Source organism: Mesocricetus auratus, unplaced genomic scaffold (genome assembly GCF_017639785.1).
Source record: "Mesocricetus auratus isolate SY011 unplaced genomic scaffold, BCM_Maur_2.0 Super-Scaffold_100014, whole genome shotgun sequence".
NCBI classification, from domain to species: domain Eukaryota; kingdom Metazoa; phylum Chordata; class Mammalia; order Rodentia; family Cricetidae; genus Mesocricetus; species Mesocricetus auratus.
This window is the reverse complement of record NW_024429197.1, coordinates 22,505,561-22,645,134: the sequence shown is the minus strand read 5'-3', so window position 1 is coordinate 22,645,134 and position 139,574 is coordinate 22,505,561. Positions and strand designations below refer to the sequence as shown.

Below are 139,574 nucleotides of genomic sequence, written 5' to 3'. Positions count from 1 at the left end.
TTTCGTGTTTTGGAGATGGGGTCTAACTATGTGGACTTGACCTGGAGCTCACTATCTAAAACAGTCTAGCTTTGAACTCACAGAAATCAGCCTGCTGCCTCTCCAGTGCTGGGATTAAAGACATGTGCCACTGTGCCCAGGTCATTCTCTCTGGTTTTAAATTTAAATTAGCCAGGCATGATGGCCTTTAAATCTAATGCTCAGGTGGCAGAGGCAGGAGGATCTCTGTGAGTTCGAGGCCAGCTGGTCTACATAATGAGTTCCAGGACAGCCAAGGCTACACAGAGAAACTCTGTCTCAAAAATAAATTTAAACTAGTTTAAAGTCATATGTGTGTGAGCATTTTGCCTGCGTGTAAGTCCATGCAATATGTGTGTGCCTGGTGCCTGTGGAGGCCAGAAGAGGGCACTGAATCCTCTGTTACAGACAGTTATGAGCTTGTCATGTGTGTGCTCATAACCTGACCGTAGAAGAGCAGCCAGAGCTCTTAACCACTGAATCATCTCTTTAGTGTGACCCCGTGGTCACACTTCTCCTTTTTTAGCCTACTCCATTAGTGCTACCTGTGTGTTCACGGATAGGGGCCATGTACTAGAACATGGGTTAGCCCTTTCAGGAGCTGCATACCTCCCTGAAGAAAACCACCTCTCCCTCCCACCGCAGCCATCAGTTGCCAATAGCTCTGCAGAGAGAGGGGGAGCTTTGTGAGCTCCTCACTGTACTGGGATCCAGGACCTTGTACATACAGTTCCTGTGCATCCAGTCACTGCTGCTGTGAGCTCCTCACTGTACTGGGATCCAGGACCTTGTACATACAGTTCCTGTGCATCCAGTCACTGCTGCTGTGAGCTCCTCACTGTACTGGGATCCAGGACCTTGTACATACAGTTCCTGTGCATCCAGTCACTGCTGCTGTGAGCTCCTGGGCAACAGTCCCGTCACACCAGCCAACAACGTTTGACTGAAGATGCCCACAACCTCTGGTTCTTACGATTTATCCACTTCCTCTTTGTCAGTGATTCCTTGAGCCTTGGGGAAAGGAGTGTGATACAGATTTCTCATTTAGGACTGAGTACTCGAGTCTCTTTGTGTACGTTAGTCAGTTGTGGGCCTCTGTTAATCTCCATCTACTGCAAAAAGAGGCTTTTCTGATGAGGGTTGAGAGATGCACTAATCTCTGAACATAAAGATAAGGACTTAGGGAACAGTTTGTTAATATGTACAATTAGCAGAATAATAGCAGCAGGCTGTCCGCTAGGGCCTATGATTTTGCCAGACATGGGTTTTGGCTCAGTTAACAGCATCAAGTGCCTTTTAGAGTGGGCTTTAGATCAAATCAGAAAGCTGCTGGTTATTCCCATAATATCCATGCCGCTATTGCACCAGAGGGGAGATAATGCCAGGCCTGTTGTGATTGTAGCTCATAGGGTTCATAGTTGGATAAGAAGACTGTATACTTGGGTTATGTAAATTTATATTTCCAGGAATTTCCTCCTCCTCTTCTATCTTTTCTTCTTTCTTGAGAAACATCTTATGTAATCCAAGCTGATATCAAAGTAAATTGTGTAGCCAAGGATGACCTTGAACTTGTGATCCTGCTGTCTCTGTCTCCCAAGAATACGGATCACAGACCTGCATCAGCACATTGTGCTGGGAATTTAGAATGTGCTGGGAATGGAACCCAGGGCTCTGTGCTTTCAAGGAAAGCATTCTACCAACTGAGCTACGTGCTACATTCCCATCCCATTTCTCTATTCCTACGGTCATCTCTGGCTCTGATGGCATACTATTAAAAACCCCTCTATAGGGTACCACATGCAAGCAGTTTCCTGTCATGGAACTTGGAATTCTAGTTTCACTCCATTAATTTTCCAGGTGCCTCCCATGCCTGGATAGAGCAGGAAGAAGAAAAGAAAACTGGTAGGCATGGGGCTATAACAGGTTGATTGAAATAAACAAAGTTACTAAAGCCCCTGACAGCCCCAAAATCTGCTGCGTCAACAGCCAACTTTTTGTTGTTGTTGTTTTGAGACAGTGGCTGGCCTGGGACTCACAGTGACCTGCATCTGTCACCCGAGGGCTGGGATTAATGTCAGATGATGAGCTTCTCTTTTAGCTCTGGTATGAATATATTCTTGCTGGACAGGTTAACTGAGTACTAACCACCACCTCTCAAATCTCCAGTGTCCTCAGTAGAGCCTGTCCTTCTGTTGTCTTCCCTGATCTTCGTGGGATCTAAGCTGGTGATGACCATGGGTCCCTAGTGGCTCGGAAGAGTCAGTCCATCAGCTTTCTCTCCTATCGCCTCACGCCCTGTAACCAATGTCTCAAAGAGGGATGGGTAGTTAGATTACTCATTCTCTCCCCTTCCACAGCACCCTGCTCCCGTCTGCTCTCATGTCCCACAGCCTCCCAGGCCAGGACGTGGGAGGATTTTTCATTTCTCGATTAAAAGTCTTTCTGATTCAAAGCAGTTCCCATACTACGCATCCCCTGGTCATCATAGTCTCCTGTACTGCTCCTCGATGAGCCCTGTCTGCATGATGACTCCTGGGTTCACTCCCTCAGCATTAGAGGTTTCACTGGAGGGGAGCCACTCACTCCTCAGTCTTCCCTTTCTCCTGCTCCAGGATTCCGAGTTACTCAGCTGTCAGTCCCCACTCATCAAGGAAGTGTGCCACTCCACACCACAGAAGGAAGAGGCCCCCCCGAGATGCCCTCAGAGGCCTCATCTTCAGACAGAGACACGTCGCGTCATCTGTCTTGTCACTCATAATGGGGATAGTGCAGTTGTGTCTCCCAGACTCATCTTTGGGTCTGTCATGTCTTCTTTGGGGTCCCAAGTGTGATACTAACTTTCCCTGAGAGATGTGAACGGCCATCTGTCTCTTCAGCCTCTAAAGGTGCTTATGACAGACCACAGTTCCATCAAGTCTCGCTCGGTGAGCCAATGAGTTAAATTGGAGCTACTCACAGGAGTGTGGGCGATAGGTTATGGGCTACAGGGGCATGGATAAGGCCTGCTACAGAAGACTAGGTGAGGGTTACTAACAAACAGAAGACTAGGTGAGGGCTGCTACAGGAGGTGAGGGTTACTACAGGAGGTGAGGGTTACTAACAGAAGACTAGGTGAGGGCTGCTACAGGAGGTGAGGGTTACTACAGGAGGTGAGGGTTACTAACAGAAGAATAGTTGAGGGCTACTATAGGAGGTGAGGGCTACTACAGGAGGTGAGGGTTACTAACAGAAGAATAGTTGAGGGCTACTACAGGAGGTGAGGGCTACTACAGGAGGTGAGGGTTACTACAGGAGGTGAGGGTTACTACAGGAGGTGAGGGCTATTACAGGAGGTGAGGGTTAATACAGGAGGTGAGGGTTACTACAGGAGGTGAGGGTTACTACAGGAGGTGAAGGTTACTACAGGAGGTGAGGGTTAATACAGGAGGTGAGGGCTACTACAGGAGGTGAGGGTTACTACAGGAGGTGAGGGCTACTACAGGAGGTGAGGGCTACTACAGGAGTTGAGGGCTACTACAGGAGGTGAGGGTTACTACAGGAAGTGAGGGCTCCTACAGGAGGTGAGGGTTACTACCGGAGGTGAAGGTTACTACCGGAGGTGAAGGTTACTATAGGAGGTGAGTGTTACTACAGGAGGTGAGGGCTATTACAGGAGGTGAAGGTTACTACAGGAGGTGAGGGCTACTACAGGAGGTGAGTGTTACTACAGGAGGTGAGGGTTACTACAGGAGGTGAGTGCTACTACAGGAGGTGAGTGCTACTACAGGAGGTGAGGGCTACTTCAGGAAGTGAGGGCTACTACAGGAGGTGAAGGTTACTACAGGAGGTGAGGGTTAGTATAGGGGGTGAAGGTTACTACAGGAGGTGAGGGTTACTACAGGAGGTGAGGGTTACTACAGGAGGTGAGGGCTACTACAGGAGGTGAAGGTTACTACAGGAGGTGAGGGTTACTACAGGAGGTGAAGGTTACTACAGGAGGTGAGGGCTACTACAGGAGGTGAAGGTTACTACAGGAGGTGAGGGTTAGTATAGGAGGTGAAGGTTACTACAGGAGGTGAGGGCTACTACAGGAGGTGAGGGTTACTACAGGAGGTGAAGGTTACTACAGGAGGTGAGGGTTACTACAGGAGGTGAGGGCTACTACAGGAGGTGAGGGCTACTACAGGAGGTGAAGGTTACTACAGGAGGTGAGGGTTACTACAGGAGGTGAGGGCTACTACAGGAGGTGAGGGCTACTACAGGAGGTGAGGGCTACTACAGGAGGTGAGGGCTACTACAGGAGGTGAAGGTTACTACAGGAGGTGAGGGTTACTACAGGAGGTGAGGGCTACTACAGGAGGTGAGGGTTACTACAGGAGGTGAAGGTTACTACAGGAGGTGAGGGCTACTACAGGAGGTGAAGGTTACTACAGGAGGTGAGGGTTAGTATAGGAGGTGAAGGTTACTACAGGAGGTGAGGGCTACTACAGGAGGTGAGGGTTACTACAGGAGGTGAGGGCTACTACAGGAGGTGAGGGCTACTACAGGAGGTGAAGGTTACTACAGGAGGTGAGGGTTACTACAGGAGGTGAGGGCTACTACAGGAGGTGAAGGTTACTACAGGAGGTGAGGGTTACTACAGGAGGTGAGGGTTACTACAGGAGGTGAGGGTTACTACAGGAGGTGTGTGTTACTACAGGAGGTGAGGGTTACTACAGGAGGTGAAGGTTACTACAGGAGGTGAGGGCTACTACAGGAGGTGAGGGCTACTACAGGAGGTGAGGGTTACTACAGGAGGTGAGTGTTACTACAGGAGGTGAGGGTTACTACAGGAGGTGAGGGTTACTACAGGAGGTGAGGGCCACTACAGGAGGTGAGGGCCACTACAGGAGGTGAGGGTTACTACAGGAGGTGAGGGCTACTACAGGAGGTGAGGGTTACTACAGGAGGTGAGGGTTAGTACAGGAGGTGAAGGTTACTACAGGAGGTGAGGGTTACTACAGGAGGTGAGGGTTACTACAGGAGGTGAGGGCTACTACAGGAGGTGAAGGTTACTACAGGAGGTGAAGGTTACTACAGGAGGTGAGGGTTAGTACAGGAGGTGAAGGTTACTACAGGAGGTGAAGGTTACTAACGGGAGAGTGGGTGAGGTGTTACTTACAGGGAATTTATTGGTAGCCACACCACCAAAGAAGAGTCCCCTTCCACGGCAACTGTTAATCATTTACACATCATCAGGGAGGAGTGGGGATTCTCTTACTGCGTGCTCCTCTTCATGAGCCTTCCAGTAGCCATGCCAAGAGCCCTCCTGTACATCTACATGGACACGTCAGTGAACCCAGGCTGAGTGAATCCTGTGTGGGTATCAGTGGCTGTGATGTCAGGTGGTCACAGAGGACAGCTGTCTACCACAGAGGTGGTGGTAGCTTATCGGGTAGTGGCAGCATGTGGATGAGGTCACTGTGGGAGTGGGTTGTTGATGACATTGGCTGTGAGGTTTGAGAAAACGGGAGGAATAAAGGCTGGTCTAAATCGACAGGAGTGGCAGCTGTGGATGGAGGTGGTGAGGTCAAGCCTCTGCCTCCTGAGTGCTAAGACCAAAGATGTGTGCCACCATGTCCAGTTTAAATCCTTTAACCCCAGCACCTGGGAGGCAGAAACAGGGTGGATCTCCAAGTTCAAGGCCATCTTGATCTACTGAGTGAACTTCAGGATAGCCAGGGCTACACAGAGAAACCCTATCTAAAAAGAAAAAAATATCCAAAGCCAAAAAATTTTTTAATTTATTATTATGTACTTATGTATATGTGTCTGTATATTGCCCAAGGATGTCAGAGAGGTGTCTGCTCCCTGAAACTGAAGTTCCAGGCAGTTATGGCTGCCTGATGTGGGTGCTGGGACTTGACCTTGGGTCATCTGCAAGAACTCTCTTTACTGCTGTGGTGGTTTGAATGAGAACAGCACCCATGGGCTCACGTTTGCATACTCGGTTGGTGAGACTGTTTGGGAAGGATTAAGGAGGTGTGACTTTGTTGAGAAAGATGTGTCACTGGGTATGGGCTTGGAGGTTTCAAAAGATTGGCATCATTCCCACTTAGGGCTCTCTCTGCCTCCTGCTTGAGGTTCAAGAAGTGAGTTCTCAGCTGCTAGCTGCTTGCTTCCAGGCCTTCGATCTGCCATCTTAAACTCTAGTCCCCGGAACTGTAAGCCCAATTAAACTCTATCTTTTATAGGTTGCCTTGTTTGTGGAATGTTATTACAGCAACAGAAGGGAAACAATACTGAATAATGTTGCCCTTAGTGTCCCTCAATTACCACTTAGTCCATGAGGTTGGCACTAATGTTGCCTCTTACATTTGCAGTATTAATAATTTGTGTTCTCTATCTCTCTCTTCCTCTCTCTCAACAACTGATTAAGACAGTTTATTAAAATAGCTGACTTGGGCATCTGCAGTAGTGACATCAGCCTCCACTCCTGGCTCAGCAGTGCTACAGCGATCTGTGTCACTATCCCAGAGGGATTGTGCAGGTCAATGAGCCGCTTGTGGGTTCTCCTTTGGAAACGCCTGATGTCTTGAACCCTTGAAGGTTTTTCCTGTAGTGATTATTGGTGTTTGAGGGACTTTCAAACCGGTCCCTTCTCTCTTAGATTCTTTTCTTTTGAATCTCTAATCAAGTTAGCACACACCTCCTCCAGAGATCTCATGGTGGAGCTGGTGATGATGGTTTGAATTCACTGTATGGATACCTCCTTTTTGTTTCTTTTAAAGCTATGTTTGCAGTGTGGCCTCCTGACCAACCTGTTCCTGTAGCAAACACAAATGAGTCGAGACAAGAGGGAACGGAGTTCCCCAGTATCCACATCACTCTCTTCCTTAATTAGCATGGTACTAGAACACTAGTAAATCCAAAGCAATGTTGCTTTTGATACATCAAAGATGTGAATAATGTAAGGGTGGCAATTCCTGCTGCAACTGCATTCAGTGCTCTTATCTGGCCTGTGTAGAATACAAATGGATCATGGAGACTTAAGGTGGGTTGTGACACACTTAACCAAATGGTAACTCCAAAGGTATCTGTTGTTACAGATATGATTTCATTGTTTGAGAAATGTACACATCTCCTAGTACTTGGTATGTAGCCTTTACTATGGAAAATACCCTTTTCTCTATCCCCATACCAAAAGGCCACCAGTGCAGCTTCCATTTAACCAGAAAGGCCAGCAACACAGTTTCACCGTCCAGTCTCAGGAGTCTATGGGCCCTTGAGACCTATATCTTGTTTTAGTTTACTGGGGTCTTCCTCACCTTTCTCCTACACTGGTCCACAACACCCATAAAAATCAGTTACCTGCATTTCAGTTATGAAGAAGCATCAGTCACTTTAGACTTATGTAAGACACCAACAGCAAAGGCTCAGAAGTTACAGTTAAAATCTGGGAAAATTATCTGGTTGGTAGTGGTGCACATCTTTAATCCCAGCACTTCAGAGGCAGAGACAGGAGAATCTCAATGAGTTCAAGGCCAGCTTGGTCTACAAAGTGATTTCCAGGACAGCTAGGACTGTTGCACAGAGAAACCCTGTCTCAAAAAATGAAAACAAAACATTTGTTCAAGCAAATGAAGAAAATTTGGGAAATTTCTAGCGGTGCGGAGCTGTGGGGCATACTGAGATAACCCATCCTAAGATGAAGGGTAAGCTCCTAGATCTGGGCCCTCCTGCAACCAGGAAAGAGGAATGATGGGGAAGTCCTGTGTGTATGTCAATAAAGCACTGTTGGCCAATAGGGAAGCAAGATAGGTGGGACTAGGAGTCAAGGAAGACTCTGGGTAGGAGAAACACAGGGAGTGAAGATGTAGCCGCATAGGGGTAAGAAGTCCAGAACTTTTTTCTGGTAAGAGAAATACTTAGATTAACAATTATGGGGTAAATAATTAAGTCAGAGCTAGCCAGTAAGAAACAAGCAAGGCCAACAGCTTCATAATTAATACAGCGCCTTATGTGTTATTTGGGGACTACAATGCGGCAGAGCCCAGGCTGGTGGGGAAAAACCAAAGCAGCTGGCAAGGAAAAGGCTTCTCTCTACAACGGAACACCATCTAGCCAGCTTCTTTGGATATTGAAGGATACGTGTTTCTCACTGATCCCCTCCAGCCCATTTACCAGCCCAAAAAGAAGCTGCTAGTTTTGAGTGAAACCCAGAGCTAGAGAAGGTCTAAGACAGGTCCAGCCTTCAGGCATGTCGTTCTACAATGTGGGCCGCTTGAGCTGACAAACCAATGGTGTTCAATGTGTCAGTGGCAGAAACCCATAGTTAGTTGCAGCCTTTAGGATTTTGGAGCCAGGTCCTGCCACCATCCACAGATAGCTACACTCCTTTTGAAGACAGCTCTGGGCAGCTGTTGTCCCTCTGTAGAAACTGAAAGCTTGACAATGGGCCATGAAGTTACTCTGTGACACACACTGCTTATCATTGTGCAAGTGTTATGGTTATTTGTCCTATGAAGTTGTAAAGTTAGGTGTGCACACACTCTGTTATCAGATGGAAGTATGTGAGTAGGAAAAACAGACCTGCAAACACAGGCAAGTTACATGAAATGACCAATGACCAAGGACTCTCACTCCTGCTGCACTGCATTCACTTTCCCTGCACTTAGGGCCTCATGGGGATTTTCCTACAATCATTCCACAGAGGAAGAGAAGACAGTCTTGGTTTAAGGATGACTCTGTGCTATGCCGGCACTGCCTGAAAGCAGACAGCGGCAGCCCTATCTGCCTGTGATATTATCAAGGGCAGTTATTTGGAGAATCTTCGGGGAACTTAGGGTATGTACTTTGGAAGGAGAAGTAGCCATAAATGCAGCAATACAAGCAAACAGATTCTCCCTTTGAAGCCAACGGTTTGTCTGCATGGTCAGGAACTTGTAAGGAACATGACTGGGAATTTGGTGAAAAAGAATTTGAGGTAGGTGTGGTGGCATATACCTTTAATCCCAGCAAGAGGCAAAGCCAGGAGGGTCTCTACACTCTATAGGAATGAAGATTTGGGTCCCATACCACTTCCCACCCCTCGTTAAGAACCCTAGTCACTATGCCTTCTCTGAGTATACACTGGAGCTTCTGATAGATATACACACCATGAACCAAGACCATCATCTTCCCTTGGCCTCAGAGATTATTCCAGAATAGACCCACAGTCTAATCAGACTGATGAGAGGCAAGGATTGTTCTGTGGGAAAGTGACAGTCATACTTTCTTCTCAGCTATACTTGAGCCCAGAGGGACACCTCCAACATTTACAAAGGGGAAAGAAAGTCTTTCTGAATAGAGTCAACCCGGACAGATGGACAGACAGAGGGTGGCCTTGAGTCTTGAGTCACCAAGCCTGAAGCCAGCCTTTCACTGCAGAGTGAAAGTCTTTCCTAAGGCTGAAATTAATTGTTTAGCTACAGACTCAAAGCCTGATGCACATAAGCAGACCTTGGCAAGTTGTCCCTGACACCTGACAGTAGCTGCATCCTCAGTGGCTAGGGGACAGGTTTTTGAGCCAGCCAGGCATGCAGCTGGCTCATTCTTAAGCCTTCTAAGCTTTAGTTTCTTCTCTTCCTAGATGCAAACGAGGTGGCAGCTTTTCTTCCTTTCTTTCTTCCTTCCTTTCTTTCTTTTAATTTCTTTTAGATTTCTTTTATGTGTTTGAGTGTTTTGTCTGCATATATGTACATGTACCATGTGTGTATGTGGTGCCTGTGGAAGTCAAAAGAGGATGTTGGATCCCCTGGAAGTGGAGTTAACAAATGCCTGTACACTACCATGTATGTGTTGGGAACAGAACCTGTGTGTTCTGAAAGAGCAATCAGTGATCTTAACTGTTAGGTAACTCTTCAGTCCCGAAGCCGTTGTCTTAAGGGGGCCACATGGGGGTGCGCACACAGTTCCTACAGTCCCAGCATTCGGGAAGAGAGGCAGGAGGATCCTTAGTTGGAGGCCAGTCAGGGATACATAGTGAGTTCCAGGTCAAAGGGATTTGTTGTTTCATGGGTGAAGGCAGATTTTGTGAGCACAAGACTATTTACAGCACCTTAAGTTAAAATTAATATTAAATTTATTCATCAAAACTCAGTACAGGGGCTGGAGAGATGGCTCAGAGGTTAAGAGCACTGACTGTTCTTCCAGGAGTCCTGAGTTCAATTCCCAGCAACCACATGGTGGCTCACAACCATCTGTAATGAGATCTGGTGCCCTCTTCTGGCATGTAGGCATGAATGCAGACAGAACACTGTATACATAATAAATAAATCTTAAAAAAAAAGTCAGAACGGTGGTTTTCCTTAGACCTCCAAGGGTCATTTAATAAACATATATTTAACCACAGTCTCTCTCCTCTGTTGCTTCTAGACTTTCCATACATACATAAATCACCTATGTATGTTGCATAGGACACTAAAGTAAGAGCAGGGCTGTCTAGGAGAATAGATGGCAATACTGTGAGGGAAGCATGGGGAAGGAGGCCAGTGTACATTATACAAATGTTTCTGTAAAACCCATTGTGAGAGCTGGGGAGATGGCTCAGTGGTTAAGAGCAGTGGCTGCTCTTTCAGAGGACCCAGGTTCAGTTCTCAGCACCCACATGAAGACTCTCTACCAGCTGAGACTCCAGTTTCAGAGGATCTGATACTTCCTATGACCCCTATGGGTGTCACATGTACATGCTACACAGACACACATGCAGGCAAAACACTCATACACATCAAATAGATAAATAAATAATTTTTAAAAACTACCCATTGTGTTCAATGAATGTACACCAGTGAAAAAAGAAGTATACTAGTATCTCCCCCAAGTGTATACAGTTATATTATAAACATAAAATAATTCCTCGGCTTAAGGAGAATTTTCATTATTGTTCAAGTAACTTGCAGGAAGCTAAACTTTGCTAAGTAGCCTCACTTATAAACCACACATTTGATTCTATTACATATTTTGAACTGAATTTATAAGCTTCATGCTTTTGTATTCCTAGCCAATCCAGTTTCTACCCTTAGTAAACAAGTACTTTACAAAAAATTATAAATGTAAGACAAAATCAATAGATCTAGCTGTCCAATATTACATATTGTTTATGAGCTTAATAAAATTTTCTTATTGCTCATGAATCTTAATCAAGTTATGTTGGCCTATCAGATTCTGTAGTGTGTCATATTATTTTTAAAATCTCACTTGAAATATGAAGCAAATATACATAATATTATTTTAAACACAAAATTATTAACATAAGATGCTTAATTTCTTTATCATCTCTATATTTAATTCTCCCATTCAGGTACTAGCCAGGCTTGCTCACTTTTCAAGATCTGGTGCATTCCTGTGGTAGAACCACACTGAATTTAATCCTAAACCTTGGGTTTGAAACAACCACTAGTCACCAAGGAAAAAGTTTTAGCATCTCCAGGAGTTCGGATTACTAGGTCAACAATTCACAACCATGATAGAGTTACATTATCAGGCAACCAAGCTGAGATGACCGGATCAACAATTCCTGGCTGTGATATTTCTTCCTATTCTGGAAGGCTGAGGTTGACATCTGATAATTTATTAACATGATGTCATTATCAGTCAGAAATTTGACACCTGGGACAGGACGTGAGCTTTGCAGACCTCCAGGATGTTTCTAGCTAGGTCACAGTAGATACAATGAGCCCCTTTTAAAGTCACTAAGACAACATGGGACTTCTACTCCATATCTTCCTCCTGGGTTCAAATTACACCCTTCTGCAATCAGCTATCAAGTGTGCAAACTCATCTAACTTGAAAAAAAACAACCTAGTACTACAGTTGTGGATACTTGCTTTGTATTTAATTTTGCATGTGTTTATTCAGTGTGTGGGCGTGTGCAGTGGGCACACCATAGCATGTGTAAGAGGACGACTTGGGAGGAGTCACTTCTCTTCTTTCACTGTGTGGGTCTCGGTGTTGGACTCAGGTTGTCAGCCTTGCCCACAGGTGCCCTTACCAATAAGCAATCTCAACTGCCTGCCTGTCTTGTTTATAGCAAGGTCTCACTCTATAGCCCAGGCTGCCCTGGAACTTGCTATGTAGCTCAGGCAACCTTCCTGCTTCAGTCTCCAAACTGCGGGATTACAAGCATGAGCCTACAGGTCTAGCTTTTGGGTGTCTTCCTTCCTTCCTTCCTCCCTCCCTTCCTTCCTTCCTCCCTCCCTTCCTTCCTTCCTTCCTTTCTCTCTTTCTTTCTTCCTTTTTCTTTCTTTCCTCCTTTCTTTATTTTCTTCTTTCTTTTTCGACATTTTAATGATTACTTGGGGCTTTTGCTTGTACTCTTGAACCTCTTTTTTCTTTCTTTTTTTGTTTTTTTTCTTTCTTTTTTTTTTGTTTTGTTTTGTTTTGTTTTTTGTTTTTACGAGACAGGGTTTCTCTGTATTGTCCAGTCTAGCCACGAACTCACAGAGATCCACCTGCCTCTGCCTCCCAAGTGCTGGGATTAAAGGCGTGTGTCACCACTGCCCAGCTTGAACCTCTTAAGATAGTTTAGGGTTCATAAATTAAAGTGCATGCTGCACCCTGACCACCTGAATTTGACCCACGGGACCCTCATTGTGAAAGGAGAGAACTAAACTCTACAACTTGTCCTCCGACTTCCATGTATACATAGTGGCCATACACCTCCAATAAATAAATAAATAAATACAATTAATGTAATAAAAACTTACTTTAAAAGAAGATAGTTTGTGCAGTTGTTCCTTTAAAAAAGAACTACTGAGGCCTTTTCGTTTCTGTCCCAAGGTTCTTATGCAAACTTATTCCAACTTCTAGCAAGTTGTATATTTAAGTATGTAGTGTTCATTGTATGTCAGTTATACCTCAATAAAACTGTCAAGACCCATTATGGATTTCCTCCTTGTTTGTGTTCCATGTTCATCATGAGTTGGCTAGGAGTGTTATGCTCACCCTCATTTTGGGAGCTGGGCAGAGGGAGAAGGCCCTGGTTAGAGCAGGCCTGACTGCCAGCCTACGAAGGAAGAGCATGTGGCAAAGACACAGATTCCCAGAACTGCTGCAGAAGTCACTGGGCTATGCCCAGCTTTTGAAGGTTTCCTGGGGAGCCTCGAGAGATGGCTCAGCAGTTGAGAGCACTGGCTGCTCTTCCAGAGGACTCACATTCAATTCCCAGCACCCACATGGGGAATCACAACCACCTGTAAGTCCATCGCCAGAAGATCCAATGCCCTTTCTGGCCTCCTCTGACACCCACACACACACGTGACCCATACACATATAGACACACACATGTACATAAATGAAAATAAAATATATTTTAAAGGCTTTATTAAATGCAATCATTTTAGAATTATATATTTCTGATGGCCTGCAATTAATTATTAGTCATTTTAAAAATGTTTATCTTTATTATTTTATGTGTACATGTGTGTTCCTGGACCTGTATGTGCAGGTGCCTATAGAGGCCAGAAGAAGGTGTCAGATGCCCTGGAGTAGGAGTTACTGTGAGCTGTCCATATGGATGCTGAGAACCCACCTTGAACCCCAAGGTCTCTTAGCCACATAGTCATCTCTACAGCCTGTAGACAGAAGTTTCTCTCTATGTGCAGCTTGGATCTTTTTTCTCCCCATACAGGGTGTCTCTGTGTATCCCTGAAGATCCTGGAATTCTCTTTGTAGACCAGGCTGGCCTCAGACTCAGAGATCTACCTGCTTCTGTCTCCCAGAGTGCTGGGATTAAAGACTTTTGCAGTTTCGATCTTGACAGTTCCCCTAAGTCTACACGTTCAAGCTTGGTCCCCAAGGTGGCGCTGTTGGGACAAGGTGGAGTTAGACCTAGTAAGAAGAGGATCCTTACTCCATCCCTAGGCCTCTTTCTTTTCATATTGCAAGGAATGTGTGGGTCCCTGCAATCTGCCCTTCACAAACCCAAGCCAGGGGCCCAACTGATCATGGATTAGAGCCTCCAGACAGCCTATGAAAATCTTTTCTCTTTATAAGCTAATTATCCTGATGTGTTTTAACAGTGGCAGCTGTCCTTACATTTTAAGTTTTCCTCTTGTAAACAAACTGTATCTGGGCACATACTTCCTTTGCTGATCTGAAAAATCATTGTCTTCTGATAAGTTTATTGTGTTTATTTTTGTTTGGAAAGCCATTTTTGTTTGCCCTGCTTTTCCTTGGAACGATCAGCCTTTAAGTCAAATCGTCCTATTTGGGTAACCGGAATTTGGGCCGGACGGGATGGAGTGGGGATGTGCGTGCTCTGGTCTGTGTGTGAAGGTCAGAGGACAACCTTGGTTGTCAGCCTTCGGCTCCCACCTTGTCTCTTTGTTGTTAGGCTATGCACATGTCAGACAGGCTGACCCTAGAGGCCCCGCCCCACCCCCACCCGTGTCATCAAAGGACGCACACTGTCACTCCCTGCTTCACCTTATGCAGGAGCTCTATGCCCATGGAGCCATCTCCCCAGGCCTGGATGGATTTTTATCACTTTTGTGGCTACTCTTTAACATTTAACCTGAAAAGTAAAATTACTTCCTTCACATGAATAAACTTAAAATGCTTCACTGCAAACGTTCTCTTGCAAAGATTTTCCATATCTACTTCTTTACTGTGTATGTTTGAGAGATTATGGGAGCATGTGAGGACGTCAGGGAACAGCTTTCACAAGTCAGCCCTCTCCTTCCACCTTGTGGGTTCCAGGGATTAAACTCATGTCATCAGGTTTGCATAGTAAGCACTTTTACCCACGGAGTAGGCTTGTTGACCCCAAACATTTCACACTTTGATACAGAACCCCAGATCCACAGTATTAAATACGAGTCCATGGAAGCAGGAAACCGTTAAAGTTCACTTTCTTAGTAAGGATGCAACTTATTGAGGTAAGGTTGTAACTGAAGTATCAGTTGCAAATCCCCACCCAACACAAACCCAGCTCCTCAGCTTCTTCTTGTGTTACTGTATTATTATTAAATCATGTCCCTCGCCGAGCATTGGTGGCGCATGCCTTTAATCCCAGCACTTGGGAGGCAGAGGTAGGTGGATCTCTGTGAGTTCGAGGTCAGCCTGGTCTACAGAGCAAGTTCCAGGACAGGCTCCATAAAACAATACAGGGAAACCCTGTCTTGAAAAAACAAACAACAACAAAAATAACCATGTCTCTTGCAGGAGGAGATCAGGAGTTCAAGGCCAGGTCTCTTGGCTGCATGAGACCCTGTGTCAAAAAGACAAACCAAAACCATGTCTCCAGGTCACTAGATCCATAAATGCACTTGGGATACCCCAAGTTGTTGGTGAGGCATTTGTCCGTGCCTTCCTTCCTTTTCTGGGGTTGACCTCTAGAGATTTCTGGAATTTAATTCATCAGGTTTTAAACTGAGATGGAGAGATGTCTCAGTGGTTAAACACGTTTGTTGCTCTTCCAGAGGACTGATGTTCAGTTCCCATCACTTAGGTTGATTGTCTAAAATGTGCAATATCTATATATTTAATTCTTTCTTTTATCACTTTTTATAACTTTTTCTTATGTAGATCTTGTACCACACACTGTTATATTTTTCACCTGTTCCCAGTTTTAGGGATGCTAATGTAAGTGGTATTATCTTGGTCACTGTTCTATTGCTGTGAGAAGACACTAAAACCAAGCCAACTCTTATAAAAGAAAGCATTTAATTTGGGGCTTGCTTACAGTTTCAGAGGCTTAGTACTATGTGGGGAACATAATGGCACAAAGGCAAACATGGAGCTGAAGAAATAGCTGAGAGTTCGACATCCTGATCCGTAGGCAGAGAGAGAAACTCTGAACCTGGCATGGTCTTCTGAAACCTCAAAACCTATTCCCAATGACACACTTCCTCCAATAAGGCCACACCTCCTGATCCTTTTAATCTTTTCAAATAGTGCCACTCCCTGGTGACTAAGCATTCAAATATACAAGCCTATGGGGCCATTCTTATTCAAATCACCATAGCTATTATATTTTCATATTTGTTTAGTGTGTGTGTGTGTGTGTGTGTGTGAGAGAGAGAGAGAGAGAGAGAGAGAGAGAGAGAGAGAGAGAGAGAGAGAGAACATGCCACAGCATAGGGACATCAGAGGACAACTTGTAGAATCAGTTCTCTCTTCTTCTACCATATGGGTCCCAGGGATGGAATCAGGTCACCAGGGGTGGCGGCAAATCCTTTTACCCACTGAGTCATCTTGCTGGTCCAAATGGTACTATATATTTAATCTCAATATGCTACTCATTCAATGCAAGTATTTAGAGAAGTGACCAACTTTTACGTTAATTTTGTATCCTACAATTTCGCTATAATTTCTTAGTTGCTAGAAGCAGCCTGGCTTCCTTTTCTCTCCCATTTTAAGATTTTAAAAATTCTGATTTTTAGCTGGGCGGCACGCCTTTAATCCCAGCACTCGGGAGGCAGAGGCAGTCGGATTTCTGTGAGTTCGAGGCCCGGCTGGACCGACAGCCTCCAAAACAATTCAGAGAAACCCTGTCTCGTAAAACCAAAAACAATTCTAATTTTTAATTGTAGGTGTGTGAGTGGGTTTGCCTGAATGTATGTCTCTGCGCCCATGTTTGTGTATGTGCCCAGCAGGTGGCTCTGCTGGGCACCACCTCCCAGTTCTCCAGAAGAACAGCTAGTGTCCTTAACACCCAGCCAGCTCTGCAGCCACATCTTTCTATAAACAGAGTATTGTCATCTGTAAATACGGGGTTTTATTTCTTCCCTCCTAATAAGCAAATATTTAATATGTAGACCAGGCTGGTCTGAACTCACAGTGATCTGCCTGCCTCTGCCTCCGGAGTGCTGGGATCGCCTGGGAAGTTCTGGTGTTTGGTAAAAAGGGTCTCCTTTCCCTCCTCCTATCTAAAGGACACTATTCCCCAATATTTATTGTAACAACCTGGTCAAGTCCCCAGAGGTTAAACTCAAGCTGTGTCGAGTCTTCCAACGCTTGAACTCTCCCAACAGCTTCTCACTGTCAGACTGTCCACACTTGCTGGTTCCCACAGTATGTGCTCCTGTGTAACTCTCTAACCAGCCATCCCAGTGTGTGCTCCTGTATAATTCTCTGTCCAGCCATCTGTCTCCTTCTAGAGGCAATGATTTGGCCTGTGATGCTGGTTCTCTGATGGGTTTAAGGAGAATTGTCGGTTGCTCCATTTGTTCAGGCTTTACTCGTCAGGACAGAGTGGAGACTTCTTAGATCTTTCCACGAAGTTTTCCTTTGAGTTCGGGATTTGCTATTTTGCAGAGGCTCGTCTTAAACTCATGAGTGATCTCTCTGCCTGCCCGCTGAGTGCTAGAATTACAGAGAGAGCTATACATATATTGATGTATAGACAGATATAGACATAGACATATTTACACAGAACTTGGGTTGGTAGTGTGTTTACCTGACATGCACAAGCCCTGGGTTTGATCTCCAGCACCACATAAGCCAAGTAGAGTGGCATATGCCAGTAATCTCACCACTCAGGAGGTGGAAGCAAAAGGGTCAGAAATTTAAGGTCATCTTCAGCTACTAGTGAGTTTGAGGCCAGCCTGGGCTACATAAAATGCTGTCTCAAAAAGAAAAAATTTAAATAAACTAATTCTATACCACAATTAATAATTCACAGGGCCAATGAAATGCTCTTCTGGCATGTAAGAGGCTCTGAATTCAATCCCTAGTACTGAAAAGAAAAGAGTCATTCATATAGCACTATATTACAGTGTATTTGTCTGTATGTGTGTATGTATCTGTATTTGTCTATAATTTTGAACTCACTAGTGATATTTATATTTTCTATGTTTTTTTTTTTCTCTCCAGTGCTGGCTACTGGACTTAGGGCTTTTGGGCATCACAAAACTAAATCCCCAACCCCTTTCCTATGCTTTTTGTTGCTAGTCTGAACTTGAGTAACCCTACTTGAACTCAAGAACTCCATTTAGCTTTCTTTTTCATGCTTTTGTGTTGTTTTATTTTTGAGACAGTTTCCTTATGTAGCCCTTGCTGGCCTTGACCTCACAGAGACCCACCTGCTTGTGCCTCCAGGTGCCAGATTTAAATGTGTGTGCCACCATGCCCTGCTGTTTTTAAGACAGGGTCTCACTCTGTAGCCCAGGCTGGCCTTTCCTGATACCTACTGAGTTGCTGGGATTGCAAGCAAGCATCATCAAGGCAGGAAGCACTTCTTGTACATCAGGTCTAATAATGAACTCCCTCAGCTTTTATCTTAGAAAGTCTTCATTCCTCCTCCATTTTTTTGAAGGATATGTTTGACAGATGCAGTATTTTGTTTGGCTATGTTTTTTTTTCTTTTTCCTGTCAGCATTTTAAGTATGCCAATGCACTGTCTTCTTGCCAGTCAGATTTCTGCTGAGAAATTCCTTCATAATATTTGTAACAGTTTGCTTTTCCTTATGATGTATGGACTATAATATCTCTTAGCATGGGTGTCTTCGGCTCACTCAGTCAGAATTCTCTGAACCTCTTGGGCATGGTTATTCATTCCTATCCTCAGATAGAAATGGGAAGTTTTCAGTGATTATTTCTTAAAATATGCTCTCTGTCCCTCCCACCTCCATTTTTCTCTTCATGAAACTCCCAGAATGCATCAGTCTACTTGATCGTGTCCTGTAAGTCCCTTGGAATTCTATTACTTTTTTCATTTTTATGTTTCTTGAGACCAGGTTTCACTAGGTAGCCAAGACTGGCCTGAAACTCAATATATAACACAGGCTGGTCTGTAAATCTGGTAACCCCTTGCTTCTAGCCTTCCTAGTGCTGAGATTACAGGTACACACCACACGCCCTGCTCTTCATGATCTGGCAATTTTCAAATTACCCACTTGACTCTGAGTTTGCATATTCTTTTTCTTTTAACATCATTTGGGCTGGCAAGATGCTTAGTGGGTAAAGGCAGTTGTTTCGAAAGCCTGGCAACCTGAATCCAACCGCACTCGCTAAGGTCCATGTAAATGGTGAGATCTGATTCTGCAGTTTTCTTCTGACTTCCACGTGTGCACTGTGGCACATGCATCCCACCCCCACATGCACATCACACACACACACACACAAATAAAAAACAAATTCTTCCAAAAAGAGAACATTTTAAAATCTCATTTTCAAAAACAGAGGATGTGGCATACCTCTGTAAAGGGACAGCTTTCTTTCTTTCTGGTTGTTGTTTTGTTTTGTTTTTAAGACAGGATCTCACTATGTAGCTCTAGCTGTCCTAGAACTGGATATGTACATCAGGCTGGCCTTGAACTCAGAGATAGATTGCCTCTGCTTCCCAAGTGCTGGGATTAAAAGCATGTGCCATTTTTTATAATTTTTTTCAAGACAGAGTCTCACTATGTAGCCCTGGCTGTCTTGGAACTTACTATATAGACCAGGCTGGCCTTCAACTCACAGAGATCCACCTGTCTCTGCCTTCTCAGAGCTGTGATTAAAGGCAAGGACCACTATGCCCAGACTTAATACTAATTTTTAAAGAAATGTCTATGTGAGTTTGTATGCTCCATGTGTGTGCAGGTGCCTATAGAGGCCAGAGTCTTCTGGAATTCCCTGGAGCTGGTGGTTGTGAGCCACTTGTGTGAGAGCTGGGAACCCAACCCAGATCCTTTGCTAGGGCAGTAAGCTCTCTTAACCACCGAGCCACTCCCCAGCTGCAGAGGATGTCTTTTAAGACTCGATTCCCTCCTTTTACTGAGGAGCTGGGGATCTCAGGTGTATGCAGCAAAATACTTTACTCATTGAGCCATCCCTCTGACCCATGCAGATTCTTTTGCTCGCTCAAGTCTGTTATTGAAATCTTCTAGTGCAGTGATTTTCAACCTTCCTAATGCTGCAACCCTTTGATACAGTTCCTCATGTTGTGGTGACCTCCGACCATAAAATTATTTCATTGCTGCTTCATAACTGTAAATTTGCATATATATATGTATATGATATGCAGGATATCTGACATGCAAGCCCTGTGAAAGGGTTGTTTGACTCCCAAAGGGTTTATGACCCACAGGTTGAGAACCTCTGCTCTAGTGTATTTTTCAATTATTTTAATTTTCCACTTCAGAATATTTGGCTTCTTAAAGCTCCTCTCTGCCGATGCCCTCAAATTCTTCCTGCATTATTTTTTTCCTGACTCTAGTGAATCGCATTCATACTGGGAAACACTTTCAATAATCACCCCAGCTACATTCTGGGGTGTCAGAGGGTTTTCCAATGCTTTGGAGATGTCACTTTTTTTTTTTTTTTGAGACAGGGTCTCTCTACATAGCCCTGGCTATCCTGGAACTCACTATGTAGACCAGCCTGGCCTCAAACTCGAAGATGTCCCTACCTTTGCCCCCTAAGTCCTGGAATTAAAAGTGCATGCCACCACATCTGGCTGGAGGTGTCTTTTCTCATTAGCTTTAGGAGTTAATAATCTCTTACGCCCCCTGGTGTCGACTTCAGTCCTGCAGGCACTCTGGCACTACAGCAGCATGCTTCCATGTGTTCAGTGGCCAACAGGCATTCAGATTATGTCGAATTACATGTGTAAGGTTTTTTGTTTATTTTGTCCTGGAACTCAATATGTAGATCAGGCTGATCTTGAACCCATAGAGATCTACCTACCCCTACTTCTCACATCCTGGGATTAAAGGCACGTACATATGCTGGGTTACATGTCTTAAATTAGGGTAAGCCTGGTCACACAGTTCAAGAAGAGATGTGGGAGGGAGAAGAGAAAGGAAAAAGGAGGAGGTGGGGGAGAAAGGTGTATGAAACACAAGTGCTTTGAGAAGTCTACATTTTAAATTTATTAAATTACATTTACTTATTGTGTGTGTGTGTGTGTGTACACGGTGTGCCATGGTACAAGTGAGGTTAGAAAGTAACTTACAGGAGTCAGCTTTCTCCTTCCAACTTGTGGGTCTTGGGGCTCAAGCTCAGGTCATCAAGCTTGGGAGCAAGCGCCTTCTCCCTGAGCCGTCTTGCCAGCCCAGTCTTCTATAGTTTTAATCAAATTTATAAGCACTGGGTAGTAGTTTATCTCGTGCTCATTATCTTGGACAAGCCACTGTCTCTGGCAGCCTGTGTCCATTTTGTGAAACGTGGATATATTTCTTAACTCCCAGGGTGCTTTCATCTGAGTGTAAAGTTCCTGGTATATCCCAGCGAGGCTGAGTGGCAGGGTCGCCACCTGCTAGATTAAGTCACAGGCCATACCAGTACCAACCAGAATCACATTCTGGTTAAGTGGGCACAAACAAAGAACACTCCTAATCCCGAAGGCAGGATCCCAGATTAACAAAAGAGAATGGGTATCTATATTTGATAAAGGAAAGCTGGGTGAACACTAAACTTCCATGTGAGAAACTGCCATGTAAGAGAGACCAGGCCTAAATCAGAGCACAGGAAACCAGGCAATCTTACTGTCTAAGCACTAGGATCAAATCTATGACATTAATGGTGCACTATCATCTTGGGTTCTAAGAATTTCCATATTACCCCATTCCCAATCCCCTGCTCCCTGTCACTGTCATTTTTCCTAGCCACAAAGGTGCTCAATCAATAATCTGAAGTTTGAAAGGTCCTCATCTTGATACAGACTTCCAAGATTCAAGAGGTCAAGGCTGTATCAAGAGGCCACATTAACCTCCAGCTCTAGGCCAGCCTCCCTCAGATGCCAACAATGCACATGTGCAAAGCACATGGATTAACTAGAGGTCAGAGTCTACCCTGGCCCACCACACACCCACCGAGCGACCTTACTTTCAACTGTTTCATCTTCTGCCCTTGAGGGTTTCTGTGGCAACCAAATGAGATAAAGAACGGCATGTACAACCAACAGCCTATAATGGATGTTCAAATGACTCATTTCCTCTCCCCTCCTCTTTAAAGTTCCAGAGGCTCAGGCTGCTGTCCTTCTCATTTCAGAGCCGAATTCAACTCCTTTGCAGACAGGCTGCCCTGAACAATCTCCCCAGCTCCCCACATCTCCAAAAAAGCACACAGGTTCTTCTCATGGAAGTGTTTTACTGGTGACCACTGAGGAGACAGATGCAAGTTGGGGTGAGGAAGACAGGTAACAAACATGGGGAGTATGAGGGCCCCTGGATTATGGATCCCTGAGGCTTCCTATCCATTCTTACTGAAGGAACACAAGCCTCTTCTCAGACAGAGGAGGCCTCTTCAATAGGAGGGCCATGCGCCCCCAGCCTAGGGTTCTAGAAGTTGATATTGGATGAGGCACAGCAGTTGGGAACTCACAGGCCACTGTAGTGTATCTGAAGTTAGATGGCTTTGGAGGACCTGCAAACAGTGACTTCCCACAAAGTCAGGGGACTGATGCCCCAATAACAAGAGCATGTCCTGAGCCTATCCCACTTTCTCCACCCCTGAGAAAGTGAAGTGAAGACTGGGCACTCTGATTTTCCAAGGCAAGAAACTGCCTGGGAGGAGGCAGGATTTCCTCATTTCAAAGGCAACAAGGGACCACTCTACAAAGTGAAGGGTTTGCAGTCAAGGTGGCCGCAGCAGGTGCTAAATGCCTCCTTCTCCTGTCAAGGTGGGTTATATGCTCTCCCTCACTCTCTAAGCAGGGTTCTCATCCTGCTCACCCAAGTGTGTTTTCTGATGTCGGATGAGGTTCGAGCTTCGGGAGAAGTGTTTCCCACACAGAGTGCACCGGTATGGCTTCTCCCCTCTGTGTGTTCTCTGGTGTGCACCAAAGTTGGAGATATCACTGAAAGTCCGCCCACACTCAGTGCACTCATAAGGCCTCTCACCCGTGTGGGTACGGTGGTGCACCCCAAAGCTGGAGCTGTTGCTGAAGCTCTTCCCACACTCACAGCAGATGTAAGGTGCTGGCTCCAGGTGGGTTCGGTGATGGACAGCCAGTGTGGCACTCTGGCTGAAGCTCTTGCCACAAATGTCACAGCGGTATGGCCGCTGGCCCAGGTGATCTTGCTGGTGTGTAGTGAGGTCTGAGCGTCGCCGGAAACTCTCCTGACACTTGGCACATTGGTAGTGCTTCTCTTCCAGGTGGATTCTCTCGTGCCGGATTCGGTTGGAGCTTCGAGAGAAGCTCTTGCCACACTCTGAACACTTGTATGGCTTCTCACCAGTGTGGATCCGCTGGTGTGTTCTGAGGTTGGAGGTGTTGTTGAAGGTTTTGCCACACTGCACACATATAAAAGGCTTCTCATCTGCCTCTGGGCTTGAAAAGGCAATGGGGTTCCCAGGGCCCCTGGCTCGGGCAGTGACTTTCTGCCATGGCATTTTGGGATGTTCTCCTTGAAGCTCCTTCGAAAGGCTCACCTGCCCATGTTCCTCCCCAGATGCAACCTGAGAACTCTCTGAGCCATCCTCTCTCCAAGGCTTCCCTGCCGCTTCCCCTTCCTCAGGCAGGAGTGCTTCTGGACTCTGCTCCTTCTCACTGCCCATCTCTGAACCCTGAGAACACAAATGTTCAACACTTTTAGTCCTTGGGTCAAGCCATCAAACCACAGGGAATCTTGCATTCTGGTTGAAGCAATGTATACCTCCCCCAGGAATAACCTCAACTAACTGGAATGCTTATAGAATGCCTTTATTTATTTAACTTTCAAGTGACAAACTTTCACAGATATTTAAGGCCACCCACCACTAACAGATGTAATCTGTGCAATCTGAATGTCACTCTTCTTAATACCATTAAACAATAGCACTCTAGACTATAATTTATGTGTAAGTAAGGTGCTTCCATTTAGAGATGAATTCAATTTCTTCCTGTCAAGTAGCCACCTATTCACTGATTCTGAAATGAACATAAGTAACTAGAAGTAGTTACTTACAAGACCCAAGTCGGAATAGTCTTACTGCTCTGCTAGCCCATTCCTCTCTATACCTTACCACAGTCTACCAACTGGTTAACACAACCTACTGCAGGACTTGAGCTCCGTCTGTCATGACATCAATGCCAACTTCTGCATCACACAGACTCATACACAAATAGCTACTTTCTTATATGACATACAACCATACTCACACCATACACAGATATCAGCTATACATACTACATACACATACAACCAACATACTGACATCAGTCAAAGATCACATACACATCCTTATCAGATACAGCCAATCAGAAGTATATCCAGAAAGCTTGCCATGCTTTCTTCTCATGTCTACTCCCACCCACAATTCCTTAGAAGGCTCCAGATTTGTGCTCACTTTCTCCTTTGTAACAGAATGTTATATTTATTATCGTAGTAACTTGCTATAACACAAGGCTGGGTGCTCAATTGTTTTTTTGAATGAGAAAGTAAATGGATGAGAACTTTATTTTTTTTAAAGATTTATTTATTTATTACATATACAGTGTTCTGCCTACATGCCAGAAGAGGGCACCAGATTCAATTATAGATGGTTGTGAGCCACCATGTGGTTGCTGGGAATCGAACTCAGGACCTCTGGAAGAGCAGTCAGTGCTCTTAACCTCTGAGCCATCTCTCCAGCCTGAGAACTTTATTTTTTGTTTTTTGTTTGTTTGTTTTTTCACAGGGTTTCTCTGAATTGTTCTGGAGGCTGTCCTAGAACTCGCTCAGTAGACCAGGCTGGCCTTGAACTCACAGAGATCCGCCTACCTCTGCCTCCAGAGTGCTGGGATTAAAAGCGTACGCCACCAACGTCGAATGAGAACTTTAATCTCTGCCCCTGTTGACTCTACTTAGAACTTTAGAATCTATACACAAGGAGCTATGTGGCCTCCATTAATTTCTTTAACTTTTTAAAAAGCAGGTTTCTCTATGTAGCTATGGCTGTCTTGAAACTCTCTGTATTGACCAGGCTAGCCTTGGATTCACAAAGATCCACCTTCCTCTGCCTCCTGAGTGCTAGATTTAAAAGAACGTGCCATGCCAGGCATTGGTGGCACACACCTTTAATCCCAGCGGTTGGGAGGCAGAGGCAGGCAGATCTCTGTGAATTCGAGGCCAGCCTGGTCTACAGAGCAAGTTCCAAGACAGCCTCCAAAACAATACAGAGAAACCCTGTCTGGAAAAAACAAAACAAAAAACAAAAACAAAAAAACCATGTGCTACTATGCCCAAGTGTACACTCTTTTTTAAAACTGTTGAGATCATATTTTACCATGTCTCTACTCAAGGCTGAATGCTGGGTAAATATAAGAGTAAGAAGACTGCCCAGGCATAGTGGCACATGCCTTTAATCACACCACTTGAGAAACAGAGGCAAGCAGATCTCTGTGTACTCAAGGACTGCCTGGCCTACATAGTAAGGAACAGTCAGAGTCACATAGTGAGACTCTGTCTCAATAAACACATAAATAAATAAAAGGACTGAGTTAGGGATTGGAGAGTTGGTTAAGAGCACTTGCTGCTCTTGCAGAAGACCCAGATTCAGTTCCTAGTACCCATATCAGGTAGCTCCGCTGTCTATAGTTTGCGCTCCAGAGGATCTAATGCCCTCTTCTGGTCTCCACAGGCTCCTGCACACACATGTGGTGCACATACATATTCTCAGGTGCACACACATACATATACATTTTTAAAACTGAGGTAGAAAAATGACTCAGTAAATAAAGACACTAGTGACCAAGCCTGAATTGACTTTGATCCCCAGGACCCACATGGAAGGGGACAGGAACCAACTCCTCCAAGAGGTCCTCTGAACCCCAATGCACACTGTAGCAAGTACAAGTGCACACGTACACACGTACACACACACACACACACAGAGAGAGAGAGAGAGAGAGAGAGAGAGAGAGAGAGAGAGAGAGAGAGAGAGAGAGAGAGAGAGAACAAATGTTTTTTTCTTTGTAAATAGTAAAATGATTTAAGGCTGGATTATGGGACCAATAAGACTGCTTAGCTACAGTTAAAACACTTGGCACAGAAGCCTGACAAACTGAGTTCAATGCTGGAACCACAGTAAAGAGAGCTGACCCTGAACATTGTCCTCTGACCTCCACATACGAACTGTGATGCTTGTGTGTCCCTCCCACTGCCACGTCCAATAAATAATAAATAAAATTTAAAAAGATTTAAGATCGTGATTACCACCCTCATACAGCTGTGACACAACAGAATGAAACCAGTCATGAACACAGTATAGAACGTTAAGTTCCAGTGCCGAGACAGTGCCTCAGCCACATATGTACCCATTCTTCAGGGCACACGGCACAGGTACAGGAGTATTAATTAATGTTTTCTAAAGGTTCTACAAAACATTAGACCTACAGATGAGCACTCCATATGCATCACCTCAATTCATTTTTACAACTTTTCTTTTCCTTTTTTTTTGAGACAGGGTCTCACTATGTAGCTCTGGTTGTCCTGGACCTCACTGTGTAGACTAAGCCAGCCTCTGTCTCATGAGTGTTGGGATTAAAGGCATGTGCCACTATGTCTGGCTTAACTATTCATTTTTCATACTTATTTTTTAGAAATGATGAAACTGAAACTCAGAGAAATTAAGTCACTCATCCAAGAACACAGTAATTGAAAGTCTATACTCCGGCAAAACTGAAGCCTAAACTCACCACTCCCAAGCTGAAGTTTTCACACCAGTACTGGAGGGAGAAAAGGGAGAAGAGAAACGATGCTTCGGCAGTTAGGATCACACGGAAATATTCCTCTGAAGGGGGCAGGGAAGCAACTTCAGAGAAGAGGTGGTATTTGAACCATGGCTTGCAAGATGGATGATGGATGAGCAGGAGGACCGGCAGGTACAAGGAGGGACTCCATCACGAACTGAAAAGACAATGCAGCTACAAACTAGGTCGTAGTCACATTGCACTTCAAAGATCTGAGGGAAAAGAGACCTAGTGCATATTGGGTTTTTTCTTGGAGCTCAGCAGCACAAGTCTGGAGCAAGCGCACAGAGAAGGGACCAGTTCTAGGAACAAGCCAGAAGACTTGCGGGCTTGGGGATCACAAATGATGAAGGATGAGAACCTGGATTAGAGGGAAGAGGTCAACCTGTGGCCTGAGAGATTAAAGTTCCAGATACGGGTACAAGTCAAGGGCACCGCGGGTAGCTTGGAAGGACCAGAGGCAGGGTGTGGAGAATAAGGAGCTACGTAGCGGGTCCATCAAAGGAGCCTGAGTCTGAAGTGGTCCGGGAGAGGGGACAAAGGCTGCACAAGTGTCCAGAGAGGCTGTCTGAATGGGAAGGACGGGAAAGTTGGAGGAGTCTGGCTACAGCGTCCTGGAGGGCTGGCGCTGGTTCAGACACGTCGATGGGCTTGGGGCTGGAGGCGGGAGAGCACGAGGGGCGACCCTAAAGGCACGGTGTTCGGGAGGGGCGACCCTAAAGGCACGGTGTTCGGGAGGGGCACGGAGTAGTCCAAGGCCAACAGTAACGGCCGGCGGGAGGCAAGGCTGGGCCGTCCGAAGACGCGGACGGGATCACGGAGGAGGGACGCACAGCCCCGGTGGCCTTTGGAACCCGCGGAGCGAAACAGCAGCTTCCAAGCCCTTGGCGAGAGCGAAGGGGCCACGCTCCGAGCGCCCCGCGTGTCGCGTCCGCCTCCCCCCACGTCACCTCAGCACAACCGCGACCCACCTCACGCGCGCAGCTCGGTCAGGGACAGCGCCGCCTCGGTGGGCGGGGGAGGGAGCCGGAGCCGGAACCCAGAGAGGACCCGCCTCCTCCACGCCAGGATTGGGTTCTGGGAACATCCTTCCTCTCTACGGCCAATAAACATTGGTCTAGGGCGCAGCATGCTGGGAGTTGTAGTCCTGAGGAGGTTTGCGTCGCTAAAAACATTTGCCCACTTCAGAGCACAACTGTGAAGCTGTCTTTGCTTCTAAGGTCATGAGGTTGCTTTTCTGTTTTACTTTTGAAATGGTGGCCCTCGATAGAAGCCTCTCAATTTAAGGTTATAGTTTAAAATTAAAAGAGCATGTACCTGGAAAGAAGTTTAAAGATAAGTATTCTGATATTTTTGTCCAAGAACCTAAGTGTCCCGGTCCAAGGACTAACCTTCAGCCAGGTTGGCTAGTGGCCCATACAGCGATTTTCTGTGTCCTACATGATCCTCTGTTAACCCAACAATCTAATCAGTCTGGATACAGTAGACCAGTAAAGTATTCAGAACTGGATTTGGTTTTGTTTTGCTTTTTGAGTCTTTTTTTTTTTCTTCCTTTTTTTTTATTTAAGATTTTTTGAGTCTTATTATGAAAAACAAAAATTAGGAGCCTGCAAGATAAGGAGTGTAGAGATTAATTGAATGTGTAAAATAACTGCAAGCTTTTCGTGTTTGCGTGATCTTTCAATGCTTGTCCTTGGAACTGGAAAAGTTTTAGGGCTAGAGATGGCTCAGAGGTTAAGAGCACTTACTGGGGGGCTGGAGAGATGGCTCAGAGGTTAAGAGCACTCACTGGCTGTTCTTCTAGATGGTCCTGAGTTCAACTCCCAGCAATGAGATCTGGTGCCTTCTTCTGGTGTGCAGGCATACATGCAGGCAAAACACTGCATACATAATAGTTAAATAAATCTTTTTTTTTAATTTTTTAAAAAGAGCACTTACTGCTCTTTAGGTGCACTTAGTTCAATTCCTAGCATCCACATCAGGCAGCTTATAACCTACCTGTAACTCCAGATCCAGGGATCCAATGCCCTCTTCTTACCTCCTTGGGCACCTGCACGTGAGTATACACACAGACACAGACATGCATGCACCCCCCCATCCAAAAAGAAAAAAAGAGAATGACAAGTTTTATTTATTTATTTGTTTGTTGGTTGGTTGGTTGGTTTTTCGAGACAGGGTGGCTTTGGAGGCTGTCCTGGAACTAGCTCTTGTAGATCAGGCTGGTCTTGAACTCTCAGAGATCCGCCTGCCTCTGCCTCCCAAGTGCTGGGATTAAGGGTGTGTGCCACCACCTGGCAAGAATGACGTGTTTTATAATCCCAGCTCTCTCTTGTATAAAATCCCTGACACAACTATTGTAAGGATTAGGTGAGTGGCTAGCTGGATAATTTCCTGCCTCCACAAATAGCTCTCCTTTCTGTTGGTAACTTTTCTCACTAGGTAAGACCAGTGGGCATTAGTTTTAAGATTGGCATCTTCAGCCAATTATTCTTGGAGCTGAAGATGTATGTGAAATACAAGTATCTATTATACACTATTAGTTTATAAACTGATAAAAATAAAACATCAGAAGGCAGACTCGGGAGTAAAACTGGGTTTATTATGAACTGTGTCTAAAGTTTGCTTGAACAGAAGCTGAGCTCTTCAGAAACCAACTCCATCATGTGTTTTCTCCACAACTTCCTTCACAATGAAGACAATATGCCAAACAATAAATACTAAAAGTTGTATTTAATAACTGTACAAAGACAAACAAAATATTCCCTCTGGGTCCTATATTGGCAAATTTTATGTATCACATTGACCAGGTCACAAAGTTCCCAGGTACTTCATCAGACATTATATTTGCTGTCCCTGTGAGGGTAGTTTGGACAACATTGACACTTAATCAGTAGACTGAGTAAAGCAGTTACCCTCCTGAAATCCAGTTGTAGCCACCCAACCAGTGGAAGTTCTCAGAACAGTTCTGTGGCTTTGGGCAGGACATCAGTTCTTTCCCTGCCTTGTACTGAAATTAAAACATTGGCTTTCTAAGTCTCCAACCTGCCGACTTCAGTCTCATACTTATTCATTTTCTGCCCCCACCCCTCACTACACACACACACACACACACACACACACACACACACACACACACTGTTGGTTCTGTTTCTCTAGAGAACCCTGGCTAATACTGGCACTATTGGAAAGAACTTGGAACAGATCTAGTTTCAGAGGAGTCCGGCTGCCTTTCCACCTGCAAACTAATGGAAAGATCCACAAATAGGCTGAATCACATACCTGGTGTTACTTGAAAGTGCCTTGCCTTTTGTTTCTAATCCACATTTTAAAGTGTGTGTGTGTGTGTGTGTGTGTGTGTGTGTGTGTGTGTGTTGATGTATACTTATGTGCAGTGTGTCGAAGGTGCCCTTGAAGGCTAAAAGAGGAAACTTCGTCCTCTAGAGCTGGAGTTCCAGGTGGTTGTCAACTGCCCAATCTGGGTGCCAGAAACCAAACTCAGGTCCTCTTCAAGAGCAATACCATGCTCTTAAGTGAGCAGTCATTTTTCCAGCCCTGAATTCATTACTTTATTGTCTCACCTTATAATCTTCCAAATAAGATGTCTTATTTGGTTTTGGATTTTTTTTAGTGGGTGGAGGGAATTAAGATAGGGTCTCTCCATACACCTCTAGCTTTCCTGGAACTCATTATGCAGACCAGGCTCATCTCAAACTTACAGAGGTCTGCCTGCTGGGATGAAAGATGTGCACCACCATACCCACCAATGTCTTGTTTTCATAAGGCCAGCTTTCTTGAAATCCGTAATCTCCGACCCAGAGGCTATTGTCAAATCTTGAAGAGTAATGGTCTTGTGGGTGTGTTGAGGTGAATGGCTCAAACTGTCATTTTTTTCTCACTGGGCCTCTCTGAACTTCATGAGGTATTCAGAAGGGCCAGAGCCATAGACTACGGAGTGACATCTGCCCAAGGCCATACAGCTAGACTGCTGTGTTTACAGTTGTGCCTATCAGCCCCATGCCTATGTTGAGGTTTGGGGGGACATTATGGCTCCTGGTCATCATGTAGGTTAATTGATTTTTGAAAACATGTACAGTCTGGATGTCTCCATTTCAAACTAGCTGTTGAAAACATACACTGTGGATATCTCCAGCCAATGCTATAAACAAGCATGAAGGAAACAGAAAACTATGGGGTGTTGACATCTCTGTTTCAGTCCTGCACAAAGAAGGGAGGATGCGTGATTTACAAGACATCTGCTTGTGAAGAGCTGGCTTTAGGAGTTAGTGGCCTGAACTGGGCGGAAAACAGAAGAACAGTCTTTGATGGAAGAAGAAGTTGGGGTCTGGGGCTGTAGCTTCACAACTGAAAACCCACTTAGAAGGTTGACACTGAGAAGTTCCTGTCAGGGTTTCCTCAGGTCCATAGCCGTGTCCCCTGAGCCTGCACTGAACGCTGCTGCAATACAACCAGTGTGTCCTACTAACCCTCTACTGATTCAGCTCTGTTCATTTCAAGAAGGCATCCACCAGGGCAATGGAAATGTCTAGTCTCTAGAAAATCAAAAGGCAACGTTCAGAATTGAGCCCTGGAAGAAAGGTGGTGCAAACGGAAACCACAGAAGGGTCTGGGTTTGAGTCAAAGACATGAAGTACTGAAGAAACAGGTGCTGGCCAGGAGACAGAGGCCAGGGTGCCCACGTGAGTGGATCACAGGACACAGTCCTACAAGGAAGGCGCCTTGAACCCCTGCAGGGCGGGGCCAAGGTTAGAGGGCCAGGTATCGTTGACTGGGAAAAGCTCAGGACCCTGAGGAGACAGTAAGGATGGATTCACCGTCAGGGACACGTCTCCGTTAGCTTTGCTTTTTCCTTCTTGTTTGGTGAAAATCGATTCATCTGATTTCTGTAGTTCAGTACAAATGATTAGAGGTGCTGTGTTTCTCCCCTCGTCATGAAGACAAGGTTCAAAGAAAGGGCGAAGGGGGCTAGAGAAACTGTGGGTGAAGGTGAAGATGTGGGACTTGTCAGTGACATTGTAGAAGGAGATGACTCCTGCTTCATAGTCCAAGAAAACCCCCACGCACTTTGGGGACTCCTTCAGACGGAAGGACGTCTGCGGGGACGTGAGAGCTTCATACTCGTTCCTGCGGCTCTGTCGCACAAGCCAGTGGCCGTTGGCAGGTGAGGCTGTGACCTTCCCTTTCCTGCTCACAGAGTCGCTACACACTCCAAGGATCCATTTGGTCTTCTCACCCACGTACACTTCCCAGTAGTGACAGCCAGTCGTGAAGCACTCAGAGCCGAGGACACTGACAACAAAATCAAACCTCTGAGGGTTGTCAGGAACAGGCCGCTTCTTGTCGCCCAGCCTCACACATCTCCGATCCTCAGATAGGATGAGTTTGGGATGTGCTGTGTCAGGGTCCAAGGTCACCACCACTGCAGAGAAGTGAGAAGAGAAATTTATGTTTTAAGGAATCTTCATGTAGATTTGGAGGGGAGATTACTCCGGAGGTCTGCGATCTATCGTTGATCTGGTTTTGCTTATGACTTTCCCTGACCACCCCCACAGATGTACTGGAACCAGACTTCTAGCTTGCAGGCAGAAAGCTTGCCTAGTGTGCCTGAAGCCCTTGGTTCTGTCTCCAGCACTATGTAAAACAGGTGGGGTGACACATGACATACTGGGGAGAGGAGGCTGGAGCATCAGTTGCTCAAGATCATCCTTGGCCCCAGAGAGAATTCGAAACCAGCCAGCACTGCATTAGACTGCCTCAAAAAGACAAAACACACACACACAAAATCTACACTTGGGTGTTAGACCCTGTTCTGGCTAGTTTTTGTCAACCTAATAACAAGCTAGACTCTAGTCGTTCTGGACCTGTGGGTCAAGACCCCTTTGGGTATTGTATATCAGATAACCTGTATATTAGATATTTACATTCCAATTCATAATGGTAGCAAAGTTACAGTTATGAAGTAGCAATGAAATAATTTCATGGTTGGGGCTCAGCACATGAGGAACTATATTATAGGTTGCAGAATTAGGAAGGTTGAGGACCACTAGGCTACAGTAATCTGGGAAGAGGGAAACTCATTTAAGAAAATGCCTCCCAGACTGGAGAGATGGCTCAGGGGTTAAGAGTACTGCCAATTCCAAAGGTCCTAAGTTCAATTCTCAGCAACCACATGGTAATGAGATCTGACACCCTTCTGGCCTACAGGCCTACAGGCATACCCGCAGGCAGAACATTGTATACATAATTAATAAATAAATCTTTTTTTTAAAAAAAGATAAAGAAAATGCCTCTCATCCGGGCAGTGGTGGTGCATGCCTTTAATCCCAGCACTCAGGAGATAGAGGCAGGCAGATATCTGTGAGTTTGAGGTTGGCGTGGTCTACAGAGTGAGTTCCAGGGCCAGCCTGGTCTACAGAGCAAGTTCCAGGACAACCAGAGCCATACAGAGAAACCCTGTCTCGAAAGAAACAAAACAAAACAAAATAAAATGCCTCCATCAGATTAAATTGTAGGAAAATCTTTTGGGTTCATTTTCTTGATTAATAGTAGATGTGGCAAAACTTGATTAATGGTTGATGTGGCCAGCTGTGGATGGTGTCACCCCTGGGTGGTCCTGAGTTGTATGAGAAAGCAGGCTGGACAAACCGTAGATAGCAAGCCAATAAGCAGCATCCCCATGGTCTGTACTTAGTCCCTGCGCCCAGATTCCTGCTTTGGCTTTGCCTGATGATTAACTGTAAACTGTAAGCCAGATATACCAGATCCTTGGTCGCAATACTTTGAGGGAAATCAAAGAGAATCACAGATTTTATCCAACTATGCACAGTGACAAAACTAATAATAATAATGTAACAAAATTTACAGTCTTCATCCAAATGGAACGGGGTAAAAGCTTAAGTGACAGAATTTGAGAAAGATGGACTCTGGAATGGAAACCGGTAAGGTTGATTTAACTTACCAAAATGCAGTCGGGCTCTTCTCCAACCTGAAAGGCAAAGGCGGGGTTTGTTAAAGCAGAGTAGAAATAAATGGAGGCAGCCCAGAGGGCGGAGCCTAACGGGGGCAAGAGCATCTCACCTGCATTGGCTGCTGCTCTTTTCAACTCTGGGGGAGAAGAAACAGGAGGTGAGCTGTCTGTCAGTGGATTACAGGGCAGGAGATAAGTTGGTTGGTATTGAAATTATAAAAATGTGGGAAACTTACTCAGTTCACTCCGGAGTTTCTCTGAAGAATAAAAACAGTGAACACATCAGAACAATGACAATTACTCACTCACAATGCTTTGGTCCCTCACACCTATAGCAGATTAGAAGCAGCCATGTCCTGGGACTTCCCCCATAATGATGTCTGCAATAGTGACGTGTCTCCCAGCTGTGGCCCAGACATATGACACGATGACCAAATTCCTATGTGAACCAAAGCTTACCTACATGTGATGATATTTTGTTTGTGCTCTAATAAATAAAGCTTGCCTGAAGATCAGAGGATGGGGCTAGTCACTAGTTAGCCATAGAGGCCAGGTAGTGGTGGGCTCACACCTTTGATCCCATCAACTTGGGATCTCATACCATTGATCCCAGTACTTGGGAGGCATGCACCTTTAATCCCAGCACTAGGGAAGTGTAGACAAAAATATAAGGCAGGTGGAGACAGCATCTCTGTCCTTTCAGTCTGAGGATTACGTAGAGGTTGAAACTTTCAGCTTTAACCCATAATATCTAACTCTGGGTTTTTATTATTAAGACCAATTAGATTCATGCTGCACCTACAGGTCCAATAAATACTACATGTCACACTTGTAGGTGACAATATAAGCAAAGCGTGTGAAGATGTTACCCAATAAAATATAAATTTGTGTAAAACTGTCACCAAATCCCTATTAAATCTTGTTAGCAAGTGTATTTTCTCTATGTAAAATATGTAGACATGTCACATGCCTTCAGTTTTTTTGTTTGTTTTCTTCTTTTTTGGTTTGTTGGTGGTGGGTTTTGTTTTGTTTTAGGATGCAAGGTCTCACTTCGCAGCTCTGGCTGGCCCGGGGTTTGATATACAGACCAGGCTATATATCACAGATCTGGCTGCCTCTGCCTCTTGAGTGATGGGATTAAAGTATGTGCCACCATGCCTGGCAGGTTTTTGTTATTATTAAATGTTAAAAATTGGTTCTCGTGGATGCAATGGCTGAGAATTCAGAAGGCTGTGTCACATTTAAGTGGGGATTCAACTACCACAGACCCTGCTTAAGGAAATACTGTGCCTGGATGTAAAGGATGTCCAGATGGCTTTGCCTAAGAGAGGCACACATGTTGGTAAAACAGTTCCCCTTAGAAGCTACATAAGTGCTCTGCAGGAAAGAGAAGCAGAGAGTGTTCACAGTGGGGTGTCAAGAGCCAGGAAACCCTAGGCCTTCCTAGAATTACCCTGTTCCCTTGCCCACATAGTGAAACTGAGTCACTCAGCCCGCAGCAGAGACGGCAGCAAAGAGAAGGTGGCACAACAGAACTTTCCAGGACTTACTGAGGGCTTTGTGGAGTCTTCCTGAAAACCAGAGAGAGAGAGAGAGAGAAATGAGTGAGTGACCAGAGCCTGACCCTTTATCCCTGGGGATCTGCCACCCCATGAAGAAAAGGTTGGAGCTGCTTCCATAAGCTCCTAATCTAATCCCTGGTTTTAAAGGTCAGACACAAGAGTCCAATGGATCTTGTGTCATTTTCCTGCCAGCAAGCTGAGCTTTGGGTCTCCTTTTCCTTTGTTTCTGTCTAGTCTCACTTCTGTCTATTTCCATGTTGGTAATACCAGAACACACACACGTGTGTGTGTGTGTGTGTGTGTGTGTGTGTGTGTGTGAGAGAGAGAGAGAGAGAGAGAGAGAGAGAGAGAGACAGAGAGAGAGACAGAGAGAGACAGAGAGAGACAGAGGCAGAGAGACAGAGAGAGAGAGAAAGCATGCACACACATGTGCACGTACCTTACTGCCTTTTTTGTAGCCTCCTGTTTACAGTATCTAAGGTGTAAAGTAGCTAAAAGCCCAGCACTGACTCACTCACTAGAATGACTTTATAATTCTCTATAGCAATTCTCCAAAGTCACTGTTTACACAATCCAGGGTTCCCGGAAGTTTGGAATATTTATATGCTTCTTATGCTTTGCAAGACTGCTTCTAGCTTCTCTAGAGGGCCCACCTGGCCCATTTGTTCCCCAGCCTAGCATGATCCTTGCCAGAGAATCAGAGCTACCCATCTGAGTCCACCCAGCCAAGGGCTGGACACAGGGTAGGCTCCTGGGCTTGGAACGGTGAAGCTGAATATGCCATAGCTTCTCAGGAGCTTAGGATGTACAACTGTCATTTCTACGACTAACCACTTACATTCACCATGTCCTGCTCTCACACAGAAAGAGACGTGGCAATGCATGGAATTATTATTTCTGCTTTGAAGAAAATGGGCTGAGGCTCAGAAGGACATGAAATTTTCTCAAGGTCATCTAACTAGTAAGTGACCAAGGAGGCGGGATTCAAACTCAAGTGTGTCTGACTTCTGAGTTCTTTTGTGCTCTTGAGCAGAACAGCCAACATGACCACAGTGTACACTCCAAACTCCAACTCCAGGTTGGAGAGAAGTGAGGTAGGGCACAGAATCTAACATCATTGAACTAGAAGCCATGAAGGCAGAGATATATTCTCTCCGCAAGACTTCAAAAGCATGCCTTTTGACTTTTGTCCTGGGTGGACGTCAGCACACATTAATCCAATAAATGATGACAAAATGGCATTGAGAGAAAGGAGTCCCAGACACTGTGACAGATCTTTGGAAATGTTTTCTCCTTTAACACTGGAACTTCCTATCTCTATATTACAGATGAGGAATCCAGAGGTCAAAGCAAGACTGAATTATTCAATATGGCAGACCAGCAAGCTGAGTCAAGCACTGCTGGCCCCAGAGCCTGCAGCCCTTCCACGGCACCACACCACCTCTCTCCATGTCAAGGTCATGGGGTTCCTGACTTCCCATGCATCCCATGTGACTTTGTTCATATTGTTTCAGTCACAAGCAAACCTCCTTTGCTAGAAAGACTGGTGAAGGAAGCACTTGATGACCCAGACACATGCACTTTGAGCATTGGCATCTCTTCACCCACTGCCACCAACTGCATTGCCCCTTGACACTGGAAACTAAATCCTAATACTACGGAGGAACTGCTGGCGTTTACTGTAAGTAGAAAGAATGCCATATTTTCTCCCTGCTTCTCATTCTGTACATACCTTTTTCTTTGGCATGGTCTTCCAGAAGATTTTCTAGAGAAAGAAAGGGGAAGGCAAATAAGACTCCTGGCCATTTCTGAGGAAGGTCCTGAGTTCCTGTTGGTTTTATCAGTTCTTGAACCGCCCCAACTCTGCCATCTTCATTTCCACCCCTCCTGATCCAGCCCGTCATCTCTCTTCTGAACCACAAAAATGGAAACCCAGTTTGTCTCGCATGTTCTGTCTTACTCCTCTGGTCTCCTCACAACACAATAGCCAAAGCGCTTTCTTCAAAACAAGGTTCTGATCAGGGTGTCTCCACCCAGTGCTTCACCACTGCTTGGGGGGAAAGGCTTTGAGTTCCTCCATCAACACAAACAGAAGGTGGCGGAACGTCAGCTCTGTGAGCCCTGGAGATGCAGAAATCAAAAAACCAAAAGTGTGCCCCCAGCCCTGCCCGGACACTTACCTACCTCCATCACCTGTTCGTAGAGAAGCTTCTCTAGAAAGGAGAAAGGGAGAGCGAGATCAGCTTAGGCAGAACTTTCCAACACATGGTGTTACCCAAACATGACCTAAGCCATCTTCGTAGGCCTGACCCCTTGCCAATAGAGGTGTATGACTGTTTGAAAAGAACAGTCTTCACACCATCAAATGAGGGAAGAGATGGCAGGTTATGTAACTTTCCAAATCCTTTGCAATCAAGAGCCCAAGAAATGTGACCATTTTAATGAGAGTTTTTCCCAAGTGAATATAATTGGATTTCCTGATTAAAAGGCTCTAATATCAGTTAATTAGAAAGCTGCCAGGGTTGGTTCCTATCTAATTTCTCAAAGGGTGAGAGTTCACAGCTCTGCTCAGAGGCTCTCTGCAGTCACTCCATTCCCTGTGCCATGTGAGTCCCTGCTTTGTGACTGTCCCAGGTTTCACGTCCCAGGGTCTCCCTGCTGTAGTAATGCCATGCCCACATCTACTTGTGTTGCTCTTTCCCCAGAGCAGTCACAGTGTCCCACACTCCTCACACCCTCACCTCTACACACCCCTGTCCCCACAGCTCCTTCACCGCCAAGTTACCTTTTGATCTTTTTTGTTTACAGATGAGCCAAATGCCAAGGAGGATGAGGAGCCCCAAGATAGGCAAGACCGCGGAGAGGGCCACGGCTGGAGAGGACAGACTTCCAGGAGCTGGGGCTGAAATGGAGAGCACAGTGACTACACTCAAGGAGACATCTGAGAGCAGCTCCCTGCCTCGGAGGGCAGGTGGCTCAGGCACATGCAACTGTCTCCATGGCCTCTAGGGAGCGCCCTGCCTAGAATGATAAGGCTCTTTGCTTCTCTTGTTAACTCAAACTCTAGGTGACAAAGAGAAAGGGGCTGTTCACATCTCATAAAGGCTTCTCAGCCACAAGCTTACCCTGTCCTCTAATTCCATGGACAAACGCTCTAGGGGCCCAAAGTTCTGAATGTGTGCTCGTAATAATTACCAGCAGTTCCTCAGGAGTTCTGCCTGCCTTCTCCCCAAACCCTTTCTGTTGTGCAACCACAGACTTGGCTACAACAGTGGGTTCCAGGCAGCTTCTTTGTGCCACCATCAGCAGTGGCAGGCAATACGAGGTCTTTGGGCCATGACAGCAGGCCCAAAGCCCAGACAGGAAGGAAAAGGGGTAGGGTAGGACTGCATGACTGCGATCCCAGGAGGCAAGACAGGAAAGTGGTGGAGCTGTGACAAGTGGCAGGGAGTCCGGGCTGGCTGTATGTCCTTGTTCAAGCATCAGGTGACTCTAGGAAAGAGACCCAGCCTCTCCCAACCTGGGCTAACTCATCTGTAAAATGGAGATGGTAAGAGTCCTAATTCCCTGGGACTGTAGTGGAGGGGAAGGACTTAAATAAGTAATCTTACACTCTTACCAGCTAGGGAGAGGCATTGGCAGAAGAGGGAGAGGGGTAAAAAGGGAGGAATGAAGAAAAGATTGGAGATGTCCAGGAGGCTTCTTTACCAACTTAATTTATCACATGATCCCATATTTCAAAGCTTCACACTTTTTACGTTCTATTTATATTTTTAGAATGTCTTCTGCATCAGCTGGCAAATATGTGTGAAGATGTCCACTGCATCATGAGTTATTACATGAGGAGGGAAATTGCAAAGCATCTGGAGTCCCAGAGACAGCCTTCAGTTAATGTGTTTTGGTCTATAGCCACGTGGTGAAATAACCCAAAATCAAATTATGAAAAAATACTTAAGGATATAGACAAAAATAGCTTATGAGTTGAGAAGTGAGAAAAGAAATGAGGTACACATATGTTAGCAGTAGTTCTCTGTAATTTATGAGTCTTTGCCATTGTTTTGATTTCTCCAAAATGCTCCACTTTTTCAGGGTTTTTTTTTTGCAATATGCATTCTTAGAGCTGTTATACGATATAATTCATAGAACAAAAAATTGAAAAAATTAGTTTAAAATTTTTATATGTATATGTGTGTGCCCCAATCACTGAGCCATATCCCCACCCCTGAAAATTCTTTATAAAGGTCCCACTGAGGTAGGAGTTTCCTCCAGGCCTCTCAGGAGCCTCAAGCTGATTTGCACCCCAGTATTACCTCCAATAACCATGATCGTGGTCTCCTCTTGACCAAGGACCTCATTACGGACAGTGCAGGACACGTTTCCCACAGAGTTGTCCCTGATTCTGCTGGACACTGCTGTTCGGAATAGTCCAGTTTCATCCAGGAAGTGGGCCTCCGATAGGGACTGAAGCACCCTGCCCTCAGTGTCTCTCCACTCGGTCCATGGCTTTGGGAACCATCCCACTGACTGGCACACCAGCTGGATCCACCCAGCATCATAACTCTTCACGTGGATGAAGGGATCAGAACCTAAAACTGAAGAGGACAGATTGCCTGACTGAGGCAACCCAGCTGACTGGCAGGGACCCAGCAAGGACACAGCCCTAGCCAATGTCCTGCCCTCCACCCCTTCCTCCGATGGACAGCCATGGCTGGTAGCAGAACTTAGTTTCTGCCTTCTTATCCTTACCCACAGCTGCTCTCTATCCACCACAATGAAATAAAACAGTCAATCCAAATGAAGTTCAAGATCCACACATGGCAAAACCAGCCCCACACTATTCTGATTACTTGGTTATCTCAGTCCCTGTTTGAAAATGATTTGCCCTCCCCCAAAGGACTCCATGACGGGAGTCTACCAACTCTTGTGTGTTTTAAATTAATCTGTCCCTCTTATGTAACTAAAGGACAATCAAAAGATGACTCAGGGGTTAAGATACTGGCTGCCCTTCCAGAAGACCCAGGTTTGATTCCCGGCAGCCACATGGCAGTTCACAACTGTCTGTAATTCCAGTCCCAAGGGGATCTGACAATTCTGGAGTCTGTGGGCCCCAGGTACCCAAGTGGTATACAGATATACATGCAGGCAAAACACCCAACCACATAAAATAAATAAATACATCTTTTAAAAGATGATCAGCTGGGCGGTGGTGGTGCACACCTTTAATCCCAGCACTCAGGAGGCAGAGGCAGGTGGATCTCTGTGAGTTCAAGGCTGGGCTGGACCGATAGCCTCCAAAACAATACAGAGAAACCCTGTCTTGTAAAAACCAAAAAAAAAAAAAAAAAAAAAAAAAAAAAAAAGATGATCAGTGGTAACCCCATGGAGCTGGCAGGAAGTGAACGCAGAGACTTGGGTTGGGTCTGAGTTAGACTGATTCTATTAAAACACTGACGCTAGTTTGAGAAACAGTATCTGACTTCTGGTCCTTTAAACACTCAAGAACCTGGGAAAGGACCATGAAGCAAATCCTTGCCACCGCTGGAAATTCTGACCCTTGAGGACTTCTCCTTGCTGCCCTGGTTCTGAGTTTCTTGGTAATGGAGCAGAGAAAGCTGCCCTTGTCTGAGCCTACAACCCTGTGTTTATCCAGGTCCTGCATCATACAGTGTTTTCCACAATCCAGCTTTCTTCCCGGGTCAGAAAGAAACACCAGTCAGGGCTTCGTTGAGATGAGCAGATCGGACTAGAGAAGACAGCCGACAAAGCAATTGCCGCAAATAACCCAAGCCCCTCCACGCCAACCTAACCTGCCACTTGCAGGGTCACGTTGCCTTCTTGACTCTGGTTTCCAACCCGGAACTGGCATTGGTACAGCCCTCGGTCCTCGAGCCTCACATTGCTGATGCTCAGAGAGTAACTTCCCTTGAGAGTATCTCTCACCAGCTTCGTCCTGCCCTTGTATTCCGGCATCAGATCGTCATCTCTGTCCTGCCCGTCCCGGAACACGTGGACAGCCTGGGTATGAGGCAGGTGTGCGGGTCGTTGCCACCTAACCTCGCTGAGCACCATGCCTGGCCAGAGCAAGAGAGGGCAGGGCAGCTCCGCTGTGCCCCCCAGTGGGGCCAGGTAGAACTTGTGAGCATCCCCTGCACGACAGAGACCAAAAGGGGAGAAGGCTACTGAAGAGATGGCTTGAGGAGGAGTGAGAAAGGGGAGCATTTTAGGGAAGGGCACAGCCTGGCAAGGACAATGGAAAACCAACCCCAAGAAGAACCAAATTCCAGCGCCATTCCAGCGCCATGCCTCAACCCTGTCAGACCTCCCAAGCAGAGAAAGATCCAAAACGCCTACCTGACACCGGAGCAGGCAGCTGGAGGAAGGCTAGAGTGAGGAGGCAGCCGAGAAACCAGGAGCCAGAGGTACTTGGTGGTCTCTCCATACAAACTAGGACAGACACCAGAGGAGGACTGATGAACTTGAGCTGAGCAACCTAGGACCTGGAGCTGAGATCCAGGTCACGTGTCCCACCCGAGGAGCAAGGACATGTGCTTCTAAGCCCAGCTTCACTACCCACTGCCTTGTGAGACTCCCCTTATGCTCATGTGACAGTGTGACTAAAATTCTCAGAAACTCTCTCTTTTCTTCATCTTTAAATATTTTTATTTTTATGTAGATATGAGGGGAGGCATGTGTACCACGTGAGTGCAGGTGCCCTCAGAGGCTACCTCCTCTTAACTGGAGACACTGGTGGTGGTGAGAGGCCTGGTGTGGGTCCAGAGAATGGTCCCCTGCAAGAGTAGCAAGGGCTCTTAATGCTGAGTCATCTCTCCAGCCTCCCTGACACCCTTTTATGTTTATATTTAACCAAGGGGCTTCCAAGTCCACCATTTCGTCATGGAGACACCCATCCTTCAATCAGGCAGTGGGAGTTGAGTAGACCTGGGTTTAGATCTCACCTGTTTCCATTTGCTAGCTCTACATCTCTAGTAAAGTTGTGTACTATCGGTGATGTCAAATTCTCAATCCTGGGGGGAGGGGCTTCTTCACAGATAGGTGGGAGGATTCAAGAAAAGAATGTGCACCAAGCCCTGGCCATAGACGCCTTGGAGAACAAGTGCTTGATAAACGTACGGAACTAAAAGGGGATAGTCATAGCTCAGAGGTGCAGATCACCATGTGCTCTAGCAGGGGAGACCCCAAGGGTTCCCCAGTAAAGCTCTGCCCGCCCACTTGCTAATGCTGAAGTGCCTTTTAGCAGGTGACAAAGTCTTTCATGCCACACTGAGGGAGACGTCAAAAATGCCAACACTCTAGGAAGAGAGAAGACTCCCAAACTCTCTCCAAAATTTCACATCCTTTGTATCTCTTTGGTTATCAGAAAACAATCTGGGGGTGCTGGAGAGATGGCTGAGCTATTAAGTGCACTGCCTGTTCTTGCAGAGGACTTGGGTTCAATTCCTAGCACCCACATGGAAGCTCACAACCATCTGTAACTTCAACTCCAGGAGATTCAATGCCCTCCTCTGACTTCCACAGGCACCAGGCATGCACCTGATATAAATACATGCACGCAGACAAAAACACTCATACACATAAAATAAGAAATAATAAATCTTTGTAAAAGCATAAAACCATCGTGGCGATTTGGTACCTGATGTTTTCTGTGAATGTGGCATCACACACATTTTCCATACCATCACATATTCTTCTAAATAGCTTCAGGGTTCCAACACAGACCTGTGAGGATTTTAAAAAATAATTCCATATGACAGGCTTAAACATTACGACAAATGACAATAGGTTGGCGGCTGGAACTAGGAGGTTTAGTCCTAGGGGTAGTAGTGTAGTCTCCAACTAAATGATACTCTAAGTTAAAGGAAACTGCTTAAACTCTTAGGCCTTGAGTCTCCTAATTTTAAAATAGGGATGTTTTAAAATTTCGCCATCAGAGCTGGAGAGATGGCTCAGAGGTTAAGAACACCGGCTGCTCTTCCAGCCAAGACCCAGGTTCAATTCCCAGAGCACACATGGCAGCTCACAACTGTCTGTAACTCCAATCCCAGGGGATCCAGCATCCTCAAACAGACATATATGCAGGCAAAATTCCAATGTACATAAAATAAAATAAATACATTTTAGAAAAATTCACCTCCAAATTTCCCTAAGGAAAAGTTAAATCAAATCAATCAAAATAAATTTTCTTGTTTTCCTACAGCCTTGCCTTCAGTGGAATGTATCAAGTTTTTTTTTAATTCTTACCAATTTGATAACAAAATTGTATTTCTCAGAATGTGATAGCCCTTCATGTTAATCTGTATTTATTTGATTATTCATTCATTTGGTCCTTGTCAATGACTTCCTCTGTATTTTGCTGGTTTTTCTCTTTGACACATTTGTCTCTTAATGCCTGCAAAATTCTTCATATAGTAATGAATTTTCTTCCCATGACACAAGTTGAAAGTATTTTCCCCCAGAGTCAGTTACATTTTAAGTTTAAACTAGTTTGATTTTTGAAGCTTCTAAGTCAGAAAAAAAAGAAAAGAAAAAAGAGGAGGAAAGGATCCCAGCAGACATTCTTTTACTGATCTTGAGCAGTTTAAGAAGATCCCAGGCATCATTAACTCACAGTTACAGTTCAGGACCCAGCAGACTGTGAGGGCAAACTACATGGCTGCTCAAGTATTGATAGCACTGCGGTATTAAGTGAGAGTCTTTAGACGGAGCCCCCACCATCATTCTCGTCACTCGTTGTATCTGGGCTCCTAATTGACAGTTAACCATTGCCCCACCTTATCCTTTAAGCTGTTCTTTGTAAAACGAAAGATTATTCCTCTATGTCCATGAGCTTGAGGGTCCTGAGAAATTCAAAGCTCTAGACAGTCTAAGACAAGAAGGAAGAAGGGAGATAACTCACCACATTTGGGATGCGGGATCTTTGTTCTTTAGTGACAGAGCTGGCACCTCCTAGCTGGGAATATCTTCTTCCCATGGGTGGGGTGACCTGACATCAGGCAGGAGTTCCGGGAAGATCCCAAGAGATAGGCCTGGGGAAAGTTCATATTCTAGACTGACGACCAGAGAGCCCCAATGCCAAGGGCTCCCTCTACCCCATCGATGGCCTTCTGGAGGTCCCTACAAACAAACAAGCAACGCCCTGTCTGCCCACCCCTGATAAAGCAGGAGTGTGGAAAGGAGGCTCCCAGAGCGAGGGAACAGTCTACTGCTATGGCAAAGAAAGGGCTTCCTCCCCCCCCCCCCAGCTCTCTTTTCCTCCAGCGCTTGGTGCAACAGTGACTCCTGCAATTTGATCCCATCGCTCCTTTTCTTAAGAGCTTGTTCTCCTTTACACCTCAACCAGCATAGATTAGGAGATTCGTGAATGGAACTGGAGCCCATATACAGGGAAATAAAGCAAACTCGGGAAACCATACTGCTCATTTCTTCCTATATGTGGGACTAACATTTAGAGGTGTGTGTGTGTGTGTGTGTGTGTGTGTGTGTGTGTGTGTGTGTGTGTGTGTAAGCTATGAAAGTAGAAAGGAGACCATGGGAGAGGAGAAAGAAACTATAAAAGCAGGGAAAGAGCAAACTAATGCAGGCAATATGAAAGCAGAAGGGAGGACTATTGGGGAGGAGAGGGAACAGCAACAAGGGGCTGGGAATGTATGAGAAGGTACTGGGAGAGGGGATGAATAAGGATAAAGTGTAATGGCATACACATATGAAAATGCCATGAGGAAACACATCACCCTGTATGCTAACTTAAACTCACTTAAAAAATTAGAAGGTTGGCTTCAAGACACCCGCCAGTCAGCTATACTCTTTAACCCACAGCTTTATCTCCAGCTACACCTTGATGTATGCTTTCAGACAAGCAAACTGCTTCCTGCCCCTCCTGTGTCACACCCTTCCCAACTGCTTACCTCCGTACTGCCCATGACTGTATTCATAGCAATACAAAATATGCACTTGGACTTTTATAAGATTCCCTGTGGTTTCTTTTGCTCAGTGAACACTGGGTGTTGAGTTTAGCAGATTTTGTTGGAGGCCTGCACTGGAGCCCCTGATGTGGCTGACCTGTCACCTTCAGTGTCGCTGAGACTTGTCAGCAAGCTATAGGGCCCCGGCAGCTCTGCTTACTGTCTGAGATTCTACACAAAGGCTCAGAAGCCCACTTAGCCAGTGGACATCCCCAGCGATCACCATAGGTGGTGTTCTAAGGAATCTCAGGAGCAGTTCTGAGTCATCTTGACTACATACTCCTCCAAGATTTCCCACTGGGACCCAAATGCAAGAAACCCTTTTCTGGGCTGGAAAGATGACTCAGCAGTTAAGAGTACTGGATGTTCTTCCAGATGACATGGGTTCAAATCCCAGTAACCACATGGCAGCTCACAACTGTCAGTAACTCCACTTCCAGGGGATCTGACACACTCACACAGACATACTCGGTCAATGCACATAAAATAAAAATAAAATTATTTCTTAAAAACACTTTAAAAAGAAAGAAATCCTTTTCTTCTGGATATCCTCCTGAAAATGCTTGCATTGAAGGGCTTCTCTCACATGCTTCTTTGGGTATAGAGTGCTGGTGTAGTAATTAAGATGCTGGAATTCATCCATCTGTCAAGACTCTGGGTTTCCTCTCCAGCACACACACACACACACACACACACACACACACACACACACACACACACACAGAGTCCTTACACATTCATCACTCATTTGTGTTAGGAAACTTCCAACTCCTCTGTCTCCTAGTTATCTTGAATATATAATAGATCATTATAAATGTACTCACCCTAGAACACTACGACTTATCTCTCCCATATAACAATATATTGGCAGTCATAACCCAACCTTTGTCTATGTCCCTTCCCCCAAGTTTTAATTGTTTATTTTGTTTTCAGACAGCATTTCACTACATAGTCCAGATTGTCCTCACACTTGTTTTTTTTAATTATTTATTTATTATGTGTACAGTGTTCTGCCTGAATGTCTGCTTATGGGCCAGAGGAGGGCACCAGATCTCATTGTAGATGGTTGTGAGCCACCATGTGGTTGCTGGGAATTGAACTCAAGACCTCTGGAAGAGCAACCAGTGCCCTTAACCTCTGAGCCATTTCTCCAGCCCCTGTCCTCAAACTTGCAAATCCTCCTGCATCTGCATCTTGAGTAGTGGGATTAAAGCCATTCACAAAATCAGGTCCAACCATGCTTCTCTTTAAATGGTAAATGAATGGAGTTCTGGACTTCCAGCTAAACAAATATGGTTTTATTGAACACCTCCCCAGCCCCTAGTCACTAGACTTTTAAAAGGACATTTCTTGTCTTTTCTCCTTTATTTATTTTTGTTTGTTGGTTGGTTGGTTGGTTTTTTCAAGACTCACTTTGTAGACTAGGCTGGCCTTGAACTCACAGAGATCTGCCTGCCTCTTTCTCCTGAATACTGGGATTAAAGACATGAGTCACCATCGCCTTGGCTGGCTTTTAAATTTTTAATTTACTAAAGCACTGTGTGTGTGTGTGTGTGTGTGTGTGTGTGTGTGTGTGTGTGTGTAGACTGGAGGTCAATGTCAAGTGTCTTCCTCAATTGAACACTTTATATTTTGAGACTGTCTGTTACTGAACCTGGGCCCACCAAAGTGCTTAGGTTGCCTGGTCATCATGCTCTAGGAATCTGCCTGTCTAAAGAGCACTCTATTATGTCATAAAACTTTCTTCTATGCAATTTTAATTGTTGTGTTGGATTTTATTTACCCTTTTGTCCATTTTTTTGTTTGTTTGTTTTGAGACAGGGTTTCTCTATGTAGCCCTGGCTGTCCTAGAGCTCACTATGTAGACTGGCCTCAGATGAACAAAGGTCAGCCTACCTCTACCTCCTGAGTGATGAGATTAAAGTTGTGACTTCTATGTGCCTCTTTCATTCATCTTAACCCTAATGATAAGATGTTGATTCTTAGCAGGTCTTTAATTCCAGCACTTGGGAGGCAGAGCAGGCCAGCCTGGTCTATAGAGTGAGTTCCAGGACAGCCAGGGCTATACAGAAAAACCTTGTCTCCAGAAAAAAAAAAAAAAAACGTAAATGTTGACTGGTGTAGTGTTTTCCCCTTGTAAGTAGTGCTATTTATGATTATTTACTTAGGACAGCTTCTTTTGTTTTTTTTTTGTTTTGTTTTTTTTGTTTTTGTTTTTGTTTTCCGAGACAGGGTTTCTCTGTATTGCTTTAGAGGTTTGTCCTGGAACTTTCTCTGTAGACCACGCTGGCCTCAAACTCACAGAGATCTGCCTCCCCAGTGCTGGGATTAAAAGCATGCACCACCAATGCCCAGCAGGACAAATTCTTAAATGTAAATTTGCTTAAAATGTCTGGAGCCAATTCTTAAAGCTGGGGTAAAAGAAAAGCCCTCTGGTGTAGGGGATTGAATTTACAGTCTCTCACACTGTGGCACGTGTTCTACCACTAAACTACATCCCTAACCCACTTCTTTTGTGAGACAGAGTCTCGGTAAGTTGCCCCAGGCTGATCTTAGACTCACTCCATATGTAGCCCAGACTGGCATTCAACTTGTGATCCTCCTGCCTCAGCTTTTCCAGTAGCTAAGATTGGGGGCACAGTATTTCAGTTATTTAAAGTCTATATACAAAAGTATTAACATTGCTATTCATTAAATCTCTTGAATTTTGTCTTGCAAAATGAACTCTGTATCATAGAACAAGAACTCTCCTTTCCACTCCCACCCTCACTCCCTGGATGTCACTCTCCCAACACAAACCCCTGGCAGCCTTTCTCTCTGTCTCTCTGTCTCTCTGTCTCTCTGTCTCTCTCTGTCTCTCTCTCTGTCTCTCTCTCTCTCTCTCTCTCTCTCTCACACACACACACACACACACACACACCACACCCTGGAAATCACTCCCCGCCCCCAGCCCCTGCAGCCTCTTCATGTTTCTTAAGAGTTTGACTAATTTTGATACCTTGTATAAGCAAATGGAAGCATGCAGTAATGTGTGTGTGTGTGTGTCTGTGTCGTGTGTGTGCATGTGCATGCGTGCGCCAGTACTCATGTGATTATGCCCATTTTTAAAGTTTTGAAATCTAATGTAGAATTGGCCTCCCAAGAATATAACTCACTGTTGGACTGAAAGTACCTACATGTTCATGTAGGCTCCCCATTGGATGCTTAATATGTAGGCCTGCTAGGTAGATCAGGCTTAAATACAGAGATGCATTTGCCTCTGCCTTTGGAGTGCTGGGATAAGTGTGTGTACCGTCATGTACAGAAATTCTTACTACTTTCACAAAGAAACAAAGCAGGTCTGAATGTGTCTCCAGAGGTAGTTGTCCTCTGAATCCTGCCTAAAATACTGGCTTTAGCACTTCTAGATGGGGAAATCACTTTTCAATGCCTGTATAATGCATCCTTATTATGAAGAATAGGGACTTAAAATGCACTGTTCTAAGAATAGTGCCTGGAATATAAAAGACCCAAAGAGAAGCAGTTATTGCTATTACTCTGTCTCCTCCTTCACGTCCTTCTCTTTAGTCAATTCTTGCTAATATAACAAATGAAAATGATAGCTAGAAATTCTACTTTACACTCCTTTGATAATTCTGTCCCCCGTAACTCTATCTCTCTCCAATTTATAGAGAACCTCGAGCCTTTGCCTCTCCTGTGCTGGGATTAAAGGTGTACACCACCAGGCCTGGCCAAGGGGCCCCGTATTTAAAATGTTTTGGTTTTTTTTTTCCTCTCTCTCTCTCTCTCAAAGTTTTCAAAGCACTGTGGCAAACAGGATTCCATTTGATTCTCCTTATAGACCGGTAAATCAGGAAGGAAGCAATCATCAATCATGACTTTTTGGATTTAGAACCTGATGCTCAGAATTCCGGTACTAACCAATTCCAATTCCAGGAATCAGATTTCGCTTTTTAAAGCCTCGCTGTTGTCCCAGAAACTAGAAGCCGGGAAAAGCTTTGGTTACTTGTAAGAATGTCCCAGCCACAGGCCCCGCCCCTCCCGCTTCAGGTCCTGCCCTCTAGTCACAGACCCCGCCCTACACGCCTCCGACTCCGCCCCTCCCGGTCCGGCCACGCCCAGGCGAGCTCTCTGCGCGCGCGCAGTGGCTCCTGCGGGAGGGACACCTTTGGCCGCGGCCCCGCCTTCCCCGGCGCGGCCCGCCCAGTTCAAGGGCAGCGGGGCTGGGTGCTCCGGTCCCGCGGTAGGGGAAGACGAGGGTGAACCCCGCGTGGGGGCTGGTTTGCGACGTGGCGGAGGCCGGGAGACCGAGGCCGGGTAGGGAAGGGCGCGGACCCCCGAGCCGCCATCTTGCTGCGGAGGGGCCGGGAGGGCGGGGCTGGCTGAGGGCGCTGCCGTGGACCCGGTGGCTTTACCCCTCGGCCTCAGAGACTCAGCCGTGGCGCACGCCCCCGGGTTGGAGCTGCTTTCTCCGGCCTTCTCATCTGCTGCTCACCCGTGTTGGTAGGGAAAGGCCCAGGAAATGACTGCTGTCCCATTGTGCAGGAAACTGAGACTCATAAGTAAGGAGGAGACTGGACTAGGAACGCACAGCGAGGTGCTGGCAGTGGGACTCCAGGGTACCCTGCCTCACTGCCAAGCTAGGGAGTTGGGGGAGAGACTAGCAAGCGGTTCTCTTTTTGTACCAGCAGGTCAGAGCAGACCAAGAAGCATTCAGAAGCCAAGTCATGGATCCACCTGCCCGGAAAGAAAAATCCAAAGTTAAAGAACCTGCCTTCAGAGTGGAGAAGGCTAAGCAGAAATCTGCCCAGCAGGAGCTGAAGCAAAGACAAAGAGCAGAGGTGAGACTAAGGAGGGGGCTCTGTGTGCCCGAGTCAGCAGGAGAAGGTACTGGAAGAAAACACAGCAGACAAAACTTTACTAGGGGGGGTCTCTCCTTGTCTTCAGGCAGGACATTTCGGGGCAGAGAGGCCATCAGGGTCCAGAATGATGAAGTGGAAGCCAAGAGTCACAGGTCAAGTTAGTGGCAGAATCCCAACCTGTAGCAGGTCTCTAGATGACTCCTGGCACTGAGCTTTTGTGCTAAGGATCTGAGGAACACATGAAAAGAGAAGAAGCAGCCGTGGATGAGGGAGGGATCAGAGGGGGCGAGGAGAATATGAATAAATGAATGAATGAAGTGCCAGTGTGTCCGGTGACCAGTTACACATGTGCATTTGATACAAAAAGTAGCTAGTTGGTGGGTGGGTTGATAAAAGTGCCTGCTCCAGAAGTCTGACTGCCCTGCCCGAGTCTGTTCCTCAGAACCCATACATAGATGGAAGAAGAGAGAACCACACAGGGTTAGGCTTAGGTTAGGTTCTCCGACCTCCACACTTACCGTGCATCCACATACACACACCACCACCAGCAGTTTTTAAGTGTCTGCTTCTAACCATGTAAAGGCTCACACTTTGAGCCCACCAGTGTTTCTTTGTTCTCTCAACACTTAACCACTTTAACAATAAAAAGCTTTAAAACATTTACATTCGTAATGAACCACATCCAGACATGAGTATTTTAATATTTAGTATCAGGAATAAGTTTGCTGGTCTTTTCTGCCTCTTTGTGGCGTGTGTTTTTGAGAAATTTTAAAGTACAGAAAACACCTTTCTCGGATGGGTGGTCAGTAGTATTGAATTTTCCTACAATTTTCTTAAGATAAATAAAGTCACATAAATTTGATGTCCCCTTTGACTATTTGTCTTATACCTTTTCTCCCTCTCCATGGGTAAGTCTTTTTTTCTTTCTTTCTTTCTTTCTTTCTTTTTAAAGAGGTTCCTGTGTGTAGCCTTGGCTGTCCTGGAACTCACTTTGTAGACTAGGCTCACAGAGATCTGCCTGCCTCTGGCTCCTGAGTGCTGAGATTAAAGGCATGCACCACCACCACTCAGATCCTCTCCCCCCTTTTTAAAGATGCATTTTCATTCAAATAGATGAATACATTATCTGTGTATGTTTGTGATGGGTATGTGAGCATGAGGTTATGTACCCATGGAGGCCATAAGAGGGCATCAGATGCCCTAGAGCTGGAGTTATACGAGGCTATGAGCCATCTGACATAGGTGCTGAGAACAGAACCAGGGTCCTCTGGAAAGAGAAGCAAGGGCTCTTCACCACTGAGCCCTCTCTCCAGCCCTGAGCCACCTTATTTAATATATTTACCTACTCCTCCTGTAATGGATAGTGTAATTATTTACAGTTTTGCTTTTTACAAACATTTGTGCGGAAAAACTTTTAGGTATTTCCTTGGCACCTGTGCTAGAATTTTTCAGGTATTTGACTAGAAAAATTACCAAGTACCATTTCAGTTTTCCTAGACATTGCCAAATAGCTTTCAGAGGGATTCCTCAAGCTTGCACCCCTGTTGATAGTGTGAAACACTTACTGTTCCTTTTGCTCTGACAGTTGATTATTGTCAAACATTGTTTATTGGATCCATTTATTAAACAAATATCCAGCTGCTGCACTAGTGTATGGACTTGAGACAGCAGTTCCTGCCTTCATAGAGTGTGCATTCCAATAATCGTAATAAACTCAGGAGCATGTCTGAAGTTCCTTAGCACCCCAGAGTCTCCCCATCGACTAAGGCAGACTGTCTGAAAACCATGGTCCTCCATTTGATAAATGTGTCCCTTCTTTACCCAGATCCAAAATGATTTTTTTTTTTTTTGGTTTTTTGAGACAAGGTTTCTCCAGGATACTACTTTCTCTGTATTGTACTCACTTGGTAGACCAGGCTGGCCTCGAACTCACAGAGATCCGCCTGCCTCTGCCTCCCGAGTGCTGGGATTAAAGGCGTGCGCCACCAACGCCCAGCCTCCAAAATGATCTTAAGCTTTGTGCTTTAGCAGACAGTTCAAGGAATGCTGTAAGAAACAGCCCTTCAAACTCTGTAAACACTGAAAGATAGGTGTGGAGGGCACTGTTCACATCCTTACCACATCTACTTGTCTGACTTCCACTCATTCTTCCCATGTGATCTTAGAAAAAATACGTCTGAACATCACTTCCTCGATGTCTGGGAAAATGGGGGTGGTGGTGTCTACCGCACAGTATTTTAAGGAATAGAAATTACATATGGAAAGCCCTTAGCACAGTGCCTGGCACACAGAAGGTGTTTGATAACTGGCAGTGATCACGATCTGGAGTCACCATTGCTTCTAAGCAGCTGATGTGCTCTTACCATGTGGACTTAGCAGGATCAGCTGGTTGTGTCCATATTCACTTGCTGAGCTGTCAGGTTGGATGTACATGCCAGTAGCAGCTGGCACCTGTTAGCTCCTACTATGTCAGCTTGAGCGAGGCCTGCACATGTGTGAGCAAATGCTGAGGCAGGTGTTACTATTTCCCATTTAACCCTTTGTGAATCCTTCTGGAATAAGAAGTGGTGTGACCAGAGTCAGTAAGAGCAGGCCCGTGGTCAGAGCAGTGCTTCCTACTTGGTGTCTCTTGGTTTTGTTTCTGTCACGCTGGGGCTTGAGTCCAGGGTCTGTATGTGCCTTGTGCTGTATCACTAAGCTATACCCCCAGCCCCAGTCCACTGTTCGCTTCCCTAGCAGCTGTCTTGCTATTTTGCCTGTGTTCCCTGGAATGGAGTCATTCATAGGAATGTGCCAGCACCTCCTCAGGAGGAAGGGATAAAGATGCCGTATTCCAGAAAGGAGGCACGCAAGGGATGGGGGCTCATTTGGCAGGGGAAGCAGCACATCACACTGCTATGAAGTCTCGCTCTTGGCTCAGACACCTGGACATTTTAAATCTCTTTGTACCCTGCTTATTTCCCCCTTTCTCCTACCATTCTGCCTCTTTGACTGGGAGGTCTCCAGGATACTACTTAATATCCCTGTCAGTCCCAGAACAGAAAGTAATACACAGATCACAAAGGTTGGCAGGTGTCAAGTCTATGAAGCAGAGACTTTTCTGCTCTTTTTTGTTGTTTAGGTTTTTTGTTTTTCAAGACAGGGTTTCTCTTTCTCTGTGGCTTTGGAGGCTGTCCTGGAACTCACTCTGTAGACCAGGCTGGCCTCAAACTCACAGAGATCTGCCTGCCTCTGGCTCCTGAGTGCTGGGATTAAAGGTGTGCGCCACCAACGCCCGGCTGATGTTTCTGCTTTTTAAATATGTGTCTTCCACTCAGCCTAAGAAACTGAACTTGAAGCAAGCCCAGTGGCACATACCTGTAGTCACAGCATTTGGGGGATGGAAGTGGATCAACAAGAGTTCAAGACCAGCCTGAGTAACATAATGAGGGAGGCCTTGTCTCAAAGAAGAAAAGAAAAAGGAAAAAAGAAAAAGGAAAGGGGGAGAAGGGAAATAGATCAGTAACTTGGAAGGTCCAGTGTGCACATCTGGTCATGTGCCTGTTCACATAAGCTGTTTCGTTTTAAGTTTATGCTAATCATTGCTGTTCTATATGAACTCACTACCTCTGTAGTATGGACTCCTAAAATAATGTTTTCGTAACAATAAGTCTCTTCATTTTACATATTTCTGAATTTTTAGTCATGTGCCTCTATGGCTTTAAGTGTTTTAGTTTAAGATTGTATCTCTATAGAGGCTGAAACTCTTTATGTAAACCAAGCTGGCTCTTTATGTAAACCTTGAACTCAGAGATCTGCCTGCCTGTGCCTCCAGAGTGCTGTGATTGAAGACATGATTCACCACACCCAGCCTTCTTTTTTAAGATTTACTTTTTAACGTGTGTGTGTGTGTGTGTGTGTGTGTGTGTGTGTGTGTGTGTCCAACCCCGGAGCATGGGTGTTGGGAACTGAACCCCAGTCCTATGGTAAAAGCAGCAGTGCCCTTAGCTGTTGAGCCATCCCAAGTCCTTTCCCTCTTCGGCCTCTCAGATTTTGTTTTGTTGGGACATGATCTCTATTGTATAGCACTGGCTGTTCTGGAACTCACTATGTAGGCCAGACTGGCCTCAAACTCAGAAAGGTTCACCTTCCTCTGCCTCCCAAGTGCCTCTCAGATACCTTTATTTTTTATGAGTGTTTTGCCTGCAAGTATGTCTGTGACCTCTGTAAGTGAGCGGTACCCGTGGAGGTCCCATGAAGGCATAGGAACCCCTAGCACTGAAGTTAAAGACAGTTGTGAGCTGCCATGTGGGTTCTGGGAACCAAACGCAGATCCTCTGCCAGAGCAACAACTGCTCGTAACCATTGAGCCATCTCTTTGGCCCCAAGTTCTATTTCTTAGATTAGCGGTGGACACTATATTCTGTGACTTGCTCTCTCCCCTGAACATTTTTTCCTTGCTACATTTATGTGTGTGTCATGGAACATGTGTGGAGGTCAGAGGACAATTTCCACCATCAAGCTTGGCATGTTTTCAAAATATTCTCTAGTACATGGCCTGCACTAGGCCATGTTCCCACAGCTGCCTCCTCCCTGGACTTCTACAAATGCCTCCTAAGTAGTTGATAATCCCAGTTGGCCTCCACTCATCCTTTCCAGAGCCCAGATGGAGTCAGGTTATCCCTGCATACTCATTTCTGCTGCTCTCTGGAGCCTGCAGGTGAAGGCCCAGACTCCTTGACCTGGCATTTAAGATGCTGACACTCTAGTCTGTCCAGCTCCCCAGGTCCCCCATGTACACTCACCTCGGAGGCCCAAGCCAGCTGGCCACCGGCCACAGAGGCGTGGCCTTCCAATCCAGTCAGCTGCCACCAGATATGATGATAGTCAATGCAATAGGGAATACAATACATTTATTTACCTGAGAGAGAATCACACAAGCTGGGAGTCAGAAGCCTGGCTGGCTTCCAAAAGAGGAGCTCCTTTCTCCTTTTGCTTCCTTTTGTCTCTACCTGTGCTAATTTACTTGTCCCCGCCCTCATGGGCGGATAACTTTGTGGGGTTCACTCTACAGGGATCCTGTGCTGCTCTCTCAGACTTGTCAGGCACCATCTAAAGACCAAGCCAGCCCCTTGCCTCACTGCCCCTCCTGGTGAAATCCCAGCATTTCCAGCAGCCTCAACAGCAGCTTCCATTGTTAATGTGTGTTCTCCATGCAGATCTATGCGCTCAACAGGGTCATGACAGAACTGGAGCAGCAGCAGTTTGACGAGTTCTGTAAGCAAATGCAGCCCCCTGGGGAGTGATGCACAGGCCCTGGAACCTCACAGAACTAAACAAGCCTTGTGGAGAACTCTGCACTGAACTTCCTGTAGGTAACTTCACCACACTGGTTCCTCCTCTCAGAACTGGCCCAGCGCTTGCTGGGTAGACTTCTCATCTGGAACAGCAGATTTTTTTAAAAGGCCTTTTTTCTACTGTGTGAGAAAAATCATTGTTTCTAGTGAAACTGTGTCTTCACTAAAAATAATAAAATACAAAATGTTCATTTGTTCTTACTTTAGGGTGGGAATGCCTTCTCACAGGAAGTAGAATAAAGAATGGGGTAGGTGAGGGCTGGAGGGATGGCTCAGCAGTTATGACTGCTCTTGCAGAGGACCCAGGTTCAGTTCCCAGCACCCATCCATATTCGACACTTCACAACCACCTGTAACTCAAGATTCAGGGCATTCAACATCTTTTTCTGGACTCTATGGACACTTCACTCCCACAGAAAGACATACAAATATACACATAGTTAAAAATAAAATAGGTCTTTAAAAAAAAAGAGCTGGTGCCGGACGTTGGTGGTGCACGCCTTTAATCCCAGCACTCGGGAGGCAGAGGCAGGTGAATCTCTGTAAATTCGAGGCCATCCTGGTCTACAAAGCGAGTTCCAGGAAAGCCTCCAAAACAATACAGAGAAACACTGTCTCGAAAAAACAAAAAAAAAAGAGCTGGCGTGGTGGCACATACCTTTAGTCCCAGTACACAGGAGGCAGAGACAAGCAGACCTGTGAGTTTGAGGTTAACCTGTTCCACCGAGCAAGTCCCAGGTTAACGAATGCTACATAGTGAGACCCTGTCTCAAACTCACACTCATGTGTATGCGTGTGTGGATATGCATGCACATACACACACACACACAGAATGGGATCCAGTGTCCTTGGAGACAAAGGAGGTGCTTTGCCATGGGAATGAGGACAGCTCATTGTCTTTCTCAAGGGGAAAGAATGCAGGAGTCAATGGATTTGGTAAGGTAAGTGTGGAAGTTCTTTGGAGAGTGAGAAGCAGGGTGATGAGAGTGAGAAGGGAAGGTGACAGAGGTTTGCAGAGAGAGAGTATGAAACAGCAGTCTAGTTCCACAGACAGTGACACGTGGGATGACAGCTGGGCAGCCGTAAGGCTTCACTGGGGATGAGCAGACACACACACACACACCAAGCAGCACTGACCATGGAGTGTTCTCAGCCCAGCTGGAGGGAGGCACAGTAGATGGAGAGTTGTGATCGAGTGAACCAGGGCTTTGCTCAGCAGCTAATGTGGAAGCAAAGACGGACAGGGAGGCGCTATTCCCAGTGCATGGACTGTAACAATGGGCTGGCTCTAGGCTGTGTGAAAAAGGAAGTGAGAGCCAGACATGGTGGCACTCACCTGTAATCCCTTGGGAGGCTGAGGCAGGAGGATCAGGAGTTTGAGGCCAGCCTGGGCTACTTAGTGACACCCTGACTCAGTGTAAATGAGAACTGGAAGAGGATAAGGGACTCTGAAAGTGTCTAAGGCTCACGAGTTAGAGTTCCTACTGTGCTTGAAACAGCTTCTGGAAGTAGAGACAGGCAGATCTGTGTGAGTTCAAAGCCAGCCTGGTCTACAAGTTGAGTTCTAGGACAGCCAGGCCTACACAGAGAAATTCTGTCTCAAAAAACAGGAAACAAAAATAAACCATGCTTACTTCCAGTGTTCTGGGCCTTGCTGATCACAGGCATCCCGTCACGCATGAGTATATGTGACCTTTACTTCCATTTGAGCTACTAGCCAGGGTTAAGAGGTGGGAAGCCAGGATTCCCCCCACCACACCTGCCATCCTGTGAGTACAGCTAATAGTAGTTCTGGGGGGGGGGCAGTCCAGGTACTTTAATGTTTTCATCTTGCAGGTACTTCACCAGTCCTAGAGTCAGGTTTGTGAGGGGAATGTTCAGACTGATCCCTTAGGAACCAAACACCCATCACCCAGCTTCCTGTGTTAGGGGTAGAGGCATAAAGTTGTCTCAGACATGTGCTTAGGAATGTAATTCACCCCCACGTGTGCAGTAGTCACTGTAATGCTGAGCAAGTGCTGGCATTCGGGGCATGGACCACCAGACGTGGATAAAACTAAAAACATTTTTTCTTTTGATTTTTCGAGACAGGATTTCTCTGTGGCTTTGGAGGCTGTCCTGGAACTCGCTCTTGTAGACCATGCTGGTCTCGAATTCACAGAGATCCACCTGCCTCTGCCTCCCAAGTGCTGGGATTAAAGGTGTGTGCCACTACTACTACTACTACTACTACTACTACTACTACTACTACTACTACCACCACCACTACCACCACCACCACCACCACCCGGAAAAATCTTTTTTTATGTTTTTTTATTTTTTATTTTTATTTTTTGGTTTTTCAAGACAGGGTTTCTCTGTATTGTTTTGGAAGCTGTCCTGGAACTCACTCCATAGACCAGGCTGGCCTCGAACTCACAGAGATCCACTTGTCTCTGCCTCCCGAGTGCTGGGATTAAAGGCGTGAGCCACCAATACCTGGCCAAAATCTTTTTTTTAAAGAATATTTTTAATTTGAAGGGGTTGCTAAATTACTCCTTTTATCTATCCTTCAAAATATGGATCCAGTTAAATCAGTGGTTCTCAACCTGTGGGTCACGGCCCCTTTGGGGTTCAAATGACCTTTTCATAGGTGTCATCCAAGATTATCAAAAAACAGATATTTATGTTATGATTCATAACAGTGGCAAAATTATAGTTATGGAGTAGCAATGAAATAATTTTATAGTTGAGAGTCACCACAACATTTTAAACAATGTATTCTGAGTGCTTGTTTGCGTGTCTGTATGTGCCCATAGAGGCCAGAAGAGGGTACAGGATTCCTGAAACTGGGGTCACAGAAACTTGTGTTGATGTGGGAACAAAACCTCTGCAAGAGCAGGCAGTGCTCTTAACTGCTGAGCTGTTTCTCCAGCACCCCCAAACACACCCCTCCACCCCTGAAATGACAAGCTTACTCAGATCACACTTCAGGAAAACCCAGCTGGAATTGCCCTGGCTTGTGTGTTTGTCCTCCCAGGGAAAGTAAATCTTCGTGTCAGAAATGAGAAAATGGGCTTATAGAGATTAAACATTTCACCAGGACCAGACCTGCAAAAGCAATAGGATTCTGTCATAGGGTTGCACGCAGATATGGAGCAGTGCTTTGGAAGAGGAACCTCTACCATACTGGGCTTACACCAGAACCCCGTCCAGACTCCCGACTTCACTGGTGTGCTGAAAGAGCTTTCGTGTCATCCTTTGCCTTTGTGCTTGTGTGGAAGCCCAGGAAGAGCAGCAGAAAAACTGCTCTCCAGGGAATAAAGGTGCTGAGGTGAGCTGCAGCAGAGCCCCCAGCGCTAAGAGGCAGCTAGACTCTGCAAGGGGCCTCAGCTGCCCTGGTGTCACTAACCCAAGTGGGGGAAAGCAAACCTAAGGAGTAAGAGTTGGCAGGGCGGTGGTGGCACACGCCTTTAATCCCAGCACTCGGGAGGCAGAGGCAGGAGGATCTATGTGAGTTCGAGACCAGCCTGGTCTACAAAAGCTAGTTCCAGGACAGCCTCCAAAGACACAGAGAAACCCTGTCTCAAACCCCCCCCAAAAGGAGTAAGAGTTATTACTGTTACAACTGCTGAATAGTTCAGTTGTCAAAGTCTGGGGGAACTCAATCCTGTTTTAACTCTGCTTCTGCCACTTAAAATGGACACAATTGAAGAATCACAGTTCTTTGGGTTTTTGTTGTTGTTGATCTTTTCTTTTGAACATAGAAACAGCCAGAAATCATTTGGTCAGAGCTTGGAAGTAGTGTGAGGACACCTTTGACTAATCCCAAATAGCAGATTTTGAACAAAATTTAATTGGTTGAGAATAGCCCAAGCATTCCTAACACCTACTCTATGGAAGCGCCATGCTGGCTGTTGGTCCCTAAGAACTCATGTGACAGCAGTTCTCAAGAGCTTTGGTTAAGTGTCGATTCACACTGACATGAGTGCTCAGCCTGGAAGAACACCTCCTGGCTATGTCTGAGCCTGAGTGGCTATATTCTTACTATAGCAGCCTTTATAACTTCTGAGAATCCACAAGGAAATTGATTCATCTGCAAAAAGAACACTTTTTTGAGTGCTAGGCACTTGGCAGGTAGTAGAAATAATGGGCATAAATGAAAGGCAATTATGGTCTAGCAAAACACAGCAGATCCATCTAACAGTGACCACATAAAAGAAGAAATAAACACTGGGGAAGAGAGGTCTGGGAGAGGATGCTGCCAGCTTCCTTGGAGTTGTAATGCCATTGGCATTTTTCTTTAATTTTCAAATTGGTATTTATTTTTTAATCTAATTTTATATTTGAGGAAAATTTACCACAATATATACATACATACATACATACACACTACTCTTAAAACTTCAAAGGCAGACACATGTAGGGGAGTTCAGGCGCCACTGTGTGGGAAGAAGCAGAATTAGCCAGCCATCTTTTGGATGTCCGAAGCAAAGCTGGGATTCCCTGGTTATTCTCCATAAGGTGCAACTTTGGAATATAATAGTATGCAGTATTTCTGTCTGGTTTGTAGTTTTGCAAGACAAAGTGACATCTCAGTAGAGTTTAGTGTTTGAAAACTTAGAAAAGATACACAGAATGAGACCCCTGGAAGCCAGTGATGGCTATTCTTTGTTCTCAGAAACACCTGGGATTAACTAAATCCCAGCAGATACACCTTTGAGGGATTTTTCTTTTTTCTCTCTCTCTTTATGAAACAGGTTCTCTCTATGTAGTCCTGGCTGTCCTGGAACTCACTATGTAGACCAGGCAGACCTTGAGCCCAGAGATCCACCTGTCTCCGCCTCCCAAATGCTAGGATTAAAAGCATGTGCTACCGCACCTGGCCCGAGGGAATTTTGTTAATTAACTCACTTAAAGTTAGAAGACCCACTTTTAGTCAGGAATTTTTGAAGTGGGAAGATCCACCCTTAATCTGACCCCACCTTCTTGGTGGTGGCCTGTGTAAGTAAAGGGCACGGGAGAAGGAAGCTTGCTCTCTTTGCCTTCTTGCCCTCACTAGAAGTTCATTCCTTCATTGGCATTAGAGCCTACTTCTTCAGGATTATGTCATATACTGAAGACGTGCTGAGACATCCAGCCTTATAGACTCAACAATTATTGGATTCTTAGACTTTCCGATGGTAGATAGCCATTGTTGGACTAGCTAGAGCATAGCCTATCAGCCACTCTAATAAATCCCATAGATAGATAGATAGATAGATAGATAGATAGATAGATAGATAGATAGATATTCATTCTATCCAATCTGTTCCTCTAGAGAACCCTAATACACCAGGTGAGACATTTGGGCTGCCAATCAATTTTTTGAGATACAGTATCATGTATCTAAGGATGGCCTGGAACTCCTGATCCTGAGCTGAAACTCAAGCCCAGCCCAAACTTAACTTGGAAAACAAAAGTCTATCCTACATGAGTGATTCAAGTATGACCCAAGCCAGATGGTGGTGGTGAATACCTTTAATCCCAGCACCGGAGAGGCAGAGGCAGGTGGATCTGAGTTAAAGGCCAGCCTGGTCTACAGAATGAGTTCCCAGGACAGCCTAGGCAACCAGAGAAACCCTACCTCAAAATGCAAAACAAACAAATAAAACCTGTTTCAAGTATTACCCAAAAGGGAGTCTGAACCATTGTAGGAAGGCCTAGGAGGCAGACAGATGAGCCAACCTGGAGTTTGCCTGAGGGCTTAGCAACAGGTGCTGTCAGAGGTACTGATCATGCCTAGCCAATGAGGGGAGACTATGCATTGTCACTGGATCAGGATGCAGCCTGGGTGCTGGGAGGAGAATATATAAGGCTTTCCCCTTTGCTGAATAAGTGAGTCTGCTGTTTGTCTTTTACCTGACTCCAGGGGTCTGTGCCGTTGAGTTCACGCCTTCTCACCCCCTCCCCCGAGGGAGCCCTTAGGATCCAGCAACAAACCCTGAATAAGGAGAAAGAAGCAAAGGCTTCTGGGCCCACTGAGAGTCCAAAGGCTTCTGGGCCCACTGTGAGTCGCTGTGATTCAAGACAAAGAGATAGCATGTGACAACACAGGCGCCAGGAAAGCTTTAGTGAGCATGGGGCAGGTCTTGGTCCAGCATGCTAAGTGCAGAGCCCACAGAGCCTGCAGGAGTGGTGAAGCTGTGGTTGGTTTCCCCCTTGATGCTAGAGCTTAATACAAACTCCTCTGCCCCACAGGGCATCTGGAAAGAAGATGTAGGAGAGCGACCAAATCAGGCAGTAAAAGGCGGTGAGTGAGAATGGAGAGATAAACAGCATGATAACACCTGTAACGACAGAAGCAGACACTCAGTTTCATGAAGTGTCGCCCACAGCTCCTAACCCACCCTCTATCCCTCACAGGTCACTCATGGAGCTGAGGAAACAGCAGCAAGAGAGCAGAAGCCCCATGTTTAAGTTCAGTATAGTAAGTATAGGTAAGCTCTTAACTGGAAGCCAATTCAATCACAGGATCCATTCTATTGATCTCAGACCAGAAGCCAAGTCCTGGCCAAGACTGAACTCAAGTTGATCAGAGTCTTTTCTAGCAGGGAGATCTTCTTTTTTTTTTTTTTTTTTTTTTTTTTTTTTGGTTTTTCGAGACAGGGTTTCTCTGTGGCTTTGGAGGCTGTCCTGGAACTAGCTCTTGTAGACCAGGCTGGCCTCGAACTCTCAGAGATCCGCCTGCCTCTGGCTCCTGAGTGCTGGGATTAAAGGCGTGCGCCACCAACGCCCAGCCCAGGGAGATCTTCTTAATAGTTTGGAGTTAAACATGCAAAGTTACATGCCTGAGACTGCTTACAGTATGGCCTCAGCTCTTACTCTGATACCTCTGAGTAATCAGAGTGGCTTGCTTTGCCCAGGCTGTGCAAGTACCTGATCTGTGTTGAACAGCCACTTCTGGAGTCTGGAACTCGGTACCTGCTAGGCAGAGGGTACCTATTTGAATCTCTGATGACCTTCCCTGGAAGACAGTACTTCATGTGAATGACCACAGGCCACGGCTTAACAATTGAGTGTGACTCTCTGGTGCCAGCTGGAGAGGACTCTGGGGAGCCAGCATCTCATTTCTGTGGTCACTTCCCATGCACGGTTTCCCTCTGCTGATTTTGAGCCATGTTCTTTTTGTTGTTGTTGTTTCTGGGTGGTTGGTTGGTTGGTTGGTTGGTTTTTCAAGACAGAATTTCTCTGTTATATCCCTGACTGTCCTGAAATTTGCTCTGTAGATCAGGCTAGCCTAGAATTTAAGAGATCAACTGCCTTTGCCTCCTGAGTGCTGGGATTAAAGGCATGTGTTACCTCACCGGCTCACATCCTTGTGTTCTAGCCAGTCTTAGCTATGAGTAGAACATGCTGAGTCCTGAGGCCCTCCTAACAAATCACTGAACCTGGATCCAGTCTCAGGTAGTCCCAAGACAATCTGAATTTCAGATTAAACACATTAGGCAAAAGGACTTCAAAATTGGTGGCACGCCTACTTAGTACTAGCTACTAGAACCTATGAATTGCTTCACTTACACTTCATAATGTTCCCATGACTTAGAATTACATCTGTTTTCCTTATAGGAGACAGAGGGGAAGTGAGCTATACAGAAGCCTGACTTAAGCCCAATTCTGCCTGGCCATTAAAAACTAGACATTCTTCATCAGTTAACAAGACCATGGGCAACAACAGTCTCATGACATGTTCTCCTGTGGCCAGGCTGACCTCAAACTTGCTGTGTAGCTGAGGATGGCTTTGAACTTCTGACTGTTCTGCCTCCACGTGTGGAGTGCTCAGATTGCAGGTGTGCACTGCCACAGTCAGTGTGTGTGTAGTACCAGAGAGCAAAGCCCAGGGATCCATGCAAATTAAGCAACTACTCGACCAACTGGACTACAACCTGACCACCATGTATTCTGTGAGACCCTGTTAGTGACAGGTGACCTAACAAAAGGGTGCTTCTGGGGAAAAGAATCAGTTAAGGATATGTGCTAGGGTTTTGTAATACTGCAATTGGAGAGCAGTCATTGTTCTGTTGAGGTGAGGAGGCAATGCTTAAAGCTAGAATTGTCCTTTAAAAGAAATAGATGGCAAAAAAGATGGCATTATCTCTCCAAAACTACCCAGGGGCCAGCTTCTTGACATCTGGAGCTCTGAAGGGAAACATAATGTCCACAGCATCCACTCTGAATGTACACAATACTGGCATTAACTGGTGTTAGAATCTATGAGGTACCATTTCCTCCTTAACTCATACAGCAAAGCAACCCAGGAGCCCCAGGCTAAGTGTGGTTTATTTTGAGCAAAGGGGATCAACTCCAGGAACAACAACCTCTGAGGGAAATGCTTGCTATGAGGTAGGCGCTAGGAGAGGGGAGGTAGAAAAGATGGAGCCAGCAATTGCCAAACATACTTTCCCAGAGCATCAAAACTTCTTGTAGTTACTCTTTTCTTAGACAGAATTTCACTCTATAGCTTAGGCTGGCCTGGAACTCACCATATCTTGAAATTGCAACAATCCCCCAGCTCAGCCTCCCAAGAACTGGAATTACAAGCCACTGTACCCAGTTTTGTTTGTTTCCAATTATTTTTGCCATTTTATTTGTTAGTGTGTTTTGGTTTTCAGTAACTTTCTCCTTACCTGAGGCAGGGACTATGTCTAGTTTACCAGACTGACTCCCTGTACTTGGCACATAGGCACACATGCACCCCCTAAATTCTACTGAACTCATTAACATTAGGTAGATATTATTGAGCACAGCCTAAACTTATGCTCTGGAACATGAAGAAAACAGTCCTCTACAGCGGTGAGTACATTTAGTATTTTCCAACATTAAAAAAGATAGTAAATATGTGCTATCAATTTACAACAAATTCAATGGTGAGAATGCATGAGAGCCAAGTGCATGGGCAATGCTGCTGTGAGACAGTGTGACCGTAAGCATCTGGTGACAGTTATTTGAACTCACCTCCCATATAAACCACTTTTTTCCAGTTCTCCGACTCCAGAATTTCATCATGTGGGTAGCAACTCTGGTCGATCATGAATAGAATCATGAGTGAAGCCATGCAGCAGAGAATAAATGTGTTTCCCTTGGTCAGAAGGCAGGTGGAGGCCAAAACGCAGGAAGCATAGGGGCAGGGTAGACCCTTGTATGCAGAGGGACCTCCTCCTAAGGAAAGATCATGGGATCACCTGCTTCCTGGCGCCAAGGGCATCTATCACTTCAGGTCTCCTCTCCCTAAACTACCAAATTCCCTTGGCCCAGGGGTGGGGAGGAGTGTGTAGGCCATTTGGTCATTACAAGCAGATGCTGTGCAGGTTTTGGTTTGTGTTGGTTTCTGGGGGACAGCAGGCAATCAGTGTAGACCAGGTGTGCCCACACCTTAAAGGGTCCTTGGAAGCAGTCTAAGCTTAGTGCTGGGTTTGCACACCCTTCCTGAGTGGTCTTAGGAAGGCAACTGCCCTCACTTTATCACAGCTTCTCCTGTCTGGGGAAGAGTGTGTGGCGCAGTGCTGCATACAAATAGAATACAGTATGCACAGCTGCTGAAGAAGCAAGGACTCGTTTCTCCCAGACCAGGGCTCTGCCAATACAGCCCTTCACCTGTAGCAGGCACGGGCTCATGAGGAGGAAGAGGAACCCACGAACAACCCCTGACTTGACTCCCAACAGTTTCTCCTGCCCCTTGATCCCTGCTACAGTCCTAAGACAGACTGGGTTCCACTCACCAGTTGAATAAAAACACAGGCGGAAAGAAGTTGTTAGCACATAGATGACGGCCAGGAACCCATTCAGAGGCCCATCCACACCAAGGAGCAGAGCTGAGGCCAGGCCAAAGGTGGTGAAGACAGCGAAGTCATTCAGTTCAAGCCCTGCTTCAGAGGTCACGGTTAACTCACAAGCATGCATTCTACACCCTAGCCTCTCTCGGGTAGCTGGTGCAGTGACAGTTGGGATGCTGGCATCTCAGAAAACAGCAGAGGTTCCCTAAAGGTGGCCTGTAGACCAAAGCCTGGGCTGTGCCCCCACCCCCAGCTCTGCTTCTGCTGGTGTTTGGCACTCAACATGGAAGGCTGAGTGCATGCGCTCACAAGCCTTGGAACCTTTTTCAGGCAAAATCTTACATGGAAACATTTTGAGGTATTTTAAACCAGCTGCTTTGCCTGGGAATGTTTCTCATCCCCTCACTGACCCTTGCCATTGTCTTCACTTAAGTAATAAATCTACAGAGGATATTCCTCACTTAGAATGAAGGTGACCCCAGTGAACACTTGGAAGGCAAGAAAGGATAAACAGAAAAAGAAACTGCTTGAGTGAACTCAAAGTGAAATCTTACCTCATAAAACAATAACCATAATAATGTTCCATGGAGCCTAAACACAAGACCAAAATCTTTAGCATATTCAAAAGAAGAGTAAATGGAATTAAAGAGGAGGGATGAGGAGGATAAAGACTATACACCAGGGCAAGGGTGGGGCAAAGATGGAACAGGGAACCAGACAGTGGTGGTGCACACCTTTAATCCCAGCACTCAGGAGGCAGATGAATCTCTGTGAGTTCAAGGCACCTAGACTACAAAATGAGTTCCAGGACAGCCAGGACTGTTACACAGAGAAACCTTGTCTCGACAACAAAAAGCAAAGCAAAACAAAGTAAAAACAGATGGGGAAGAGAGCCAGCCCAGGAGATGATGCAGGCTGCAGGCAGCCTCACTCCCGGGCCAGGACTGCTTCCACTATTAACAAAGGCACATGAACAACTGGGTGACCAAGGAAGGCCTGCCTGGCTTCACAGGACGGTGGTAGCCTGAGAAGGGCGCTGCCCAGGGCAGGGGTTAGAGGGGCCCGAGGTCTGGACTCACCCAGTTTGTGGCAGATGTTGAGGTATCTGGTCATCGTCCCTATTGCCATGTCTAACAGGAAGCTGATGAGAAGCATCCAGGAAGCACAGTGCGATTTCCTAGAGGGCAGGCCAGCAGGCAGCTTCTCGTAGTACCCACTGGACAAGTCCACACTCAACTCTTCACACAAGCACAACCAAGAGCTTTCCCTCACTCATATCCCTTCTGGTACATACTGCTTTCAGTGTTTTACACACACCCTCCCAATGCCCAATGCATAGACTTTTTATAATTTTTAGATTACTGTATGTCTGAGTTATTTTGCCTACATATACAGCTGTGTACCACATTGCTCAGGAAGACCAGAAGAGGATGCAGGATCTCATGGGACTGGAGTTACAGATGACTGTAAGTCAAATCCTATGGGCACTGATAATCAAACCCAGGTACTCTGGAAGAGCAGCCAGTGCTCTTAACCACTGAGCCATCTTTTCAGTCCCCAAGCCATAGTTTAAAGAGGTTCTCTGACACCCTTGACCCCCCAGTAATCACCAAGGTCCCTTCCAACTTTTCTTTTTTTGTGTGTGGAGGGATTCAAGACAGGGTTTATCTGTGCAACTCTGCTGTCCTGGAACTCACTCAGTTCCAGGCTGGCCTCAAATTCAGGATCCATTTGCCCCTGCTTCCTGAGTGCTGGGATTAAAGGTGTGTGCCACCACTGCCGCCAGTCCCTTCCAACTCTTAAGCCCCAGCGTATGTGATGATACAGGGTCCTTCCTAGTTCTCAGTGCAGCCTCTACCACTACCCCACTGTGACTCCAGATAAATTACCATCTGTCTCTTTAGGTCTCTTTCTCCGCTTGTGAAATGAAGGGCTTATGCTACATGAGTTCCTCTCCTTTCTTCTCTTTTCCCCTTCTCTCTCCTTTCCTTTCTCTCATTCTGTGGCAGTTTGAATGAGAATATCCCCCATAACTCATATGTTCAAATACTTGATCCCCAGTTGATGGAACTGTTTGGGAAGGATTAGGTGTGGCCTTGTTGAAGAGGTATGTCATAAGGACAGACTTTGAGGTTTCAAGACTCCTGCCATCCCCAGTGTCATTCTCTACCTCTGGCTTTTGGATCAAGATGTGAGCTCTCGGCTCTTTCTGCCATGCCCCTTTGTGCTGCCATCATGAACTCTTATCCTATGAAACTGTAAACCCAACTAAACACTTTCTTTTATAAGTTGCCTTTGTCATGATGCTTTATCACAGCAATAGGAAAGTAACTAAGACGTCTGTTCTTCAGGAGCCACTGACCCTATTTTTTGAAACAGTGTTTCTCACCGGAACCTGGGGCTCACTGGTTTGGCAATGCTGGATGGTGAGTGAGCTTCGTCAGCACTGGGATCCTGAATACACACCGCCATGCCCAGCCTTCTTACATGGCTGCTGAGAATTGAACTCAGGCCCTCATGCTTGTGCCACAAGCACTTTACTGACTGAGCCACCTCCCCTAACCCTGGCCTTAGATTCTTGATCCTCCTGCCTCCACCTCCCAAGTTCTGGGATTACAAGCTTATGCCATCATACCTGGCTAAATGCTGACTTTCCTATGACATTAATCACCTGGTACCTCCTCCTCATCTTCCTCCTCCTCCCTCTTCTTCAATCCTAGAGATGGAAACTTGGACCTCACACATTCTAGGCAAGTGCCCTTGCATTAGATGTGCCAGGTCAGGGTTTATGCATTCTTTCCGTCTCTGTGCTTTAGTTTAATTCCATTTGACCTGAGATCACCTTCTTTATGACATCTTGTCTTTTACATGCCTAGAATGCAAAATGAATCCTCCAAGAGAGCTTAAGAATTCTGTGCATTCTGCTGTTCTTGGATGAAACGTCCACAGGTGTTGATTACACCCAGACACCAGATGGTGCGGCCAGGATTAATGTGCTTGCTTTCTGGAGATTGGCAATAGGTATTGGCATCTCCAACTGTGGTATGGATCCGCTAGTGTCTGCCACAGTTCTCGTGGGCTTGATTGTGGCAAGGGTCCATCAGTGTCTCCCACATTCTCTCACATTTGATGCTGACTCTACTCTAAGTCATTTCCCAGAGTTCCTCTAGCCCTCACATTCTTCATTGTACCTCATCCATTATATGCTCCCATATGGTCCCTTTGTGAGCAGCCACCGTCCAAAGAGGTCCACTGCTAACTCTGCACTGGATTACAATGCTTAGGTGACCCAGCAGAAACAGAGAGGAGAGCCTGACTTTTGACCTCAGCCATCCCCAAACAGCTTCAACATTTGTTTAGACCACAACTGAGTATCTAAAGGGACTTGAGGCTAAATGAAAATAACAAATCCTACAATTATAACATAAATTACCCTCTCAGAGGATTTGGTTATAAACTGAGTTTTCCTGCCACAGATGTGCATTCTCCTACTTTATTAGACTCCAAAACCCCAAATTTATGGTTGAAAAACAGATAAAGAAGCCCTATGCTGGTCCTGGAGAATCAGGCACATCAGGAGTGCATCTGAATGAGTTTTGTTTAAAGAGCTGATCTGCCAAAGGCCTGGAAATAGAATCCAACTTACAAGGGCATAAATTGATCCTGCTTCCTTGGTGGCACCTTAAGTGTGACAGAATTTTCACAATGGTGTTGTCAGATATTCACATCATATGTTCTGATTCAAGAACCATAAAATATGAATGAAGCCAAGTGAAGTAGCTCACACCTCCAGTTCCAGCACTTGGTAGTTCACACCTACAGTCCCAGCACTTGGGAGATGGAAGCAGAAGAATCAGAAGTTCAAGGCCAGTCTAAGCCACATAGTGAGTTCAAGACCATTCTGGGCTCCGTGGTGAGAGGGTGGAGAGAGGAGAGAGAAGGGAGGTGGCTATGAATACTACTATGTATCTTCTTTTTTCCTCCTTCAGGCATTCTGAGATGCTATAGCTGAAGTAACAAGAAAGATTATAACACAAACTCCTCGTGCTACAAAAGGAAACTGAGGCTCAGAGATGTGACCGGACTGGTAGCAACATGGAGGTCATGATCCTGACTTTAAAACTACTATACTGTCCTCATCCCCAAGTTGATCTTTCAGCCACAGTGGCTAGATCTCTAGAATGTGCCTTCCCTTCCTCATGCCATAGGCTCCGGTTTTAGGCTAAGAGCAGGCTGTGTCCCAGACCTACCTGCTGAAGCTGCAGAAGATGGAGAAGAGCCCCAGAACCATGTTGGCCAGGGATAAGGCATTAATAACATCCTTCCAGGAAAGTTCAGTCATCTGAGAAACGGAATGCTCATGGCTCAAGATGCGCTGACCTGTGGCCCAGGAGAGAGGTGCACAGAGTTCCCAAGGCCAAGGGATCTCCAGAGAGGCTCTCAGGGACCCCCTCCCAGAACCGCACCCTCTCCACACTATCTCACCAACTGAGAATACATGTTAGCGAGGAGACACTAACTTGTTTGAGAAAGACAAGGTTTGGGAAAGATTAGCAGCAGATGAACTTGCATGGTCATCCCATCCTCCCTTGCCCTCATCCCATGGCACAGACACCCTCCCAGAAGCCTTTTGGCACCTCAAAGGCTTCCTCCTTCTGAGAGATAGAGCCTTGTCATAAATTAATGGCTGACTTGAGAGAGGCTATGCTCACTCCCTCAGAGACCTCAGGCCACAACACAACACTGGTTCCATCTCCAACAGAGAAGGAAATCAACAGAATGGGTGTGGACAGCATGGCTCCCCAGAACCTTGTGCTGTGTTCTTTCCTCTGGCCTGGGCCAGCTTAAAGGGTATACTCTTTTCTCCCCTGTTTTATGAATGAGGAAACAAGTTCAGCACATTGGAGACATCTGCTCAAAGTCACACAGTAAGTGAGGAGAAGCAAAGCCCTAGGCTTGATCCTCAATCTGCTGCTGTTTCTGACTCCAGCAGGAGGAGGTTTGGTGACTATGGCTAAGGAGTTCACTAGGCTAGGCTTACCAGATAGCCTCTGCATGCCAGAACAGGTCATGTCCAGGCCTTTGACCACCTATGGCATCTCTCACAGCAGCAGGGAATCAGCTTGCCTATCCATCTTCACAAACAGTCTTGGCTCTGTCTATACACTATGTCCAAACAAATGTGCTCCTTACACATCAACTGTTTATGTCCTGGGACAGACAAGCCCCACTGATGGGATAAACACATCAGCCACACCAAGTAGCCCTACCCCTGACTGATATGAGTAAATCCTCGTTCTCACATCACTTTCTCTTTAATCCTTCACTCATTTGGAGGCTCAGGCTTGGCCTCCAGACAACCCCTCTGGACAATTGCAGGCCTTTAAGGTTTAAGCAAGCTGGGCCTTGGTGGCGCATGCCTTTAATCCCAGCACTCGGGAGGCAGAGGCAGGCGGATCTTTGTGAGTTTGAGACCAGCCTGGTCTACAGAGCGAGTTCCAGGACAGGCTCCAAAACAATACAGAGAAACCCTGTCTGGAAAAACAAACAAACAAAAAAAGGTTTGAGCAAGAATTGAGACAAGGCCAGACATGGTGGCACACATCTTTAATCTTAGCACCTGGGAGGCAGAGGCAGGTGGATCTCTGTGAGTTCAAGACCAGTCTGGTCTATGTGATGAATAATCAGGATAGACAGAGCTACAATAGTGAGACCCTGTCTCAAAAATAAAAAATTAAAAAGGAATTGAGACAAACTATGCTCTTTTAAAAACAAAAACCTGCCACCAAGATGTCCAAAGCTGGGAGGGACTGAACTTGGGTCTTGAACTGGAATATCCCAAGGCATCACTGAAGGGTTTATTGTTCATATAGGCAGCCTCAGTCACCAAAGGAATCAACAGCTGTGTGTCCAAACCCATCAGGATTAAAACCTAAATTTGGGTGTTGGTGGAGCATGCCTTTAATCCCAGCACTCGGGAGGCAGAGGCAGGCAGATCTTTGTGAGTTCGATACCAGCCTGGCCTACAAGAGCTAGTTCCAGGACAGGCTCCAAAGCCACAGAGAAACCCTGTCTCGAAAAACCAAAAAAATAATAATAATAAATAAAAAAATAAAACCTAAATTGGGAAATTATATAAGCCCAGAAGACTGGGAATTAGGGGAAAAGATTTTGGATGTACCATCCCACTCCATGAACCTACACAGCCATCTCTCCTGTTTTAAGGCCAACCCAAGCAGGACTAGATAGCTCAGTTCCTGAGCCAGACACCTGTTCACCTGGCAGCCCACCTACCATCCCCTTGAAGAACAGCATTCCTGAGTCTCCAAGGCCTTTCATGGAAGATGAACAGATGGCCAGTCTCCCAATAAACATTGCCTCATTTGTACTGCTTCATAGATGTTTTCTAGTCCTAACTAATGATTAATCATCTGCTACACTGTCTACCCTGCTTACAAAGCACTTGAACACCTGGGATTCCCATCGGCCCTGTGAGCTCAATCAGGCAAGGGTTGTCATCCCTGCTTATACATCCCAAGTGAGGCAAACACAACAGAGAGGGAAAAGCCTTGTGAGAGGTCACTCTAAAGTTGCAGGATGAGATTCAGCTCTGCCTTGAATGCTCTCTCCTCTCTACTCTGCCATCTACAGCAAACAGGACAGAATGTTTCTCAGGCTCCTTTTTAGTCTAAGCTAAGAGAACCCCTGGGCTACTGCCTTTAGAGAACATATGGTCAGTCTACTGGTCTGAAGCAGTGGTTCTTAATCTGTCAGTCGTGACCCCTCTAGGGTTGAACAACCCTTTCACAGGGATCCCATATCAGATATTTATCTAATAATTCATAACAGCAGCAAAATTACAGCTATGAAGTAACAACAAAAATAATTTTATGGTTGGGATCACCACAATATGAGGAACTGTATTAAAGGGTTGCAGCATTGGGAAGGTTGATTGAAAACTGTTGGTCGGGGGAGGGGAGGGAGAGGGAACTGGGATTGACATGTAAAACAAGCTATTTAAAACTAAAATAAAAATAAAAAACATTGTTACAGAAAGAAAAAGGAAAAAAACCCCAGCATGACAGGAAAGTTACACAATCGCTACTGCAAACAATGGAAAACTGTTGGTCTAGAGACACAAATGTACATGTGGTCCCTCTATTCATAATGGCCCCTTATCTTACAGGTAGGAAAGCAAGACTTCCAAACGAAAAAAGGACTTGCATAGGAAATGGTGGAGCCAGAATTTGAACTGAGCCTCCTCTTACTTAGTTAAATACTATTTGTAAAAATTGCACACAGCCCCGGGAGCAAAAGGATGGGGATTTGAGAAGGGCTGTTTAAATCCACAGAAATAGAGCGTAAACTACTCACTCCTACAACAGGATACTTGTTTGGGGGCAAATCTGATGCTTGGTGCTGCTGACACAGAGATGACTGTGAACTATCTCTCAAGGAACAGTCAAGCAGAGGATGCAACCCAGCATGGAAGAAGAGGCAGGACCTGTGAGCACAGAGAAGGACTGGCCTGCCTCGGGGAGCCTTTCTGAGGAGGGATAAAGCTGAAGCTGGCTTGTGCCCCAAGCAGACTCAGTCATGTGCTTGCTTCTTGAATCCCTCTGTGGAGCCCAGCCCCACACCAGCCCTGCTCAGCTCTCCAGCTCCCCCCTCCAGCCCTGCTGAAACCCCTCTCCAGGGTCCTTCCTTGGTCCTCTTTGAGGAGCCTCCTCACCCCACAGAGCTTGTAAGTGTTCATTTTGGAAGATTTCTTGTGGTCACCGTGTAACACCTGGATTCTTTACAGGCTTCACCTACCTTGTCTTCCTTTTTCCCTACAGGGGACGCAACTTGAGTGCAGACTGGGGTCCCCTGTGACAAGCATGAGGCCTGACAATAAAAGTGCTTAGTTAATATAACACACCACTTAGCTCCTCTTGCTGCACTATCTCCAATGTACCCAGAATCTAACCCTCTTCATTGAGGACTCTGAGAAGCCATTTTAGATGAAGACCCCACAGCCCCTTCATTCCAGTCCTTATCATTTATTCACTTCATTCTTTCAGTTCTTTCCCTGTGCCACGCTTTGTGTGTTTTGAAAATAGAACAAGACCAGTGTACCCCCTTGGAAGATACAGTCTAGATAGAATGCTTGGAAGCTTGAAGAGACACGTTATGTGTAACTAGGGCATGTTCCAGTTGTCCTGGGTATACCAGGAAGCAAAGGCCAAGTCTGGAGCAAGGGAGTATTTCACCAACATGGTGACATTTACCAGGGTCTCTAAAGTGGGGGGCGAGGATTATGACAGTCAAGAATTAAAAATACAATGCCAAAAAAAAAAAAAAAAAAAAACGGGGCTGGAGAGATGGCTGAGAGGTTAAGAGCACTGACTGCTCTTCCAGAGGTCATGAGTTCAATTCCCAGCAACCACATGGTGGCTCACAATCATCTGTAATGAAACCTGGTGCCCTCTTCTGGCCAGCAGGCATACATGTAGGCAGAACACTGTATATAATAAATAAATGTTTGTTTTTTACGAGACAGGGTTTCTCTGTATTGTCTTGGAGGCTGTCGGTCCAGCCCAGCCTCGAACTCACAGAGATCTGCCTGCCTCTGCCTCCCGAGTGCTGGGATTAAAGGTGTGTGCCACCACTGCCCGACTAAATAAATCTTTTTTAAAAAATACAATGAGGTCCTGGCTCGCAAAAGCCCAGTAACTGGAGATCAAGTTGGTGAGGTCTGAGCTGGGGCCTGCCCAGAGGTGACTGTGGTGTATGGAACAAAATGGAAGGGGGATTGGGGAGGAATCCAGGAACTGAAACTGATAGTGAATGTAAGAACAGCCCGGAGCGCCAGAATCACAGAGCTCACATGACTACGGGTTTCTGGAAAGAGGGATGAGTGACGATGAGGGTTCCCTCACCAGGCAGCCTGAGTGGCAGGTGAGGATGAAGGTGTCCTCTCCAGCAGTGGTGTCTCTTGTCCTTCTTCATCGCGCACACTGCCACCCCTTCCCTGGAGGCCAGAGGCCACCTCCTGCATGCAGACCTGGCTGACCACTTGAGAACAGGACACTGCTCTTTCGCCAGCCTCCCCGCGGGTTGTCCGGGTAACCCCGTTAAACCCAATTCTGTCGGATGATATGACGATGGGCTGACTGGCCTGATGTCCCTGTCCCTCTTTCTTGCCCCACCTGCTCCATGTCAGCGGGGAATGCTCACCTGGGGATCAGACATTCCTATATGGGGCTGGGGCCCCGCCCCGCACTCTTTCCTGCTGTTGTTGAAGTGGGGGTCCAGCCCAGGCGAGGATGCATGGATGTGGGTCCAGCCCCTTAGCCTGGCTCTTAGCTCACAATTCCGAGGGCAGGGGAGGGGCTGAGGAGCCTTTGGACAGGGCCTCCATTTACAGATCTCGCAGTGGGCAGCAAGGGGAGGGGCATGGCGGACTCTCAGGGGAGGAGCCTGCTTTCTCCATTCCCTTGAACCTGAATAGAACCATCACTCACAGAGGGCTTCTGCTTGGTGCAGAGACCTGGTTGTTGAGTGCTTGGGGTTGGAGTGGGCAGGGAGTGAGCAGAAGACTGTAAAAAGACTGGGATCCTCGTCGTGAAGAGACCCTTAAGTGTCAGTTCCAAGCAAGTATGGCCTTTTATAGGATTGGTTCTTTGTACCTACAAGGTGGTGTAGACATGCAATTTTTTTTGTTTGTTTTTTTGTTTGGTTTTTCGAGACAGGGCTTCTCTGTATTGTTTTGGGTTTTTTTTTTTTTTTGGTTTTTATGGGACAGGGTTTCTCTGTATTGTTTTGGAGGCTATCGGCCCAGCCCTGCCTCGAACTCACAGAGATCCACCTGCCTCTGCCTCCCGAGTGCTGGGATTAAAGGCATGTGCCACCACCGCCCGGCAACATGCAATATTTCTAAAGAGGATGAGAACCTGAGGAACTGGAACCCAAAAATGAAGACAATGTTTTTAGGTCAGGTTCTTTCAGAAACAAGGTTCTGGCAGTCACTGTAAAGAAAGAAGGTAGTAAGACCAAAGCTATGTCAGGGGATGGGGAGGCAGTGTGGAGACTCCTAGAATATGAGGAAAGCCCCGAGCAAGGACAAAGGCTTTCCAGACGCTTCTGGATTCAGCAGTTGGATAGTGTGCCACAAAAAGAAAAAGCAACTTTTCTGAGACAGGGTTTCTCTGTGTAGCCCAGGCTGTCCTGAAACTCACTCTGTAGACCAGGCTGGCCTCTAACTAGGGATCCATCTGTCTCTGGACCACAGGTGTTGGGATTAAAAGTGTGTGCCACCACACCCAGCAGTAAACTCTGTTTCATTTTTGTTTTAAGATACTGTCTCACACTGTAGACAAGGCTAACCTGAAACTGTAGCTGAGGCTAGCAAGCCTTGTTCTCATGTGATCCTCTTGCCTCAGTCTCCCCCAAGCACTGGGATTACAGGTGTGAGACAACCACCACCTTGGAAAGAAACAAGGCTGGATAATATTCTAAGGTAGGGTCCACCCTTACCTGTCCCACATCCACAACACGCTAAGGCTAAATAGCAGCAGCAAGAGCACCCAGGGCCCAGAGAATATGCAACAGAAAGGGTGGGGCTAAGATGTCATGTGACAGCACAATCAGCCTGAGAGAGGATCTGGCTGAGGCCCAAAGGCCATCTGGCAGACTCTGGGCTGGAGGGTGTACACAGCATCTCCCTGGGTCTTAGACGGGCTCTGCCACTGTCTTGTTCTACTCAAGGAAATGGTGGACGAAACAGTTCATTTATTGTCAACTCCACCATTAGTCATCAGCAGACCTGGGCTGGGGATACAGCCTTATTGTAAGCACTTGCTCAGTGTGGTCAAAGGCCCTAGACTTAATCCCCAGCACCTAATATTAAAATAAGAACTTTAAGAGCTGAGACCTGAAAAGAATCTGACTCTAAAGTCAGACCTAGGTGTCGGAAAACTATGAACAGGCTGGAGGCCAAGAGTGTGCTGCAAGTGCAGTCAACACCACTGCCCTCTACGGTCCCTGTGGATGTTCTGAAACAGATGCTGGAATGACTGCTAGTGTTCCAGGATGCTACTGGCAGTCTGTGGAGACACTCAAGGGTGGGGAAGGAAGCAAGGAGGCCCCCAGGTAAGCACTGCCTTATTTAGGCTAAAGATACAGGTGGCTTGGACCAAGAGTGATGAGAGGGGGTCAGATATGGGGCTGTATTTTGAAAGCAGAGGTGATTGGCATGGGGAGAGCAAATGGAATAAAGGATAGCTTAGCTTTTTTGTGAGATAGGTGGCCACGGGAACGCAGAGGATGTGAAAGGTTTGTGGGTTAATTCAGAGTTCTTGTGGACACATTAAGGTTGTAATGATTAAGTCAAGCAGAGAAGCAGGACAAATGTGCATGAGCAGAGTAAGATCAGAGCTAGGAACATGAATAAGATGGCAGCTTAAGGGCGCTAAGGCCCTGGGAATGGGTTAGAGCATGCAGGATGGAGGAAGTGCCAAGAAACTGGCCCCAGAGGAGGTTTGGATCCAGAAAAAGTGAAGTAGGAGAGATCAGGCTAAGACAATACTCCAAATCAAGATGAGGACACTTTCAAGCGGTGAGAGATCCCACTGAACCAAATCTGCTTACAACCATCCAAGTTCAGTTTCTCCAGGCACTCCAAGCACGGCTCCTTAGGAAATAAACTTACCTTCTGCACACAAGTTTGCACGTGGATTTTAATGCCAGAGACATGGGTTATGCACAGCATGTTAATGAAGCTACTTCTCTTGCGTTGGCTAACCTCTATATGCCAATCCCTGGACACTGAGTGAGCAACTCCCACAGTGGCTCATTCTTATCTTGTTTTTTATTTTTATTTGATTCTCAGAAAGGCTGCCCACCTTGGTTTTGGGGGGAGGGGAGCTGGGGCCCATCAACTAGGCTAGGCTGCCCAGTGAACTCATTCTTACCAGAACTGAGATTACAAGTGTGTATGATCATGCCAGATTTTTAAATTTTATGTTCATTGATATTTTACCCTCATGTATGTCTATGTGATGGTGTTAGATGCCCTGGAACTGGAGTTACAGACAGGTGTGAGTTGGCATGTGGGTACTTTGAATTGAACCCAGGTCCTTCCTCTAGAAAAGCAGCCAGTGCTCTCAACTGCTGAGTCATTTCTCCAGCCCCCATGCCCAGATCTTTTAATGTGGATACTGAGGCTGAGACTCAAGTCCTATTTATGCAGCAAGTATTTTACTGCCCATCTCCCTAGCCTCCCCCCTCCACTTTTTTACTTTTGCAAAACAGAGTCTCCATTGCAGTCATGAAAGCCAGTCTGAAGCTGGCATCCACACTCCCGTCTCGGCATTTCAGGTGCTGAGAATACAGATGTGTGTACTAGAGACATGCATGCATGCACCCCACAGAGTTTCTCACTGTAAGCTCTGTGTGGCTCTCACTGTTGTGTGGCTCTAAGACAGATGGCTCAGCAATGACGAGTGTGTGCTGCTTTTGCAGAGGACAATCTGATATCTCTGGCCTCTGTGAGCACCTGCACATATCCACTGGCCCCCAAAACAAAGTGACAGGCCACTGACTTTTAGGAGCACTCAAATTCCAGATATGCTAACACAGAAGAATTCCACAGTACAAATGACACAATCTAGCACCCCACACTCCAGTGCTGATAGCTCAGCCCAGCCCCTCATTGTCTCCTGTTAGAGGGAGAATGGAAGCTCTTCACGCCCTCCCCTCTATCCAGCCTCTGCTGCTTCAAGTCCAGTAGTACAGACCTTAGTTCCCTTCCCATCACCCCAGCCAGTGTTCACTTCAGCTACTTTACTTCCACTGCTATCAACACCCGTTATTTTTGTCAACTGCATTTCTCTTCTTCTTTCGTTGTCCTCTTTAATCATTAGAATTTTCTAGCCAGAATAGTCTTACTACACACACTCCTTGTTAAGATCAGGACTACTTTGCTTGATGAGGTTAAGAGTATATCCAATAATTTCTACCCAGAAAGAACCCTCCCTAACCCTGAAAGACAAGCCTCATATACACAGGGAGTCTTCCTTTCAATGTCTCCCAGTATTCTACAATGTCTTATGCATACCTCCACTAAGCCTTTACACCACACTGTAATCGTTAACCTGCTTGCTGTTCTAGCAGACTGTGTGTTTTTTTGGAACAGGGCCTGGTGCTGAGACATCTTCTAGAGCCTGGAAATGAGAAGGCACTTATTGCTTAGGAAATCGCAGAACAGAGGGAGAAGTGCTGATGAACAAGTTGCTGCATATACTCACTGGATCTCAATCCCCCATTCTGACATTCATTATCAACAGCCATCCATCCCTCAGCCAGGCCATCGGATTAACCAGGGAAGAGCACTGGCACTACCTGGTGGCCAGAGCGGGAAGTACATCTTCTTGGACAGGAAGTTTCTCTTTGGAAAACATTGCTCTCCAGGCACAGCTCACAGCTAGAAATGTCAAAAGTGAGAAAAACCTGTCTTTTCAGTGTCTCAGCATGATAGCTGCATGCCAAAGGGACTGAGAAAGATAGAGGAGACTGGAATGTAGCCAGAAGGTTATTTTGCCAATGCTGAATGTCTTACCATCCAATCACAATCACCTTCAAGACTGTCTTTTACCCAAGATTGGTTACTTTTTCTGTCTCACCACTAGTCTCTACCTTCTGGTCTCCATGCTCGTGTGTAACGCTTCCCCTCAACTGTGGACTGACCTAGACACTGGATTCTAAACAGAATACAGCAAAGATGATATCATTTCTGTGGTGGCACTACCTAGGTTGGAACGTCCATTCTGCTCGTGAGCTCCCTCCTTTCTCTCTCATGCAGTGTTCCTGTGATTGCAGGGACTTTTGTGATAAAAAGCCGAGGAAGGCCGAGAACCGAGCCCTAGTCAAAAACTGACTGTAGCTTTGCAGTATCAAAGAAATCCTGAGACTAAAGGTGCAGTAAAATCATGATAGATGAGTGTCCCTTTAAACCATTACCCTGTGGCAATTTGTTTACTTCCTAACTACCCAAAATCCATCATCACCACACAGGTCAGAACCTCCTGAAGACCTTGGCAGCGCTCTGCAGTCAGGATCAGCTAACACGCCAATAAAGTCTGTCTTCCAGTTCTGCAGCTTACACAAGACCTTTCTTGTGTGCTAGGTAGGCATGGACTGTTTCTAGCTCACAAAGTGCACTGTTCATATGAGAAGCCATGAACACTAGGACAAAGTGCATACCCAAAGTTGGTCTTGTGGACTCAAGCACATATTCCTCATGTTCTTTAGAATATATTTCAAAAGACTACATGGCACAGAAGCAGCAGTCACTCTGAATATGCTCTAAATTTAGCTAACTCAGCTAAACAAATAGGAAAGGAGGTAGAATCCAAAAAAGCTCACTCAAAGTCAGAGTTTTGGCCAAGAAAGGCCCTGTTCAGTACTGCCTGTCTGCAGTAGTACTGGAGATGAAACCAGAGTCTCATGTATGCCATGTAAACACTCACACCTGCTGTATAAACAGGCTAACACTGAGCTACATCCCTGGTCCCTTTTCAGTTCATGACTTATTCAGTAAGCAATAAAAACAAGTTTCAATCAGAGGTAACTTGTTAGGTGTGATGGCTCAGCCCACTAGAGAGGCTAGGCCTGTGCTAATCAGCTGCAGGTTAACCTGAGCTACAGAGACCCGATAAATAAAAATACCAGTCAACTCATAACCTGTGGACAGATTAGTCATTTTTCTTGTTTTGTATCCCCACTCTCCTCTCCTCCACACTATCTCTTTTTGAAAAGATTTTTAAATGTATGTCTATCTGTGTGTGTGTGTGTGTGTGTGTGTGTGTGTGTGTGTGTGTGTGTGTGGTTCATGGAAATCAAAGGAGAGTGTGAGATCTCCTTGAGTGAGTTACAGGTGGTTGTGAGCTGCCTGACATGGAACTCAGACCCTCTGGCAGAGCAGCAAGCAACCTAACTACTGACCCTGTTTCCAGCCCTTCCACATCCTACCTTAAAAATGCCATTTGATGGGTCTGCCCTGCTGTGTGCTCAGCTTAGACTGACCTAGGGAGGCTTCGGAGTAGACTCATACAGTAGCAGCAGCCTTCCACGCCTCTTCCAGTTCTAAAGTGTGAGGGTTAGGATGACTGCCCAAACCTGCCCTTCTCTGGCTGCTGCTCAGTCTCCAGTCACTCTCAGTAGACAGGAAAGGCAGAAGGACAAACCAGAAGGTCACTATCAGGACTGAAACTCTAGAATTCAACACTCTCATCCAGTCATGCCAAGATTTGCCTGTTGTTTCTTTTAATCTTCTGTAGGCGACACTGGGATTCCTGAATCAACCTCAAATTGGCATGGCACCTATGAGGACAGCTTCAATACCAACCTGACACAAAAGATAGAAAAATGGTGCCTCTTGGAAAATGACCCACCAGCTTGCTGTGAGAAGAAGGCTCTTCCTTCTCTGGTGTTTTGACTTAAGGGAGGAACGGTTGGAGGTGAAGGAAAGCACTAGCCAATCCTTTGAAACGGAGTCACCTGGCCATCAGTGGACCCAGGAAGATCACATAGGAGTTCTGTGATTCCTCGCCATCCCAACTGACAGCAAACACAGCATCTACATTCACCAGGGTCTCCTTCCAAGAAGTTCACCCAAAACCCACACTCCTCACGAGGCCCACTCCCCCCCACCACAGAAGTGAATGTGGACGAGGAGGTGGCAGTGGTCAGGCCTTTGTCATGAGAACTGCTACTCAGAGTCATACTCAGTGAGTCAGTCCCTGGAAGGGGGGTTCGGTGCACGGGGGCAAGGCCATGGGCTGGTTCAGCAGCTTGTCCATCATGCCAATTTTAGCATCTTGCTTCTCAATGTCTTCATATGGAGTCCATGACAAGTCATGTTGCAGCTTGTAGGCACCAAGAAAGTCATGGGGGCAGCCTGCTCCCCATTCCTAGAGGGCAAAGGAGCAAGTCCTCATCAGGAGGAGAAGTGAACAGTGCTCTTTCTCTACTCAGGGCACAGACTGCTTTTTGTGCTCTTCACCTCAGATTAATCAAACCATCACTGGAGTTACATTACACATCAGAACAATGAATATCACCAAGCAGTGGGGACACATGCCTTTAATCCCAGCACTTTGGAGGCAAAGGCAGGCCTGTGAGTTCAAGGCCAGCCTGGTCTACAAAGTGAGTTTGAGGGCAGCCAGGGCTACACAGAGAAACCCTGTCTTGAAAAACCAAAAAGGGGCTGGAGAGAATGGCTCAGAGGTTAAGAGCACTGACTCCTCTCCCAGAGGTCCTGAGTTCAGTTCCCAGCAACCACATGGTGGCTCACAACCACCTACAATTCAATCTGGTGACGTCTTCTGGTATGTAGACAGAACTGTATATGTAATAAATAAATAAATCTTTAAAAAAAAAAAAAAGAAAGGAAGAACTTTTCATCATACCTGGGCTCACATCACCTTGTTTTCCAAGAAACCCTTGACCAAGCTGCAGGCTTACATTTCCAGACAAACATGCCTAGAATTTCTCAAAGGCTAGAGTTGGTTTAGAGTTAAGAATGAATGTTCTTACCTCTGGAGAAATAATGGAAAAGTACTGCTGGCCACTTTCCCGCTGGTAAAGATAGTAAATGTTGCCAGGTTTTTTCACCATATTGCACGCCACATGGTGCAAGTCAGCATCTCTTCGAGCATCTTCCAGGACCTGCCAGCCACACCGGTGTGACAAGAGAGGAGTCAGAGGTGCCAGGCCTCACCCACATCCCACTAACCAAAGCACACAGTCCAAGCTTGCAGTCTGGCTCCCCAGCAGCAATGGCTCACTACTGGGGTCCAAATGGTTTGGAAGATGGGGAGATTACACAAGCTGCTATGCTGGGAAAAGCTGTTAGAGATAGGATTTTTTAATGTTGAGTTTGGCTACTTGGGTTTTTTTTGTTTGTTTGTTTGTTTGTTTGTTTGTTTTGGTTTTACAAGACAGGGTTTCTCTGTATTGTTGCTTGGGGGATTCTTAAGTTCCTCTTTTCCTGAGTCAAGTACATTTCTTTTATAAAAGAAACACTTTCTCCCTGACCTTTCTTTGGCTAACAAGCAAATCCCACTTCTGCTTAACTTCTGTTATGGTTCAGCTGTCATTTGTCTCCTAAAGGATTCTAGGAGCTTGGCCACCAGTGCAGTGACATAAGAGGGAGGGTCTAGTAGAAAGCCAAGTCTCCTAGACACTGCCTTCAGGAGGGAGTTCTGGGGAGAGCTATGTGAGGACATAAGCAAAGATTCGCTGTTGTAAAGCCTGAGCCTGACACATGAATCTCTAGCCCTGTCTGAAGATGGGTCTGTTCTCCCACACATGCCCTGTTATGACTAGATGTGACCCAAAGAGTTCTCCCCAGAGCTGAGATACACCAGCACCATGCCCTTGAACCTCTAAACCTGTGCACAAAATAAACATCACAGGGTTAACCCGCCCCAGATATTTCATCATAGCAACACCAAATAAACTAACAAAACCTCTAGGGTATATTTCTTGCATTTAATCAAAATGGCTACATGCTCCTAATGTATTGGAAACAGAGAAGGTACCATGACTATAAGTTCAGCCAATCCTCCCAACCAAAAAGCCTGCCTAACCTGCACTGGCCCTGAACATGCATCTTTCTCACCTTCCTGGCTTGTTCTTGCAAGTGTTGGATTTGTTCAGCAATGACTGTCAGCTTGTTAGTAGCATTTGCTCGGATGAATTCATCAGCCTACAGAAGAGAGAAAACCAGACTGTAGGGTGAAAAAGCAAGTGGCACCTGTGGCCTCACTGAGACGCAATTAGGAGTTATACCAATGGCTCTTCTTCTACTGAAAGTGTTCTTACTATTCCATCGCCATGTAAACTTCCACCCACCCTAAGGCCCAACTCAGAAGCCCACACTGTAATGGCCCCACACCCAGAATTAAACACTCCATCTATCTCCACTGCTGTTCACTCTCAACTCTAATCACATTGGGCATTGGTACTTCCACACCCTTACCTCCTGCCACCAATCATGAGCATACCCTCCATCTAACGCATCATTCCCTCTCATTGGATTTTGATTTCCCATTGTGGAGCCCTGGCTGTTATGGAACTCACTAATGAACCCAGGTTGGCCTCAAGCTTGCAACCTTCCTGCCTCCTCTTCCCACGTATGAAGATTATTGGTATGCACCACCACATCCAACCCATTTGTTTTCAATGTTAGAACATTTTAAAGCAAAGAATGAATTTTGTGCCAAGCGATAGTGGTGCACGCCTTTAATCCCAGAACTCAGGAGGCAGAGGCAAGTGGATCTCTCTGAGTTAGAAGCCAGCCAGGTCTAAATCCAGGGTTACATACTAAGACTCTGTGTCAAAACAAACAGCAAGAAAATAAAATCAATATACTTGTGATGACTTCTGTTTGATCACCTACATCATACCTACCTAAAACTTCAACACATAATCAATTTAAAAAGGGGAGGGCAACAATAGATCATGGAGGATCCTATAGCCCTTAAGGAAAAAATGCATTTTGTTCTTAGGACAAGAAAATCCATATAGCCAATAAAGAGAGAAGGCTGTCTCCATATGTAAGGCAGGTCCAGAATAGGAATAACCTTATAATCAACCCCCTTTCTCTGGCCCCAAAGGGTATTTAAAATTACTAAGCACTGATCCTGGACCCAACCACCCCAAGACCTCTGTATTAATAACATCTAACTCTCCAGATACAAAAACCTTAGTCATTAAGACTCAGACAGGTGTAGCAACTAAGGTTTTACAATTAATAAATGGCAATTGAGGGGTTGGAGAGATGGCTCTGAGGTTAAGAGCACTGGCTGCTCTTCCAGAGGTCCTGAGTTCAATTTCCAGCAACTACATAGTGGCTCACAACCGTCTATAATGAAATCTGATTCCCTCTTCTGGCGTGCTTGAAGATAAGACAGGCCACATATGTGTATGTGTCTTTGTGTGTGTGTGTGTGTGTGTGTATGTATGCATATATATGTATATATATATATATATTAAATGGATATTTTAAAAAATGGCAGTTGAAGGATCTGAACATAGATGGATCTAATTCCAAAATCCATGCCTCAATACCAAATCTCCCAAAGCTTTCTGAACAGACATTAAGGGAGTCAGGAGTCAGTCCTCTTAGCAAGTATATTTGAGTACATTGACAGTGACTATGTTGATTCACTTAGTTTTTAAATTTTTTTATTATATGGGTATAGGTATTTGCTTGCATGTGTGTAGGTGCATCATGTTCAAACAATGCCCACAGTGGCTAGAAGAGGGCATTTGATCCCCTGGGACTGGAGTTACAAATGGCTGTGAGTTCCAATGTGAGTGCTGGTAACTGAACCTGGATCTCGCCAAGAGCAGTCAGTGCTCTTAACCACTGAGCCATTGCTCCAGCTCTCAATTTGCTTTTAAAGTGCTTTTTTCTTCAGCCTCTCTAAGATGGATTATACTGGAGAATTGTAGGCAAGAGAATAATATAGTCTTTATATTTCACTAGATCAAACAGCAAGAAAATAAAAGACAAAAGTTGTGTTCCTTGTTTCTTTGGATGAATCCATGATAGTTACTCAGAGAAACTCAAAAGTGTTTGCTCAAAATTTTGTTCCTGGTTTTTGTGATCTGACTAAACAGACAAATGATTAGAATACTTCTAATCCACAGAAGTTCTATTTTCCCATCTCTATTTAAAAAAAAAGTAAAGTTTTAATTAAAAGGGCCACTCTAAACATTTGAATTCTTCTTTAATAAAACAGTAGAAATAGCTTTATGTGAGAGACTTGAGCACAATGATCATTAATTTTCTTGATCAAAACAGTCTTTTGGCCGGGCGTTGGTGGCGCACGCCTTTAATCCCAGCACTCGGGAGGCAGAGGCAGGTGGATCTCTGTGAGTTCAAGACCAGCCTGGACTACCAAGTGAGTTCCAGGACAGCCTCCAAAGCCACAGAGAAACCCTGTCTCAAAAAACCAAAAAAAAAAAAAAAGTCTTTTGAACAACAATCATTGCCAATAAGCTAGTTTAATCATGAGGAGGGGACACTAGAAGTTTTTAAAGCAGCCAGGCTCTGATACTGAAAAGGACTCTACAGTTGAATGTCTTGCTAAGAGATGAGAAGGAACCTAGGTTTTCTGTTAGACCTTGGAGCTCCCCCACCTCAAACCTCTCATTTTACAGACCATGACCTCTAGAGAGAAGCAATCTGTCCAAAGCTAATGTGTCCAAACTTCTATTGTCTTTTCCATTATCTTGCATATCTTCTTTATTTTCTACCTGTTACAGTAATCGATGTCTAAGCTTTGGACATAGGATATTGTGTCCATTGAAATTCAGCAGGTGTGGCAGCCACCCCTGCAACACCCAGTCTTTGGGACACTGAATAGGAAGCCAGTCTGGGCTATCCAACAAGATGAAACTGTATCCAGTTTTTGTTGTTGTTGTTTTAATCTAAGGTGGGGATTTTACCCTGTGCCTTTTTGCATGTTGTTTTTGGTGGTGCTGAGGATCAACTTCAGCCTAAGCAAGTGTTACCACTAAGATACACCCCCAGCACAAAAATTTTTTAAAGGAAGGAAATAGCATATATTTAAGTTCCACAAGCTCTTGGGTAACATAACGATTTTACGGGAGGCAGCATAAAATAATTGACTATTGAAGAATTTGGGATAGAATCAGAGTTTGGTGGTGCACGCCTTTAATCCCAGGACTCGAGAGGCAGAGGCAGGAGGAACTGAGTTGGAGACCAGACTAGTCTAACAGAGAGTTCCAAGATAACCCTGTATCAAAAACAAAACAACAACAAAGAACTGGGGATAGAGTGATCCTCTTGGTGTGTGAAACGGAATGGAAACCGGTACTGCCAAGTTCACAAGCTATCCTAAAGTGTAGATGAAATTTAAGGCCGGAGCCCAAAGACGCTGGGTAAAGTACGAAGACATCTATTCCTCACCTTTTGCACCTGCTCGGCGAGCGCCACGAGGTCTAAAGGGTCCCCGACCCTGTTGGTGTGGTAGGGGCTCACCAGAGCCAGGCCGCCGGGGGTCGGGGTGAGCTCCACCAGGGCTCCTGCGACACACACCCGGGAACACGGGCGTAAGTTGTAGCCCTCAACCTCCCGCGAGGCAGCAGAGACGAGCCGCCCGGATGCGACCTCTTCCCCAGGTCAACTCAGTCCCACCTACCTCCAGGACCCGCCACCTCCTGCACCCCCGGACTTCCAGTGCCTCTTTCCAACTGGCCAGGAGCAGACGCGTCCGCCATGACAGTCCTTCAGCCCCACGGCCAGCGGGGGGGTGGGGGGGGAGGAGCTCAGTCCGAGCGCAGACTCATAACAGCTTGTGGGCGGAACTTTCTCATTCGCGGGCCATTGAACGGCTGCCCGAGCTTGGAGGCGGAGCCTCACAAAGAACGGGTGTTCCGATTGGTTGAAAGCAAGAGGCGGTGCAAGCTTCCTGGCCACGGACTCGGAGGCTTGAGGCGTGGCTCGTCCCTGGGCGTGGCTTCTGTGGGGCAGGACTCTGGATTGTGCCCGAGGCGAGCTGTCCCGTTAAGCGAAGAATCGAGGCCATGGCGGGGAGCGTAAGGAGGCTGCTAGTCGCTCTGCTAGCGGTCGCCGCAGCTGTCTCCTCGCGGACCGCAGAGGAGTCTGAGCCGGGATGGGACATGGCAGCCCCTGACCTACTTTACGCAGAGGGGACCGCCGCCTACGCGCGCGGGGACTGGCCCGGGGTGGTCCTGAGCATGGAGCGGGCGCTGCGCTCTCGGGCCGCCCTGCGTGCCCTCCGCTTGCGCTGCCGCACACGCTGCGCCGCGGAGCTGCCGTGGGCTCCTGACCTCGATCTCGGCCCGGCCCCCAATCTAAGCCAGGACCTGGGCGCCGCCGCCCTGAACGACCTGCGCTTCTTCGGGGCCCTGCTGCGCCGTGCCGCCTGCCTGCGCCGCTGCCTCGGGCCGCCTGCTGCCCACTTGCTGAGCGAGGAGCTGGACCTGGAGTTCAACAAGAGGAGTCCGTACAACTACCTGCAAGTCGCCTACTTCAAGGTGCGACTGACCCGGAGGCCGGCGGCCCGGGGCGACCTGGGGAATTCGGGGAGCAGAGCAGGGACGAGTCCGCAGGGAGGAAAGGGGCCTCTTGGCGGACTCGGGGCGCTTCGTTCGGTTCTTATGAGCAGATGCTAACCCTAAAGGTCCAGCCAGTAGTGACAGTCCAAGCCGAGCAGAACCTGCTCCTTCCTAGAGGGAACCGAGGCGACCGTTTGGGTCTCCTAGCCCTACTTCATTGCAAGTATCCAAGTGAGAAGCTAGGCACTTCTGCAGCATCTTCCTTCCGGTTCGTTTTCCAATCATGCTTTTCGTGCTCCCGAATCCAAGACTAGCGCTTTCAGGACGTGGGATTGCCACGTCGCCAGCAGGGGCTGCCTGGCTCCTCCTGCGGAGGACCCACTGATTAGTATGTCAGTTTTTTGGGTTTTTTGTTGTTGTTTGTTTTAAAGAAAATGATTATCTTTAGGGATGCCACAGCGCTTTAAGGCCAAGTCAACTAACAGACTTTGGAGCACCAGGTGACTGGCAACATGTATTTCCGGGACTCAAAGCACTTTGTGTATTTTAACTAATTTACCCTGAAACAGTATCCTTTGAGTAGATGCTATTAATCCCATGGGGGGGTTAACTAATTTACCCTGAAACAGTATCCTTTGAATAGATGCTATTAATCCCATGGGGGGAGGTTTAACTAGTTTACCCTGAAACAGTATCCTTTGAATAGATGCTATTAATCCCATGGGGGGGAGCGCAGGCAGACTGTGTATCTACAATCGTTTGACAGACCTTCAATTCTACCTAGAAGAGACTTAAAGGCTCTTGGGAACCTTAGATTTCTGCTTATTACCTCTATTCCTCCTGATTATTGGGATGAGAGCTGGACTTACAACCCAAATGATTGGGTTCTCACTTAGGTCATGTCACTTAGCAGCACTACTTAAAATTCATTGACATGGACAATTATTGAACACCTACTACATTCCAGTCCTTGGGCAGGTGATTAAAATAATCGATTGACTCTTTGTTTTACCTTGTGTCATCATACTAAGGGCTACCTAAAATGCTTATGTAGATGGTTAGGGTTCTTCAGTTGAATGAGGCCTGACAGAAGAGGTGATATTGAAGAATGGTTTTTCCCCAGCAAGGGGAACGTAGAGCTAGAGCACAATATATTTTGGGCATGGGGTATTCATTGCAGTGAGTCCCGTGTAGGGATGCATACAGAGAGCAGAGGAAGTGACTACAAAGTTTAGGGACGCTGGATTCAGAAGAAACTTCTGCAAATTTCGAACAACCATCGTCAGACTTAAGCTTTCAGAAGGCTCATTCTGGAAGCCAGATGGTTAAATAGGTAGAAGGAGAAAGTGGTGGCAGTGGAAACAGGAGAGGGAGGCCTGTGCCTTAGTCCACCAGAGGAAGCCAGGTGCCAGAGCCTAGAGGTAAAAAGGCTCATGGGTGGGGTGGATAACAGAGGGAAGCAGAAGCAGTCCTGAAGGACTGGGGAGAGTAAGCTCCGAACAGTGGCACAGTCCTCTGATCCCAGCCCTTGGATCTTACCACAGTGTAATTGTTAACTGCCCTTTCTGTCCTGCCCCCAAATCATTGCATCTTTAGCGTCTCCAGTCAATACTTGTTTGTTTGTTTGTTTGTTTGGAGACAAAGTCTCACCTATCATTCCAGGACTTAGCATCTGAGTCAGGAGGACTGAGAGTTTGAGACTGACCCATATAGGGACACCCCTGTCAGTAGACACAGAGAAAGCAACCAAGCAAACAGTCAAAACCTCACAGAGTTTGGATGGGAACTCATTCTTTTACTTCACCCATAGATAAACAAGCTAGAGAAAGCTGTGGCAGCAGCGCACACCTTCTTTGTGGGCAATCCTGAACACATGGAGATGCGGCAGAACCTCGACTATTACCAAACCATGTCTGGAGTAAAGGAGGCAGACTTCAAGGATCTCGAAGCCAAGCCCCATATGGTGAAAAGATACCCATCACCCAGTCAGAGAGAGAGAGAGAGTGTGTGTGTGTGTGTGTATGTATATGTGTGTAGCAGAGCTGCTGTGTAGTCCAGGTTGGCCCCAAGTTTTCCATAATTAATTCTTTCACCTAACTTAGTATTGTGGTCTATGTGTGTTTTCAGCACATTTTTGACCTAACATTTGAATAGCACTTTCTTAAGCAACTTATGTTCTCTATCATTTTAATAATTTATACATCAAAACGTTAGAGAGCTGGAGATAACAATATATACAAATATAAGAAACACTATCAAAATGGCATCGCACATACATAATACATGCTAAGCACTCTATCACTCCCCAGCCCCAGAATGACTTTTAAAGTAAACTTGTATCTGCTGGGCATGATGGCATATACCTGTAATCCTAGTATTGGGGAGATAGAGGAAATGAAATCAGGTTTTCAAGGCTAGCCTCAGTGCTTCAAGGAGGCTAGGGGTGGGTTGTGATTTTTTTTTTTAACTTGTGTATGTGTGTGTGTTAGAGAGAGGGAGAATTTATGTGGGTGCTTAAGAAGATATCACATCCCCTGGAGCTGGAGTCACAGGCAGTTGTGAGCCACCCTATGTGGGTGCTGGGAACTAAACTCAAGTCCTCTGTAAATACATGTTCTTAATGACAGCCATCTCTAGCCCGTTATCTGAAAACTGTAAGCCCTCCAGAAATGTATAAGAATTACAGCAAACTCTGCCTTTCCCCTGTATTCAGGGTTACATGTGTAAATTCAAAGGGTACTGGAAAGCCTGTTTACTAACAGCCCTTATTACGTATCAGCACCCAGGTTCCACCTTTACATCCATAGTTTAGAAGCAGGGATTAGAACCTCCGTGACAGTGCCTTAGGACAAGTGAGGGTTCATCTGGAGCCTATTTTGAGTACCCCTTCTCTCCAGTAGCATGAGTTTCGGCTAGGAGTGCGACTCTACTCAGAGGAGAAACCACAGGAAGCTGTGCCCCACCTAGAGGCGGCCTTGCAAGAGTACTTTGTGGCTGATGAGGAATGCCGTGCCCTCTGCGAAGGGCCCTATGACTATGATGGCTACAACTACCTAGACTACAGTGCTGACCTCTTCCAGGCCATCACAGGTGCGTCCATTCAGAGCTTGGCTTCATCAAGCTTCCCAGGACTATAAGGTCAAATTGATGCACGCACACTATCTACAGCCTCATCCTCAATTTCTTTTTTTCATTTGTTTGTTTTGTTTTTCGAGACAGGGTTTCTCTGTGTATCCCTGGCTGTCCTGGAACTCTCTGTAGATCCTGCTGGCCTCGAACTCACAAAGATCCGCCTGCCTCTGCCTCCTAAGTGCTGGGATTAAAGGCATGCACCACCACTGCCCAGCTATCCTCTTTAGTCTGGAATTCTATTTGCTTTCAGGGGCTAGAAAGATGGCTCAGTGGGTAGGTAAAGTACTTGATGTGCAAGCAAACAGACCCAAGTTCAGATCCCTAAGCACCCACGTAAAAGGCAAACACAGTGCCCACCCGTGTAACACACACACACACACACACACACACACACACCGTGTAACCCGTGTGCTGGAACTTGATGGTCAGACAGCCACATCCTATGTCTCGAAAAATAATAACAATAACAAAGTGAGGAATGATGGAAAAAGACACCTGGCATCACCTCTGGCCTCCACACAGGTGCACACCACACAGAGATTGCATCCCACTTCAATTTGTCCATCTTAGCCAGAACTTGAATCCTAACAAATGACTTTATTATTCCTCATCTTTGATTCCTTTCAGACCATTACGTCCAGGTCCTCAGCTGCAAGCAGAGCTGTGTCACCGAGCTGGCTTCCCACCCAAGTCGAGAAAAGCCTTTTGAAGACTTCCTCCCTTCACATTATAATTATCTTCAATTTGCCTACTATAACAGTAAGACCTGCTTTCTTTCTTTTCTCTGATGCCTCAACTGAGAAGGTTAGCCACACAGACAGGGTTTGCAGCCTCTCTGCTTCTTCACTATGCCTGACTTCTGTGTCTATGGTAGGCAACATGCCCAGTGATTCCTGGGTCTTTTGTCATAAGACAATGGCCCAAAAGTTAAGAACAGAGTGCAAGGCCTCTCTTTTGTCCCTTTGCACATTTGTAATCCAATTTTGCATTTGAATTAAAATGAATAGCAAAAGTAAGGCTGCACTACTGTTGAAACCAGCTCACAGGACATGCCCAGCCCTCCTCCCAGGGTAAAGGGACTAAAAATATACAGGAAAGGGGTTGCAGAGATGGCTCAGAGGTTAAGAGCACTAGCTTCTCTTCCAGAGGTCCTGAGTTCAATTCCCAGAAACCACACGGTGGCTTACAACCATCCTTAATGAGATCTGGTGCTCTTTTCTGGTGTGCAGGCAGAACATTGTATACATAGAAAAATAAACCTTAAAAAAAAAGATCCAAGCCAGTCGTTGGTGGCACATGCCTTTAATCCCAGCACTCGGGAGGCAGAGGCAGGTGGATCTCTGTGAGTTCAAGACCAGCCTAGTCTACAAGAGCTAGTTCCAGGACAACCTCCAAAGCCACAGAGAAACCCTGCCTCAAAAAAAAAAAAAAAAAAAAAAAGCCAGAAAAAAAAACAACAGCAAATCAGCAGTTGTTTACTGGGTACTTACTGGGCACCAACCATTATAGCATATCCACAAGTACATGATATATGTTCGTGTATAGTTGAGTTGAGGAGATCTATTTATGACCTATCATAATCTTCCTCTTCTAAAAAGTCATGTTGTGTAGCAAGTACTACTTTACCCTGTCATCATGGCCTCAAGGCTTCTCTGCAACCAGATGCTAAGTGGATTTTGGTACCCACGATTACACCCTTTCCTCAAAGACATTTTCTTTTCTTCCTTTACAGTTGGAAACTATACTCAGGCTATTGAATGCGCCAAGACCTACCTCCTCTTCTTCCCCAATGATGAGGTGATGAGCCAGAATCTGGCCTACTATACAGCCATGCTTGGAGAAGAAGAAGCCAGCTCCATCAGCCCCCGGGAGGTGAGAGACTAGCTTCAGTGAGGGCAGCTTCTGGCTGATCCAATCACAAGGCAGAAGAGTGCTGCTGGTCGGGGTTAAGCAGGTTCTGGACTCAGCTTGCCGCTCATGGTGTGTACCAGAGTTTGCAGAGGATGCCAGGGCCTCGCAGCATCCTCTGGCTTTGGATGTGAGCTCTTCACATTGGCACACAGATTTCTCTGCCCCACTTGACACCCAACTCAGATGCTGGATGCCATTAGCCCAAAGTCAGTGCTGTACCCTTCATAATGGGTTTCTGGTTCTGTTTCCTTCCTCAGTGCATTTCTCCCTGTCATTGTCTGTTCTCTCTTACCAGTCAGCATTTTTCACACCTCTGAAATGAGAAGAAAGCCTAGGTAGCACAGACCTCTGTCTGAGGGGGGAAACATGGATCCTTCCACACAGTTCTGGAATGGAGTCTCCAGAGAAAATAAGCCTATTGTTTAGCCCCACCCAGGTGACACTTGCTTTCTTGTAGTTACCCGTCTTGGCCAGTAGATGGTGGCCATCTAGCTTTAAGAAGGCTCAGTCTTTGTCTTGCTTGGTTAATACTTTTTACCTTCCTTGAGATCCTGTTAGTGAGCCTGGGAAGGAAACTACTCCACCTGTGAACGTTTACCTAGAACTCTCCTCCCAGGAAGGGTGGAGCTAGCACTGGTTTGAGCCCTAACCCAGGCCTTCATCTTTTGTAATCCACGTGGCTGTCCTTTGAGTAGATATTCTGCCTGCTGTAGCGATGAAAATTTGCACATAAAATAGCTTGTGCAGTAGGCATTACTAGTTAGTGGCGACTGGAATCTGCTATCTGCTTGTCCCTGTACTGACATGCTTCCTGATACATGGCTAACAATAACTAGTAAGTCATCATAGGCTAACAATAACAGCAGTGAGCTCTGTTTGCTATATCCTCACTATGTTGTTGATGAGAGCTAAATGAGATATGTAGCGGCTTGGTGTCTGGCAGGAGGAGAAAGCCAGTAATTTAAACTCCTTATGATTCCTCTTCCTCACCGAGCACTGGTGGCCCATGCCTTTAATCCCAGCACTTAGGAGGCAGAGGCAGGTGAATCTCTGTGAGTTTGAGGCCAGCCTGGTCTACACAGGGAGTGCCAGGATAGACTCCAAAGCTACACAGAGAAACCCTGTCTTAAAAAAAAAAATTTTGTTTTCCTCTTGTGTGGTTCCTGTAGCTGACAGGGTGGACTCCTTTAACATGAACTGCCTTGTGTTTATTACTGTCCATTTCTCTTCCTTCTGCTGCTTGGATCCTAGCAGGGGACCTGGGGAAAGATGTGACCCCAGAAGGGACTCAGTTCCCCTGCCTTAGGTAAGCCCTCCCCCTGAGCACACGTGGGATATCAGAACACCAAGCTTAGCTATTCTGCATCTGCCCACCTTCAGGGAGGGATAGGGTCTGGTCGTTCTGAGGGGTGGCAGGTGGCCAACTAGAAAGTATATGGGCCTGAAGACCCAAAACCCTGGGTTTGAATGTAGTATCACTTTCAGCCCTACTGCTGCTTCGTCTTTAGGGGGAAGGTAACAGTCTTACCCCATGCACTTGGGAAGCAAAGGCAGAGGATCACAAGCTACATAGTGAAACCTGGTCTCAAAACAAAAATGTCAGGCAGGATGGCTCAGTGGATAAAGACACTTGCAGCTGTGCCTGATGATCTGAGTCTGATCTCTGTGCAGGGAGGAAACTGGCAAGCTGTCCTCCAACCTCCACATATATGTTGCAGCACACGTATGTGGGGGGGAGAGAGAGACATGCGTGCACACACATACACATACAATAACAAAATGAATAGAATAAAAGATTCTAATAAAGTAATAAAGGTGTTTGCTATACAAGTTTGTGACCTGAGTTCAATCTACAAAACCCACATAAAGGTGGATAGAGACAACAGACTCCAGAGTTGCCCTCTGACCTCCACACATGCACAGTGGAAGTCATTTACTCCGGGACACACAAAGTAAATAATAAGCTATAACAAGAAAAGTAAGAAGAGGGCTGCAGATACAGCTGTTGGTAGAGAGCTTGCTAGCATGCATGAGGCCCTGGGTTCAGTCCCCAGAACTGCAAAGTATAGTGGACTCTTGGTGTTGTGAAACACGTGTTTCATTCTGAGGACCATCAGATCCTCTGCTTGAGAGAACCACTGGGATCTTCTTCCCTCCAGTGAAGCTGACTTATGCTGCTCTCAGCGTCTTCTTGAGCACAATGAGACCTTTGGCCACAACTGGGCAACATATCACCTGTGATGGGGAGAAAATGCCTCAGTCACATAGGGGAAATACAAAATGCCAAGGAGGGCCATCCTAGGGCTAAAAGGTTGGGTTAAGTTCTAGTAGAGTTTTTGTTTCCTCAGAATGCCCAGGATTACCGACAGCGAAGCCTGCTGGAAAAAGAACTGCTTTTCTTCGCTTACGACATTTTTGGAATTCCCTTTGTGGACCCGGTGAGCCAAAGCAGGAGCTAGAAGGAAGGGGAAGAGGGAGGCACTGAGAGGGAGGGCATCTATACCGCACAACTCTGAGGAGAGATTGTCCAGGGCTGAGCCAGGTGTGGGTGTGGACCCTGAAGATGGAGACAAAGGGGAAGATGAAAGGGAACCCTGGGCCACTAAAGGAACAGATCCAAGAGCCCACCTCAGGGCCCACCTCAGTGCAGGCTGCTCAGTGCCCACCTCAGGGCCCACCTCAGGGCCCACCTCAGTGCAGGCTGCTCAGTGCCCACCTCAGGGCCCACCTCAGTGCAGGCTGTGAGGCAGTGGACTCCTGGAAGCCCCATGTCACCCTATTTGTTATTCTGACCCAACCTTAGGACTCATGGACTCCGGAAGAGGTGATTCCCAAGAGACTACAAGAGAAACAGAAGTGAGGGCCTTGTAGAAATGCCACGGTTGGATCAGCCTGACAAGCGCTTGAGGCTTCCTACGCCCAGGCAGATGGGAACTCCTGACCAGGGGTGGGCAGGTCCACTCTGGGAAGTTGGGGTGGGAACCAGGGCCAGCCCCAGCAACCTTCAACGCTGCCATGCTCACAGGTCAGAACGTGAAACTGCGGTCCGCATCTCCCAGGAGATTGGCAACCTTATGAAAGAGATTGAAACCCTCGTGGAGGAGAAGACCAAGGAGTCGTTGGATGTGAGCAGACTGACTCGGGAAGGTGGGTGAGCGGATGGTAGCGTGCGTGTGGTGTGGTGAGCAGATGGTAGCATGCCTGTGGTGTGGCGGGCAGCCAGGCAGGTCGTCCTGCATTCACCAGGTGGCCATACCCACTATCATATACCAGCTTCCACTTGAACATCAGGTCCTAGGACTTCCTCCACATCCAGCACACCAAGGAACTGCCATCCAGACAGCCCTGAGAATGGGCCTTTGGCTAAAAAGTAAGATTCCTGTATCACAGTTAGACTAGCATAGTCACAGTAGGTATGGATGGCATAAACCTTCCTGCCCCCCTCTCCGAGCTTTCTTCTGACGGCTCACGTTGTTATTAAAAGCCCAAACCTCCCGTCTGCTCTGCTCCATTTGCCACGCTCCCACCCACAGTGATAGCTGCTCTCTGCTCTCCTCCTTTCCTGCCTTTGCCTTTGCCTTCACCCACATAGGCCCAGTCACCTCCTATCTGTTCTTACCCTTTCCCACGCACAGATGCAGGCCTGTCTTCCACACACCAGGACCATGCCTGCATCCTGGATACTCAAGCATCCTCCATACGCATCCTCTGTACGTGTAGCGCATCCTCCATCAGATGGGATGGACTGTCTCTGGTCCCCTGAGCCTGCCATTGGCCCACAGATTGTTGCTCTTGCTTGTCTACACTCCTGATGTACTTCTCACTGTCTCTGCCCTTAAAGACGCCTCAAGGAGACCTTACCTGCTCCTTTGAATCTGTAAGGCCGCTGTGGTGTGCATAGCACTGGTTATTGTCTGGCTGGGGAATGGTGCCGTCTTCAGGTGTTAGGTTCTCTCTCTTGCATTGCTCACAGCATGTAGATGGGGTTGAACCAGGTCTCTAGTGTGACTGTTGACTCGGTGGAGGCCCAAGAGCCAGAAGCCGTTTGCTGGCAGAATGGGGCCTAGGATTTGGACCTCCTGATTCTGTCTTCTGGACAACCCTCCCTTGGGAAGTGACTGAGTAGCAATTTCTCTGGAATGCCTGTTCTGTCCAAGGAGGTCTTGGGCAGAGCCACTGCAAGGTTTCTCAGTCTTGCCCTTGATTTGCAGGTGGCCCCTTGCTGTATGAAGGCATCAGTCTCACTATGAACTCCAAAGTCTTGAATGGCTCCCAGCGGGTGGTGATAGATGGTGTGATCTCTGATGCTGAGTGCCAGGAGCTGCAAAGACTGACCAATGTAAGAGTTGCCCCGCTTCCAAGTGCCTCCCTCCTAGGTGCAGTGGTCCCTGTTGCCCTTACTTGTCACCTCTCATCAGATGCTCCATTGCCCTGACTAACTTTGCCTTGTCTTTTGGTCCCCTTAGGCAGCAGCAACTTCAGGAGATGGCTACCGAGGTCAGACCTCTCCACACACCCCAAATGAAAAGTTCTATGGTGTTACTGTCCTCAAAGCTCTCAAGGTAAACTACATCTTAACTCTCTAGAGCATGGAGCCAGGGGGCAGGGTGGGGGGAATCTATCGGCCAGGAAGGAGGAGGAGGAGGAGGAGGAGGAGGGCACTCCAGTTTGGGAGGAGTCGGGGGTGGAGATAGATTGGGAGAAGTGTCTCACTACTGACATTTCAGCTGCCAAGGAGTAAGAATAAGCTATGCCAAGTAGATTTCCTTGTAAATGTTGGCTGTTAGACAAGGCGCAATAGAAAACAAGGCAAGTGAGATGGGATGGGTCCCCAGACGTGTGGGTTGACTGTGAATTGGGTCTGATCCCAGAGGGCGTGTTACTGAATAGGGTACATGGAATATGAAGGAGAGATTGTGCCTTCAGCAGTGGGATGGGAGATGCTCTCAGTATACAACCTTGTATCTCAGTGTCCTGACAGCCTATAGAGGAGAGTCAGGGCAGCTGACCACCAGTGTTCTTTCCAGCTTGGGCAGGAAGGGAAAGTTCCTCTGCAGAGTGCCCACATGTACTACAATGTGACAGAGAAGGTTCGGCGTGTCATGGAGTCCTACTTCCGCCTGGACACACCCCTGTACTTCTCCTATTCCCACCTGGTGTGCCGCACTGCAATAGAAGGTGGGCCCCGTCACCCCTGCAGCATCTCAGGAGTAGGCTGTGCCCTGGCACTGCTCTAGACACCGAGGTCATGGAGAAGACTAGGACTCGGTCCCTTCTTGCTGACTGGGAAACAGGCGCGAGTATGTTGGCTGCAGCCCAGCATGGAGGAAGAGCCAGTCAACTAGCCAAGGGTCAGGAAAGCTCCCAGGGAAGGTGGTGGGAAGTTTGCAGGATGAATGTATTTGTGGAGTTCACGGGGTAGCAGGAAACCCTGCAAGCCCGAGAGACCAGTTCTACTGAATGGAAACACTGAGGGAGCTAAGAATGTTGCCACCTCACAGAGAAGCACATTCTGTGTCATCTCCTTTCTCTCAGTCCTGCACTGTGCTGCAAGCCCTCTCTTAGTAACTTAGCTATACCAGACTTATATGGGAGCTAGGGCATCTGAAGTCAGAGAGGTGCAATACCTTGTTCCTTCTCCCTCATATCCCCTATACTTTCCTGAGCAGGGGTGAGGCAGAGCCAGGCTGCAGGAATCCCATGTGGCCCACAGCCCGTTCTGTCCTGCTGTGGCATTCAGAAGATGTGCTGACACCTCCTTGGAAGGTGGCAGGCATTGGAAGGCTGCTGCCTCCCTCAGGGTGTTAAAAAGCTCTAAGAAAATCTGGACACACCAAAGGGATGTGTCAGGCACTTGACTGTGTGCCACAGAGCCTCGAGGTGGAGGAGTGCTGGCCCAGGGAGGAGTCAGCAGACGCTGCAGGACTTGGCAGAACCGTCATTTTAAAGGATGAACTTTGGTGCCGTATGTGGAAAGACTGAGTGCAGGTGGATCAGACTAGAGGCAGGGAGCCGGTCAGCAATGACCGTGGTGGCTGAGGATGAAGGTTAGAATCTGGAAGTGGCAGGGAGGCAGAGAGGAGGTGCCGTAGGAGAGGTGTAGAGGTGTAGGCATGCGCTGGTGACTGGCTGCACCTGATGAAGCAGCATGTGCCATCCCCACACGAAGTGTGCCAAGGGTTACGCTGGAGGAAGGTGCGGTCCACGGCATTTTACAGTTATGCTGTAGTCTGTTTTTCTGTGTCCTCGCCCTGTGTGGTTTCCCACCCATCTCCATCCCAGAGCCTCACTCTGGCTGCACTATCCTGCTTCTGTCCACCTGCCCGGCCCCTCCTGTAGGCCTCCTGGAAGATGGAGTCAGTGGACCCTGTGCCCAGCAGCTTCCTCTGTTTACTGCTGTGGTCCTTCCTATTTCAGAAAGTCTCTAGCTCACCCAGGATGATGACACTCAGCCCAGAATCTGCCTTATTAGCACCCTACAGTCCAATGGGCTGTCCCCTGTTCACCTGAAAGCTTGTCCTGATCAATAAGCAGTGGCTTAACCAAAGATTCCTCATAGCCCAGAACGTGACCGTTCCATAGACTCACATACCTGTGGGGACACCCCTCCATCCCGTCCCATGTGTCAACAAGAGAGCCGCTCACTGTGTCTCCTGTATGCCTACTCACATGGGTTATCTTGGCCTCAGAGTCACAGGCGGAGAGGAAGGACAGTAGCCACCCAGTCCATGTGGATAACTGCATCCTGAATGCCGAGACCCTTGTGTGCATCAAGGAGCCCCCTGCCTACACTTTCCGGGACTACAGGTAAACGCAGCACGCACAATGCCAGGGCTCTGCGCTTGCCCTTGGAAGTTCCTCCAGGTCCTGCAGTCTGCCTCCCACCCTTGGTGCGCATGTGCACACAGGCAGGGCAAGCTGTCTGTAGAGGCCAGCCCCTCACTCCAGTCCTCACTCCAGTCCTCACTGCAGCCCTCCCTGCAGCCCTCACTCCAGTCCTCACTCCAGCCCTCACTCCAGTCCTCACTGCAGCCCTCACTCCAGTCCTCACTCCAGTCCTCACTCCAGCCCCTCACTCCAGTCCTCACTGCAGCCCTCACTGCAGTCCTCACTGCAGTCCTCACTGCAGTCCTCACTCCAGTCCTCACTCCAGTCCTCACTCCAGTCCTCACTCCAGTCCTCACTGCAGCCCTCACTCCAGTCCTCACTCCAGCCCTCACTCCAGCCCTCACTCCAGCCCTCACTCCAGTCCTCACTCCAGCCCTCACTCCAGCCCTCACTCCAGTCCTCACTCCAGCCCTCACTCCAGCCCTCACTCCAGTCCTCACTCCAGTCCTCACTCCAGCCCTCACTGCAGTCCTCACTCCAGTCCTCACTCCAGCCCCTCACTGCAGTCCTCACTCCAGCCCTCACTCCAGTCCTCACTGCAGCCCTCACTCCAGTCCTCACTCCAGCCCTCACTCCAGCCCTCACTCCAGTCCTCACTCCAGCCCTCACTTCAGTCCTCACTCCAGCCCTCACTCCAGCCCTCACTCCAGTCCTCACTCCAGTCCTCACTGCAGTCCTCACTGCAGTCCTCACTCCAGCCCCTCACTCCAGTCCTCACTCCAGCCCTCACTCCAGTCCTCACTCCAGCCCCTCACTCCAGTCCTCACTCCAGCCCTCACTCCAGCCCTCACTCCAGTCCTCACTCCAGTCCTCACTGCAGTCCTTACTCCAGTCCTCACTCCAGCCCTCACTCCAGTCCTCACTCCAGCCCTCACTCCAGTCCTCACTCCAGTCCTCCAGTCCAGTCCTCACTCCAGCCCTCACTGCAGTCCTCACTCCAGTCCTCACTCCAGTCCTCACTCCAGCCCTCACTCCAGTCCTCACTCCAGCCCTCACTCCAGTCCTCACTCCAGTCCTCCAGTCCAGTCCTCACTCCAGCCCTCACTCCAACCCCCTTAGGAAGACAGACAGTAGGGACCCCCTCAGGAAGGGCATAACTAGGAGGGCATGTGTGGGCTTGGCATGCAAGGACACTAGCTCGTGTATGTTGGAGTCTCTGAGGTGGGGCGGGGACCTTGTGAGATGTTTATGGCTTCAGAAGAGCGTCTGGCCTCCAGCTACTGGTTGAAAGCACACAGAGGAGGGTTCTAGGGAGCGGGGGATAAGCCACATCTAGATTCTCTGCCTTCCCAGTGCCATCCTTTACCTCAATGGGGACTTTGATGGAGGAAACTTTTACTTCACTGAACTAGACGCCAAGACTGTGACGGTAAGTGCTCCCACCGCCCTCATCCCTGGGGACAGAAACCCTGTTCTCTAAAGCTGATGTCCCCAGAGGACAGTACACAGAATACCACCTGCCTCTCCCCCAGCCCCATACCCTGTCCCCAGGCCACGGGCTTTGGGATATGGCAGCTCTCCTCTGACTGTCCTCTGGGTCCTGGTCCTAATTAGCCATTACTCTCCAGAGACCTTTTTCCATTTCCCCCTTTTCCTTGCCATAGGCAGAGGTGCAGCCCCAGTGTGGAAGGGCTGTGGGATTCTCTTCAGGCACTGAGAACCCACACGGAGTGAAGGCTGTCACCAGGGGGCAGCGCTGTGCCATCGCCCTTTGGTTCACACTGGATCCTCGACACAGTGAGCGAGTAAGAACTGTTGGGAGGACCCTTGTCTGTTTCCAAAAGGCTCTAGGTCCTTTCTCTGAGTCCTACTGCTGGTGGTTCAGTCATAAAGGAGTTGTGGACTAGGGACTCCCCACCTCAGTACCCTCACTGCAGGCACTGCTGCCTCACCCTCCCTGGACCTTCCTTTTCACAGGTAAGTGGGAGACCAGGGTAGAGGTAATGTGGACTCCTTGGTTCACTCCTTGGACCCTGCTCCAGCTACTAGAACTTAGGCCTGCTGGAAAGGAGGTGGCCCCTATAGCAGCATTGCCATTGTTTTTTTCTGGACGCAGCACCAACGGGGTGAGGGGCTTGCTGGGGGCTTGCTAAGAAGACAGTTTGCCATTGCAGGACAGGGTGCAGGCAGATGACCTGGTGAAGATGCTGTTCAGCCCAGAAGAGGTGGACTTCCCCCAGAAGCAGCCCCTGCATGACCAACAGGGCTCCCCAAAACCTGGAGAAGAGTCTCTGTCAGACAAAGAGTCTCAGCACAAAGATGAACTATGACAGCAGCTAGATCACACGTGGGTGTCATTGGACCCAAGGAACTCTGCCCTGCAGCCGGGACTTCCCCCCTACTCAGGGCTGCAGAGTGAGGGGCACTTTTGTCCGCTAACCGGCCAAAGGATCCTGCCCACAGCCTTCCCCATGGTGCTACTGTTCTTAGAGTGGGCGTGGCAGGACGCCACTCTTCTCTGGGCTTGGCTGAAGGCTCAGGATGCAGGCCCAGAACCACCCTGCAGCCTGTATAGGCAGCTGCCTAACAGCAGCATGATATTTAAGTGTCTGTATAGACAACCAAAGAATAAATGACTCGTGTTTTTCATTTAGTGGTTTGTTCCAAGAGAGGAAATGTTTCCATTCTACCACAGAAGCCATGTTTGGTAGCAGTTACTCTGGCAGTATGTATGGCCCGTGCCATACAGGAAGGCCTGGCCCAGGACCCAGCTGGGTCACTTCCTGTGCAGCCTCAGACCAGATGCTTAACCTGGGTACCCCAGGCTATTACCACAGAAGGGGCATCTTGGTCCTCACTGTCCACCTGGGGAAGCCGTGTGACCCAGACACAGCACCCAGTGTGACAGTACTTCATAAACTTTAAAGCTGAGGCCAAAGCATCCAGACTGATGCTAACCCTTTCCTGGCAGAGAGCAGCAGTGAGCAGTGCTCTGGCATGTTACCCTCGGGCAGCCCCATGCTTCCTGCTCTGCTGGCCTCAGAGCCTGTACCTGAGAGCCTCATGTGCAGGATGATGCCCTGAGAGACCAAAAGCACGAGCTGGAGACTCAGCTCCTCTGGCCACATAGCTGGCACCAAGCCCACCACCTTCCCCATGCCTGAGATGCCACAGGACAGAGTGTGGGAACCTGTATCTGAGCTGTCATTAGTCAGACAATATTTATTTAGTGAGTATCAGCCTGGTGCTAGGAATACAAGAGGGAGCAAAGCAAGCCTGATCCTCACAGAACTGTGTTGTATAGGGGATGCATAATAAATGTGTAACTATCATAAGTGTGGTTTGTATATCCTAAGCCTTTGATATAGAAAGTCATGTTAGGGCCCCAAGGCAGAAGAAACAGCAAGGAGGTTGATGAGGGGCAGGACATATGACTCAGCAGGTAAGAGCCTTTGCTAGTCTTTGCTTCCGAGTACCATATCAGGTGTCTTATAGCCATCTGTAACTCCAGCTCTAGGGAATCTGATGCCCTCTTCCAGCACCAGCACAACATGGTGAACACACACACAAATGAAAACAAATCTAAAGCTAATGCGGGGCCAGAGGACCAGGAAGGGAAGGGTAGATGTCAGATGCTAAAGGCCCCAGTAGCGTTTGAGCTTGATGCATCGGAATGTGACAAACAAACTTTCCTTGGGCGACACATGGAGAATAAGCTGTTGGGACAGGGGCTGATGAATGATCAGAGGGAGAGGAGGAGGCCTGGACCAGGACCAAGCAGTAGAAGTAATGAAGACCAGGCTAGCATCGGTTCCCTGCAGTGCCAACAGGGGGTGCTGAGGGGTTGTCAGGAGGTATGAGCAGAAGGATTTGGAGTTAAGCCACTAGCTGAGGTGAGGAGGGGACAGTGTACTGTTGGAGGAAAGTGAGATGTGGCCAGCAGGAACCTGGGTTGGTGTGCTAAGGGTGAGTTTGGGCATGTAACTGGTGTGTGAAGCTGGGAGAGGTACACAGGGAAGTCACAGACAGGTCATCTAGAAGTAATGAGGACAATAGCGAGAGAGACGTGTCCTGGCCCCCACGAGGGCATTTCAAGAATAAAGAGAGTAGTGTGGGGGGCCAGTGAAGTCCTGAGTGAATATGCATCATTGGCATGAGTGTGGCTGTGTCAAAGACCCCAATGCCTCAGACTCTGGGAATGGCAAGGCCTTCCCCTCTTCTGAGTACAGATGTACAGATCAAGGTAGTGGTGACAAATGGTATCCAAAAGCTGAGCAAGATGAGAACTGGAATCCTGGTGTGATGGTGCTTGTCTGTAAACACAGAGATGGAGACAGGAGGATCAGAGTTCAGGGCCAGACTTGACTACATAGTGAGTTTGAGGCCTCTGCTTCCCAAGGGCTGGGATTAAAGGTGTGTGCCACCACTGCCTGGCTGACTTTTACAGTTTCTTTTTTCTTTCTTTTTTTTTTTTTTTTCGAGACAGGGTTTCTCTGTATTGTTTTGGAGGCTGTCGGACAGTCCAGCCTGGCCTCGAACTCCCAGAGATCCGCCCGCCTCTGCCTCCCGAGTGCTGGGATTAAAGGCGTGCGCCACCACTGCCCGGCTACTTTTACAGTGTCAATGCATGCTAACTACATACTGACAGCAGACTGCCTTTTTTGAACTCAAAAAGGCTATTTCCAGTGGCAGCAGAACTAAGGTAAATGCATGTAACTAGGCTAGGGAGGCTCACCCAGAAGCAGTGGGTGATGGCAGGGTCCCAGCTGAGGTCTGACCTGCGTGCTTGGTCTGTGTTAGGGAAGCACGTAGAATAAATAGCAGGTCAGCAACATGAAGATGCTTGCTGGGATGGAGGCAGCCTGTGGGGGTGTCGCAGGCATAAGGAACAACTCAGCAAACCCAGGGAAGGTATGAGCATGACACTCATTGGTCTCTGGCGTCTAGGGAAGCTACAGAGCTGGGGTAGAGGGCACCAGAGATCTGTACCCGGCACCGTTCCCAAGGAGTGAAGACACCATTAGACTGCCCACGCACTACAAGGTGTCCTTGCCCTAGTTAGACAGTGAACTACCTGAGACTCCTAGTGCAGCCTCAAGCTGCTTATGGGCCTTAGGAAGGAGGAAACAGTGTACCAACTGCAGACGGTGGGAACATGCAGAGGATTGTGGGATTCCAGTTTGGCTGCTCAACTATGCAGAGCAGCCAAGGGTGGAACATGGTTGGCTGTCCTCCTTTCTTACTGTGTGGCCCAAGGTGAGTCATTTCTGTCCAGAGCCTGTGACTGTTCAGGGAACTTAACCCAGTTGGGGGTGGTAAGGCTGGTACCACTTCTGAGCCTCCAATTTCCCATGGCAGCTACAAGGAAAATAGATTACAACCAACTGAATCAGACCCTCTTAACCAGCCTTAGGACAGTGGACCAGCCCCTGGTATTTCATTACAAGAGAGGAAAAAACAATGAACCTTCATACCAGCCCATCAATGATCAACGCATGCCTACCAAGGCCGCCCTCAGCTGGGCACAGCAGTGAAAGAGGTGGCAGCCGGTTCCCAGCTTTTTTTTTTTTTTTTTTTTTGGTTTTTCGAGACAGGGTTTCTCTGTGGCTTTGGAGGCTGTCCTGGAACTAGCTCTTGTAGACCAGGCTGGTCTCGAACTCACAGAGATTCGCATGCCTCTGCCTCCAGAGTGCTGGGATTAAAGGCGTGCACCACCAACGGCCAGCTTGTCTGGCCTTTTCAATAGCCTGTGTATAGTAGCTACCAGTACAGTCCCTCTGCCTCCCCTAAGCCTCATCCCAGCTTGCCACAACAGTGTTCCTTTAGGGACAAAGACATGGAGGCTACACAGTTGTCTTCATTAGTAGGGAGCATCTTATGCCCCCTCCCTATCTGACTGAATGCCTCCCTCCACAGTTCAGAAAGGTAAAGACATGGGGAGAAGCCACAGAACCCAGCACCACACACATCCCAGTTACCTGCCTACCTGGAAGACCTCCTTAAGGTTACCGGGGTCTCACTGCTCTCCAGGGATCTTTTGCTTATATCTCCTGCCCCACTCCAGGCTCTGGTAATCACTCCCCACCTCCTTATTTTAATTCTATTGTTTTGTTATGCATGGCAGAAAAATTTTGAAATCGGAACCATCTTCTCTGTTACCATTCTGGACCTCATTGGTATTTTGGGATTGGCAGGCTACCCCAAGAAGCAGATCCTGTGTACACAGGAAGTCAGAGGGACCCAGTGTGTGCCACTGTCTACCAAACAGCACTCACCCCTTGCCCAGCTTCCCCCAGGCCCTCCTAGCTTGGAGCTGCAGGCCATACCAGGGCCCACGCCCTGACTGGGCACACAGGCTTGCCATTGTCTGACCGTGCCAGGCACCCACGTGAAGAATGCAAGGCAGCAGGCTGCGGGTTTGTCCCTGCAGTGGGGGCTGAGCCTGTGGGGGAGGAAGCTGGCCATTTGCAGCTCTGGAAAGGCAGTGGGGTGCAGGGGATGCAGGGAGGAGGCGGTGGGGAGGCTGGCTGAAGTGGGAGCAGGGGTGTGACATTTTTCCTGCACCCATGCCAAGCCTGTGGGGCTGAAATGAACGTGAGAAGATTGCTAATGAGACCCAGGGGAGTTAAACATTCCCTGTTCCTGAGGGCTGAGTGAGAAGGGGCAGACAGGGGTCTAGGAGGGGGCAACCTGAACCCAGGAATGTGCAGAGGCCACTGCCCCTGCCAGGCTGTTCTGGAGCTAGGGGCCCCGGCTGCTGTCTCAGGTCTCAGCAGGAGCTGCTGAGGCAGCCAGCAAAGGGATTAACTGGCTGAGCAGTTCTCCTTCCTCCAGGCCCATGTCAGGTCTCCCCGGCTTCCCACCACATCTGAGGTTGGCCTGCCTGCAGCCACTGCTGGCCCAGTAACTGTGGGGTTCCTCTTTTGATTCCTCAGATCCCAAACAGACGCTACAGCATGTGTCCCCTGGTTTTAGACCAAACACATGGCTTCCAGGTACCCAGGACTCTTCTCCCCAACACCTCAGCTCTCGCCTAGTCTCTGCCTCAGAGCCCCTACCAAAAACTAACTCTAGGGGTATAGCTCAGTGGTAGAGTGCTTGCCTCACATGTGCAAGGCCTGGTTTCCATACCCAGCACATGCAGGCACACACACACGCACACACACACACACACACACACACACACACACAGGCACACACACACATACACACGCAGGCGCACGCGCCTCTATTTTTTCCTACTGTAACTAGAATCTCTTTCCTTTTCCCCCTTTCCATCCTCAAGCGAGTGGCAAGAAACCCCAGGTTCATGTCAGGGATGAAAGCCCAGCAACTATCCATTGAGCTGGAGCCTGCAGTAGGGATTAGAAGAAGTCTCACTGGAATCACACTCCTGAAGGGGTTTCCCTGGTTGGAAAGGACTTGAGAGGGAAGAGTCAACTCCTCTGAGCCCCTCCCTTCCTTGTTCTTAAGGCAGGGAGGGCTAGGTACCCCCACCTTGTGCTCTAGGTCCCCGCCCTCCATCCCCAAGAAGCTGGGCAAGAGCTCAGCCAGGGACTGGCTGTGGGCGGGTTTTGGCCCTTTCCAGCCCCTGGGCCGCCCCCCTGCATTCTGGAATCCAGCAGCCACTGCCTTTGCTGACCTGACTCTGTGGCTGGCCAGCCAGCCATCCCCTCTCCTACCCTCCTCTTGTGCAACTTAGCTCCCCTGTTCCAGCTGTTCCTCTGACCATGACCACAGCGCTCCCCAAGACCCCGGCCCATCTCTGAGCCCTGGAACACTCAGACTCCTCCCTAGGCCATGGCCAACTCAGGCCTCCAGCTCCTGGGTTACTTCCTAGCCCTGGGTGGCTGGATAGGCATCATCGCCAGCACTGCCCTGCCACAGTGGAAGCAGTCCTCCTATGCAGGCGATGCCATCATCACTGCCGTGGGCCTCTACGAAGGGCTGTGGATGTCTTGCGCCTCTCAGAGCACCGGGCAGGTCCAATGCAAGCTCTATGATTCGCTTCTGGCCTTGGACGGTAGGCTTCAGGCGGGAGCCTGGGAGGGGGCTGGGGAGGTCTACTGCACGCTTTCTCACAGCCTGCCCTCAGCACTGGCCAGGCAGCACGCTCCAGCCCCTGTGTGATTCCCTAACTGCCATCCTGTGTATACTGGAGAGGCCAGGCCAGCCAGGGCTCTGGGCTCTGGGGGAGGCATGAGCAGCACAAGAGGCTGGCAGTCTGGGCTCCCTGTCCTGACACCGTAACCTCACTGCTCACCCAACCCTTTGCACTCTGATGTTCTGTGTAACCGGGGCACTAATACATAGGACATGGGAGGGTGGACTGAGATGAGGGTCTGGCTCCTTACGCCTGTTAACACCATCTGCTTCTCTTCTCTCCATATTCTACATTGACAGACCCATGAACACACACAGGCGTATACACCTCACACAGACACAAACACTAGAACACACCCATGCACAAGTACACACACACACACACACACACACACACACACACACACACACCCCTGCTCCTGGGACGTGGCGTTTCAACCGTCAAACTGGTTTACAGACACCATTACAGCTCTGACCTTGACGGGGCCTCCCACCTGCACTCCAACAGGCACCTGAGCAGAACAGCCACCTGTCAGCCCCTCTGCACACTGATCCGGGCAGATCACCAGCCTCCCTCAGGGACCCAAGTCTCCTGAGCTGTCTGCAGCCTAGAACTGACCAGCACACTCAGAGAAACAAGCGTCCGGCTCCATGGGTGATTGACAGGGCTGCTGCTGGTGACTAAGCCTGACACACTCTCAGCTCTTTCTCTGGCAATCCTGAGCAGCACCCAGCCCTATCTCCTGCTTCTTGATGGTACACCAGGTCTGAAACAAAGCAGCAGAAGAGTGAACTCAAACTATCCCATCACTCAGCACCATTCAGAGGAGCCGGCAAGGGCCCCTGGGAAATCACCCCCACACCCTGTTCTCATACACTCACTGTCTCTTCTCACAAGCAGAGAGGTCAGACCTCTTTGGACCTCTACTCAAGCCCCTCCACACTGGGCTCCTCCCATCCTGGTCCAGCTCCTCCATTTTGCCACGCCCTGTGAGCCCCCCACTCCTGCTCAGTACTTTCTCCCTCTCCCAGGCCATATCCAGGCAGCGAGAGCCCTGATGGTAACGGCAGTGCTCCTGGGCTTTCTGGCCATGGTGCTCAGTGTCGTGGGCATGAAGTGTACTCGGGTCGGAGACAGTAACCCCATCGCTAAGGGCCGTGTGGCCATCTCTGGGGGTGCCCTCTTCCTCTTGGCGGGTGAGTGTCCTGCCTCCTCTCCCCTCTTGCCCATGCAGCTAGCCCACCTCTGGGCGAGGCAGAGCTGAGCACCCCTACTTGGTTCTTAGGTCTCTGTACATTGACTGCTGTCTCATGGTATGCTACCCTGGTGACCCAGGAATTCTTCAACCCCAGCACACCTGTCAATGCCAGGTGAGTGCCAGAGCTGGGCCTCCTTCTTATCCGTCCTTCCCTGGCCACAGTTGTCACTTGGGAGAGGAAATAGGGAGTGGGCCCCGGCTAGTTTCTCACAAAAGAGAGCCACATAGGGTATGACTAGGCCCTTGGGAGGGACAGGAGACCTGATGAGAGCATCTTGGTGCAGCCAGGCCCCCGAGGAGCCCAGTGCCCTAGCTCTGGGTCTGAAGTCTAGCTTTATGTACTTGCCAGGTAACTTAGGTCACTTGTGACTTAACCTTTTCATGCCAGAACCAGCTCTTCTGCGGTTCGGAGGATCCAAGAGGTGATGAGGAAAGAGATTTTGTCCAGAGCTCAGTACAGCTGGTGGCAGAGGTCAAGATGGCTTCCTGGAGGAGGCAGTAGAAGGGGGGGCGCTGGTAACATGAGACTGGAGAAAATGGGTAGCTAAGGCAAGACCCAGCAGCTAAGAGGAGAATCTGCTCCTCACTCTGGGTGAGGCTGCAGCTGCCCTCTGCTGTGTGAGAAGCAGCAGTGGGGAGGCCGGCACAGTGGAGCAGCTGTTGCCTTTGCCTCCAGCAGAGGGCTTTGGGTGAGGGAGGTAGTAGCGAGAAGCAGGCCACATATGTTGGAGCTAATTTGGTCTGAATTTGTAGAGTTAAAGGCTGGGGGTGGGGGACAACCTTTTGGAAGGGCCTGAGTGTACCTGGTTCTTCTTCTTAGCCCAGCCAGGAGCAAAGACTGATAGTTCCCGGTCCAGTTATCCTGCCGACTCTGGGGTAGAGGGGGATGAAGGGATGCTTGGGCTGTCTCTATGGGAAGGCTCCATGGAGAAGACGGAGGAGGAGAATTAAGACAAGAGAGTTATGCTCTGGGTGAGCGGCTACAGCACAAAGACCTGCCATGCAAGGTGTAACCCAAAGAGCCAAGCTGGGACTAGGACTTCAGGACTCCTGGGCTGCCTGGGTTGGGTCCTGAGAACACAGTTACACCTCTGTCTGCCCTACAGGACCCTTCTGGTGGGGGTGGGGGTGATGAGAGGTGAAGGGGAACAACAGGACAAGTCCCCTAGTCAGGAAGTTCCATACAATCTGGGTCCTGAAGGTAGAGAAGGGGCTGGGAAGGTGTTCTAGGTGGGGAAGACCTGTACCAAGGCACAGAGGTGGGAAAGCTGGATGAGGAGAGCCCAGAGGGCCAGGCAGGAGAGGAACAACCTCCAGAGGGCAGTGACGAGCTGCCCTAGCTGGACGCTGGTTCGTAGACCGTACCATGACTGGGAAAGGAGACAGCAGACTGTTCCATTGCTTCCAGTCGGATCTCTGCATTCATCCCTCCACCAGCCAGATGAGGGAATGAGCCCAAGCTGCCCCTCCAGACTTGAGCTGTGTGGTGGGGACATGCTAGTGGGGAGGGAGGCAGGGCGAGCCCTCACCCTAGGTCATTTGCAAAGGAGGAAGCCTGTAAATTCCTTGTGTGTTATCTTCCTTGTACCAGGTGCTGGTTGCAGGGCAGGACCCCGAAGGGGGTTGGGGCCAGGCAGGCAGGGCTGGGGTTTGCAGTCTGATATAGTCCTCCCTTCCCTTACAGGTATGAATTTGGCCCAGCTCTGTTCGTCGGCTGGGCCTCTGCTGGCCTGGCCATGCTGGGGGGCTCCTTTCTTTGCTGCACATGCCCAGAGCCTGAGAGAGCCAACAGCATCCCACAGCCCTACCGCTCCGGACCCTCAACGGCTGCCCGAGAGTACGTCTGAGTCTACCTGCCCTGCCCTGCCCTGCCCAGACATCTGTCCAGCAACTCTCCTGCCCAGAACTCCAGCCAGATGACATGATATCAACTCTGGGCAAGGGTAGATAGGGTACAGATTCCTTGAACTCAGTCTGGAGTTCCAAGCATCTGGTCCTCAACACAGACTCTGAGTCCCAGACTCAAGACACTCAGAGATCAGAAACAAGACCCAGCCAACACGTGTCACCCAGTAAGACCCAGATCTGCTCTGTCTACACTAGAGTGAGTACACAGGGCCTTAGACACTAGCTTAGTCACCAGCTCCTTCGCCAGCCCACTTACTCAGCGAAGGGGCCGGCTGCCTACTATATGCTGGGCCCTGAGGATCTCACAGCAACAGAAGGATCTCAGTGCATTGGGTCAGAGAGCCCTTCATGCTCCATCTAGTCGCTACTCACAGCAACCATATAGAGAAAATTCTCAAGGCTAAGGACTGTCCCCTACATCACACACAAGGACACCGAGCTTCAGAGAGACCTGGAAGTGTGACTCTCCTGTCAGCCAGGGCAGGTCTCAGGCTCCAGCAGTTAATTGCCCAACACTACGAGGTCAGACTGTCTCACTGTCATCCCCAGGACTGGGCCCCAGGCAGGGCTGACGCCACAGCCCTGTCTCCTTCATCTCTGTTCATGCCACTAACCAGCCTTTTCTCTTTTGACTTGCAGACCTGTTGTTAAAATGCCCGCCTCCATCAAGGGCCCCCTGGGTGTGTAAAGTCCGGGTTCCCAGCCAGGCCCTCCCCACTACCACATCTAGACTGTGTGTTTGGTATCTTTTGGAAAGAAAAGTGAACATTCAGTCCCAAGTGTGATGTCATCCTATCTGTTCCCACGAGCCTAGGGTGGGGCCTGGACTAGAGAGGTCGGAGCCAACTCCTAGTGCTATTGAGGTGGATTCCAGAACACAGTCAGAGCAAGCAGGAAGCACTTAGGCGTCCTGCTCTGTGTCTCTGCCTGCCTTGCCTTGGAGTTTGGTACCAGGGTCCGCAGGAGGGGAAACCACAGCTTCTCCTAGAGGCCACCTAAAGCCTGGCCTAGTAAGGGTGAGGGATACCCTGGCATGGAGACCCTCCCATAGGTAGAATGTTCTAGACCCCCCTTGGGAGCCCTCTTGAGGAAAAAGACAGTCTCTGTAAGGCCCAACTAGGGACTGGGTCACAGCCAAGTGAGGGGACACTATAGGAGCTCCCTCATTGAAGAAGGGGATGGAGAGGGACATCACATCAGGACTGTCCTGTGCCAACTCCAAAGCCCTCAGCTCTCACCCTAATCCTACAGTGACTGTCACAGCTTCTTTGTCCTGAAGTGCAACCAGGGGACAGGGCTTTGGGTCCTGAAGCCCGGGTATGACCTTCTAGAAAAGGTAAAGTCCAGCAGTGTCTTTCACCCTCAGTGCCCCCAACCAGAGTGTGCCGGTCCCTGCCTTCCCTCTCAGGCTTCTGCCACTCAACTCTCTCCCTGGACTCCAGTCTGTCCCTTCCTGGGAAGAGGCGTCCACCATTAGCCTTCTGCTGCTTCCCGCAGCTTCCTAGCTAGCCAGCTAGCACCGGCTTCTTCCACTTCTAGTCCGTGACCATATCTCCTCAGAGCCTTGCTCAGCTTCTTGTTCAAGACTGACTGCAACCTTGAGGTGAAGAGACCAAAACACTACATCGGACAGAGTGGGAGGAGGGAAGCAGGTGCTGTGGTCAGATAATGACGTCATACCCCCCAAACTGCTGATCAATTAATCTTCTGATTGATGGTAACCATCAGCCCCCATGGCTGCCTCTGATCCTAAACAAGTTTCCCCAGTGAGGCCCCTTGGGCTGTGAGGTCCACAAGAGAGTCCTCTCTGGGTACCTGAAGCCATCAGGTGGCTCCTGGCCTTCAGTGCACATTGGAGTCACTTAGAAGTGGATGCCAAGTCTCCACCCAGACAAGCGTTGACGTGGTAGACCCTGGCACCAGAATCCATGCAGTTCCTTTGCAGTGTGTAGTTCACACTAGGGGTACCTCCTTGAGGCCTACACTCAGACCCTCTGAGTGATCTGGAGAAGGCGGAAGGAGCCTACCAGAAGACCGTGGGGGAGAGGCAAGACTAGGAAGGAAATCTCATCCACCTCCTGCCTTTCCGGAGTCCAGACCCCTGGAGGAGACGCCCACATCCTTCCCATCAATGTTCCTTTGTGCTTAATGATTTTGACTTTGAATCCTGTCACATGCAACCCGACTAACACAGAGTTTGAAATCTATGAACCAAGTGCGACACAGATGTCCCCTCCCCAGGTCTGGTATTCAGCAGCCCTTGGTGTTTTGTTGTGACGTTGTCAGGAAGCTTTGTGTCCCCTTTTAAGAGTCTAAGGGCTAAGAGGCTCAAGACCTGGTGGGGGAATGTGAAGGCAGACTGTGCAGGCTACAAGTGGGAGTTGTCGTCGGGGCAGGCTGTGAGAGAAGAGAGCTCCGTGCAAGGACGGGACCTGGCAGTGGAGTGGCATTACCTGTCCCTCCATTAAAGGAAGCCATTCTGCCAGACTGGGGCCTGCAAGGGCAGAGGGTCACACACCTTAATGAGTTACGCAAACAGTTTATACACCGATTGAAACCGTGAGGTACTGGGGGTGGGCAGGAAGTGTGTGGGAGAAACGGAAGGAGTTTAAAGCTAAAAGTTTAGGGAATGAGATCGCCCAGGCATCCCCTGAAGCGACCCCATTCAAATGTCTACACTAAGGCCAGAGGCTTTGTGTCCAGTCTGCTGTTTACTGTTCTGATCTCCAGGCTGATGGATCCGGCAGAGATTGGGGAAGAAGAACTCGGATACAAAAGGGGTGGTTCAAAGCTGCTGCCATGTGTGTTAGTAAACAGAGTCCGAGAAGTTAAATTGGCAAGTTATACATTTAAGGGCCATACCTATGCATTTGGTTCCTGAAGTTCCAGATCCTGGGAGAACAGATCAGGAAATTATAGGCTGAGAAGTCTGACAGATGGCTACGAGACAATTTCAAAACATTATTTTTTTGCCACACAGTACTATCCCTTTGTGTGACAATGACACTGAGGATTTTTTTTCCTTATCTGGTAGAGCTAAAACTGAAACAATGGCTGGATCTGCTTTAACGTCTCTTAGAACAAGTTCAACGGCAAGGAAAGCTATGGCATTGGGAAGTGCCATCCCCTGACAGGGTCCACTCTACCCCTCTCTTTGTATGTTTGCTAATGAAACCAAATAAGAAATAAAAAGTTTGAAAAGACCTCCAGGGTTTGCTGGCTGCATCCGTCACCATCCTCGCCCTGAACAAGGAATAAAGCCATTCCGTACCAAAGTCTCACAGCTCCTCAGACTCCTTCATTGTGTCGCCTGAACTGTTGGGCTGGCCACTCACCATCCTACCCAGGCCTCCCCATAGCATTTTGACAAGACCTCCATGTTGGTGACAGCACGTTGAAGTTAAGAAATTCTGAAGCATGCTCATGGGAGCTGTGGGGTTCTTTTTCTGTTTCTTGGGTTTGTTTTTGTTTGGTTTGGCTTTTTTTTTTTTTTTTTTTTTTTGGTTTTTCGAGACAGGGTTTCTCTGTGGCTTTGGAGGCTGTCCTGGAACTAGCTCTTGTAGACCAGGCTGGCCTCGAACTCACAGAGATCCGCCTGCCTCTGCCTCCCAAGTGCTGGGATTAAAGGCGTGCGCCACCAACGCCGGGCTTTTTTTTTTTTTTTTTTTTTTTTTTGCTTTTTGAGATAGGATTTCTGTGGGTAGCCCAGGCTGTCCTGGAACTAGCTCTGTAGTCTGGGCTGACCTTGAACTCACAGAGATCCACCTGACTCTGCCTCTTGAGTGCTGGAAATAAAGGCATGTGCCATCACTACCCCGCAAGGTTCTTCCTTCTTAAGATAGGAATTCTCTGCATCCTTTGCTTGTTAGGATAGTGAATCCTGTTTTGATTTTGTTTGGAAAATTTGTCATTCTGAGATAGGGTCCCACTATGTGGCCCTGCCTAGCCTGGAACCTACACTGTAGACCAGGTTGGCCTCAAACTCACAGATTTACCTCCTCTCTCCCGAGTGCCCAGCAAATTAAAAAAAAAAAAGTTTTGTCAGGCATTGGTAGAGCATGTCTTTAATCCCAGCACTTAGGAGGCAGAGGCAGGTGGATCTCTGTGAGTTCCAGGCCAGCCTGGTCTACAGAGTGAGTTCCAGGACAGCCTCCAAAACAATACAGAGAAACCCTGTCTTGAAAAACCAAAAAAAAAAGTTTTTATTTTTATTTGTGTGTATGTGTTTGTATGGATGCATGCCATGTGAGTGGCATGCACAGAGTCTGGAAGAGGGCGGGGTGCTAGAACCCCTGGAACTGGAGTTACAGGTGGTTGTGGACCAGGTGAAGTGGATGCTAGGAACTGAACTTGGGTCCTCTGAAAGCAGCAGTCAGCACTCTTAACCACTGAATCATTCCTTTAACTCAACAAAATTTTATTTTGAGACTGGATCCAAAAATTTGTAATTATCCTGACTGCGCCTCCTGAGTGCTGTGATTTCAGGCATTGCGTGCGACTATGCCTGCTTTATGTAGGGCTAGGGACTAGGGACAAGACTTAGGCTTTGTGCATGCTAGATAAGCACTCTGTCATCTCAGCTGCACCCCACCTTCTCCACAGGAATTTTTAGCATTTAGAATTTTAACTGTTTCTGTGCAGAATGGCTTTGGGATTTTGGTGGGGATTGTAATGAATCTGTTGATTGCTCTTGATAAGACAGCCATCTTCTTTTAATGTTTCCAATCCAGAGCACAGGGAAATCTAGTGTCTTTGTTTTGTCTCTTGTGTTTTAAAGTTTTTATTAGGCAAGCCTTCCAGTTCTTTGGTTAGGTTTCTTCTTCGGTTGTTTTCTTTAAGCTATGGTGAGCGGAACTGTTTTCCTGATTTCTTTTTCCATATGCTTATGTTTACTTGTATACAGGAAAGCTACTGCTTATTGTTGGTTGATTTTGTATCCTGCTACTTTGATAGTTCTGAGAGTTTCTTGGTGGAGTCATTAGGGTCTCTTTGTTTCAGCCCAAATGATACTTCTCTGAAACAATCTTCCTACCTCAGGGTGAAAGGTTAGTTCAGTCTGTGGCCTTCTGCAGTCTTTTAGTGAGCTAACTTTATCCTCAACTGTGTTTAGTCAGCCTTTAAACCTGTCTATTGATTTTTCCTTGGGCATTGTATTTTTCTGGTCACAGATAGCCAGCTGATTTGTTTCTCTGCAGGTCCTTGTTACACGCTGAGTTACGGAGGATGAAGACTTAGTGTGTGCGTCAGGATGGCCTACAAGTGCAGTGCTGCTCACACACTTCCCATTTTCTAGCTCTCTCTTCCTACTAGGGATGTGTTGCACAGTGGCTTTATCTTCAGACATTTGGCATCTGGATTCCACGGCTCCCTTTCCTGCTGGGCCTAGCTCATGTCTTTTTCTCTTAGGTTATATGGTGATGTTTGTATGTATCTTAACCAGGGCGGTATCTGGCATTTGAAAACACATTCACAGTGACAATGTAAACCTAGCACAATAGTGTTTTCTTTTGGTAACTTGCATTAGATAGATGCCTGAAGGCATGAGCAATCTAGGAACACCTTTATTTCAAGACTAGTTCTTTAGACCCTCAGGCCCTTGAATGACACTTTGTGAATGTCAGCTTAAATGACTGCCATGGACTGTTCATGGAGGTCCCTAACTGGAAGCAGAGGATAGTTTACAAGGCTTGCCCCATTTGGTGAGGCTGTCTGGATTTTTCCCCTCCTCCAGGTCAATATTCAGGGCTCTCAATGGCCTCTGAGAGATGAACAGCGCGTCTAAGGTGAGAGCAATCCTGAGCCTCAGGGTCAGTTCCCTATTTCACCACCACGTTTTTGAAAACTGATGAGTATTTGCATTCACAAAGATCACATACATGCATACCTACACACCCATGCACGCGCACACACACATACACACACACTGAGATTTGGGACACATAGCAAGTTGCAGGACTGCCTAGGCTACAGAGTGAGACACAAACAAATGAACAATGTCGGGCAGGGGTGGGGAGGTGGGGGGTGTGCATGCTAGTGATTCCAGCTCGTGGGAGGCAGAAGCAGAAAGATCAGAAGTTCAAGACCAGCTTCTAGCCTCCTCTGCTACACAGTGCTACACAGGCCACCTGGGATCCATGAGACCCTGGCTCAAAATAACAGCCACCACACACAAAAGCAGAAGGAGGAAGAGAAAATTGGCTGGAGAGATGGTTCAGCAGTTTAGAGCACTTATTGTTCTTGCTGAGAATCCAGGTTTAGTCCCATCACCCACATGGTGGTTCACAATCATCTGTAACTACAGTTGCAGGGTGTCTGATACCTTCTTCTGACAGGAAGCAGGCACACACACACACGACGCACATACATACTTGTAGTCAAAACACATGTGATGTGGGATGTCCTTCTGTATGCTTCGAATGTGTGTTGCTTTTATTGGCTGATGAATAAAGCTGTTTTGAAAATTGGCCAGGTAGAGGCAGGCAGATCTCTGTGCCAGCCTGATCTACAAAGCTACACACAGAAATCCTGTCTTGAAAAATCAAAAAAATTTTTCTCAAATCTTTATGTTATAAATGTTATTTCTGTCCTGAGATCAGTTCTCAATCATGTTTCCCACCCTGGAGGCTCTATTCACCCAAGTGATTGTTTCCTGTTTAAGCTATTTATACCCTCCTGATGTAAAGTTTTACTGTGTGTGTGTGTGTGTGTGTGTGTGTGTGTGTGTGTGTGAGATGCTTATGACACGTGCCATGGCACCTGTGTGGTGGAGGTCAGAGGATGACTTACAAAAGTCAGTCCTCTCCATTCACCATAGGGGTCCCAGGGATCAAATTCGGGTTATAAGGTGAGCCACTTGCTGGCCCTATCCATTTGGTTTAATTTTGGTAGATCATATATCTAGGAACTTATTTATTCTACAGTTTTCCAGATTTTTAAAATATGTTTTCAAAATATTCCTTCGTAAACTTTTGGATTTCATTGGAATCTTTTTTTTAAAGATTTATTTATTAATACAACATCCTGCTTCCATGTATGTCTGCATGCCAGAAGAGGGAACCAGATCTCATTACAGATGGTTGTGAGCCACCATGTGGTTGCTGGGAATTGAACTCAGGACCTCTGGAAGAGCAGACAGTGTTCTTAACCTCTGAGCCATCTCTCCAGCCCACAAAGATGTATATTAAGATGTATATTTGGCTGATGGAACAGGCTTCTTATTGGCTAGCTCTATCTTAATTATTAACCAATTTCTATTAGAGGCAATCATTTTACATATCAATCCCCGTTCCCTCTCCCTGCCATCTTCCCATGTCCCTACCAACCCCCCAAACCATCCCCCAAATCTGTTTTTAAAAGTACTTATATTTGGGCATATCTACATATTTTTATGTGTGCAAATGTGTGTGTGTGTGAAGTCAGAGGTTGACAGAGTATCTTTTACTCTTCACCTTAGTTTTTGAGACAGGGTCTCTCTCAAACTGAACCTTACCGGTTTGGTTAGATGGCCAGTGAGCATCAGAGACCTTCCTCTATCTGCTACCCCTGATATGAATATGAATCTTTGCATGCAGGTATGGACAATCTGAACTCAGGTCCTCATGCAGCATGATAAATTTTACTGTGTCATCTCCCCAACCCCACTTTCTGAGAGACAGGGTTTCTCTGCGTATCCTTGGCTGACCTGGAACTCACTCTGTTGACCAGGTTGCCTCAAACTCAGAGATCCTCCTGCCTCTGCCTCCCAAGTGCTGGGATTAAAGGTGTGTACCATGACTGTCCAGCACTTTCTGACTTTTTTTAAAAAAGATTTATTTATTTATTTATTACATATACAGTGTTCTGTCTACACGCCAGAAGAGGGCACCAGATTGAATTGTAGATGGTTGTGAGCCACCATGTGGTTGCTGGGAATTGAACTCAGGACCTCTGGAAGAGCAGTCAGTGCTCTTAACCTCTGAGCCATCTCTCCAGCCCCCACTTTCTGACTTTTTAATGTCATTACTCCTAACTGTACTTAGTACTGATTGGCCACATATTCCCATGTTCTGGTGAGCTGACCTAAAGACTTTTTCGTTTTTATTTTATTTTTTTTTGGTTTTTCGAGAGGGTTTCTCTGTATTGAGTGCTGAGATTAAAGGCGTGCGCCACCAACGCCCAGCAAAATATTTCTTTAATGTTTATTTACTATGTATACAGTGTTCTGCCTGCACACCAGCAGAGGGAAGCAGATCTCATTACAGATGGTTGTGAGCCACCACGTGGTTGCTGAGAATTGAACTCAGGACCTCTGGAAGAACAGCCAGTTCTCTTAACCTCTGAGCCATCTCTCCAGCCCCCGTTTCATTTCTTTAATGGTCATTAAGTTTGAACTGGTCAGTATCTATGTGTCTGTCAGGATCGGCTGTGTTCCTTCCCATTGACCTCTAGGTCATGGGACTAGACCTAATAGGATAGAAATTATCTTATTTTAGAGAATACTGGCTGAGAAGCATATGTATTCCCTATCTGTTGGATGGAATATTCTGTGTAGGCTGAGTTTTGGCATTGGTGTCTTTGCTGATTTTTAGATCAGGCAACCTATCTAGAGATGAGAACAGAGAATTGAAATTACCTACTATTGTCAGGACTTACCTGAACTTTAGTCTTTATTTACCACTGTACAACTTCCTGATTAATTACTACCTCTATTAACATGCAGTGACCTTACTTTTCTAACTTCAGTTTGGTCCGTTTTATCAGATAGGTAAATCAACTTGTTTTTTTTTTTTTTTTTTGGTTGTTCGAGACAGGGTTTCTCTGTATTGTTTTGGAGGCTTTCCTGGAACTCGCTTTGTAGACCAGGATGGCCTCGAACTCACAGAGATTCGCCTGCCTCTGCCTCCCGAGTGCTGGGATTAAAGGCGTGTGCCACCAACGCCCGGCAAATCAACTTGTTTTTAATGCCTTTGTTTGTACCATTTGACTCTTCACTGTAGGCTTATGTATTTTTCAAAACAGGGTCTCACTATGTAGCTCTGGATGGTCTGGAACTCACTCTATTGACCAGGCTACCCTATGCTTCCCACTGGACATGTGACTCCTACTTTCTTATCTCTGTTTGGTAATTTGAGTCTTTTTTTTCTTGGTTCACCCATCTAACATTTTTAAAAAATTATTTATTGCCGGGCGGTGGTGGTGCACGCCTTTAATCCCAGCACTCGGGAGGCAGAGGCAGGCGGATCTCTGTGAGTTCGAGGCCGGGCTGGACCGACAGCCTCCAAAACAATACAGAGAAACCCTGTCTCATAAAACCAAAGAAAAAAATTATTTATTGCATACACAGTATTCTGCTTGCATTTATGTCTGCATGCCAGAAGAGGGAACCAGATTTCATTATAGATGGTTGTGAGCCACCATGTGGTTGCTGGAATTTGAACTCAGGACCTTTGGAAGAGCAAGCAGTGCTCTTTACCACTGAGCCATCTCTCCAGCCCCCCCCCCCCCCTAACATTTTATGAATGATGTTCTTTTGAGGTAGTAGTTAAATATATCATTGAAACTGGGAAGCAGCTCTGTGGTAAAGCAAGGCTCTGGGTTCCATCTTCAGCTTTTGAGACAGGCTTTCTCTATGAAACTGACAGGCTGTCCTGTAACTCACTCTGTAGAGAGGGCTGGCCTTGGACTCAGATCCGCCTATCTCTGAGTACTGGGATAAAAGGCGTGTGCCACCATTGTCCCGCCCAATTCTCCTTCTTTTGCTGATTTTCTGATTTCCCTGTTATGCCCAGAAAAGACATTGTGTATAAAAACTATCTTGGGGGCTGGAGAAATCTTACAAACACTTGCACCTGCAGCTCCAGGGGTACCTGACACCTCTGGTCTCCATGGCACCTGCACATACCCACCCACACACAAACCCATAATAAAGAGGAAGAGCACACGTGTTCTTCCAGAAGACTTGGGTTTGATTCCTAGCACCTATATGGCCACATTCACAGCCATCTGCAGCTCCAGTGTTCCAGATAACCTCTTCTGGCCTCTGTAGGCACCAGGTACACAAGTGATGTAGGCAAAACAGCCTTCCACATTAAAAAAAAAAGTTATTCTCCTGGCTATCTTGGAGCTTATTAAAATATGGCATCGTGCCTTATAAACTTATTGTGTATATATGCATGCAGACATGTGTGACACAGTGCATGTGGTCAGAGGACAACTTCCCAGTCAATTCTTCACCACCTTGTTTTGAGGAAGGGTCTGTGGCTACAGTATGTACTTAATCCAGTGAAGGTGACCCACAGGTTTCCAGGCAATTCTCCTGTCTCAGCCCCACATCTCCCAGTACTGTATCACAGGCATATGCTACCACACTTGGCTTTGATACGTAATACATATTTTTTTTCCCAGACAAGATTTCTCTGTGGCTTTGGAGGCTGTCCTGGAACTAGCTCTTGTAGACCAGGATGGTCTTGATTCACCAGCCTCTGCCTCCCGAGTGCTGGGATTAAAGGCGTATGCTGCCGCCGCCACCACCACCTGGCTTAAAAGTGCATTTCTGCTTGGTCAATGTGGCATGTCACACCGGGGAGATGGCTCAGTTGATAAAATTGCCTGCTGTGTAAGCAAGACGACCCCAACCTTCACACAAAACTCCAAGGGGGCAGACTGCTAGCCAGGCAGCACAGCTGAATCAGCAGATACCCTGCCTCCGAGAACACAGATCCACCCCAAACATAAGACACCAGCTGCAGCCGGGCGTTGGTGGCGCACACCTTTAATCCCAGCACTCGGGAGGCAGAGGCAGGCGGATCTCTGTGAGTTCAAGACCAGCCTGGACTACCAAGTGAGTTCCAGGACAGCCTCCAAAGCCACAGAGAAACCCTGTCTCAAAAAACCAAAAAAAAAAAAAAAAAAAAAAAGACACCAGATGTCAATGTCTGGCCCCACCACGCTTGGTCTAACCACTCTTGGTCTCTTTTAATATAAAAGTATGTAGTTTTGTTTTTTTTTTCATCCTTTCACTCTCATTTTTGTCTCAACATCTAATAGGAGTCTACTGTAAGCAACATAGAACTAGCTCAGTTGTTATCCATTAAGTTCTGTCTTTTTTTTTTTTTTTTTTGGTTTTTCAAGACAGGGTTTCTCTAAGTTCTGTCATTTGATTGGAGATTTTAAAACCAATTCTTCCACCTGAAGTACTTGCTGGTGAGGGCACTTAACTCTTGCTATTTTTCTATGTTCCTTAAAGCCCACTCCCTGAATTTTCTTACTTGCTTTCACAGTAAAACGTTAAAAATCGCTTTTCTACCAGGTGGTAGAGGCACACACCTTTTTAATTCCAGCACTCAGGGGCAGAGGCCAGCCTAGTCTACAGATCAGGTTCCAGGATAGACTCCAAAGCTACAGAGAGACCCTGTCTTGAAAAACCTTTCATTCTAGTACAACCGATCCATACTAGACTTTTAGGAGACTTCCTTGGTTATGGTTAATGTGCAACTATACAATGCAATGGGTACAATTGTGTGAGGTTGCCCTCTCACCCCATTCATATTGAAGCCCTAACCCCCACACATGGAGGTAGTTGGTGGAACCTTTGGGTTCCTTGCGAGCTTTCAGTTAAAAAAAAAATCCTGAGACATGCAAGCACATGACCCTGCGGTTCAATGCCCAGCACTCTACCTAACCCTATCCTTAGATGATCATGGCAATTTCAGGTTTCAGTTCATGACTTTTGGCCCTCTTCCCCTTACTTCCTGGTCTGGTGAGGCAGCCAGTCATACCAGAAGCATATAGTAGAGCAAAGGTGCTTCCTTCATGGCCGAAGCCTCAAACCTCGAGGGCATGTTTCTTAGTAAAATGAGACCTCCCATCAAGATAGCCTATTCTCTTGGCAAGAGAGCTATTAAAATATGGGCCTTTGGGCTATATTCCAGATCCAAGTCACAGCAGGAAGCCATTCTGCTTAGATGAGGTCATAAGGGTGGGGCCCTCATAATGGGAGTGGTTCCTTTCTGCCTGGTTGACACAGTAGGAAAGCAACCTTTCTTGTAACTGCAAGCTATGTCACAAAACTAAAACTGACCTGCCAATCTTCAGATAGGCTGCTTAAGCCCCCAGGTCTATACCAGTTACATTAATCACCCTCTAGCTATAGCTATTAATCCATCCACTGCCAAACTATTTGAAAACTTGTTTTGAATTTAGCAAACAAAGCAAACTTTCCTGCCCTCACAGGGCTTATCTTCTACCAGGGAAAAGACAGATTTAAGTCACAAGGCAGGAATCCAGGAGAGCTCATGCACAGGGAGAGGATGCCACTTTTAAGCACATCAGTAAAGGAATGAACTTGGAAACCATGGGCTTTGGAAAACTGGGTAGAAAGTCATTTGGTTATCTTCAGGAACTGCTCCAGCCAAGAGGAAATGCATGAAGCGTTGTGGTGGGGATGGTGCTTAGCACATTTCAGGAAAAGGAAACTGGAACAAAGCAGCGGACACAGGCCCGGAGCACATTAAAGTCTCCAGTAAGACACTGGCCTCTGCAGAGTGAGACTAGCTTTTTGAGATAAGGGTGTCCTGGCTGGTCTGGGCCCTTCTGCCCATACCACCAGATTCTGCTAAAATGGGAAAACATGCAGGAGAGCTTACCAGATGACCAGTCCTTTGGGTATCACATAACTTCATTCAATCACTTGTCCTTGGCCTCAACTTTGTATCTAACACAAGCACGTCTATCACACATCAGACTCCCATGAACCAAACTCACCTCCAAGCTGGTCCCTCCCTGACACCAAGTACCACTCATCTAAAGATGGTGTTTGAGGCCCACCCCCAGCCCAGAGGCATCTTTACAATTCTAACCCCTGGGCCATTTTCCTTTCCACCCATGATCGTACTTGCTAGTTTTTAGCACTATACAATTTGTGACAAATCAGAATCCCCTGGGTGTAGGGAGTCATGATCCAAAGAAAGTGTTCCTTTGGGGGGGGGGGGTGGACAGATGATTGTTACCCATTTGTAAACTGCTTCTCTACAAATGGGAGGAAATTGCTAAATTATGACAAAACTAGACAGACACTATTATTTAAGACCTTTATTAACAGGTGCTTGCAGTTTGTTGACTTTTTTTGAAAAAATCAAGTTGTAAACTTTTATTACAAATTAAAAATGAAGTTCTTAAAAATCTCAACTTGACCAGATATGAAACAATTTAAAAACCATTAAAGGTGTATTGAGAAAAACCAGACCCTTTTTTTTTTTAAAAAACACGTTTGTCATTACCAAAAAGAGACATCTTTAGGTAAAAATAATAAAAACCCCATGCTGCATAGATAATGCAGATAGTTCTAGTGTATCTGGTCAACGGGCAAAAAGCAAGCACTTAAGGTCTTCAGCTCCAATCTTTGTTCATTTCTTATTGCTGGAATTTCATATTCATTCTTCTTGTTGGATGACCAAACTGCAAAGAGAAAGACTCCATCAGTCACATTTTTTTTTTTTTTTGATTTTCAAGACAGGGTTTCTCTGTGGCTTTGGAGGCTGTCCTGGAACTCACTTGGTAGTCCAGGCTGGTCTTGAACTCACAGAGATCCGCCTGCCTCTGCCTCCCGAGTGCTGGGATTAAAGGTGTGCGCCACCAACACCTGGCGAGAGACCAGTAATAAAAGTGCTTGTTTTGGGCTGGAGAGATGGCTCAGAGGTTAAGAGCACTGACTGCTCTTCCAGAGGTCATGAGTTCAATTCCCAGCAACCACATGGTGGCTCACAACCATCTGTAATGAGCTCTGGTGCCCTCTTCTGGTGTGTAGATGTACATGGAGGCAGGGTGTTGTGTTTGTAATAAACAAATAAATCTTAAAAAAAAAAGTGCTTGTTTTACTCTATTACCGTTTTTAGTTTCTTTTGCACTAGAGCACAGTGCAGTGAGCGTCAGAGGGGGCCTACTTACCCGGATGATGGAAGAGATGGTAAGCCGGCATTTACTCAGCCCCACCCTGCTCAGCCTCGGGAGCGGACGAATTCTCAGCTGGTGGATCAGCTGCTTTTGTCTCTTTGCCATCTTGTGGTTTAGGGTTCTCTGGGCGTCTGCGTCGGTAATTGAAGTTGCGGCGATACCGACGTTGAGGAGGCTGCTGACCCTGGGTCTCATCTCCTTGATTTTCCTTGTCCTCTTCATTGCCGTCCTCTCTAGGCTGTCTTTGGCGAGGAGGGCCCCTGAAATGAACATCATATCATCTCAGGAGTGGTAACTTCCCTTTAACCCAACCATAAATGGTAATACTTGGTACTCGGCTATACCAACCATTTTTCTTTTAGGTGGTCCTTCTGACAGCTTAGCAAATGTAAGCTACTTCTAAAGGCCAAGTGTAATGATTCTGTATTAGGTACCAGTAAAACTAGAGATTTCGTTCTTCACCAAAAAAAAAAAAATGCATGCAAACCCAAGATTCTGTTGCTGATACCTGTAGACTGATTATATACTGTTAGGAGGAGAAGCTTTATATTTTATACTATGGCAATGGGTGTAGCACTGAAAAAATTTCAAATCATTAAAAAGATTGAGTCATTAACATAAAAAAAGGAGAACTCAGCACAGGTACAATACAATCAAAAAGTGTTCACCAGGGAGCAGTCCAGATTACCCAGTGGTTAAGAGTTCTTGTTCTTGCTGGGTTTGTTTCCCAAGCACCCACAATTACATGTTTTTAACATCAATCCAGAATATCAGATGGTTTCTGGACACCAAAATATCAGTCATTATACATGTGTTACACACACATATGCAGGTAAACATCCAAATAAAATAAATCCAAAAGTGAACCAGGAAAAGGTTCCTAATTCATCTGAAATAAAAACACAGAAGCCGGGCGGTGGTAGCACACGCCTTTAATCCCAGCACTCGGGAGGCAGAGGCAGGCGGATCTCTGTGAGTTTGAGGCCAGGCTGGAACAACAGCCTCCAAAACAATACTGAGAAACCCTGTCTTGTAAAGCAAAACAAAACCACACAGGACAGGGCAAACCTTTTAATAATCCTAGCTAGAACCGAATTACATAAGGCCTTGCCTCAAAAATAAAACCAAACCATCACAGGGCACATAAGCTTAGACACTGACTATGTTGGGTGCTATGGTACATGCCTTTCATCCTAGCCACTTAAGACCAGTAGTTTGAGGCTAGCAGCCCAAGCAACTTAGTTAAATTCTGTCTTCAAAACAAATAACTGTCAAGGGGAGGAACTGGGAGACTGCTCAAGTAGTAAAGTGCTCAGTCAAGTCTGAGGATTTCTTGCCCAGATCACCAGCATCACATAAAAAGAAGATGGGCGGGCTGGAGAGATGGCTCAGAGGTTATGAGCACTGACTGCTCTTCCAGAGGTCTTGAGTTCAATTCCCAGCAACCACATGGTGGCTCACAACCATCTACAATTCAATCTGGTGTATATGTAATAAATAAATAAAATCTTAAAAAAAAAAAAAAAAGAAGATGGGCACTGGTGGCACATGCCTGAGGCAGAGGCGGGTAGATCTGAGTTCAATGCCAGTCTGGCTACAGAGTGGCAGGACAGGGACACACAGAGAAGCTCATCTTGAAAAATAAAAAACAAAAAACAAACCAACCAACCAACCAAAAAAAAAAAAAAAAAAAAAAAAAAAGCTGGATGGTGACATTTGCTAATACTAGGACCAAGGACAGAAACCCAGGGCTCGCTCACTGGCCAGCCAGTGTAGCTCAACGAGCTTCAGATCCAATGGAGAAAAAAAAAAAAGCCCCCAAAACACAAAACGCACACACGCACGCTCACGCCAAGATGACACTCACATGGTGAGTGGCTGATAACTCAAGCACTCCATGGATGTGGAGCACTAGCTGTTGTTAACCAGCTATAACCTCACTGGGCTCTCTAACTGCAAACCTTCAGTCATGAATGAGGCCTCTCACTACATTATGCCATTGGCAGCGATGCCTCAAAGCCCAGCAGGGTTAGCTTTGCTCAAGAAGCTTTTCCTTCATGATTCCAATAGTGCCTTTGACCTAAAACACCACCACAGGATTTTCTATAGTACCCTCACCTTTCTCCTCTAAGCCATGTTTAGATACTGTCGCTTGAAATACTCTTACCTGTTCAGGGACAGAAAATGTAGAATTCCATACCCTTGCTTAAAAAACAAACAACAACAACAACACACACACAAAACAGTAGATCTCAACTACGTAAGCGGTTTTATAGCAGCACCAATGATGGAAAGAACACATTCTCAGCCAGGCGTTGGTGGCACACGCCTTTAATCTCAGCACTCAGGAGGCAGAGGCAGGCAGATCTGAGTTTGAGGCCAGCCTGGCCTGAGTCCAGGACAGGCTCCAAAATAGAGAAACCCTGTCTTGAAACAAAAACAAAAAAAGGAGAGAATACATTCTCAAAGACTACTCACTTCAGTAGCACTTCTTATACATCAATGAAAGAGAATGAAGTATTAACTCACGATGCTGGAGGCCTAACATCTGGCTGAAGAATGCAACAGAAACAGGTTACGATGGGCCATACCTGCGGAATCGTGGTCTGTAACCCCGATACATATTCTGTCTCACTGGTCTACCTTGCTCTCCTGCACCCTGGTTGTCAGCACCCTGAAAAGACATCAGATATTAAAATCTATTGGGTCAACAACAAGAGCAAAATCCCAATCAGGCAAGTTCAAACTTTTTTTTTTTTGGTTTTTCGAGACAGGGTTTCTCTGTATTGTTTTAAAGGCTGTCCTGGAACTAGCTCTTGTAGACCAGGCTGGCCTCGAACTCACAGAGATCCGCCTGCCTCTGCCTCCCCGAGTGTTGGGAATAAAGGCATGAACCACTATTTCCTGGCCAAATTCTTAACTCTTGAGGGCAAGATATCTAATTATAACACCATAAATTAAGAAGCTTGGTGGTTCTTCGTATTCAAAAGTGCATTCTGTGGCAACAGGTTAATTTAGGTAGGGCTGGTGCTCACCCAGCACTTACCTAGTCCTGGGAAAGCAAAAATAAAAAGACAACATAAAAATGCTATTACATACATACTGGCACTTACCTCCATCACTTCTCCTTGCACAGGAGGGTTGGAATACTGTGGTCGACGCCCATAGGGTCTCCGCAAGTAGTAAGGTGGGAACCTTCGCCTGCGATAGGGCCGGCGTTGTTGGGCTTGGCCTTCAGGAGCACTTTCCGATCCCTCGTTCTTTTCCCCACTCTCACTATTCTGGTAATTTTGCTGGTAATTGCGTGGAGGACCCCTACGACGTGGATAGCGTCTATAATGGTTACGGTCTGCTGCGTATTTACTGCCTTGAACTGGAACTCCACCAGGGCCTGTAACATTTGCTGCCTCCGCACCCTACAAAAGCCATCATTTATTAACAAAGGAAATCCAAATAGTCAATAAATTTCACACAAGCTGGGTAGGGAAAACAAAGAGCAAACGAAACAAACGAGGGAGGGAGGTTGTCTACACGGGAAAGGGTGCACAGGGATGACGGCATCGTCAGCTCCTCACTCTTCTCTGAAGGGACTGCTCTCTAACTGCAGCAGTGTTAGGCTTGATGCACCTGTGTTCATGTGGTCACCAGAACACATCATCCATCCAATTAGAGCCACCATCCTAATGGATGAGATCTCCAAATTATTTCCATACCGAAGTCAAACCTTTACACAAAAAGCATCCTCACCTTTTCTCCTTCAACAACATCAAACTCCACAGTCTCTCCATCTCCTACACTGCGAAGGTACTTCCTGGGGTTATTCTTCTTTATGGCAGTCTAGTAACATCATTCCAAAAATAGATTAACAGGGGAGAAGAATGTGCTTTTTTCATTTAAAATGTACCAGCGTCAATATCACTTTTAGCTTGGATATATACTTAAAATTTACTTTATGTAAGACCAAACAGTCAATAGTTTAGGAAAGCAGGAACCAATGTTACCTTACCCCCAACCTCTACCAAGAGACTCCAATCTTACAAGGCCCCAGCATTTTACCACTATTTACAAAACTAAAGGAATTTAGTACCCAAGACAGACAACAATGTGTTAAGATACTTTTTGCAAACACATCACATATAAAGCTTGGAACAAAATGAGGCCTCCATCTATCCCCCAAAGACTGCACTTAATAGAAGAAGCTAGCCTGACACACGGCCAGTTTAGATGACAGGCAAGTTTATAGTTTTACATACTTCCCAACTTTGGCCATACCAACTCTTGTCTCTTTACCATATCAAGCTCAATTACAAATGTCAACCAAAATCCCTTCCAGCCTGTCTATAATAAATACTTCCGGGGCATTTCACATGTATCTATGCCACTCTTGTATTACTTTTCTCTCCGTGAGAGACCTCTTGGTTACCACCTCCCCAGAAAACAGTTAAGTCTTACATTATATAGGGCTTAAATTATGAAGTGCCAAAGGTCACACAGCTAGTAAGTGGCAGGGGAACTTTTCTAAATCCAGGTCTTAGGACTCCAAATCCCAAGTTCATTCCACATCACAGCAGTATCCGTTACAGGATCACCCATGCATTTCCATTCCAGAGGAGACCTGACAACCGACAAATCTGAGGCCAGTTAAGCTCAGGTGCCCAGAACTGCAGTCTACTTGATACACCACCAAAACCTGAGCAGCCAAAGTCCCAAGAACAACTCTATGTTGAAACCACTTTCAAAATAAATAGGAAAGCATATTGGTGACACCTTGTGGGATAAGACTGGGTGAGTTGAGTCAAATAAATGATCTCATCTGTCATCTGAACTGTCGTAGTTTCATACCTTTCATATGTAGCCAACTCTCAATTATTTGCAGTCATAGGGATAGTAGAAGTATGCATTAAAATCCAAAACACGTTAGTCACCATCTTTAGTCCCTTCCAATCTTTCATGGCTGTCAGTGGCAGCAAGACTAACAACCCTTGCTGCTTGTCTATTGAGTCTGCATTATTTCCAACTTATAACAAGAACAGATAAGAGTCACCTTACCCAAACAAGCATATTGATTTCATCTTTGCTAGGTCTTTTGATCTCCCACCAATTAAAAAAAGAAATAAGGGGGAAAAAAGGTTGAAAATTCTTAAAAATAACTTTCAACAGAAGTAGATCTGAGACAGGGTTTCTGTGTAGCCCTCCTCAAATTCAGATCTTTCTGCTCTGCCTCTCTAGTGCTGGGACTAAAGGTGTACACCACCACCCAGCAGTTACCAATTCTTAATTCCTCAAGGTCCAGTCATTTTCCTAGTCAGTATGTATGTAAATTCTAACTCCTCCAAACACTGGCAGCCAATTAACGTAATTTACGAACCAATCACAACTCGGTGCAATGCCTTTCACTTGAGTTAAAACACTAGTGAGGATTTATGTTTCCATAAATTGCTACTTAAAAATGCTTTAGAATAAAAAGAGCCACCCTACTTTAGTCAATGCTGGCTTCCTATTTTCTTCAAGTAGTGGTTTTGTAGCTTTGTCCCATAAAGATTTGTCCTTACCAAAGGTGGACCTGACTCTAACAGCATCTGGCAATGTCTTGCCAATGTTTCTGTATATTTATAGCAACATTATTCAAGATTAAATTTATGGTGGTCATTTGTCTGAAACTAGGCATGAAAACTGTGCCATCGGTTGAACAGATTCAACATTATTATTAATGAAACTCCAAATCATAGCACTTAAATTAAGTGAACTCTTCAGTGCAGTGTTTCACTCTACACTTTAATCTTAGGGTTCAGGAACTAAATAAACTCAATTCTTGAACTTAACCTTTAGAGCCTTTCTTCTCACAAGCCTTGAGCCAGAAGTACAGAGAATCAATACAAGCACTCACCTGGTGTACAAATACGTCTTCCTTGGTGTCATTCCTACAAGACAGAACCAAGATTATCAAGTGAAAAAACAAGGCATGTTTCATTGCCTAAAACTGAACAGCCTGGTCTGTAAAGCAAATTCTAGGCCAGTCAGGTTACAGAGCAACCCGAAAAATCCAATGAACGCCTGGTCAGTGGACATGCTCAATTTCCCCCAGACTTCCTAGCTGTGTAGGATTAAGTGGAAAATCATTTCCATCTTTTAACTTCGAATGTGGGCATGGGAACATTAGGAACCTTGGAGAAACAAATTTTTACTTCAGTGACTACCAGCTATACCTTTACCATCAGTGTGTGTGTGGGAACAGTAAAATACAAGACTAAACTTAAAACAGTGATAAGCTCATTCACTACCTGTAAGGAAAGCAAACAAGTCTAAGGCAGTGTAACTAAATGAGCCATAATTCAATAGGACAGCAGTGACAAGCAACACCTCTCCCACTCCTTACCTTATTAAACATTAATAACTAGCCCACACACCTTCATCTACACACCAGTATTACTAACCCAAGTAGTTATTCTCACTGCCTCACACTTCTAACCCCCAAACCCCCCAAGGTAATAAGACCACAAAAGTCCTTTAGAAAACACCACAGAGAATGAAATTTCATGTAAACTATGTATGCCTAACACTGTTTCCAATAGCAAACATGCCTTTCACCTACCATTACAGACATTACAATCCTTAGTCAAGTGAATATACCTGCAAAGCTTTATCTTTTGACAGCCTGCACTACGACAAACAATTCTGCCTCAAGTTTCCACAATGCTGGTTGGGATCATTACAGGGTTTTTCCAGGAAACCAGACAAAGTCTTTCATTAGAAGAATATGGATGATTATTGCATGAAATGAAACATCTGAATAAACAGAGCCCAGAGTTAGTTAGGTCAAAGTTCAATCAGGAACTGACAAAGTCTTAGACTAAACAACCACCCAAAGAAGATATTTAGGCTATCTTTCTTTCTTGGGACCAAAATGAGGAAACCAAGACTAAGTGAAAACTGGAAGCGAGGGAATCATTTGTCTTTTGAATGTTCGAAACGGTGACATTAGGACCCTAAAGGAACAGATTTCCTGGTTAGTGACCCACTTCCACCCTCTTCACTATTAGGAAGCCAGAGAACTGTATTAGTTATAATAATATTAGCACTTAATGAACAAAAGGCACCATTGGCATACTGTTAAAAAGCAAAAAAAGTCTGCCTCAAGTGCTGTACCACCACCTCATCCAACCTAGCCATTGGCTAATACATTTTATTTAAACTGATGGGTAGAATAAGATGGTTCAGCAAGTAAAGGTGCTTACTGACTATGTGAGTTTGATCATGTGGTTTTGATCTGGAACCCATATACAGTTAATTCCTACAACTTGTCCTCTGACCTCCAAATGTTCCCAACTCCCCAATAAATAAATGCAATAAAATAACGAATGAGCTGGGCATGATGGTGTAATTCCAATACTGGGGAGATAGATTTCTGAGTTTCTGGACTGCCACTGCTACAGAGAGACACTGTCTCAAAATTCAGTATTTTAAATTCAATGAATAGAAAATTTCCAAAGGGTATTTTTTTTGCTCATGATGTTATATTATGTATCTAGCTTTTAAAAATTGGATAATGATAGCAATTAGACAGTACTATTCCCTAAGAAATACTTTGAAACCCAAACACAGCAGCTGTCTTGTAACTAGACTAGCCTGAGAAATATCAAAGTGTATGTAGATGTCAGGAAGAAACTTGATTCCTAGTTTCGACCCAGCTAAAATATCAGTCTGAGCTGGGCATTGGTGGCGCACGCCTTTAATCCCAGCACTCGGGAGGCAGAGGCAGGCGGATCTCTGTGAGTTCGAGATCAGCCTGGACTACCAAGCGAGTTCCAGGACAGCCTCCAAAGCCACAGAGAAACCCTGTCTTGAAAAACAAAAAACAAACAAAAAATCAGTCTGAACACTTTTAGTTACAATTTATTAAGTGGTGGCACACACCTTTAATCCCAGCACTTGGGTCTTGAGGCCGCCCTGGTTTATAGGAGTTCCAGGACAGCTAGGACTGTTACAGACAAAACCCTGCCTCAAAAAATAATGAAAACCAAAAAAAAGTCCTGTAACTTTGGAAAGCAAAGCTATTCCCTTACTTTTTCTTTTCTCTACCTGCAAGAGGAAAAATACGGTAGGAGCTACAGAGAGTACTTGTTCTTCTCAAAGCCAGGCTTGGGTCCCAATACCTACAACTACCTGCTACTAAACAAACAGGGCACACGAATACCCCGAGCCTGGATTACCAAAGACTAATTTCTAAACATTACACCAGGTGTTTTGAATTACCATTTATCCCCACAATTCTGACACAGGTAGTAGCAGTAACCCCTACCATCTTCACAAAGCAAGGAACTGAAATACAACTTGTGACTATTTGTTCATAGTGTTGACTTCTAGCTTCTTAGGGGCTCTGGTCTTTACACATGGGAATTAAAAACATCCTTACACTGTACCTTAAAATAATTTTTAAAAGCTTATCTCTATGTACTTGTGTGTCTAAGTAAATGCTAGGTGTGCAGAGAGGCTACAAGTGGGTGTCTGATCTCACTGACACTGGAGTCCTACAAAGAGCATCGTTTCAGCTCACATTTTATCTTTAGAGGAAGATTAAACACATCTGCAAGATGACCAGTAGTAACTAGAATCCCTATATGCTTTCCTGATGTAGGTCAGGAAGGAGAACAAATGCAGCTTCCTCTTTTTATTACCATGTTTCAAACACTTCAGCAATGTGCTAAGTATTCTATTAAGCCCCTAAAATACTGACTGGCTATGCCTATCATTCAAACCCTAGCTCTCTAAATGACTGTTTCTATTCTACTCAATCTAACCAGACCAACAAGGTTCTCAAAGTTAAAACACCCCCCAACCCAAACAGGAACACAAGACTTACCATTAGTTTATTAACAAAATCTACATACTAGAACCACTATCATAAACCATAATTTGCACTAAGATTTGAAGCTTGCCCTTACAAAAAAAAAAACATCATAAATCCCATTTATCTCCTTAGTTGCTCTCTAGGCAGACATACCATCTTTTCCAGATGTGACCATAGGTGCTTCCAAGAATCTAGACAGGCTACCTAACTCCACAACTAGTCTCAGGATAAGGAAAAGAGAATATACATGATGTTCCTTCTGGATAATTAAGAGCAAATCATCTTACCTGGCAGAAAAGGGGAAAGAACCACTACAAGATGAGGATTCTGTTCTGAGTTATAAGACAGTGACTGAGCGAATAGAGACTTCCATCATTTTTTTTTCTGGTTTTTTGAGACGGTTTCTCTGTATTGCCTTGCAGCCTATCCTGGAAACTTGCTGAGTTCCTAAGTGCTGGGATTAAAGGCATGTGCCACCAACACCAGGCTGATTTCCGTAATAAGATCAGTAATTAAAACACTAACAGGTAAGTTTGTAGCTCACTCGTGTGCAAACCAAGAGTCACAGTATTAAGTCAACCTCTTGCACATCCCATTCTTAAAACACTGTCAAGGGACCCTCAGACTTTTGTACAATTCCTATTTTAGGGGATACACATCTAGACACATGAGACAGAAACCAGGGTGAGTGACTTTAAAAACTTGACCAGAAAGTGGGATGACACCACTTGGCATAATCCTTGACCAAACACAGCAGCCAGAACTTCATTTTTTTCCTCAGTGAAACTCAAGCAACCCTCACCAGCCCCAACCCAAAGTGATTTTCCTGCTGTTCTTGGATGAGCTGGACCCCAGGCCCTACTTTCCCAGAATCCCCTTTATACCTGAAGCACCTTTGTGCCTCTTTTGGTCCTGGCAATGACTAGAGCTTCCTAACAGTATGAAGACTAAGACACATTTGCCCATCCTGCCAAAGCAAAACCTCAGCGAAGTAGTAAAAAGCAGTCTTTACAAAAAAAAAGTAACACCCAAAAATGTGGTGCGGGTCCTAGAGGCAATTCAAATAAGCTTCTCCCTTCCCAGGTGACTCTGGGTTGAGTCAAGTACTTACACACACACACACACACACACACACACACACACACACACACACACACACACACACACACACACACACACAAAGCCAACTAAAAGAGGCAAGGCTGGTCAACAGCATGAGTTAGTTCAAACACAAAAGACAATCAGGGATACACAAAGAAATCCTTTCTCAAAAACCAACTACCAGCCAAGAATGATACCACCAGGTCTGGTTGGGACAACACCTATAATCTCAGCAACCACTTCCAGCCCATTTTCTTGCTACCTCAAAAAAAAAAAAAAAATCAACAAGATATATTCTTTCCTTAATTCCTCAACTGCATCTCAATCTCAGCATGGCAAGTTCTTAAACGTGTAAAGCTGACTTGCACACTAAACTAGAATTTGTGGAATATAGTAAAAGGCAACCTAAGGAGTAGTCAGCAAACAAAAAACTCTAGTGTAGATCATGTAGCCTTTCAATGACTTAAGAATGTGGACAAACTCCAACTGAAAATGACCAGGATCTATTTTCACAGATAGTATGACACAGAAGTTGAACCAATACTCTAGAGCACAAAACTAAGTTCAAATCTTGCTTCTGTTACTTCCTATATTTATGGGACAAATTGCTCAAACTTGTGTTTGAGGAAACTCCAAAAGAAACTCAATTAGAAACTGCAAAAGAAAGGAGCCCTGAAGGAAGACTTTTTGACAGGGTTTCTCTGTGTAGCTTTGAAGTTAAGTCTGTCCTGGAACTCAGAGATCTGCCTGCCTCTGCCACCACCACCACCAACCAGCCACCCCCTCACCCCCCCCTAGCATTAAGTTTTATAGTAAGGACATAAAGCCAAGCTTTCTGGACCACAGGTTAAAAGGCCTATGTATGAGCAGTGTAAGAGAATTACAACAGAATGGGCCAAGTAGATGGCTCAGCTGGAAAAAAGTGCTTACAGTGCAAGCTAGACAACCCTGAAACCCCTGAACCCACGTAGAAGCCAGTGTTGCAGCATAGGCATTATTACCTCACATACGAACATGCACAGACTACGGTTGAAAGGAATAAAAAAGTGATGGGATCAAATAGTAACTTGGGGAAGGGACACAAAGTTATATGACCCAGCTTTTGGGCAACATGGCACACAAAAGTTTTATACTACACTAATATTTCTAACAGACTAAAAATTCAGCTACTTTAAAAACTCTTTGGTTCTGCCTGAGTGTTGGGATTAAAGGTGTGCACCTCCACGCTTTAACTTAAAAAAAAAACTTTTCAAAGGGAAAAGGCGTAGGTCTTGATGTGTAATCCAGGCTGGCCTTAAACTCAAGTATCAGCAGAGCATGATTCCTGAAGTCCTGCCTCCTGGGATTACATGCATGTATCACTATGTTTTTATGCAGTGCCAACAGGAAACCAGGCTTTATGCACACTAGACAAGCACTCTATACCAGCTGAGTTACATCCCCAGCAGGTTTTTTTTTTTTTTTGGTTTTTAGAAACAGGGCTTCTCTGTGGCTTTGGAGCTTGTCCTGGAACTAGTGCTTGTAGACCATGCTGGCCTCAAACTCACAGAGATCCACCTGCCTCTGCCTCCAGAGTGCTGGGATTAAAGTGAGCCACCAACGCCAGGCCATCCCCAGCATTTTTAATTTGAAAATTTGACAATAAAACAATCAGCATTTGAAAATAAGCCTTGGAACAAAGAATTCTGACCAAGTTGTATCACAGCTAACAATTTAGACTTCAACAAACCTATCTTTAAAGGTGAGATGAACTCATATTTGAATTATAAAATAGCTAAAGATCCTAGAATACAAGGCCTGGCGTTGGTGGCACACACCTTTAATTCCAGCACTAGGGAGACAGAGGCATGTCTACAGAGTTCCAGGACAGGCTCCAATGCAATACAGAGAAGCCCTGTCTCAAAAAACCAAATAGTATATTAAAAAAATCCTTGAATACATAATCCAGAATTCACAGTGCATTCCAAACACCTATCTCCCATTAGAAACAAGCACATTTTAATCAGTTAAATCAGTAATTGGGTTAGGATAGTCTAACAAAGGATCATAAGCCAATCACATTTAAGTTGCCCGGAAAAATGATCAATTAAGCTGCTCCTAAGGACAGTCTATTGTAATCTACATAAAACTGCAGTATACAAATCTTGGCAAAAAAAAGTGATAAGCCTAGGAAAACGCTAAAATTTATTAAATGCATACCAAAAAACCCACAGCTAACCCAACTAAAAAGATGGCCAAGGAGGACTAGCTAGCTGCACTGGCTAAGGGTTTTAAGTGTCCTGGGAAGGCAGGGTGCAGACTAGTCTCAGCATCCTCTAGGATAGAAATCTCAACCAAAGCACTAACAATTATCAGTTTAAAGCCACCAGGACACCAACCCATACAAACAGCAAAGCAATACATCTCCTTCTTTGATCACTAGTAACCCACTGAAAACAAAAACATGGAAAATGTAGCATTCTAAAGGAAAGCAAACAGCCTACCACAGTAGAAAATCCCAGAGTCTGGAAAAAACAAAATGTTTCTCTGTAATTGCTACTGTAGAGAACAGACCATTAAGTGATTGTAATCGCTTCTGTTTGAGTGTTTCCACAACACGGTGTAGTTCATCAATGAACGGTTTTTCATCACTCCAGCTATTTTTAAAAGCCTAGTTGCCAATTTGCTAGTGCCACTTCACAAGCACTCTGCCACTCTTAAGCGTCTTTCCCACCATCTACTTATTTAATGCCTTCTAAGCAAGCGTGTAAGAGAGAAAATGCTGAAATGGCGCCAAGTCTCACAGCTGTAAGGCCAGGATTGCTGCTGGCACTCGCGGTGCTCTACACCCATGCAACTGCACTAGCCTTGGCAGCCATCTTGAAAAAGATGCCGGGCTCACAAGGGAGCCCAGAGTGCAGGCACTGCACTCACCACCACCGGCTACAAACCACCCTAAACCATTCTCTGGATCTATGAAAATGCAGTTTGCAACTACGATCAAGGACTTACGGCCACTCCAATAAGCTACAGTCAAGTTTTCACAAAAATTGATTTGATCAGCCATGATTCCCGGACAAGGAAGTAGAAGAAATAAAAATTGAGGAAGAACCATTTTCTTCGGATGTATTATTTGCCGTTTGAACAAATAAGAACCATCTTCGGCTATAGGAGTTCTACAGAAAATGTGCTCGAGGTACTCAAAGGAATGCATATGAGTGGACTAAACAAAGGCAACATAACCTTACAGTGCAGATAACATCTCAGGCACTTGACATGTCAAATCATGTTCCCCAAGAGGTTAACAAGGTGGAAAAAAAATCACCTGTATGTTAATTAGCGGGTCACATTCTTACATAGCAATTTCAACCAAGCAGGAAGGATGTCAAGGTTAAAACGTGCTTAGCCTGGAGTTGCCTCAGTTTGATGCAACGTAACTGTTAAGGCATGGTTCATGCGCCGCGCTTGCCTTGACCTGCTTTGTGCCAAAGCTTTGAGGCTAGCTCAAGATTGGTATTTAAAGGCAAAACAAAGCAAGTCTACAGACCCACTAATCCCGTCACCCAAGGAAGAGACACCACGTTTCCAACCCCTCTCCCTGTCGGGCCCGCGGAGGAACCCGCCCTGGAGATTACCCATGCAGGAGGCGGGCCCGAGCTTTCTACACCGACATCTCACCTGTTGATGAAACCGTATCCGTTCCTTACATTGAACCATTTTACTGTTCCCAAAACCTTCGTTGCTGGAAAACAAAGCACAACAATGTCCAATCAGCAGCTGGCCCTGGAAGTCGGTCCAGGATCCGGCCGCAGGCCCGGGCCGCCGCCCTCACCGCACACGTGGGTGCGCTGGGCAGCGCGGGTCCGAGGTGGGTGTGCGCCCGGGAGGCGAGCACGTGAGGGCCGGGGAAAGCAGCCCGCGCCGATCCGGCTGCGTAGGCGTCGGGGCGGGGATCCCGCGCACGAGGCCCCGAGGCTGGTGGGCGCGGGGGAGGGGCGGCCGCGACCGGAGCCGGAGCAGCGGCGGGAGCCCGGCGTGCGCGCGCCCCGAGCCTCGGGGGGAGGGGCGGCCGCGCAGTCGGTGGCTCGGGGCCGCGTCGCCTAACGGTCCGGCTCGCGGCCCCACCCCCGGTCCCTTCTGGGGCTCACCGATGACCTTCTTGTCCCCGCCGGCGGGCGCCGCCGATGTGAGGCCGCCCGGGCCGCCACTACCCGCGCCGCTGCCCGTGGAGCCGGGCTTGGTGTCGGCGGCGCTGAGGGCGGCGGCGGGGGCGGCGGGCGGCTGCTGGGTCTCGGCCTCGCTGCTCATGGTTGCGGTGGTGGTGACTGGGGCCGGCGGCGACGGCTGCGGCTCCTCCCGGGGTGTGATGGTGACTAGGCCGGCGGCGGCGGTGGGGCTCTCAGGGCTCTCTGGGGTCCGCTCTCCGCTCCCGCTACCGATCGAACTAGCGAGAATGGCGGGACGGGCGGGATAAGCCCCGCGACGGGCCCGCCCTCATTCTCTCTCATTGGCCAGGATCACCGTCAATCCTACCACCTGACCGAGTCCCTAGCGCCTATTGGCTCACGTTCCGCGTCTCTTGCGCTCTCATTGGGCCCTTTGGCTACTAATTCGGCCGATCCACAGCCGCTCCTGCCTTCGCCGCCATAGAGACCGGAACTAGAATGAGCTTCTCGGCCGTGAGCACCATAGAGTACCGGGAGGACGCGTAGAGGGAACGTGTCCGCACTGGGTTGTGCTCGTCGCGCACGTGGGCCGCGGTGACCGGGCCTACCCGTGCTTGTAGAAGGGGGCTCTCTCCCTGGACTGGGTGAGCGCCGCGGCCTCCTTAATGGCTCAGGCTTTTGGCGGCTCAGTCACCTTGGAGGGACCACGCAGGCGCTCCGGCTGCCACGAAATCAGCGTTGTAGGGCGGGGGTGCTCCTTTACCCCGGCGCACGAGGAATGTGTTTCATATTGGCCACAAATTAGATTTAATTTAGTGTCAATTTTATTGGATAAGTTAGACTCCCCCCCCACACAACACTAAGCAACAATGTAGACAAGGATTGCAATCTTTTTTTAAATATGTATTTATTATTATATATACGATGTTCTGCCTCCATGTATCCCTGCAGTCCAGAAGCGGAGCACTAAATCTCATTACGTATGGTTGTGAGTTAACTCTGTAGTTTCTGAGAATTGAACTCGAGTCCTCTGGAGGAACAATCAGTGCTCTTAACCGCTGAGCCATCTCTCCAGCCCGCAATCCATGTTTTTTTTTTTTTTACATCCTGTAAAATACAGGTTGCCTGCCGTTCATTTTTTTATTAGGCATCTGCTATTGACGGGGAATTTAAATAGTTTGCCAGTTAGTTTCTGCCTTC

General features: G+C 46.8%; 8 protein-coding genes across 21 annotated transcripts; 3 read left to right on the top strand and 5 right to left on the bottom strand.

Annotated features, from left to right (window-relative positions):
• Window positions 1–22,015: 22,015 nt before the first annotated feature.
• Window positions 22,016–27,656, bottom strand: Znf691 (zinc finger protein 691). Of its 2 annotated transcripts, XM_021235149.2 has the most exons (3): window positions 27,568–27,656; window positions 26,543–26,753; window positions 22,016–23,451 (listed from the first exon to the last, which is right to left on the bottom strand). In XM_021235149.2, the coding sequence occupies exon 3, from the start codon at window positions 23,440–23,442 to the stop codon at window positions 22,591–22,593; it is 852 nt and encodes a 283-aa protein (XP_021090808.1). In that variant the 5' UTR covers window positions 23,443–23,451; window positions 26,543–26,753; window positions 27,568–27,656; the 3' UTR covers window positions 22,016–22,590. The 2 variants fall into 2 exon arrangements, with proteins under 2 accessions (XP_021090808.1, XP_005083985.1); XM_005083928.4 differs by lacking the exon at window positions 26,543–26,753 and having other exon boundaries at window positions 27,568–27,635.
• Window positions 27,657–29,174: 1,518 nt separating this feature from the next.
• LOC101823501 (erythroblast membrane associated protein (Scianna blood group)) lies at window positions 29,175–41,587 on the bottom strand. The gene is made up of 11 exons (XM_005083858.4): window positions 41,495–41,587; window positions 40,951–41,289; window positions 39,454–39,735; window positions 37,929–38,045; window positions 37,324–37,356; window positions 36,876–36,908; window positions 35,132–35,152; window positions 33,818–33,838; window positions 33,692–33,718; window positions 33,573–33,599; window positions 29,175–32,033 (listed from the first exon to the last, which is right to left on the bottom strand). The coding sequence occupies exons 1-11, from the start codon at window positions 41,580–41,582 to the stop codon at window positions 31,318–31,320; spliced, it is 1,704 nt and encodes a 567-aa protein (XP_005083915.2). The 5' UTR covers window positions 41,583–41,587; the 3' UTR covers window positions 29,175–31,317.
• A 7,666-nt stretch (window positions 41,588–49,253) lies between these two features.
• On the top strand, window positions 49,254–55,510 carry LOC101823230 (small vasohibin binding protein). 4 transcript variants are annotated; one of them, XM_013123389.3, is made up of 3 exons: window positions 49,254–49,440; window positions 49,812–49,964; window positions 55,184–55,510. In XM_013123389.3, the coding sequence occupies exons 2-3, from the start codon at window positions 49,851–49,853 to the stop codon at window positions 55,268–55,270; spliced, it is 201 nt and encodes a 66-aa protein (XP_012978843.1). In that variant the 5' UTR covers window positions 49,254–49,440; window positions 49,812–49,850; the 3' UTR covers window positions 55,271–55,510. The 4 variants fall into 4 exon arrangements, with proteins under 4 accessions (XP_012978843.1, XP_012978842.1, XP_005083914.1 ...); XM_013123388.3 differs by having other exon boundaries at window positions 49,255–49,440; window positions 49,815–49,964; XM_005083857.4 differs by lacking the exon at window positions 49,254–49,440 and adding an exon at window positions 49,512–49,720 and having other exon boundaries at window positions 49,815–49,964.
• Window positions 55,511–61,385: 5,875 nt separating this feature from the next.
• On the bottom strand, window positions 61,386–75,772 carry Tmem269 (transmembrane protein 269). Of its 9 annotated transcripts, none has more exons than XM_040756789.1 (9): window positions 74,332–74,597; window positions 74,034–74,240; window positions 72,928–72,999; window positions 69,363–69,492; window positions 66,192–66,289; window positions 65,059–65,205; window positions 64,295–64,498; window positions 62,219–62,306; window positions 61,386–61,629 (listed from the first exon to the last, which is right to left on the bottom strand). In XM_040756789.1, the coding sequence occupies exons 2-9, from the start codon at window positions 74,101–74,103 to the stop codon at window positions 61,515–61,517; spliced, it is 924 nt and encodes a 307-aa protein (XP_040612723.1). In that variant the 5' UTR covers window positions 74,104–74,240; window positions 74,332–74,597; the 3' UTR covers window positions 61,386–61,514. The 9 variants fall into 9 exon arrangements, with proteins under 9 accessions (XP_040612723.1, XP_040612729.1, XP_040612727.1 ...); XM_040756795.1 differs by lacking the exon at window positions 74,034–74,240 and adding an exon at window positions 72,487–72,616; XM_040756793.1 differs by lacking the exons at window positions 74,034–74,240; window positions 74,332–74,597 and adding an exon at window positions 75,631–75,772.
• Window positions 75,773–80,401: 4,629 nt separating this feature from the next.
• CUNH1orf50 (chromosome unknown C1orf50 homolog) lies at window positions 80,402–86,464 on the bottom strand. The gene is made up of 5 exons (XM_005083855.4): window positions 86,331–86,464; window positions 86,099–86,214; window positions 82,778–82,864; window positions 81,691–81,822; window positions 80,402–81,065 (listed from the first exon to the last, which is right to left on the bottom strand). The coding sequence occupies exons 1-5, from the start codon at window positions 86,407–86,409 to the stop codon at window positions 80,880–80,882; spliced, it is 600 nt and encodes a 199-aa protein (XP_005083912.1). The 5' UTR covers window positions 86,410–86,464; the 3' UTR covers window positions 80,402–80,879.
• Window positions 86,465–86,645: 181 nt separating this feature from the next.
• Window positions 86,646–101,734, top strand: P3h1 (prolyl 3-hydroxylase 1). Its single transcript, XM_005083854.4, has 15 exons — window positions 86,646–87,189; window positions 89,021–89,173; window positions 90,111–90,300; window positions 90,970–91,101; window positions 92,075–92,214; window positions 94,602–94,691; window positions 95,057–95,109; window positions 95,279–95,400; window positions 96,465–96,592; window positions 96,720–96,815; window positions 97,281–97,431; window positions 98,943–99,060; window positions 100,435–100,510; window positions 100,746–100,886; window positions 101,256–101,734. The coding sequence occupies exons 1-15, from the start codon at window positions 86,716–86,718 to the stop codon at window positions 101,409–101,411; spliced, it is 2,220 nt and encodes a 739-aa protein (XP_005083911.1). The 5' UTR covers window positions 86,646–86,715; the 3' UTR covers window positions 101,412–101,734.
• A 3,000-nt stretch (window positions 101,735–104,734) lies between these two features.
• On the top strand, window positions 104,735–113,555 carry Cldn19 (claudin 19). Its single transcript, XM_005083852.4, has 5 exons — window positions 104,735–107,104; window positions 108,217–108,381; window positions 108,471–108,555; window positions 110,128–110,280; window positions 110,991–113,555. The coding sequence occupies exons 1-5, from the start codon at window positions 106,882–106,884 to the stop codon at window positions 111,037–111,039; spliced, it is 675 nt and encodes a 224-aa protein (XP_005083909.1). The 5' UTR covers window positions 104,735–106,881; the 3' UTR covers window positions 111,040–113,555.
• A 9,849-nt stretch (window positions 113,556–123,404) lies between these two features.
• On the bottom strand, window positions 123,405–138,664 carry Ybx1 (Y-box binding protein 1). Of its 2 annotated transcripts, XM_040756782.1 has the most exons (8): window positions 138,357–138,664; window positions 137,887–137,950; window positions 130,168–130,201; window positions 128,028–128,117; window positions 127,394–127,696; window positions 126,872–126,954; window positions 124,275–124,540; window positions 123,405–123,785 (listed from the first exon to the last, which is right to left on the bottom strand). In XM_040756782.1, exons 1-7 carry the CDS (start codon window positions 138,514–138,516, stop codon window positions 124,306–124,308), a joined length of 969 nt encoding a protein of 322 aa, XP_040612716.1. In that variant the 5' UTR covers window positions 138,517–138,664; the 3' UTR covers window positions 123,405–123,785; window positions 124,275–124,305. The 2 variants fall into 2 exon arrangements, with proteins under 2 accessions (XP_040612716.1, XP_040612717.1); XM_040756783.1 differs by lacking the exon at window positions 128,028–128,117.
• Window positions 138,665–139,574: the final 910 nt, after the last annotated feature.

Bases quoted from the DNA above. Each gene is read 5' to 3' on its own strand.
- Znf691 (XM_021235149.2), bottom strand. From the start codon at position 23,442: ATGGGCAGTGAGAAGGAGCAGAGTCCAGAAGCACTCCTGCCTGAGGAA.
- Ybx1 (XM_040756782.1), bottom strand. From the start codon at position 138,516: ATGAGCAGCGAGGCCGAGACCCAGCAGCCGCCCGCCGCCCCCGCCGCC. The intron at 130,202-137,886 runs GTGAGATGTCGG...TCTGTCTTGTAG, and splicing joins GGATACGGTTTCATCAACAG to GAATGACACCAAGGAAGACG. The intron at 126,955-127,393 runs GTAAGTGCCAGT...ATGTCTTTTCAG, and splicing joins TGCAAGGAGAAGTGATGGAG to GGTGCTGACAACCAGGGTGC.
- LOC101823230 (XM_005083857.4), top strand. From the start codon at position 49,646: ATGACTGCTGTCCCATTGTGCAGGAAACTGAGACTCATAAGTAAGGAG. The intron at 49,721-49,814 runs GTGCTGGCAGTG...TTGTACCAGCAG, and splicing joins GACTAGGAACGCACAGCGAG to GTCAGAGCAGACCAAGAAGC. The intron at 49,965-55,183 runs GTGAGACTAAGG...TTCTCCATGCAG, and splicing joins AGCAAAGACAAAGAGCAGAG to ATCTATGCGCTCAACAGGGT.
- P3h1 (XM_005083854.4), top strand. From the start codon at position 86,716: ATGGCGGGGAGCGTAAGGAGGCTGCTAGTCGCTCTGCTAGCGGTCGCC. The intron at 96,593-96,719 runs GTAAGAGTTGCC...TGGTCCCCTTAG, and splicing joins AGCTGCAAAGACTGACCAAT to GCAGCAGCAACTTCAGGAGA. The intron at 100,887-101,255 runs GTAAGAACTGTT...TTGCCATTGCAG, and splicing joins ATCCTCGACACAGTGAGCGA to GACAGGGTGCAGGCAGATGA.
- Cldn19 (XM_005083852.4), top strand. From the start codon at position 106,882: ATGGCCAACTCAGGCCTCCAGCTCCTGGGTTACTTCCTAGCCCTGGGT. The intron at 108,556-110,127 runs GTGAGTGCCAGA...CTTCCCTTACAG, and splicing joins AGCACACCTGTCAATGCCAG to GTATGAATTTGGCCCAGCTC. The intron at 110,281-110,990 runs GTACGTCTGAGT...TTTGACTTGCAG, and splicing joins CCCTCAACGGCTGCCCGAGA to ACCTGTTGTTAAAATGCCCG.
- LOC101823501 (XM_005083858.4), bottom strand. From the start codon at position 41,582: ATGGAGAGACCACCAAGTACCTCTGGCTCCTGGTTTCTCGGCTGCCTC. The intron at 33,839-35,131 runs GTAAGTCCTGGA...TTTATTCTTCAG, and splicing joins AAGACTCCACAAAGCCCTCA to AGAAACTCCGGAGTGAACTG. The intron at 33,719-33,817 runs GTAAGTTTCCCA...CTTCTCCCCCAG, and splicing joins GAAACTCCGGAGTGAACTGA to AGTTGAAAAGAGCAGCAGCC.
- Tmem269 (XM_040756789.1), bottom strand. From the start codon at position 74,103: ATGAAGAAGGACAAGAGACACCACTGCTGGAGAGGACACCTTCATCCT. The intron at 69,493-72,927 runs GTAGGTGAAGCC...CCTGGGCCACAG, and splicing joins TAGGGAAAAAGGAAGACAAG to GTCAGCGCATCTTGAGCCAT. The intron at 65,206-66,191 runs GTGAGTCCAGAC...TGACCTCTGAAG, and splicing joins CAACATCTGCCACAAACTGG to CAGGGCTTGAACTGAATGAC.
- CUNH1orf50 (XM_005083855.4), bottom strand. From the start codon at position 86,409: ATGGCGGACGCGTCTGCTCCTGGCCAGTTGGAAAGAGGCACTGGAAGT. The intron at 86,215-86,330 runs GTAGGTGGGACT...TGTGTGTCGCAG, and splicing joins GGAGGTGGCGGGTCCTGGAG to GAGCCCTGGTGGAGCTCACC. The intron at 82,865-86,098 runs GTGAGGAATAGA...TCTCTTCTGTAG, and splicing joins TCGCCGAGCAGGTGCAAAAG to GCTGATGAATTCATCCGAGC.